The 121,896-nt window shown below is 39.1% G+C and overlaps 8 protein-coding genes across 12 annotated transcripts; 3 read left to right on the forward strand and 5 right to left on the reverse strand.

Moving 5' to 3' along the window:
* Positions 1–5,404: 5,404 nt before the first annotated feature.
* Positions 5,405–17,824, reverse strand: LOC307140457 (GTPase IMAP family member 8). The gene is made up of 6 exons (XM_079840015.1): positions 17,711–17,824; positions 15,377–15,939; positions 12,363–12,681; positions 11,963–12,031; positions 11,131–11,393; positions 5,405–8,792 (listed from the first exon to the last, which is right to left on the reverse strand). The coding sequence occupies exons 1-6, from the start codon at positions 17,727–17,729 to the stop codon at positions 7,995–7,997; spliced, it is 2,031 nt and encodes a 676-aa protein (XP_079696141.1). The 5' UTR covers positions 17,730–17,824; the 3' UTR covers positions 5,405–7,994.
* A 4,408-nt stretch (positions 17,825–22,232) lies between these two features.
* On the reverse strand, positions 22,233–34,225 carry hmgxb4b (HMG box domain containing 4b). Of its 2 annotated transcripts, none has more exons than XM_079840622.1 (12): positions 34,159–34,225; positions 33,488–33,616; positions 33,335–33,407; positions 28,689–28,976; positions 27,730–27,939; positions 27,542–27,645; positions 27,377–27,455; positions 24,883–24,947; positions 24,677–24,800; positions 24,376–24,590; positions 22,588–22,710; positions 22,233–22,499 (listed from the first exon to the last, which is right to left on the reverse strand). In XM_079840622.1, the coding sequence occupies exons 1-12, from the start codon at positions 34,162–34,164 to the stop codon at positions 22,455–22,457; spliced, it is 1,461 nt and encodes a 486-aa protein (XP_079696748.1). In that variant the 5' UTR covers positions 34,165–34,225; the 3' UTR covers positions 22,233–22,454. The 2 variants fall into 2 exon arrangements, with proteins under 2 accessions (XP_079696748.1, XP_079696747.1); XM_079840621.1 differs by having other exon boundaries at positions 24,376–24,602.
* Positions 34,226–42,386: 8,161 nt separating this feature from the next.
* hmox1b (heme oxygenase 1b) lies at positions 42,387–47,780 on the forward strand. The gene is made up of 7 exons (XM_079840614.1): positions 42,387–42,605; positions 43,019–43,063; positions 43,869–43,980; positions 45,695–45,910; positions 46,905–47,177; positions 47,262–47,364; positions 47,458–47,780. Exons 2-7 carry the CDS (start codon positions 43,023–43,025, stop codon positions 47,568–47,570), a joined length of 858 nt encoding a protein of 285 aa, XP_079696740.1. The 5' UTR covers positions 42,387–42,605; positions 43,019–43,022; the 3' UTR covers positions 47,571–47,780.
* Positions 47,781–51,848: 4,068 nt separating this feature from the next.
* Positions 51,849–74,623, reverse strand: LOC307141013 (target of Myb1 membrane trafficking protein). 4 transcript variants are annotated; one of them, XM_079840902.1, is made up of 16 exons: positions 74,499–74,623; positions 69,062–69,146; positions 66,386–66,464; positions 66,160–66,309; positions 65,952–66,086; positions 62,973–63,110; positions 60,831–60,947; positions 60,608–60,741; positions 60,459–60,513; positions 57,777–57,894; positions 57,618–57,687; positions 57,449–57,524; positions 57,302–57,355; positions 56,164–56,223; positions 52,542–52,578; positions 51,849–52,444 (listed from the first exon to the last, which is right to left on the reverse strand). In XM_079840902.1, exons 1-16 carry the CDS (start codon positions 74,548–74,550, stop codon positions 52,302–52,304), a joined length of 1,503 nt encoding a protein of 500 aa, XP_079697028.1. In that variant the 5' UTR covers positions 74,551–74,623; the 3' UTR covers positions 51,849–52,301. The 4 variants fall into 4 exon arrangements, with proteins under 4 accessions (XP_079697028.1, XP_079697029.1, XP_079697031.1 ...); XM_079840903.1 differs by having other exon boundaries at positions 51,854–52,444; positions 57,461–57,524; positions 74,499–74,619; XM_079840905.1 differs by lacking the exon at positions 57,302–57,355 and having other exon boundaries at positions 51,854–52,444; positions 57,461–57,524; positions 74,499–74,619.
* Positions 74,624–75,441: 818 nt separating this feature from the next.
* On the reverse strand, positions 75,442–79,102 carry bglapl (bone gamma-carboxyglutamate (gla) protein, like). The gene is made up of 4 exons (XM_079840671.1): positions 78,982–79,102; positions 78,667–78,900; positions 78,479–78,587; positions 75,442–76,189 (listed from the first exon to the last, which is right to left on the reverse strand). Exons 1-4 carry the CDS (start codon positions 79,040–79,042, stop codon positions 76,087–76,089), a joined length of 507 nt encoding a protein of 168 aa, XP_079696797.1. The 5' UTR covers positions 79,043–79,102; the 3' UTR covers positions 75,442–76,086.
* Positions 79,103–91,989: 12,887 nt separating this feature from the next.
* erp27 (endoplasmic reticulum protein 27) lies at positions 91,990–102,977 on the reverse strand (the record flags this gene model as incomplete). Its single annotated transcript, XM_079840052.1, has 8 exons — positions 91,990–92,034; positions 93,583–93,780; positions 95,212–95,337; positions 95,970–96,086; positions 97,660–97,797; positions 98,168–98,253; positions 102,683–102,756; positions 102,877–102,977. The coding sequence occupies 8 exons, from the start codon at positions 102,975–102,977 to the stop codon at positions 91,990–91,992; spliced, it is 885 nt and encodes a 294-aa protein (XP_079696178.1).
* Positions 102,978–106,535: 3,558 nt separating this feature from the next.
* On the forward strand, positions 106,536–109,337 carry pde6ha (phosphodiesterase 6H, cGMP-specific, cone, gamma, paralog a). Its single transcript, XM_079840000.1, has 3 exons — positions 106,536–106,607; positions 107,399–107,552; positions 107,660–109,337. Exons 2-3 carry the CDS (start codon positions 107,411–107,413, stop codon positions 107,734–107,736), a joined length of 219 nt encoding a protein of 72 aa, XP_079696126.1. The 5' UTR covers positions 106,536–106,607; positions 107,399–107,410; the 3' UTR covers positions 107,737–109,337.
* Positions 109,338–116,657: 7,320 nt separating this feature from the next.
* On the forward strand, positions 116,658–119,815 carry LOC307140819 (retinal cone rhodopsin-sensitive cGMP 3',5'-cyclic phosphodiesterase subunit gamma-like). Its single transcript, XM_079840574.1, has 3 exons — positions 116,658–116,729; positions 117,516–117,669; positions 117,777–119,815. Exons 2-3 carry the CDS (start codon positions 117,528–117,530, stop codon positions 117,851–117,853), a joined length of 219 nt encoding a protein of 72 aa, XP_079696700.1. The 5' UTR covers positions 116,658–116,729; positions 117,516–117,527; the 3' UTR covers positions 117,854–119,815.
* The last annotated feature ends 2,081 nt before the right edge of the window (positions 119,816–121,896 follow it).

Consider the following 121,896-nt stretch of genomic DNA (forward strand, 5'->3'; position numbering starts at 1 on the left):
TTCTGCCAAGCCCGCACTGGTGCGAGCTACGCAGCGGACTTCTTCCCAGCAGCAAAGCAGCATTACGTCGTGAGAGTGCGGACTCAGAGGAAGACCGTGAGGGTTTAGGGTGCCATTTGGGACAGGGCCTATGAGGTGCTTTGTTTATATAGGGTATACAGGGTAGCTCTTCCGGTTTCCCGCTTTGAATAACGAAAACAGACGACTGGCACCAGCTGGTACAGAAAGCTATTTACTCTTACACAGGCGCAGAACAGACGTGCTACTTGGCCGTTGGATGTGAACTTTCATTGCTACTAGTTGGTCGGCGTTGGTTTGGTGTGTTCCTTGCTTAAGAGAGTTACAGGGAAGAGGGAAGAGAGATTTTAGAATAAAGTCATTATTTTTGTTTTTGTTTTTGAGCACAAAAAGTATTCTTGTCATAACATTAAGGTTGAACCACTGGAGTCACATGGACTATTTTAACAATGTTTTTACTGCCTTTCTGGACCTTGAAAGTTGCAGTAACGTTGTATGGGTCAGACTCAGAGAGCTCTCGGATTTCCTCAAAAATATCTTAATTTGTGTTCTGAAGATGAACGAATTCTTACGGGTTTGGAACGACATGAGAGTGCGTAATTAATGACTTATAATACATTTTTGGGTGAACTAATGTTATCCCTTTATTGTAATGTAGGGACAGTACTAACTGCGATCTCATGTGGGCAGATCTTGACCAGCATAAGCTACAGATCGTCCTTCCAGATCATCTCTGACCCCTAAATGATTCCATTTCTTGTTGGATTCTGTTTGGGTTACATTTTTTTTCATTTAGCAGATGCTGATTAGACTGTTGTCTTAATCACCCAAACCAGTTAACATCACACGATGAATCTGAAGCTAAAAGGTCAAATTAAACATTGCACTGCATACAAAATTGCATACTCTCTTGAGTAGGTACTTATTTTAAATAAGTGAATACTTTGCGATCACTGAAAAAGTATGTTCTAAAATCATATGAATGTAATCCGGACGTACCACATTTGCCATGTTGTCACGTGACCTTCCAGAGTCAGTTGCGTTGCTTCACTGTCATTCACAAATCCTTTCCTGTGGCCTCACGGGATAGTAAAGTGTCCATCGTATGCACTCTTCCGAATCAGTTGGTCATCCGGGTACTTTTTGCCTATAGTACTGTGAATTCAGACATACAGTGAGGAAAATAAGTATTTGAACACCCTGCTATTTTGCAAGTTCTGCCACTTAGAAATCATGAAGGGGACTGAAATTGTCATCATAGGTGCATGTCCACTGTGAGAGACATAATCTAAAAAAACAAAAAACAGAAATCATAATGTATGATTTTTTAGCTATTTATTTGTATGATACAGCTGCAAATAAGTATTTGAACACCTGAGAAAATCAATGTTAATATTTGGTACAGTAGCCTTTGTTTGCAACTACAGAGGTCAAACGTTTCCTGTAGTTTTTCACCAGGTTTGCACTGCAGGAGGGATTTTGGCCCACTCCTCCACACAGATCTTCTCTAGATCAGTCAGGTTTCTGGCCTGTCGCTGAGAAACTCTGAGTTTGAGCTCCCTCCAAAGATTCTCTATTGGGTTTAGGTCTGGAGACTGGCTAGGCCACGCCAGAACCTTGATATGCTTCTTACAGAGCCACTCCTTGGTTATCCTGGCTGTGTGCTTCGGGTCATTGTCATGTTGGAAGACCCAGCCCCGACCCATCTTCAATGCTCTAACTGAGGGAAGGAGGCTGTTCCCCAAAATCTCACAATACATGGCCCCGGTCATCCTCTCCTTAATACAGTACAGTCGCCCTGTCCCATGTGCAGAAAAACACCCCCAAAGCATGATGCTACCACCCCCATGCTTCACAGTAGGGATGGTGTTCTTGGGATGGTACTCATCATTGTTCTTCATCCAAACACGTTTAGTGGAATTATGACCAAAAAGTTCTATTTTGGTCTCATCTGACCACATGACTTTCTCACATGACTCCTCTGGATCATCCAAATGGTCATTGGCAAACTTAAGACGGGCCTGGACATGTGCTGGTTTAAGCAGGGGAACCTTCTGTGCCATGCATGAATTCAAACCATGACGTCTTAGTGTATTACCAACAGTAACCTTGGAAACGGTGGTCCCAGCTCTTTTCAGGTCATTGACCAGCTCCTCCAGTGTAGTTCTGGGCTGATTTCTCACCTTTCTTAGGATCATTGAGACCCCACAAGGTGAAATCTTGCATGGAGCCCCAGTCCAAGGGAGACAGTCATGTTTAGCTTCTTCCATTTTCTTCCAATTTCCATTTTCTTCCATTTTCTAATGATTGCTCCAACAGTGGACCTTTTTCCACCAAGCTGCTTGGCAATTTCCCCGTAGCCCTTTCCAGCCTTGTGGAGGTGTACAATTTTGTCTCTAGTGTTTTTGGACAGCTCTTTGGTCTTGGCCATGTTAGTAGTTGGATTCTTACTGATTGTATGGGGTGGACAGGTGTCTTTATGCAGCTAACGACCTCAAACAGGTGCATCTAATTTAGGATAATAAATGGAGTGGAGGTGGACATTTTAAAGGCAGACTAACAGGTCTTTGAGGGTCAGAATTCTAGCTGATAGACAGGTGTTCAAATACTTATTTGCAGCTGTATCATACAAATAAATAGTTAAAAAATCATACATTGTGATTTCTGGATTTTTTTTTTTTTTAGATTATGTCTCTCACAGTGGACATGCACCTACGATGACAATTTCAGACCCTCCATGATTTCTAAGTGGGAGAACTTGCAAAATAGCAGGGTGTTCAAATACTTATTTTCCTCACTGTATATGTCTTTTGTCACATACTGTTTTAACTACTATAACCTATAGTAGGGAAGTTTGTGATGTCTGATGCAGCCATTTTGTTTTCATTTGCAGGTAGGATGCTAATTGATTAGACTACTGTGCTAGCACACACAAAGTATGTCATCGTGTGTCATCAAGGAAAACCTTGGTATTTCATACTCTGTTTTAAAAGCATGGAAATCAAATGATATGAATAAGCTCTGTTGTCCAAGGTAGATGTTTGTTTGTTTGTGTTTTATTAGGCATCTAATGCAAAATTTGCCATGTTATTGTCAGTGCAACATCCAAAACAGTTATTTTAAATATACTATGCTATCTTGACTAAAGTTAAATTATGTTGATCCCTCCTCTTACATGCTCAAAAAGGGTCAAGGATCAACACGGGTGTGTTCACATTTGCTGAACAATCTGATGTTTTTACTAGTATATGGTCAGTTTTTGGCTTTAAAAAAATATCGGCCAATGGGGTCCGAAAAATAAACTTAATTCAAAACAAAATTAGTTTATTTTTCTGACCCCCATTGGTAGATAGTTGTTCTTGAGCATAAACTCACTAGCCTGGATGCCAGCGGAACTTAGCCTCGCCGACAACATTTTTCCTCGGGCAGTTCGGTCTGGACTTGATCCGTAGAGGAGTAATTATGCCCGAACAGAAACTGGTCGGACCAATGAAATTGTCAGGGCGGACTTTAGACGATGATGGGCAGATGATCAACAGTAACGCAAGCATCCACGTCATCAAAGGCGCTTGGGTTGAATTTGTTCTAATCCTAAACGGAGAACTTGTTCGTATATGCATTCACCTTTACTATTTCTCTCAGAAATGATGATCGTGTTGGGAAGTACTCCGTGTATCCTTAAATTCTTTTTTACAACACTGGCAAAGATCGTTTACACTCATCTTTTTCTAGCGTGTGGGCAGGCAGGGTTGCCAACCCGCCCAATTGCTAACGTTACTCAAAACTAGCCAAAAACAAGCCCAATAGCTTTCCGGGGGGGGGGGGGGTCTTCGGGAAAAAAATTGCATTTGGGGGGTAAAATATGTTATTTTGGCAGGGCTGCCTGTTAAAATTCGCATTCCTGGGTCTGTTTATCACATAATTGGGGTCGCTTCAACCCGCGGACTTGGCAACACAGTGCAGTTGAGTTCTGTTGACATTTGACAACTAACGTTATGCGTTGCTCTGATTGGTTGTAGGTCTATCCAATTGAGGTCTTTCCTGGTTCGGTTGAAACGCCCCATAATCACAGCCCAATGGAGCAGCATCAGACTAAAATTGAGTATGACGACGTCAGGCTATAAACTCACATAATTTGGATACATTTTGCTTAAGGAAATGTACCTTGATTTATTCATGTTTAGATATTTGTGCTGGAAAACAGTGAAGAATACTGAGGAGGGAAATTATTCTTTGCAGTGTTTTGGTTGAAGATTATGAGGCAAAAAAATTTTTTAAAGCAATGTTGTGCACAAGTAAATCTTGCTATTTTCCATACAAAAAAAAGAATAGTCGATTTCATAGTGACTTGCTTCAAAGAGTCACATGCTCACTAACTCAACTGATGCTGTAATTTTTTTATATATATATTATTTTTTTTTCGTGCAGTGCTGCATCGGCGGGTCAGCGGACTCTTCTTGTGCTTCAAGTCGTCTCCTGCACTTATTGTGTCCCTTGGTCAGTTGTCCGGAGCAGATGGGACGTCCTCTGGCCCTTGTGTGATTAGGATTTTCCAAGATTTTTCATCATCGACTGCTGGGACAGGAAAATCATTTTGTTTAAAATCCTGTAGCCGGATGCAGTTTATCCATGACAGAATTGTGAGAATCCGAGCGGGATGGAAAAACTGTGACGCTGTTCAGCCGTGTTGGCCGGGTCGGGCTGTTTTTCCCACTGCAGCTGTGGCAGCGGGTATGTGTATATGTGGGGTCAGAGGTCATCTGTGGGTTTGACTGTATCTCGTCTCTCGTCGTATCAGGTGTCCAGGAAGCACCTACAGTTGCTGCTGTCTCATCGCCAGCCAACCGACTTCCTGACATGGACCGCGCAGTTATGAAAAGGTGGGAAGAATGAAAAAGTGAAAATCATCCTCTCCACTTCTGCCCATCCGCCACACACACTCCTGCGGCCCGCATGGCAGGAAGGTAAACTTGCGTAACCCTTGGTTGAATGACATGCCACAAACGCCCGCGCAGGCCTCAGGACGGTGTGTGTCACATGACGGGGCGTGTTCATGCAGTTCAGGGACTAGTGTGAGACACTGAGATAAAACCCCCCTGATGCCCCTGGAGCAGGGCATTATGGGTACCACACCCTCTCGCTGGCACTGAGCTCCGCCACCTGCACGGTTTCACCATGCATGCAGTGGTTATGACATCCCTGATGACACTGAGCACTTCCTCTGGCCAAGGTCATGCGCGCACACACACACACACACACACACACACACACATCATACACACGTTGAAAATACTCTGACACAGGGTTACCCAACCGGTGATTCATGGCATTGTGACAGACATTGTGTAAAACTGAAGAATTAAACTCTTACAGAGGTCATATGATGCCATTTTGTTTATTGGGTGTAATAGAATAGGTTTCCATGCTTTAATGTTCAAAAACACATTATTTTTCACATACTGGATATTATTGCAGCTTCTCTGTTCCCAGACTGTCTGAAACGCTCTGATTCCTACAATGCCCTGATTGGTCAGCTGACCCAGTGCGCTGTGATTGGCCAAACACCTCAAGGCTGTGTCAGAAATGTAACGCCCCTTACCATAAAGGCTTCTAAAGCAATTGTAAACACACAGTTAAAATACCCCAGTCAAATGTTTGGACATAGGTGACTGAATTTGTCTCATGGTTATAAAAACTTTCACACTGAGCTTTAGTTTTTGAGACAAATGCAAATAATTGTGCTTGCATGAAAATTGCATTTGAAAAGTAAAAAGCATCCCAGGATGCACCTCATGAAGTTGGGAGGATGTCCATCCGTCAGAAGAAACTATTTTTTTTACGTATCATTCAACATAATTCCCAAAATGATTTTTAAAAAATAAATAATATTATTAGTGAAAGACACAGAAACACATGAATGGTGTCGGTAACACTTTAGAATAATAGTCATTAGTTAACATTAGTTAACATTAACTAATAATGAACTGCACTTATAAAGCGTTTATTAATCTTTGTTAATGTTAATTTCAACATTTACTAATGCATTATTAAAATCTTGTTAACATTAGTTAATGCACTTTGAACTAACATGAACAAACCATGAACAGCTGGATTTATATTAACTAATGTTAACAAAGATGAACAAATACAGTAACAAATGTATTGCTCATGGTTAGTTCATGTTAGTTAATACATTAACTAATGACCATTATTCTAAAGTGTTACCAATAAATGTCCTCCTTTTACCAGGACACAGTAATGTTTCTTTAATTTAATGTACATTTGAATCAATATATGAAGTGTGGTCAGCTGGTTTAGGAGAAGTGATATACATGTGTATGTGAACATCCCTCATTAACAGTTTTATGACAGTATAAATATTGCTTTAGGCTGGAACTCATCTAGTGATAAATTACAGTGTCCCTTTATTCCTTTCAAGAATCGGAAAATTTCATTTTTGGTGCACATAAATGTATAGTTACAGAATTGAAAAAATGCAGCAAATTTGATTTGTTCTTGTGTTCATGAAACGGTTGGTTTCCGAACTCGGTACTTTTAAGGGCACCAAACGAATTACGTCAGTACTACTGAGTACCGATTCACATTAAATCAATCGGTACCAAATTTCGGTATCTGAGAATGTAGTGGTGTCAACAATAATCGATTCGGCAATGCATCGCAATGCGGGGCATGCACGATTCAGCATCGATGCGGCTAAGTGCCATAATCGATTATGTCATCGTTTATTTTCTAACAATAAAGTTGTGAAGTTTCAATTACTTCCGGGGTCATAACAACAACAACAATCAAGATGGCTGAGGCGGAGGGAGATGACTGATTAATTAAAACACTTATGTACACTGCTGGAAAAAGTTGGCTGTTATTTTTGCTCTATTTAATTTCAAATGGTTCTAAAGCAGAGAAGAGAAACATTTCTCATTCAAAGCACTGAAAGCAGTGATTTTTTTTTTTTTCAGGTTTGAAAATGCCAAATCCAATACCCTGTACCATTCAATTAAATTTTATTTAATGACATTTATGTCAAAGATACAGGAGAGTGATAATACACAAATAGCAGCCAATAAAATCTGTTGTTCAATATCTGACTGCTTGTATTGCCTCATGACTGATGAAAAAATTGCCTTGCTGTGTGCAGTAGAATTTTGATGCATCGCAATGCATCGTAGAATCGAATTGAATCGAATCGTTACCTGGTGAATCGTAATCGAATCGAATTGTGAGGGCAGTCCCAATGCACACCCCTATGAGAATGCATCTGGTGATATAGACTAGTGTCTGTAAATATTAAACCGCAAAAACACTATTTAAATACAAATCCTGTGTCTCTTTACGAATGAATGCCGTAGAAGCGCGGTTTACCACACACACACACACACTCACTCACTATCGCGCTCACTATCACTATGACGGTCGCGTGTTTCCATCTCTGCCGTCTCATATGAGGACATGAACACATGAACGTCATCTCCAGAGCCACTGAGAGTCACTTTATGAGCATTTTACAGTTTCATTTGAGAAAAACTACCGTCATATCATAAACACAGAAACTCAAAGGAACGCCCGTCAAACAACCCGTCAAACAACCCGTCGAAACAAAGGTCCGGTTTATCTTGACAAATATATCACTGTTGTACAGTAGGATTTAGATATGTCTCAATTAATAATACTAACACAAATGTAATAATAATAATCAAAACTTTATTTTTTAAAGTAATAAATTAAAAAATTTCTTTAAAATTAAAAAAGGTACCGTTGGGTACCGGTACCGATACCGGTTAAAATGTGAACGGTACCCAACCCTAGTGAAGAATCAGCTGAGTTTAGAGTGGTTTGGAAACATTTAAACCTATCAATATGAATATGCAGCACATCTAATATTGCATTTGTACAGATTTGTCTGATGCAAGAAATGATTTTACGGTTCACAGAGCAGATCAAACTGTCTATTTCCGGAATCATGCTGTTTTCTGTTTAATGAACCTCCGTCTCCCGACCTCAGTGGCCACAGAGCCCACCGCTGCCCCTACAGCGCCCCCTACAGCTCCTGCGAGGAACACGCCCAGCGCCGCTCCGGTCAGAGCCCCCACGGCCAGCAGCTTCGGCACCCGGCTCGCACACGAGCTCGTCATCTCCCACATGGAGCGGAGCAGCGACCGATCCGGCACCGCTGAGTCCAGGCGGTTGCTCTTCTCCTCCACGGACATCACTTCCCCCTCTTCCTCCGTCTCTGTCAAAGCGCTCAGAGGGCGAGACCGGTTCGGTCTGTCTCTCAAGATGACCTCTTCCTGGTTCTGCTGGTAGAGCGAGCAGCTACAGAAATCTCCTCCGCTCTCCTTAACAGTCTGCTGCACCTTCTCCAGCAGCTCCTTGACACTGCCGCTTTGCCGTCCGGCTGTATTCCTGCGCTGCAGGACGTGATAGCGGTCGCCGCATCTCTGCACCAGCTCCAGCATCTCTGGCCGTCGGGAACTGATGTAGGCCTCCACCTCCTCATCGCCTCCAGCTCCCTCGGGCAGAAGGTCTGAGCGCGTGAACAGGATGATCGTATGCCGGCGGACGGCGTCGAGTCCGAACGCACCCTCCAGCGCTTTTAGGGACGGCAGCTCTGAGTGAGCTGGCCGGTCGAGGGGGACACAGAACAGGAACACGTGAGGGCCCGGGGCCGACAGGGTCACGCATGAGGAAATCTGAGCTTTCACCTCCTCAGGAGATCTCTCTGACTGAAACCAGTCCGGTGTATCAACCACAGACACCTGAAGGAGACAGAAAAGAGGTTTAATCACATTGGCAAGATGGATGATTACATCGGCGGGGTTGCGTTTGAGCGTTAAGCTCGGTTAACGTGGCGCACATCTGGAGAAAGAGAGAACGCGCAGGGAGCTGAAAGGGCTTGAACGATTCGCGTTTGGCTTTAGATAAAACTACTAGAGGATATAGCGCTGAAATATCATTACCACAAACGATCCTGTGTGCTTGTGGTGTTTTGACGCTCTGCTCACTTCAGCTAGAAACAGGAAAATGGTGCTACCGTTCTGTCTCGCGGATGGAAAACATGCCGGGGCCCGGATGCGGACCGCAGCCCACCATTTGAATATCATTGGTTTAGTCAATGTAAAACATCTAGTAGCCTATAATTCGTTCGGCGTTTTTTGCACAATCAAATCTTTAGTGTTTAAATTGTGTTAGTTGAACTGTTTTGAATGTAATTTGTATTGTGATCGGCAAAGATTGGGGGAAATGCGTCTATCGGCCCAACCCTAGAGTAACAAAATAAAGGCCTTGTTTACACTTGGTATTAAGATGCGTTTTGGCCAAACGGATCACCATTAGATGAGGAAGACACATACCCGTTTACACCTGGTGCTGTAGTCTCTTTTGTCCACTTTCGACCACTTCTGTCCTAATTTCTTCAAGGAAGAGGGTCTACACTCACCTGAAGGATTATTAGGAACACCATACTAATACTGTGTTTGACCCTCTTTCGCCTTCAGAACTGCCTTAATTCTACGTGGCATTGATTCAACAAGGTGCTGAAAGCATTCTTTAGAAATGTTGGCCCATATTGATAGGATAGCATCTTGCAGTTGATGGAGATTTGTGGGATGCACATCCAGGGCACGAAGCTCCCGTTCCACCACATCCCAAAGATGCTCTATTGGGTTGAGATCTGGTGACTGTGGGGGCCATTTTAGTTCAGTGAACTCATTGTCATGTTCAAGAAACCAATTTGAAATGATTGGAGCTTTGTGACATGGTGCATTATCCTGCTGGAAGTAACCATCAGAGGATGGGTACATGGTGGTCATAAAGGGATGGACATGGTTAGAAACAATGCTCAGGTAGGCCGTGGCATTTAAATGATGCCCAATTGGCTCTAAGGGGCCTAAAGTGTGCCAAGAAAACATCCCCCACACCATTACACCACCACCACCAGCCTGCACAGTGGTAACAAGGCATGATGGATCCATGTTCTCATTCTGTTTACGCCAAATTCTGACTCTACCATCTGAATGTCTCAACAGAAATCGAGACTCATCAGACCAGGCCACATTTTTCCAGTCTTCAACTGTCCAATTTTGGTGAGCTTGTGCAAATTGTAGCCTCTTTTTCCTATTTGTAGTGGAGATGAGTGGTACCCGGTGGGGTCTTCTGCTGTTGTAGCCCATCCGCCTCAAGGTTGTGCGTGTTGTGGCTTTACAAATGCTTTGCTGGTTATTTCAGTCAAAGTTGCTCTTCTATCAGCTTGAATCAGTCGGCCCATTCTCCTCTGACCTCTAGCATCAACAAGGCATTTTCGCCCACAGGACTGCCGCATACTGGATGTTTTTCCCTTTTCACACCATTCTTTGTAAACCCTAGAAATGGTTGAGCGTGAAAATCCCAGTAACTGAGCAGATTGTGAAATACTCAGACCGGCCCGTCTGCCACCAACAACCATGCCACGCTCAAAATTGCTTAAATCACCTTTCTTTCCCATTCTGACATTCAGTTTGGAGTTCAGGAGATTGTCTTGACCAGGACCACACCCCTAAATGCATTGAAGCAACTGCCATGTGATTGGTTGATTAGATAATTGCATTAATGAGAAATTGATCAGGTGTTCCTAATAATCCTTTAGGCGAGTGTATGAGCGGGTAAATATGTGGAATTTTTTAAGATTTTTCATTCTAATGGATGAAATAAGCTCAAGCAATTTACATATGAGCGTGGAACCGCGAGAGAACATTGTGCTTGGTACGCTTTTCGTCTTCAAACCAGATGTTTAGCCGACAAAGTTTAAATCCTGTCTAGCTTACTTGCTTCCTATAATGTTGAACGCATTAGGTCAGTAGGCAGAGAGTAGAACGCATTTGACCAGACTATGACACGAAAGCAATCCGGTCGAAATGCATTTCCTGGAAGTGGTTGAAAGTGTTCAAAAGTTAAAAACATTTCGGACCCCGTTTACACCTGTATGTAGCATTGTCCTCTTGTAATCGGATCGACCAAAACGCTTCTTAATACCAGGTGTAAACAGGCCATAGTAGTGCCCACTTTGGACAGTAAGATGTTTACATGACACGAGCAAACCTCTTCAACTGTGATACTGACCCGCGTGTCCTCCACGAGTGCTCTGGCCTTCACACACTGCTGAGCAGGCGCTTTGACACCCTCTCCATGCAGTTCAAGCTCCTCACGCCCCAGAATGATGTTCCCGGCCGCACTCTTCCCAGAACCACGGCGACCCAGCAGAACCATTCTCAGCTCAGGCAGCGAAGAATCGTTCAGACGATCCGAAGAGGAATATAAGGATGATGGTGATACAGGAGAGAGAGTTTCTAAGTCATCCGAAACCTTCTGAAAACTGTGATGGACTGGAATGAGAAACACAAGCAAATGCATTAGTATCAGGACACGCTCAGATATGAAACTGGTGGGGGGAAAAAATTCCTTAAGAAGGGACCTGGACCAGAAGATAACAGACTAGAACAGGGGTTTTCAAACTTTATGATGCCAAGGACCCCCAATATGATGAACCTTTTATTTGGGACCGCCATATATTTTTTTATGTATGAAAAACATTCAAAACTGTTAAGATAAATAGTAAGGGTGACATTATAAATACTACACATTGTTTCCAAACTTAAATTGGCTAAATTTAAAGGGATAGTTCACCTAAAAATGAAAATTATCCCATAATTTACTCATTCTGGAAAGTATGTAGGCTATACAGCAAGACACATTTAGATATGAAACAGTTAGAATGTTTGTTAGACTTTAACCATTTTTGCTTTGTCTTTTTTATTTTCTGGAATTTTCTGGGGACCCCTTAGAACCTTCTGGAGGACCCCTGGGGGTCCCCGGACCCCAGTTTGAAAACCCCTGGACTAGAAGTCTCTTTTCATGCCAGACAGGAAGAAACCACTAAATGTTATGAACCTACTAGTGTTAATGAAGCTCTGGCTGTTCTGGACCTCTGGCTCCTCCATCATCTGACTGAGAATGGCTCCCTCTAGAGTTGCAAATGAATACAACATCTCAGATATGAGCGTCATTTCAAACAAACATTTCTCTCGTCATCCAATTGGCATCAACATATCTTTTTTAGTTTTTGTGTGACTAGACTGATTAGTTCAGGGGTGTCCAATCCTGCTCCTCGAGGGCAACTTTCCTGCAGAGTTTGGCTCCAACACACCCGTCTGAAATTTCCAGTGACCATGAACACCTTGATCAGCTGGTTTAACTGGGACTGGAGCTAAACGCAGCTGGAAGCAAGCCCTTCAGGAGCAGGATAGGACACTTCTGGATTAGCTATGTGCATTTGTTCTGGTTTATTTAAGCACCTTTGGTGAGTTTGAAGCTCAGGCTTCTCTCCATCAGTGCATGTTGGTTGTGAGTTCTCTCATAATCCGGCTGCTGTGACTGAAGTCCATTGGACAGGTGTCTCTCAATCACTCCATCGCTTACTGTGTCCTCTGTTTGTTTGTCAAATGTGTTGACTTGCGTTTGTTTTCCTCTGTCTCCCCCTTTCCACATTGTGTGTCTTGCTGCACTGAATTTCATTTCTATTTTCTCCTCCTTTTCCTCTCTGACGTCTTTCCCACTGGTCTCCTCGTCTTGGAGCAGGTGAAATCCTCCGTTCCTCTGTATCATCTGCTCCACCTGAGACACGGGGAAACTATAGGTAAACATCTAAAAATCATAACATTTGTACTTTGTCATAATACATCATCCCATCAATTACAGTGCGACCCTGTCTAGATATTAAGGTGTTAAATACAGTACTGCTTTCCATCGCTCAGGTCGTCTAATGAGAAAACACCATGATGCAGTGCAAACTATGACTCTGCTGGAGAACATATTTGTCATGGACTCGGGAGCCTTTGGACTTGGTCTTGACTTGAGACTGATCAATGGGGAGTCTGGTTTCAGGTACTAAAACACTGCAGATATGGTATGTGGTCTGTGCCGACTTGTGCAGATGATCCACATGTTTTATCTTGTCTATGGACCGGAGCACATTGTGTTTTTGTACTGCGAAGGTTTGCGTGACACTGACACAAAGCTAGACTTCATTCACCCCGAAGTAGGTGTCCAAACATGCTCCTGGAGAGTTCAGCTCTAACCCTAATTAAACACACATCTGAACCAGCTAATAAGACTTCAGACTCACAAGACACTTTAAGGCAAGTGAGTCTGAGCTGGTTGCAGCTAAACTATGAAGGACAGTGGCTCTTCAGGGGCATGTTTGGACACCTCATTCAGACCCTCTAAAGCTCTCTGTCTTGACTCAGACTCGGCCTATTCGGGTCTCGACCTTGACTTGGATTTCAATGAGCTGGTCTCAACTATGACACTACCATAATACACGTCTGTTCTATCTGCACCCATATTTTGCTGCTCTCAGCATTGTTTATACTGCAACAACAAATGGCTCTGATAAAGTACTGGTGAAGGACAGTTGTTCAAAAGTCGGATTTCGGCTATCGGATTGGATCAAATCTTAAAAATGGGTTGTTCAACAGAAGAAAAAAAAAGGATTTTGAAATCAGATTAGATCACAAAATCCAATCTTGGTTTTGATGTGGATAAAATTATCACTTGTTCAAAACTTGTTTGTAAGTTTTGACAACATTTTTATAAAGCTTTAAAATTGGTAAAAACAAAACAAAAAACAACATTTGTATCATATAATATATACACATATTTTTATTTAATTTTTTAGTGTAGCTTTTCAAGTAATAAATTAGAAGTAGACATTAAAGGGTTAGTTCACCCAAAAATGAAAATAATGTCATTTATTAGGCTCACTCACCCTTATGCCGTTCCACACCCATAAGACCTCCGTTCATCTTCAGAACACAAATGAAGATATTTGTGTTGAAATCTGAAGGCTCAGTGAGGCCTGCATAGGCAGCAATGAAATTTCCTCTCTCAAGATCAATGAATGTACTGAACACATATTTAAATCAGTTCATGTGAGTACAGTGGTTCAATATTAATATTATAAAGCAACGAGAATATTTTCGTGCGCCAAAAAAAACGAAATAACAACTTTTTTATATAGTAATAACCGATTTCAAAACACTGCTTCATGAAGCTTCGGAGCGGAAACGAATCAGTGAGTCGAATCATGATTTGGATCGCATGTCAAACCGCCAAACTGACTCGATGAAGCAGTGTTTTGAAATCAGTTGTCACTATATAAGTCGTTATTTCGTTTTTTTTGGCTCACAAAAAATATTCTTGTCACTTTATAATATTAATATTGAACCACTGTACTCACATGAACTGATTTAAATATGTTTTTAGTACATTAATGGATCTTGAGAGTGTACATTTTATTGATGCCTATGCAGGCCTCACTGAGCCTTCGGATTTCAACACAAATATCTTCATTTGTGTTCTGAAGATGAACGGAGGTCTTACGGGTGTAGAACAGCATGAGGGTGAGGAATATATGACATTATTTTCATTTTTGGGTGAACTAAACCTTTAAGCCTTTCAATAGCCTACAGTAAAATAAAAAAGAGATTTTGGTGCCATAAAATAATCCCCAAACAGCTGTAAATATTTAACAAAAATATTAAAGTGTTTTATCACTGTTTGTAAACTACATTGGCACAATCATAGAGATGAACCAGTCAAAAGCCAATGCAAAGTTTCTTGGGTGATACTACACTTTTCTGAGAGAACGCAAAAGCATTGAAATGTTTTTTTTCCTCCCCATCTTATATTTTTTTTCCATCCCCAGGCCCCTTTAGGGGCTCCGTAGAGCACTAGTAATCTAGACTTGGTCATCTGAAAAGGCGTGTATCTGAATCAGGGTGATTCAATCACATTTTGCTTTGAAAAACCAGCACAAAATTAAGATGGATTACCCGATCATGAATGGCAAAATATGGGATTTCCAAATTAAGATAATTCTGATCCAGATTAAACTTTTTGAAAAACTGGCCCCAGAGCCTCAACTGGCCTCAATGGTCTTTACAATCTGCATAGGTCACAGTTCCTCAAATCACTGCCCAGCAAAGTTCAGCTTAAACCCTCATCAAACTCAACTCACCTAATTGTAATTTTAAAGGAACTCTGAAGATCCTGATTTCCTTGATCAAATGCCTTTGGTTGGGGTTGAAGCTAAACTCTGCAGGGCAGGATTTGAGGAGCTCTGACATAGGCTTACAATGCTTTTGGGAAGCACAGGGGTGTCCAGTCCTGCTCTTCGAGGGCAAACACACCTGCCTGGAAATATTGATCCTGGAGGACTTGATTAGCTGGTTCTTATAATTAGTAAGATGTAGGAAGATGCCAATCAGCTTCCAGTCGGATACCTGTAGCCCCGCCCCCAGCGCCTCACCTTCTCCAGTAGAGCGACAACTTGCCGTCTGTCGTCAGGTCTACGGTTGCTGATCACATGGCAGTGGCCGCGACACCTCCTCACCACCTCCTGCAGCCCCTCCTCCTTCCTGAGGTACTCGTCCAGACTGCGGTCCATCAGGTATTCTCCACAGGTGAGCAGCACCAGCGTGTGACCCAGCACCGACTGCCCAAACATTTGCTCCAGCTGATCCGGGATGCACCGCTCCATCTCTGTAAACTCCCCGATGGGAATGAGGAAGAGGAAGACGAAAGGCCCGGACGCACTCAAGGTGAGGGACCGCCGGGTCTCCTCCTGGATGTCCGCCTCCAACTCCTTGCCCCGCCAGTACCAGCGAGGGGTTTCCACGATGCACAGCCGCCGGTCCTCCGACAGCCCTCGCCGTATCTGACTCACCCGTGAAGAGACCGGGGAGCCCAGATCCGAACTCTGGCGCAGCAGGGTGTCCGCTGTCAGGGTCTTTCCACAGCCGATGCTGCCAACCAAAACCAAACACAGCTCAGAGAGGGAGCCGCGAGGACCGATACCCCGCTCCAGAGAGACTGGAAGACAGAGACAGAACAAAAATCAGCCACTAATCGAACTCCTGAGACACCTACAGCTCACCTGCTCTCATTCTCATTCATCCCACCCGCAGCTGTTTGCTGGGCCCCACTTTATATAAGGTGGCCTTAACTACTATGTACTTACAACAAAAAATAAGTACAATGTTACTGTGTTCATATTGTATTGCAAAACACCTTTGCTGATATTGAGGTGGGATAGGGGTAAAGTTAGGGACAGATGTGGTGGTATGGGTAAGTTTAAGGTAGGGTTAGGGGTAAGGGAAGGGTCAGCAGTGTAATTACAAATGTAACTACAGAAATTAATTACAGATGTAATTACATGCAGGTATTTTTAAAAATGTAAGTACAATGTAAAAACATGTATGTACACAATAAGTGCATTGTATCAAATGATTAATTAAAATGTTAGTACATAGTAGTTAAGGCCACCTAATATAAAGTGGGTCCGTTTGCTGCTGCAGGACTTCCGCCATATGCACGAGCTGCATATGTTTTCATGGGTGCTTACACATTGGTTTGAGCCATTCACCGGAGCTATAGATGTCATGTGACTATTGACTAATGGATGCAGTAAAACGACATCAAGGTCACATTGATTGACTGATGACATCAGAAGAACACAGTGTCAAAGGCTCTGTTTACACCTGGTATTAAGAAGCGTTTTGGTCAATCGGGTCAAGTGGACGACGCTAAATACAGGTGTAAACGGGGTCTAAAATGTTTTGAGCTTGTCCACTTTCGACCGAGGTGGTCAAACACGCATTCGACCAGATGGCTTTCGTGGTGTAGATGCTCATGTGGTCGAATGTGTTCAAACAGCCACGCTTACTCTCCGCCTACTGAACTAATGCGTTAACATTATGGGAAGAGCGCTAGCCAGACGGGATTTAAACTTTGTCGGCTAAAGAGCCAAATTTGGTTTGAAGACGGAAAACGTACCAAGTACACTCACCATTCCTGATATCTAACCACTCACAGCGTTCGGCTGGTCTTGCGGCTGTCAGAACAGAAACGAAAGCTGCTGCTATCCATATGTTTTTCCGTCGTCTCCAGACACGTTCATATGTAAATATTGTGAACTTATTTAGGCCATTAGGCCGAAAGATCTGAAAACGCCCATGCATTAACCCGCCCATTGACCGAAGAAATCAGGACAGAAGTGGTTGAACGTGGACAAAAGAGACGTCTACTTATCGTCTACTTAATCTTAAACGCATCTTAATACCAGTTGTAAACAGGGCCAAAGCTTTAGTAGTGACGTCACAGATGGCAGACAGGACACAAGAGCAGGATATAAGAGCATCACACAGAAACAATCACCGAGAAAACATTCACTAGAAGACTAGGAATTGTAAGAAATATTAGTGCAGCGACATCAAACATTTTATGAAGGTTCAGAACCTCACCTTAAAAAGAAAAAACATTTCATTTACAGAGTTTCAGACTCTTTCTTTATGTTTATGTAATTAATATCTTGTGTTGAATCTCTGTCCTTAAGACATTCCCACAGACACCTGTCAGTCCAGTTACACAACATTCAGCAGAACACACACACACATTAGTAATAGAAACTATAACTTAAATAGATTAAATAATTAAACTAATCTAGTGTTTCTACTCACTGTCATAAAATAGTTTAATAACATTTAATAAAATGACTTATTTTATACATGAGTCGTTTTAAGCTGCTCACTGTACTGCGAGTGAACATGAACATGCGAGTATGAATGTGAATTTACAGTCTTACCCTGCTTAGAGAAATCCATGTGTGTGTGTGTCAGGGAGGTCAGTGTCTGTCTGTCCGGCTGTCAGTCTCCTGGTCTCGGTATGAAGAGTCTCCGCTCGTCTTCACTCATGTCCTGTCAGAGATGTGCCACACCCCTCACCTCCTTACCTGCAGTTGGGGCGGAGGAATGAGCGCGCGCTATGCATGTGAATCACACTGATGCAGCCACACCCAGAACAACTGGTTTGCTGGGGTTCAATGTTCTAGCTGGTTTCCCACCCTGACCCTCTGAAACACTGAAACCCCCTCTGAAGGCTTCTTTGCACAGCCTCACACATTACTAACCAGATTTACTTTATTTCTGTCAGACGACTAGAAGCTCTTATTGAGAATTAACAGAGGTTTAGATGTTGATGTTTTATTGAGTTTCATTTTAGTTACCATTATGGTGATCAGTGTTGGCTTTAGTTGGGTTCTTGAGTTTATAGCATTAGTTTTTATCTGGAACTGTGTGTATTTAAAACGCTTTTGTTATGGGACAAACGCCAAGAGAAAATATGATCATATGTTGATTGTTGTGTTTTGATGATGAAAGTCAGCATTTAGTCATCTGGGGTCTGTTCTTCGTATGTCGCTAATTCAGTTAGCCGGATTTGATTGTTGACGATTTGGCATGATCTTGGATTGTTTGGTTCTTCAACGCTCATCCTGGACCTGCTGTCATAGCAACAATTCCTAAACTTAAACCTGCTCGGAAGCAGGCTTATTTCATGTAAACAGGATTAGATTGCATCTTGAGGTGATACTTAAAATCTGTTCCAGCCACTGCTACTTTATTACAAGAGTTCATTACTGAACCAGGGGCAATAATAATAATTCTAAATAATAATAATATAAAAATGTATTGAGCGATTTATTTGTGATGGAATAAATACTTTATAATTTTATTGGAGGTTTACACACATGTTGTACAGTTACTCTGAGCCGTGCATTAAGTGATGGCGGCTATTATGGGATGGCTTGATGCAGCGCAAGAGATGCAGATAACTTGATCTTGACCCTTAAGAAACTTTAATACTGTCACGTTACAAATCTGCTTCAAATTGAATTAAAAATTAAATTACAACATTGAAATAAAACTGTATAAAATTGTGAATATAAATAATTGGGAATTATGTTCATCAATACAGAGCACATTTCATTTATCTATTATAACTTTTATGTTGGTTTGGTCGTTGGACTGTTTCTTTATAAAGGTCAAGAAATTTGTTTTTTCGTTTTTTAATTTGTCAAGTTTTTTGCCAGGTGGCTTTTTTAATTATATGTCATTACGTTGCTGTCTTGACACCAGCCAATCGCTGCATTGCTGATCGTGGTTTCGAGTATCGATGCATCTGCCCTCTTCAGGGAACACAAGAATGCGCAGTAATCTTAGACAACTTAATCCAGATATTTTAATCCAATCCACAAATTCGTTTGAAGAACCAAATTAACCAGACATCAGTTATCACAATCAAAAGATCTGGGATCTGTCAAATCATCTCAGATGTATTAAGCGAGGTACGAAGAACGGACCCCTGATCTCATTCAGAGTCTAATATCTGATTAAGTTGTATGATGTATTGTGTGATGTATTGTCAGTTTTGAACTATTCATTATTGCAGAACTGTGATTTTACAGCAGTAGATTGAACAGTGTTGAGACAATCGGGTAATATGAATATTTTACAAACGGTGCAAAAAAACAAAACAAAAAAAGCTTAAATCTCTGAGTTTCTTCAGACTCACACAGACATCAATAATCAGCATATGAATCTCAACAATGGTGACAATAAAAAAAAGCTTCATGCATGCTGGGAGCCATGGATGCGTTTTGTGGCTCCCAGCATTCATGGCATGACGCATTTTTTTGATTGTCAATATTGTTGAGATTCATATGCTGATTATTGATGTCTGAGTGATGCCATTGATAAAAACCTTTTATGCACTTATAAAACTCTTTGTAAAATCCTTCATATTATCACAACACAAAATCACAGTTCTACAATAATGAAAAACGTATAATACTTCACCCACTTAATCAGAGATTAGAATCTGAATGGGATCAGTGAATTCGGTGACTAAATGATGACTTTCATCATCAGTACATGATTATATATTCTCTTGGCATTTGTCCCATAACAAATGTGTTTTATACATTCACAGTTACAGAACCCAACTAAAACAATTGACATTGATCACCATAATGGTAACTACAAATTAAACTCAATAAAACATCAACATCTAAACCTCTGTTGATTCTCAATAAGAGCTTCTGTAGACGTCTGACAGAAATAAAGTCAATCTGGTTAGTATTGTGTGAAGCTGGAAATGTTGTTTGTGGAGTTGTTTAATCCTCCTCTGCTGAGATCTTCAGAGATTTAGGCCCCATCCACATGGAAACGCGTTTAGCGGTATACGTAAAAATGTTGTTCCGTATCAGCGTTTTGTCCAGGATCCGGCGTTTTGGGAGCATGAAACGCAAAGACTAGAAGGGATACAACTACGAGCACTGGGCATGCGCACATCAATATTGCGTCATTTGATTACTGTATTTGCATTATTGTAAGGGTAGGTTTAGGGTTGGGGTAGGTGTAGGCGTTAATAAAACACAATAAAACACTGGTAAGTAGCGAATTTATTTATTATATTATTGTGAGATTTTGCCTCACTTCCTACCATTGCTGTACCCCTTCTAGTCTCTTCTTCTCCGTTTTTAGTGTATTTCTGTGGCAGGATTACAGCGCTACATACTGGTCTGGCATGTATACTACATTGTTTTGAGTCGGGTTCAGCGTTTTCGGGTGTACGCAGATATTTCTTGAAACGAGGAAAAAAAAGGGAAATAGGGAAAGCTCTGGCTTTGTGTGGATGTGGTCTTCTTTTATCTTCAGTTGATTTCATCTAAGGCTGTGGCTGAAGTCAGTTGTAGTTCTTGTGTTTCTCTTTCCTTCAGTGATTCTGCTCATTATCATCAGGTGTTCATCATTAATGCTCAATCATAACTTCATTATCTCATTAACTTTAACACTGCTTCAATGGTACTTTAACTCAGTAGTGAGCACACACATGAACACTAGCCAGTGTTCATTTTACATGGGTGTTTTGCTGTGTACTATTACATAAAACTTACCTTTTATTTATGTTTTTTTATTTTTTGTAAATAATTTTTGGTAATTTTATTTACGTATGACTGACAAATATGAATCACATTAAGTTCACATTATGTTCCTTAATAGGAAACATGTTTTATTAAATCCATATATTTTTGTTTGTTTAAAACATAATTTGTATGAACTTATATTTTTAAAAATTAGAAATTGTTTAATTGAATTTGTCTATTTGATTGGATAAAGCAAATAATTACTAATACACATTTCTTAAATGAGAATTTTTGTTTGGATTAAATGTATATATTTTAGTTTAGATCAAAAACAGAATTTACATTTTCTTATTTTCTAAACATACTTTGTGCCAGTTTTAATAAAATAGTTTTCAAAGACATAGAAAATATTGTTTAGTGCAAGTTATTTATTTTTCATTGGCTCAAGTTATAAAATATAGATGTGAACCATTACCCTAAATTTTGTTAATTGAATGAATGAAAACCTTTTTTCAGTGCCGTTAAGTTAAAGCTGCTCAAAATTTTGTGTAAAGACAAAAGCCAGACCAAAAAATGCCAGCTCTGACCCGCCCCTAGAATCAAAGTATACAGTTGAAATGGTTGTGCATTTATGCCACCTCTGAGCAGCATTAAAAATTCAGTGTGAAGACACCGATGCCACTTCAGAAGCAGATCTGTGACACCTTTGCAGTGTAAATGTGGCATAAAACCAGTGTGTCTGATTTGCAGGTTTCTCCGCAGGACAAGGAGTCTCTGACCACCCTTACGAAAATTACCCATGGTTTTATTATAGGAAGTGTAGTAACCATGTTTTTTTTGTCAAATTAAAATTTGCATAACCAGTTTTACGACAAATACCATGGTTAGTGTAGCAAAACCATGGTTAATTTTCATAAGGGTATCATGATGTCTGTTTTCTTTTCAAGAAAAAGTTGCATTTAGTTTATGTCTATAAACCTCGAGTTCCGTCTAGATTTTGAAACACGTCCTGTGTGAAGTCTCTTTAAAACTAAATTTTTATTCAGTTAACTTAACTCGCTCAGTGAGATTCTCTGCCTCATGACAGACGAAAGAGACAACTGACTGTAAAAGAAATGTATATACTCAAGTGGAACATTTCTGGAACAAGAACAAATGTTGGTTGGGTTTGATTTTGTCCGTGGGGAATTGATTGGATGGTAGTGGTTTGCTATTGGTGGATCATGCGAGTGACACGTGAATTTAAAACAATAACGATGTGCACGGATAAATAATTTATAATAAATACTGCAATATTCCATTAAAAAAAAAAGATTCGTCCATTTCATGGTGACTCAAAACAAATTATTTAAACCAAAAAAACTAATACAATCTAAAAAACAGCCCACTCCAGAGTTAAAAGAACATACTAAAATGGATTTTATTGAGAGAAAAACAACAGAAATACAAAATCAACATCAGATCAGATAAAAATGGAGCGCAGGTTTAAGAAGCAGGTTAAAAGTTGAAGTGTCTGTGAGTTTGTCCAGTGCAAAACTGCGCAAGTCTTAAAGTCTTTTGTCGATGGTTTCATCAGAGCCAGTGGAGACGCCGCAGGAGCTCCATCATCACGGTCAGCGGTCCTTCATAAACCCGGCATCACGTATGCGATGTTATCCAGAGTGTTTGACTGATCACAAACAGAGACAGGGAGAGATAGTTCATCAGTCATTTGGTTCTCTGATGTTTGTGTGATTAAATTGATGAATGGTCAGTACCAGCACATGATGTGGGCAGCCGTTGAGTTCTGGGACCTGAGTGGTGAGGCAGGCCAGCGGCCCCAGAGCACACAACACTGAGTCCAAGAGAACCGACAGAGATCCCGACACAGTCACCATGCCCTGAAACACACACACACCAGACAGTGAGACGTAAAACAAATGATGTTCACCCACTTCAGCAGGTGTTTAGCTTTTGTTACATGTTCACCTTTAGTGTGTAATGTTGCTGTTTGAGCAAGAAAAAGGTTTCCAAAGTCCCTCTAGTCTAAAGGGAGTTATTCTCTATATCAGTGGTTTTCAACCTCTAGGGGGCCACGAGATAAAATTAATTAAAAAATATTATAATAATTCATTAATTTTATTATTAATAAAATTAATTAAAAAAGATACATTTAATTAATTAAAAAATTGAATTATAAAGCACCACCTCTCTCGTATGCATTTCGAAGAGCCCAAGCAGTTTCTCTTCACGCTGTGTGAAACACAGACTGAACGCTAACGGCTCAAAACACCCAACTACTTCATCAACATAGGATACGCAAGCTACATCTCTTAGTTGGATGAAGAAAACCAGTGTTGGTTTTGATGGATGACGATTCTAATGAAGTGGTTGGCGATTACAGTGACATTGAGTCGTACATATGTGCGAGTCTGTTATTATTTATGTGCAAACACACCGTGTATGTGCACTCTTGGCTCACTGAATAAAGCTTTGTTTGGATGACGACTGTAAGGAACTTCTGTTCACTGATGATATCGACCCACCTTCAGAACGCTTTGTTTCCACACATTCAGAATTATTTAATTTTTCATTTTTGTTTTGGTGTGTTTATGGATAGTAGCTTTATGCAGTCCTTTGGCATCTCCCTGTGGTCTTGTTTGGTATGGCAGGTTGACTTATTTGTTTAAAGGAACACTCCACTTTTTTTGAAAATAGGCTCATTTTCCAACTCCTCTAGAGTTAAACAGTTGAGTTTTACCGTTTTTGAATCCATTCAGCCGATCTCCGATTAGACTGTTAGCATCTTGCTCAAAAATGACTTAAGAGTTTCAATATTTTTCCTATTTAAAACTTGACTCTTCTGTAGTTACATCGTGTACGAAGACGGACGGAAAATGAAAAGTTGTGATTTTCTAGACCGATATGGATAGAACTATTCACTGCGTAATAATCAAGGAACTTTGAGTCGTACCATGAGTGCAGCGGCGCAATGATATTACACAGCGCCTGAAAATAGTCCCCAGCATGCTCTCAGTGCAAGCAGGTTGTCACGTTGGTCATGTTGACGGAAGTTAGCCTGTTTTCAGGCGCTGCGTAATATAATTCTCAACTGTTAACTCCAGGGGAGTTGGAAAATGAGCCTATTTTCAAAAATAGTGGCGTGTTCCTTTAAGTTACAATAACTGAGTAGAGTAAGTACTTTTAAATTGTAAAGAATGTCTGCTAAGTGTGTTTGCAAAAAAATGAACACTTAAGGTTGTAATAACATGGAGTTGAAAAGTAAAAACACCAGAACACAAATGTTTGTGTGAATAAAAAAGGTGGGGATCCTAAAAAAATTTGGGAGCCACTGCTCTATATTGGTGCGCACTGTTTCTGAACTCCCTGATGCCTCCATTGTAGTCTTGAAAACGTCACAATATTCCTCATTTAAATAATTCTTGCCCAAGGCATATGCAAAATAAAGGGGTGGGGCCTGCTTGGAGTTAGTAGTGTGTTGAAACTCGCAGTTATGGTAAGGAGTGTGACTTTAACTCTACATGTGTGTGTGAGTGTGTGAGCACCTCTGTCTCCTGCAGTCTGCGTCCGATCAGAGACAGAGACTCTCCCAGCAGCTGCAGGTGAGCGGCCGCATCGATGGGGTCCACATCCGGGTCTCTGAGCGGAGAGAACGTGGCTGCGTTCGCAGGCCGTGGCGCTGATCCGTTCTGGACGGGAGCGACTGCTGTTTCCGGCCTCTTCAGCACAACGGCGCCCCCTGCAGGAGTCACGGCTGCACCTGAATGATGACCTGACCAAACATCAACACCAAATACATCAGCGCTGACAGTGACATTGGTGACATGAAGGGATTTGACTGCTGACCTTTAACCCGGCTGCCGTCTTTGAGCGGTCGCGACGTTTGCTGCGGTTTGGCGTGCTTGACGTGTTTGACACCCTCTGATTTCAACTGCTTGCGATGAAGGTACTCCGATCTCTCTCGCCACACCTGAAAACCATCAATCGGTCAGCACGACAAGAGCAAACACACTTCACACAGGTGTATGATGGGTAATGATGATGCTCAGCACCTGTTTGTCTCCCTCTGGCAGCTGCTTCCAGGCATCAGCGAGTCTTTTGCTCAAGTCCCCAAAATCTGAGTTCAAATAAACGCACACAATAAATATTCACTTACACTGGAGGTCAATAGTTTGGGCTCTATAAGACAGAAGTCTTTTCTGCTGACCAAGGCAGCATTTATTTGATCAAAAATACAGTAAAAACTTTCTAATCATCATATTTGAATGATTTCTGAAGGATCATGTGACACCGAAGACTGGAGTAATGATGCTGAAAATTCAGCTTTGATCACAGGAATAAATTACACTAGACAATATATTCACATAGCTCATTATCAGTTCATTAACACTTTAAGTATACAGTAATAATTTACTTACAAATCATTTGCAATCTATTAGTTTATAGTTAATTCATAGTTTATATATTGTAGTATCTATGTTGTTAATATATTATTAGGCTATATACAAAGAGTGATTTCTTTATTCATCGTCACTTTAATTAACAAAATTGTTTAATTTGCTCATACACCAATCAGACATAACGTGCATGCCCCGCGTGCATCATTGAGCCTTGGCCGCCCATGACCCTGTCGCCGGTTCTCCACTGTTTCTTCCTTGGGCCACTTTTGATAGAGACTGACCACTGCAGACCGGGAACACCCCACAAGAGCTGCAGTTTTGGAGATGCTCTGACCAAGTCATCTAGCCATCACAATTTAGCCCTTGTCAAACTCGCTCAAATCCTTACGCTTGCCCATTTTTCCTGCTTCTAACACATCAACTTTGAGGACAAAATGTTCACTTGCTGCCTAATATATCCCACCCACTAACAGGTGCCGTGATGAAGAGATAATCAGTGCTATTCACTTCACCGGTCATAATATTATGCTCGATCGGTTTATGTAAAGAGTTAGATAATGTTTTTTTATGCTTTGTAATTAATTTCATGGTGAATTTCCAGCAAAACTGGTACTGTGGCATATAGATTCTGTTAAAATCACTCATATTGTGACCAGTGCTGGGGGGTAACGCATTACAAGTAACTTTTACTTTTTCAAGTAACTAACAAAGTAACGCTTTATTACAACAAAATATCTGAGTTACTTTTTCACATTTGTTTGACTGACAGCTCTCCTGTCGCCATGTTGAGAAAAATCGAGAGTAAGTGCAGAGGCGTTGTGTGTAAACACGTTATTGTAGTTCTAGACTAAAGCCGCGTTTCCACCGCAGGAACTTTCCCCAGGAACTAGGAACTTTGGGGTGGTACTCTGTGTGTTTCGACCGCAGGAACCAGGGTCTAAATGAAGTTCCGGGTAAATATTTCCCCCTCCAAACGGCCCTGCTCCCGGGGTAGTACTTTTTCAAAGTTCGGGAACTTTCGGGGGTGGGACTTGGGCGCTGAACATGCTGATTGGTTGAAATCAAGCAGCATTTTATTTCAACCGGCATTTTTAAAAGTCTTTTGCGAGGTTCGTTCGTTCTGTGTTCAGTAAATATCAGTCTTGCTCTTTCTGTCCGATGGCGCGTGTTCGTCTGAGCCATCTCACGGTCAATGTCGGTAATTGCTGATAATAACATACGTTGTCTTATTTTAAATCTAGCTTTACGAGCTTTCAGAATACGCTTTAGTATCAGTGCTCGTCTCTTTTCCGCTGTTTTGTTAATGACCTCTTTATTAAACCAATACTTAACTACCAGGTCTGGGGGGAAAAAAGTTCCTGTAAAAAAGTTCCTGGTACAAATTGTTCCGGGTAATTTAGATGGAAACGCGGCTTAAATGTGAGCATATATTCATCTCACTTGCACAATAAAGATTCAGTACTCCTCAAAATGAATAAAATCAGTCAAATGCAAAATGAGAGTATTTTGCAAACCTCCAATAATTAAATGTTTAATAAAACAAATATTTTCATGCATTTAATCTACCTTTATTGACCAATGTCTTGCTGCTGACCTTCAATGATTCAGTTAAACCATACTAACTGTTTTTATTGGTCAAACTTCTCTCATGCGCCCTCTACTGTTCATGCGTGAATTAGCATTTTTACCTCAGCCTGGGGCTTTTATTTCAATTTTGGTGTGAAAAGAGGTCTTTACCTTTGCACAAAAAAAGTAACTTTTTTTGTTATTAAAAACAAAAACAAGCGCAGCCTAGGCGAGAAAAAGTAATGCAAAAGTAAAGTAACGCACTACTTTTCTTAAAAAGTTAAAAGTTAAAACTTAAAAAGTTACTTTTTAAGGGAGTAACGCAACATTGTAATGCATTACTTTTCAAAGTAACTTTCCCCAACACTGATTGTGACAGAAGATTGCTAACAGCAAGCTCCAATCCGATTGGCTGATCTATTCAGATATTTAGAGTTTTAATTGCGATGCTTGAAAGGGAAAAAGGACAAGAGATCCTTGAGCAAGTTTCAGGAGAAAACTCAACTCTGGTTGTTCACTTGAGAAGATAATCAAATATCTACAGAGAGGCAAACATATTAATTGAAGAAGATGAACCCACCGAGGCCCGGCTCTTCCTCCAGAATGCTGTTTCTGTACTCCTTATAAAAGATCTGATACGCCGTCAAGACCTTCTTCTTCTGCACGACAGACAGACAGACAGACGCTGTGAGTAAGACAGTTTCTGTGTTTCAGGCTCATCTGGTGTCTCAGTGGTTCTCCTCACCTTGTCTTTGCTCTTGCGTTTGCCACCTTCCTCTTTCTTCCTCTTCTTCTCCACACGGCTGTGGTGGCCTGTAGTGTACTCGCTCCATTCTGTGCTGCCATTGGCTGAGAGAAGAGTGGCCAGTAGTCAAAGGTCAGCATGAGCGCAGCACACAGACGTTAAGACACACAGAAGCGTTGTGTTTGTACCTGCTGATATTCTCTTGGCTGATTTACTGCTGTGTTTCTTCTCACGCGGTCGGTCTCGCTCTTTCTTCTTCTTGCTCTTTTTGCTCTTCTTCTTTTTCCTGCTGCTGTGTTGAGACGAGGATTCGTGGATCAAGAGTTTCCCAGATTCACTGTCATCAGCGGAGGACGAGCCGCTGCTGTCAGCCACATCAAGACATCCTCCATAATGACCTGACGGACACAATCATCACAGACAAAAACGTTTTAGGTTGATCAAACATAATGAATTCCTTTTGTCAGGTATTGCATTTGGCTATATATTTAGAACACTGCAAAAAATGCTTTTCTTACTTAGTATTTTTGTCTTGTTTTCAGTCCAAATATCTAAAAAATCTTACATTAAGAAGCATTTACTAGACAAGCAAAAGTTTTTATCTTATTTTGGGGGAAAATAACTCAATTTAGATTACTTAAAATAAGCAAAATAATCTGCCAATGGGGTAAGCAAAATAATCTTAATTCAAACAGAAAACAAGATTATTTATCTTACCCCATTGGCAGACTAATTTGCTCATTTTAAGACAAAACCCCCCTAATTTTGAGTTATATTCCCCCAAAACAAGACAAAAACTTTTGCTTGTCTAGTAAATGCTTCTTAATGTAAGATTTTTTTGATATTTGGACTGAAAACAAGACAAAAATACTAAGTAAGAAAAGCATTTTTTGCAGTGAAGTGATCAAAAACAACTTTCTGTCATAGTTTAGATTTATTTTTTGGGGGTTTAAAATGTTGAATATTCTTGCTCAACTAACATGTAAACAGTCTGAAAAAATGAAAAACAAAAATTTTTGGAAAAATTGCTTGTATATAGGCATGCATCAATAAAAAACATTGCCTCAAATGAACCGTTCCCTCTAACAAGCATGAAAACATTGACTTCGTGTTCCTGAGATCGTGGATGGTGCGAGTATCTCCTCACCTTCTAGCTCCACCTCCTCGCCCACCACAGGAAGCCCCTCCCGGACCACCTGCGGCTGCTTCCTGGAGGAGGAGGAGGAGGAGTCTCTGGTGTCCTTCCTGCGATCCTTAGATGCGGACAGGCAGGGATAAGCTGCCTCTGCGCCCACCGCCGTGGGAGAGGTGATGGCCTGCAGGAGACCCATCGCCGTCTGAGGAGATCCCGCCGGCTCAGAAGGCGTCAGGAGCGAGCGCTGGCTCTCTGAGGGACGCTTCTTCTTTTTGTGATGAGAGCCGGAGCTGTGATGATCTACATGAGAGAGACATGAACCACTCAATATGCCATCAGAGCTAGGGGTGGGAGAAAAGGTCGATGCATCGCGATTCGTTATCCAACGATTCAGAATCGATTCTCAAAAATTCAGAATCGATTCTGTGTTCAATTCAAACGGCCACTTCCCCACTGTGTGCGCGGTCACCGGCCAATCAGAAAAAACGTTGATAGGCGAACGTTCGTATGCTGGTGAATTGGCTTCGTTTAAGATAAAATGGACCTTCCCGGTGAGAGGGTTCAACACCCGCATGTTTTATGCAGTTTTTCCACAGTTTTGCTCAAACGCCTTACAGCAGTCGCTCCTCCATTTCTCTGGCCGCTCTGTGTCTGCGCTCCCTGCGGCTGCCTCCCCATTTAAAAAATGTATTTTGCCTATAAAATGCAAAGTTTTTAATTTCAAAAGCATTTCTAAATTAAGTTCATATTTCCAACAAACGAAATTCTGAGCCAAAATAACGAAGTGGTGCTCAAGTAGGCTATACGGCGCTTTCCTTGCCATTAACGCTTGATAACACTCCTATATCCCCGATGCGGTGGCCGGGATATAAACCTACCAACATCCGTGGCATAATTTTTGGAATGACTTATCAAATATTGCTGAACTACTGCACAATGTTTCAAACGAATGGAAAATTCTGAACAAAGACTTCGTTTTGGCGAGTGATTCGTTAAATGTCTCTAACATGACTGTTGCAGCTCGGCGGGTTTTCTCATGCGAGATGTTGTGCGCACACACTGAATTTGGCTTCTCAGCGAGCTAAAGTTGTTTTTCTTCTGCATTAGCCTATGTTTTAAAGATATTTTTGTGGCTCTAACCAAAGTAACCTTTTTTTTTTTGCTTTAAAGACATTTTTTGTTCAAATGTTCTAGAGAAACTGAAAATTTGTCACACTTTGTTGAAAATTGAGAACTGTTTATTCTTAATGATTGTTCTTTGCAATTGTATGGCTTACTATGTTTCATTAGAGCTTGTTAATCTTGAATATATCTTTGTTAATAAAAGTATTGAAAGAAATCTTAATTTTTAATATGGCAATACTGTCAAACAGATATTCTAACTATAAACAAAACACATATTAGCTCCAATTTTGGTTAAAATGTAAAGTTCGTGTATTTGCACAGCAGGATAATTAGTTACAAAAAATGTATGTTAAGAATCGTTTTGGGAATCGGATCGTTACTCCCAGAATTGGAATCGGATCGAATCGTTAAGTGTCTTAAGATTCCCACCCCTAATCAGAGCTGCTCAACATACACAGTTCATCCTCTCACATCTTAATATACTCTTAATTTTCACTGACTCTTTCAGATGAGAACAAAACTGAATCGAGCTGAATGACAGGTTTGACGTATTTTGCAACATCAACACGGTTAATAAATTGAATCAACACTGAACTGAACAATGACATTATTGTCTTTTTAGAGCTGCTTAACAGCATACTTTGAATTTGTCTCATATTTGATGAAGTTTGCATCGTTGATCCTGTTACTTTCCTGTTTATTACTGTGTTACAGTACTATTAATGCTGCCAAATTCATCAATTGTGAAACAAAGTCAAATCAGCTATAAATCATTTCTATGGAACAGTGATGTCATCACCCAAATCAATAAAGTTCAAGTTGTTCTCATTTGAGTACCATTGCAGTTAAATCAACAATATTACTGAATATTAAGTGTCTTATACCCCAATTAAGCAAGCCAAAGGCAACAGTGGCAAGGAACCGTCAGGTGACAGAAACGAAGAAATAAACCTTGAACTCTCAAATTACTGATGATTTTCATTAGGGATGCCACAATTCTCAATATAATATTGAACCGTTCGGTACGGCATTCACGGTTCAATACGCGCTTGTGAATTGCGTTGTTTTCGGTTTTGCATAGAATTAATTATTTTTCTACAAAATCTATAATTTGCCTCCATCCCAATACTGAACAACGCGACATACATTCACATCACACGTTAGTGGTAGAGTTTTACTCACGGGACTCTATAGTTATTCACAATCACGAAAGTTCATTATTTGCATGCGTTTTAAAGCCTTGCCGCCGTGCGCGGTTTTAACATGCGCTTTTCCGAGCGCGCACTTAACGCCTGTCAAACATGTGAATACTGAACTAAGTAGTCGTCTTACTACGCTAATACTGTCAAATACACACAAGGTTAACATAAACACAGTCGGTTATGTCTAAAGTGAAAGTAAAATTGTGTGTGTCTGTATATTAGATGCACGCAGGTCTTAAATTGACAGCGGCGCAGCCTATAGTGAACACACTGTCCTTAAAGGGACAGCTCACCTCTAAAATTATGTCATTATTTACTCACTCTAGTATTGTTCCAAACCTGTATTCATTTCTCGATGACAGAATTTCATTTTTGAATGAACTATCCCTTTAATGTTAATACAACAACAACAAAAAAAGAGAAAATCACTCATTGCTCTTGACTGAAAAACTTTAATACAGTAGCTTTAATAAGAATCAATGTATATTTCATAGTGAAGTCTATGCAGTGTTTTATTTTTACATTTATTCATTCAATTTCATACTTAAATGCTGCTGCACAGCTCTGAGCTGCCAGTGTAAACCTTTATATATATTTATTTTATACTATACAATACACTAGGAATGTGTACAAGGGTTTTTTTTTTAAGTAAAGTTTTAAGTTTAAGTAAGGTTTTTCAATTATTTAAAGTAAAATAAAGAAAGAGTATTGCAATAAAAAATAGTATTTTTTTCCTTAACCTCTTGCTGTTCCTGTCGCCCAAGAATAGAATAGCAAAAAAACTGATGTGACAAGCCATCAGAACCGAACCAAACCGAACCGAAAACCGTGGTTAAAAACCGAGGTATGTATTAAACCATGGACTAACTGTTTTGTTGCATCCCTAATTTTTATACTTTAATTTATAATCATTTGCAATTCTTCATTGTATAAGTAGTAGGGGTGTAATGATTCATCTACTACATCGATGTATCGATTTATTTTCCTATGATCTAACTACATCGATCTGTGCTCGGCAAGTTGGCCTTCCTGACGACATATATCGATCTAACATCGTTTTAAAAGGTAATCAATCGATTGTATCGATCATCGGAAATAACGCATTGGATTTAAGCACGTCAGACTTATGGATGTTTTTTCTTAGCACTTTTAATGATAACGGCGTTAAACGTTACTCGATTCAGTCTGCCTATCTGTGACATCATCGCAACGCACCAGCAGCAGCGCTAAGAAAACAAAACATAGCATGGCGGATGGCAGAGGAGAAGCCAACGAGCGAGAAATTATCAAGCCTATCAAGCCGAGAAAGAGCTACCTGTACTTTCAACCCTTGCTAAATGTTACCTGTGCATTCCTGGCACCAGTGTGCCAGCAGAGCGAGTTTTTAGTACTGCTGGCGACATAGTGAACGCACAGAGAAGTGTTCTGCGGTCAGATCATGTTGATCAGTTGATATTTTTGAAAAAGAAATCTGTAGAGTCATTGAAGAGTAGTTGGTTACATTTTATCTTTTGTTAAATATTGTTTGTTTATTAAACTGAGAGTAGTAGCAGGCCAGTTTATTCAACCTGAAGAGAAGTTAATTGCAATTTATTTTTGATATTAATATTGTATTTGTATTATTTTAATGTTGAAAAAAAAGCTAAAGTAGCAGGTAAACCTACTATTAATTAAACCTGAAGAGAAGTTAGTTGCACTTTATTTTTTATATTAATATTGTAATATTTGTATGTTGGAAAACAAAAGCAGAAGTAGCAGGTTAACCTACTGTTGAAATGTTGGTTACACTTACTGTGCTTTTATTGAAAATGTATTGAATATTGAAAATGAGAGCAGAAAAGGTTAACTTCCTGTTAATTAAACAACCTAAACTGTTGCACTTTATTCAAATAAAATCTGAATGCATTTGCCATTAATTGTTGTTTACTTGTTTGTTTATATCCATAATTAATTGATATACCTGATTCCCTTACAAGAAACAACAGGAATCTAGGAAACTTCACCTGCACTGACCAGTATCCAGATATTTATTTCAATCACACAATTTTTGGCTAAAAAGTTACTGAATCGATTTCAAGTCACTGAATCGTTTCGGATCGTATCGTTCTAAATGAACCAATATCGTCCTTGAATCGTATCGACAACCTCAAATCGTGATACGAATCGAATCGTTGTTAAAACGAATCGTTACACGCCTAATAAGTAGTTCATTCTCTTGTTCAATAACAGACAAGGTAGTAACTTAAACTTCAAATATTTGGTCTCTTTTCTGAAGAAGTGTCTGGAATCTCGCTGGAGATCATTAATGGGGAAATCACCACAGTAACGCACCTCTGTAGAAATGATCCTCATAATGCTTCTTTTTCTTTTGAAACTCGCTGCCAGTGTAAAAGTCATCAGCGTCCTGTGGAGAGCAGAGATCAGTTTCTACACAACACATGTTGATGATGATGCTGCTGATGTCAGTGAGTCTTTCATTGGTACCTTGAGCCGTTTCTTGGAGGTCTTGCGCACCTCTGCGTCGATGATCTCTTCTTCTCTCAGCAGATCTTTGTAGGATCTTCTTTTTTCTCTCTGACTGCGGCCGGCAACCAGACTCACCTCACCCTCCATCTATACACACACATTATACAGTGGCGAGAATAAGTTTGTGAACCCTTTGGACATATCTGGATTTCTCTATTAATTACTCACAAAATATGGTCTGATCTTTCAGTCACAGTTGGCAAACACAATCTGACTAAACTTATAACACAAACAATTATACTTTTCACAGCTAAAGACAGTGAGTGAGCATTGACAGGGCAGATGAGTACACAAACTTATTCTTGCAGCTGTAAATAGAAACAGATATTGTGTTACTGGTGTGCGCGGTTGTGTATTTACATGTATAGGTTTGCGAGGTTTAGTGAGTATATAAATATGTATGAATGTGTTCTAGTGTGTATTTGAGTATGCATGAATGTGTGTTTTTGTTGTTGTTGTTTATTATCCCTCTATGCTAACACGCTAACTGGCAAAACTTTACACACTATTAGCGATTTGCAGTATAATTCAGACAAAGCGAAGCGCGTTCAACTGAGAATCAAAACATTAAACATGCGTACAATCCTGATAAAATGTAGCTTCATTCATTCGATTAATTTCCATATTACCTTCATCAAATTTCATGCGTCTCCTGCCGCCATCTTGGCTCTGCGCTGCGCGGTCAGTTTCTCGCGCGACTGTTCGAGCGTGTGGCGTCATCGCGCAGTCGGGCGCCTCTAGCGGACAGACGGAACGAGTGCCGCTGCTCGTAGATCTGAAATATTGGAGAATTCTCGAATATTTCGCAGATATCTGCATTTAAACACGGATGTGACAGTATTGTGGATTTCCTTATGGGGGTTTCATTGGCACACAGGTGAAAAGATCGCTGCTGCTTGAGACAAAACAACTCCGAGTCCCGACTGGAAAAGGAACTGAACTGATTTCTGAGGTTGTATTACAGAAATGGATAGCCTACATGAATACAGAATCCTATCTTATCTGTTTGGTAACCATGGCAATTTCAGCTAGGTCCGCATTTAAGGACAAAGGCAGAATGACATTTCTTAAATGCATAATCTTATCTTAACTATGGATAGAAAACGGGTATTACAGAAGCATCCCAAAAGCTGTCTTAACTTTAGGACAACCCCACTGGTGTCCTAACTTCAAACCTTTTTGAAATCCAACGGGAAAAATCACAGTACAAAAGTTTTTTTCGAGAGAGCGTTATATTTATTAACTAGATAAAAAAGTTCGTCGAGACAAACTTTAAGTTGGCTTGGAAAAGCTAGACCAGAAAGTTTGAAATAGTTTGAAAAGTTTGAAATAAATTGTTTGAAATAGTTTGAAAAGTTTAAAGTTTGAAATAGTTTGAGTTTTAGTAGTATAGATAGATAGATAGATAGATAGATAGACAGATAGATAGATAGATAGATAGATAGATAGATAGATAGATAGATAGATAGATAGATAGAAATAGTCAGATGATAGATAGATAGATAGATAGATAGATAGATAGATAGATAGATAGATAGATAGATAGATAGATAGATAGATAGATAGATAGATAGATAGATAGATAGATAGATAGAAATAGTCAGATGATAGATAGAAATAGTCAGATGATAGATAGAAATAGTCAGATGATATATAGAAAGAAATAGTCAGATGATAGATAGAAATAGTCAGATGATAGATAGAAATAGTCAGATGATAGATAGAAATAGTCAGATGATAGATAGAAATAGTCAGATGATAGATAGAAATAGTCAGATGATAGATAGAAATAGTCAGATGATATATAGATAGAAATAGTCAGATGATAGATAGAAATAGTCAGATGATATATAGAAAGAAATAGTCAGATGATAGATAGATAGATAGATAGATAGATAGATTGATAGATAGATAGATAGATAGATAGATAGATAGATAGATAGATAGATAGATAGATAGATAGATAGATAGATAGATAGATAGATAGATAGATAGATAGATGAGTTTAATGAGTCTCTATGGCTCAGATGTATTTCACAGAATGTCAGTTGGAGTGAGTCTGGGCTTCAGTGTTTAGATTTGAATTTTTGACAGTTGAACAGTTTGAAAATCTGAACATTCCGTCAATGAAAGTCTATGGGAGTTTTTCCAAGTTTTAATCAGCTTTTTTAGGAAAACCGTAAGTCGGATCAGTCTAAAAAGATAAAGCAACCCGAGTCAGACTAGTCTGAAGGTCTGAGCCGAGTTTGGTGGATGTAGCTTGAACAGTCTAGGAGGAGTAGCAATTAGTTTTTTCAACTTAATTATATAAGATGAAGAGCAGCGACGTTTTGATGGTGGAGACACTTTTGGAGGACCCAGAGGATGTGCTGTGCTTTGATGATAAAATGCTTGTAAATAATTACAGACTCTCACGACACATGATTCTGCAGTTAGTTGACGAATTGCGACCAACATTACAGAGGCCAACGAGCCGTCACGGAGCATTACCGGTGCTTCTTCACTGGCATAAAGTTGATTTGACTCTGGACGTTCGATATTCGCAAATTTAACCCTCTGGGGTTCTTCATTTATGGGTCCCAATCATAGACTGTAAAAAAATATGGACGTAGTGTCCGTGACGTCACCCATAGGATTCTGATGAGCCGTTCTGAAGCGCAATAGCCTGGGAAAACCCAGACAACTTCCGGCAAATTTAGATTTGCTCTGCAAGTAGTCTGGCAAAGAGTCCATTCAAACCCATTTCTAAACCCTAGAAATCGCGGCACCAATTAGAAACGTTGGGGCGGGCTTTACACGATGACGACAGCGCAGCGACGTTGAAGCAGGGGCATGTTCAAAGCTCAAACCGGTGCGCAACGTTTTGCTACGGTTTCCGGTTGAACGTAATGTTTCCTGGAAACGGTGTGCAACGGGTTTGAGATGCGTTTGATCTCGTTTGGTGGGTGTGTCAAAAATGACAGCCCAATCAGCGGCAAAATGTATATAAACCACGTAGTATTAAAGAGACAGCTCACACAATGGAAGTAAAGTTGTTTAATGTGTCCGCTGGTATTAGAAGACATGATTGTCGTAAGAGTTTAATATATATATATATATAATCAACATGATGATGTATTTATTTATATCTTTAGCTTAATTGCAAGGCAAGTTTATTTATATACCAAATTTCATATATGGCAATTGCTTGACATAAAGTGAGAAAGAAAATACAAGCTATTAAAAAAGTAAGAACTAGAAATAAAATGATTTAAGTTAGAATTGATTACCAGGAGATGAAAAAGGTTCATTAAATGGGATTGGGATGTTGTCTTTTATTCTGGACGGCAAGGGCAGTGATTGCATGTATTTTGCAGTATTAAACACGTATATCGATTTCATCAGGCTCCGAAAATTCCACAAAAAGAACACAAAGAATGGCCTTCTCGGCTGCCATAGTTACAACTCTTGCGTCAACAGAACAGGGTGTTCAACGCAGCACCGTTACCGTTTAAAAAACGTTTTGCAACGTTTTGTCGGGGCTGAACGCAGCCCAGATTTTCCGCTGCTGTGGAGCATCATTCGTTCGAATCAGCTATCGCTTCTGTTTTAAGCGATTTAAACTTCTCCTTTCCGTTAAAACCAGAGCAAAGAACAACACTCGAAGCCTTTATATCTAAAAAAGATGTTATCGCTGTCTTACCGACTGGATTCGGCAAAAGTCTGATACCAGCTCGGCCCTTTTGTGGCTAAACGAATGGGTCCTTAGCGAGAGTCCTCTGGTAGTGTTAATGTTTTACAAAATATAGTTTTAAGTCCTTTTCAGGAGTGAATGAAGTTGTTTAAAGCTAAAATCTGTGGTTTATTTATAAAGAGAGCGCCTTTTTTTAAAATTTGATCTGCCGTTTTCGGAGTTGTGAGTTCCAGTGGTTCAGCGGCGCTCAATCGATCATTGAGCCCGCCGAGAGGCGCCTTTCCTCGGCCAGTCCTTCTGCCGTCTGCCGCTGGCTCTGATGTCTCTGTTGTGGTTAAACCGTCTCGTCTTGTGTAGATCTAACGGCTGATCTTTGCTCTCATTAATCTATAATTTGTTCCTAGACAGATCGTTTTGTCTGAGGGCAAAGTGAAGTTTCATAACTTTATATTTTTAAGATATTAAACCTTACGGTTGTAGTCTCCTAGCGCTGACTTTGACTGAATTGCTTTATTTATTGTATAGCTTCTTATACCTTTTACTTATACTTTTATATTTGCTATTGATGATCACACATAAATTGACATTTAACAAAAAGAGACTGGGTTGTGTTTTGTGTCATATTTAATTTATTACAGTGATAATCATAGCCTATATTATGTGTGTGTGTGTGTGTTTTTAAATGTAAACGAAAAGAGGCTGGGTTTTTTATATTTCGTTTTGTTATAAACATGCATTGAAGATAACATGCATTGCCTGCACTACATATACAAATATATACAGTATCACAGAGTGATACAAGAGCATTGTAGGCGGACTAGTGTCCTCCCGTCCTCGGGAGTTCGTTCTCCGGAGTCAAACTTGGTAAGTCACGGACGCAAGTCAGAAGTTCGCGTACGAAATATGTCATAAAACACCACTGCCTCATTTCATAAATTTTTTTAAATTAAACATAATAATAGCCACACGAATGTGGTTCAGGCAACGCGTAGCTAGGCCTACATTGATTATATTATATATTTATAATAAAACGAAGTATAAAACACCCTGCCTCTTTTCGTTTACATTTAAAAAATAATATATTAAACATTAATATGTGGTTTAGGTAAGGTGACCAGATTGCTGAAATGGAAACCGGGGACATTTCCTATTTGAGAACACAAGTACAGACAAGAACGCATATTGAGAAACGGCCAGTCAGATGTTTCTGCGTCGCTCTGCATACGTCATCTCCCTCATCGGTCTGATTGGTTTTAGGTCTATCCAATTGCGCCGAGAGGCATTTGAGCGACGCCCGTTGGTGACGCCCCTTTGGAAATGATTTGTCTATTACTACTGAGAATGGTCTGGTTTTAACCAGGCTAGAAGCGCAAAGTAGGGACGAGCCATCTTGGCAGCGCGTCATCGCGCGTCTCTCCCGGATAACAGAAAATGGGCAAAAAGGCGGGACGTGGGCGGAGCTTAAGTGACGCGATGACTAACAGACAGCAGATAAATGGCTAACCACCTGTCACTCGAAATGGCCACGCCCTTAATTATGCAGAATTTTAAGGCTTTATATAATGTAAACCAGAGCCATAGAGAGAGAGAGTTGCGACAACTCCATAGACTCCAATGGAACGGTTTTTTTTACAGCAATGGCGGCTCGCGGAGACTCTCAATAGTTCCCGGAAGTAGCAGCCGCGCCATAGAGTTACAGCAGAACAGACCGTTTGTGATGCACTTTTAAAAGGTAAGACGTTTAATCAGTAAGATTTTAAATGATCAGCACATTTTAATCAAAATAACTTGTACATTAAAGCCTGCTTTTTTAGATTATTCATCATTAAAAAAATATATATTTTAAAAACAACATCGCTGTAACTACATACTCATGCTACATACACATGTCGATGTGTAATAAAATTATTGAAAATCAATGCATTTATTGACTATTAATTACCAAAAAGTGCAGTTCTGTCACTGTGACTATCAATTTGAATTGCCCGTCAAAGCACTTCCTGGAACTATTCGAGGTCTACATGAATCACGTGACTATCAAGCGTTTTGAACTTCCGTTGTCGCAACTCTCTCTCTCTCTATGGCTCTGATGTAAACGAATGAGTTATAAAAAAAATTCACCCCCCTCACAGTTGTCATGAAGGGCAAAATAAGCCGTATAGACCAAAAGCACAATTTGTACCAGGCTGTAAACATGTTTTATTCTGCTCTAAAGTTGGCCATTTTAACATGGGGCTCAATGAGATTCTGCTCCCTTCTGGATCCTGTCCCTAGCGGCCAGTCGATGAATTGCAGTTTGAGGCACTTCCGTATTGGCTTCAAGAGAAACTGCGGGAGGTGCCGCTTGGTCCCAATCAGGACCTTCGGGTCAAAAATGACCCGGAGGGCGGGATTAAGATAAAAAAGATTTGAGTAAAATCAATAAAATATATTTTTGTTCAATAATATTTTTTCTTTTCTTTTTTGGTGTTTTGAGATAATTTTATGATTTATAATTAATATTTATGCAATAATTATGACCAATTTTTTCCCATTGAATATAATAAAAAATGTTTATATATACATAAATAATAATTATTATTTTTTTATTAAAGCTGTTTCATTTAACTGTGCGTTCACACCGCCGCCGGCGAGAGCGTCAAAGTGGCCGGAAGTCATTCATTCTCAATGGGAGCCCGGCGGCGAGCTCCGGCGAGAGCGGCGCGGTGCGTCTTGGACGATTTGGGCGTCGAGGAGAGTTGAAGTCTGGTCAACTTTATGGTAATGAGCTATGAGTTCGGCGGCAGCCGGCGGCAACCAATGGGAATGTAGAAGTGCTCCGCTTGAGATGATTCTAGAGAACGCAGCGCTGTAAACTTCGGTTCCTACCACATTAGTTCCCAAGCAAAATAGAGGAGGTTGATCACTGCTTGCGTTTTATAAAAATGTTTTAAAAATCGTAGCTTCATCGGAATGGTCCGAAACTTGGTGACTTTATTGGTACTTGGTATATGAACACCCAAAAAATTGGGGACAGGACTTGAAAAGTCTGAGTGGTCGTAAAAAAAAATAGTCACACTCAGGACAAAAAACACACACACACACACACACAAATTAACGCGTGCCATTCCAAAAGCTAATTGTGTTTGTGTGTGAGTTTTTTTTGTCTGTTTTGCACTCTTGATGTTTTAGAGATTCACCCCTTCACTGTTGAGTCCTTTTTTTCTGCATCCTGGCTGATTTGTAGATTGTATGCACAAAAAAAACTCTGTATTTTAATATTTTTGCCAATTTCCCATTCATTTCCTATGGGGGTAATTTTTGACCCAAAGGTCCTGAGTGTGACCATTTTTTTTACGACCACTTAGACTTTCAAATCCTGTCCCCAATTTTTTGGGTGTTCATATACCAAGTACCAATAAAGTCACCAAGTTTCGGACCATTCCGATGAAGCTAAGTTACGATTTTTTACATTTAAAAGAAAAAAAAATTCGGGTCAGAAATGACCGAAGAACCCCAGAGGATTAAGGACTGACTCTAAAGTTACATACGACATTGGTACCTACACAATTCTAACTTCACTAGCATTTGAACGGAATATGTAAAATGTGTGAATCATAGCGGACCTAGATGAACACTTTACAGTTGGTAAATACTGTAGATACTGTAAGTCATTCCGTTCAAATGCTATTGAAGTTAGAAATGTGTATACCAATGTCGTATGTAACTTTAGAGACGGTCCCTTAATTTGCGCATATCGAATGTCTAATTAATATCGTCAAACTTATGCCAGTTCATTCTTGAAGTGACTAACGCCTTATTTATTTATTTGTGCAAAAATCTCTAACTTTTCTGCCGAACTAGAATTAAAAGCACGCCGTTGTTTCTCCATTTTGATTTTAGGTTGGGTTTACCTCAGAAGCAGTTTGCGCGTTGTGTTGGTTGCTTGGTAACAGACCTGACAGTTGGTTACTCGATGGAGCGGTTTAAGATTTCCTAACTACAAATAAAATGAGATTTTGTAAGATAAGATAAGAATCCTGAATCAAGTTAAGATTTGCTTCTATAATAAAATTGTGAAAAATCCTAAATTAACGTATCATATCTTAAGTTAAGACCTAAGATATAAAGTTTCTGTAATACGCCCCCTGGAGAATAATGTATTCTCGTTATTTGATCACACACACAAACTTAATCAGATCAGTTTCTGTTTATCCAAATATTCCTGTGACCTATATGTGTGTGTGTGTGTGTGTGTGGGGGGGCATGTTTTTGTGAAATATCAGGACACAAATGTGTATAATGACATGGGTATGACATAGGTATTACAAAAAGAGGGTGAAATATGAGGACGTTACCCATGTCCTCACTTTTCAAAATGCTTATAAATCACACAGAACAAGTTTTTTTTCACAGAAAGTGAACTGCACAGTCTCCTGTGAGGGCTAGGTTTAGGGGCAGGGGCAGTGTAAGGGGATAGAAAATACGGTTTGTACGGTATAAAAACCATTACGCCTATGGAATGTCCTCACATTTCACAAAAACAAACGTGTGTGTGTGTGTGTGTGTGTGTGTGTGTGTGTGTGTGTGTGTGTGTTTTACACAATGAATCAGACATACGTGGTGAAACAGCTCGTCTCGGGTCCAGAGTAACTTCTGGATTGTGCCGAGTCACGTTAACCGTTCTGCTCGCTCATGTTTAGCGCGCTCTCGCTCCCTCCCTCTCTGCTCGCTCATGTTTAGCGCGCGCGCTCTCTCTCTCTCTCCCTCCCTCTCTCTGCTCGCTCATGTTTAGCGCGCTCTCCCTCCCCCTCTCTGCTCAGTGCTCGCTCATGTTTAGCGCGTTCGCGCTGACTCACGGTTTCAACATCCTAGTCATGCTCCAGATTTACTGCTGCGTGTCTTATCTCTGCTCAACGAATCACAGCCAAAAAATCACGAGGCTTTATTAACCTGTAGCTCTTATGTAAGATGATCTTCATAACATACTCGCATTATTCTGTGTGATACAGAAAGACTCTTGAGCTCATGTTATAATGTTCTTTCACTCTTCAGGGTGTTTTAGAGCTGATCATGACCACTGACTATTACTGATCACACTCAGAGAACAGACAATCCCATATCTCATGTGGACATCTGTAGCTCAGGTGATCATGTGATTGAAAATCTTCCTCAGTCATGTTTTCAACATCTCTCCTCCTCCTCCTCCTGAGCGGATGAATGTGTCCTGTCATGTTTAGCTCTGCTCCTCCCTCTCTCTCTGCCTTTGTTTGAGTTGTGCTGATCTGGACTGCTGTTGACTTCCTGTTTCACTCACTCAGAGAGTATAAAAGAAGAGAGAGCCGCACTCTTGACTTCAGAAAACTGAGAGATCTTGAGCCGCTCACATTCAAGAAATCCACTGAGGACCGACACATAGAAACTGTGAGTAAACCTGGAGTATGCATTGATTTTTAAAGGGATAGTTCACCCACATTTTATTTTATTTTATCATTACTTACTCACCCTCAAGTTGTTCCGAACCTGTATGATTTTCACAAAAGATAATGTTTCAGTAACCAGACAGTTGACACACTTCCAAAGTATTATTTTTCCTACTATGGGAGCCGTCAACTATCTGGTTTCTGACATTCTTTAAAATATTATATTTTGTGTTCAAAAGAAGAAAGAAACTCATACAGGGTTAGTAAGTAATGACAATTAAATTTTTTGGCGTGAACTGTCCCTTTAAGAGATTTTTGAATTGACTGTTGGCTTCATCATATTCCCACGAGCAGCATCAGGATGCTTTTATTCACCAGTGCAAAGTGTCATACAGTGTTGATTTTGTTTTTCAGAGAAATGGAGACGATTGAGAAAACCCAGACGGCGATCACAGACAGGTGATACTCTCATATCTTTATGTCTGTCTGTCTATGTATCTGTCTGTCTGCCGATCTTTCTGTCCAGACAGACAGTCTCATGGCTGTTGAAGGTGTGTGATTTGTTGTAGTGTGTTTGAGGAGATTTCTGTGGTTAGTGTTACTGACGGTACCCAGCAAGCTATTTTGCATTTAAAAGACGTGTAATAGCTGTCCAAACACAGCCCTGATGTTTAGGCTAAAACCAGGCAAAATTTGGGCTATCAGTGAAAATTGAATAGACGTCTAACCATAAACCAATAATGGACTAACCCAATAATGGGGGTTCGGGAACCCATTCGGGTTCGCAAGGAAATTGCAGGGGGTTCGTAAGTTGATGACAAGCAATTAATTACATGTAGGGATGGCCGATACCACTTATTTTGTTTTCGATACGATACGATACTTTCAAGGCCAGTATTATCGATACCGATACGATACTTCTAAACTGAACATTTTAATTTTTAAATGATTGAAATTACTAAGAGTAAAATGTAACATTATATTTGAAAGGTACTTCCCCTGATCTAGAACATGGACATGTCAAAGAAATGCTTACATGATGGAATATAATACATCTCGCTTAAGTTATTTTGGCTAAAACAACATGTAACCAGATTCAAGGTTATTGTTATGTTACTCATCATCTGACTACATCGGGTCAATAGTTAACCGAGATGATGAAATGATGGCTGTTGTTTGCTGGGTATAACAGCAGATGTTTCACACGCAGACTTTATTATGATTGTGTGTTACGTGTTCGCTGACTTTGACTGTTTCCTCACAGTGAACTATCAGAGCAGATCAAAGCTGTGACTAAAGACAGTCACGTGCGAGCGGAGAACACAGAGCTGATGCTGAGCTACCAGAGAGGAAACGTGTCCCTCCAACAGTACAAGGTAATTCAAACCGCAACGTATTTAATACGATGGGCTGCGTTATACAGTGAACACCGACACGAGTGACTATATTCACTATAATCACACCGGCTCAAGAGTCATGATCGACTGAATGAGGTTTTTGACACCAAAATGAAAATTCTTGGCCGAAGCCGAATAATAATAAAACACTTGGCCGACGGCCGAAGCTGAATACCGAAACCATTTATTTTGCCAATTTTTTCACCATTGCATAAATTAGCTTTTTTACTATTTTGTCTTGCTTTTAAAATAAATACAAAAAAAAATAGTTTTTTACAAAACTACAATTTAAAAATATTTATTCAACACTGAACCTTTTTAGCATTCCAGCAGACATTATACAAACAAAGCACAATATAACTTAAAAAATAAAATAATTTTTTAAAATTTTAATTTGGCCATCTTATCTTTGGCCTATTACGCCTACAGGTATCATAATCAAATCATAATCAAATTTTGTTTGTTTGTTCATGAGAGGTTTTGCAAGCAAGCCTGTATAACTCAGCACTGAATAAAAACTCTGGCGGTTTGAGCAGTGAGTGGAGTCTGACTAACTTAAAACATATTGGCCATTGCGTACAAGAGATCAACAATATGTCACGTTGTAAACGGATATATTTGACGTTCTACAGACACAAATATGCACTGGAGCATTTGACAGTATATTATTTGTGTGAGGCTATTTTCAGCCTTGTTAGGGGTATTAACTAGCGATTTAATTTTACGTATTCCCCATATACTAGCGTTATAAGCGAATCTCTTTTTAGAGATAAAACTCTTTACATTCGATTTTCATGAAAACGCATCCCAGAGAACGATCTACTCGGTAACCATGTGTTAATTACCCCTAGGTTCATTTTTCACAGTAGTTGTCCTTTAATGCTTCCACACTTTCGACATGTGCTGCACAAGCGGCAACGCTCAAAATAATGAACTGGTTTGAGTAGAGCCAACTCAAAATAATCAAATTAACTTTGAGTATTTAGAACTTTATTTTTCTTTTGAGTTCATAAAACTGACACATTTTTAGTAATCTGAATTGTTTTATTGTTTTGATTTTTATGAACTGGTTTCATTTAATTTTGACAAACTGGGCTGGGATTTTTATTTCCAAGCATGCTTTGCCATGGCACACAAAAGGGAGAGTAAATGCTAATGTTTTTTTTGCAAGATCAATGTTAAGGTGGAGATTTAGTAGTATTTAATGTTTTGCTATTTTTTTGCTAAGAGTTTCTGTTAAGTTGTTATTTTTTTTTGGGGGGGGGGGTGTTACCATCATGGTAACGAGTGGAGCATGAAGTTAGTTTGAGAACAGATTTACAGTATGTTAAATGTTCATTCAGCAAGTGCTATATGCTATCAAATCATTGTGTTACCAATTAGCAAGGTAGCTTTTATTGAATTAGCAAGTTAAAGCTAGCCAAATTTCCACTACTAAAAATAGTTTAATGTATGAATTTGCTTACTTAAATGTTTGAAGATAACGGCAATTATGCTTACTTAAACTTTACATTTCTTAACTTAATAAATTAGATTTAACCGATTGCCTCAATTTGTTTGAGTTTTACCAACTTATTTGGGTTTACAGTGCAGCCCAATTAATAACAGCTTGACTGACAGCTGTCAGATTTAGTCTTTAGTCATAATGATTCCCTGTAGAATCTAACCTGGAATCTTCTGGTCTGTATTTCAGATGCTCTTGTGTTCGCTGTATAAGATATACGAGGCACTGGAGGAAGTGCTGGACAGGAACGCCTCCCATGATGCCGTGGCTCCCATATACTTCCCACAGGAACTGGGCCGACTGGAGTCCATCGGGAAAGACCTGGAGCATTTCTACGGCCAGAACTGGAAGGAGAAGATCACGGTGCCGGCCGCAACGCTGAGATACGCCCAGAGACTGAGAGAGGTGAACACAGCGTGGCAAAAAACACATCTGTTCTAGTCAACTAATGTTAACAAATGGAACCTTCTCCATTTAGACACTTCTTCAAAGTGTTCCCCACAAGGCTTGACATTAATGTTTTTGCTTACCAGCCACTGTGGTTAGTGGTTTTCCAAAGTTACTAGCCACTCAGCATTTTCACTGACCACAATTTTGACTTCAATACCATGGGAAAAACTGCCATATAGATATTTTTAATATTATCCCATAATTTGGCAGCAGGTATATTAGGCTCCTGTCACTTTAAGAGCTGACGCACGGATCCATTATACTGTTACACATGCATTTTCTTTCTCAACTGTTTGTTCACTTAAAACAGAATTGACTTTGTTTACGTGAATACTCGCCAAGATTGGCATTTTTACATTATTTTCAGCCAAATACATACAAATACGTACACGTATTTGGCTGTTAGCACAATAAGCAGCGAAAAAGAACCCAATTTAGGCGGCTTTATGTGCGCGCCCTTTGGGTGTAAGTAAAATTATGCGCAATACCACGGCAAAATTCAAGCCCTGTAACACCAACAATATTGGCAAATAAAACGAGTGTATGAGGGGAGGCGGGTTTGTGTGTAACTCGTTGTCGGAGAGATGAGAGAGCGAGAACGTGCAGCTGGTATCTATTCTGAGGAAAATGAGTATTGGAAGCGTTTCAGATATTTTGGTATTGAAAACTCAATATTTTTGTCAACACTAAATTGCATTAATGTATTATTTCAGATACCTTTTTAAAAGATTACAATTGAAAAATGTATAGCCTATATTATATATAAAATTAAACCTGCCAATGTGGTTGTGTTACACGCAACTGCTGAAATCCAGCGCATTTGGCAGGTTGGCGGGTGTTAATGTCAAGCCCTGGTTACCAGACACTCTTTTTTTACGATGTCGTTGGTCATTTACACTTCTTCAATAGTATCGTGACTTTGCTCTGAATCGATTGTGTTGTGTCTCAGGTGGGCAAAGATCACCCTGAATATCTGGTCGCTCACGCGTACACGCGCTACCTGGGCGACCTGTCGGGCGGGCAGGTGCTGGGCCGCATCACACAGAAGTCATTAGGGCTGAAGAACGGAGAGGGCTTGTCGTTCTTCTCGTTTCCCGGCGTGAGCAGCGCCAACCTCTTCAAGCAGCTGTACAGGAGCCGCATGAACAGCATCGAGCTGACGGAGGCGCAGCGGCACGGCGTTCTGCAGGAGGCCGTCACCGCATTCGAGCTCAACATCCAGGTGAGCGGACGCTGGAGCTACTTCTGCTCACGAGCGACTCAAGCTGCTGTGCATGAGCTGATCCCTTTGTTTTCTGTTCCTCAGGTCTTCACCGAGCTGCAGGACTCTGTGAGCTGCGTGTCAGAGACAGAGAATGAAATGAGACAGAGACACACACAACACAAGCAGAACACAACAACGACAGCAGGTAAAATGCACATTTCGTACTTTTTAATGGACATTTTGTGACATTCAATCCACGGTCTGCAGTGTTTTAAGCATTTTGTCTTGTTCTGCTCAGGTGAGGAAGTGCATGAATCGCTGCAGAGCTCCTCGTCTCTGATGCCACGGTTCCTGCGGACGCTGCTCGGTGTGTTAGTGGTTCTGGTCGTCGGGATGGTCTACGTCTTTTAAACTAGCACTTTGAAACATGACGTCACATTTTGGAGACGATAAATGTGTAATTTAATCATATCATCAATAATTAACACGTGATTGTATGTTCATAGTTATTCAAATGACACCCTTGGGAAATTTAATTTTGTCAGAATCCTTCTGTAACCATGTATATATGTATTTGTATTATTAATACTATATTTTTATAATAAAATCTCACTCCTTGTTCCTGAACGTTGCATGATTTCCGTCTCAAATGAAAATCACTGCAGTACCAGCCAGGGATGGCGCACTTTTTGTCTAAAACACATTAATTTGCTTGTGATTACTGGATAATGGCGCATATATTCACTATAGAAAGTTTAGGATTAGGTTGGGGAGATCTGTTTATGATAGGATAGTGTTCTGACACGTTATAACACCTGTCGCTACACAAAGGCACGTTCACACCTAACTATAACAATACTTTAAAAATATTTTTTTTCCAGCTGATGAACGATAAAAACATTGACAGCTATTCAGAATCCATCCAACTTTAAAGAGCTCAAGCGTTATTGTTTGTGGTGTGAACAGGCCTTAATTCCGTATATGTGCACTGTTTAAGGTAGGGTAGTCAATTTCGGAGAGGCTAGCAATAGCAAGTTAGCTTTGAAAACATGAGATCCCTCACTTTCCAAAGCCACATATGAACGCGCAGGTCACACACACAGCCAGAGCAGATTCCGCAACGTGTCAGAGACATAAGGTTAAATTACCTCATGTCTCAAAGCACGTAAAGCCCAATTTATACTTCTGTCGAGTGTATGCTGTAACTACGTTGTAGGCTGTGCGTAGCACTTGTAGCCTATGGTATAGCCTGATGTGCGTCTCTCCAAAAATGATTTGACTGCCAGAACCTCTCCCTCGGGGGTTATCATGCTGTAAAATATAATCATAGCTATACATTAAACATTGTGCATGAAATGTTTATTGATTTGCATATTTTCCTACAGAACCAGCTTACTAGGTAAAAGGTCATATACAGAATATAGAGAACAAGTTCTACACGTACACATGGAAAACATGTTTTGTACAGGAGACACGAAGACTGTGATTTGACCTTTAGGGGTCAGGATGGCCTAAAAATGAACAGCACACTCTGGGATTTGAGTAAGTGCTGCTGATTCTTGTCATGTGTGGAAATTTAGGAGTGACTTTGTTTGGGAACTGATAAAAGCTGAGTGCTGTTATATCTAGTTAGTGCACTCTGCAGACATTTGAGGATGACTATATGACTGACTCTTTTCTTGCAAGAAAATAAATCTTTATGAAGACAATTGGGCAAGGTTTTGTCTCTTATTCAGTAATGCGGCGATAGTTGAAATTTTGCCATGACAACGTCAACGGACAGCGACGCAGAAGTATAAAGGAAAATTATAAAGAAGAATAAATCAGCCTTAACACTACAATGATTATAAACATAAACCACAGAGCTCTTGTTGTACCACTTGATGGCTACAGATTCATTTCGGTGTTGATCGAGATTTCAACATTTTTAAGTCTGGGGATGTGAACAGCTCCGAGTAGAACTTCAATGGATTGCCATCTCTAAATTGTGGTTATTATCATAGATATACATAATAAAGGCTACATGTCTTCCGGCGGAGTCGCTAACGTCATCACTGGCGGCCATCTCGTCACAGGCAAGCTTTCTGGCAGGCTCTGTGGTACCTGATGTAAGGCGAGTGATCTGAACACAAATACTCTTATCTCGCTGAAATCTTGACGGATTTACAAATGCTTTGGTTTCTTACAAACGTTATTAACGTGGCTATAATTATGGATGCTTGAACAAATTATGAATAATTTTTCTTAAGTATGCAGTGTCATAACTACATCTCTGACGTTTATAACAAACCAAACAGTTTAAAAATCGGTAGAAAATTTAGCAAGTTATGGTTATTTAAAAAAGTGCATGCACCATTAAAACACAATGTTATGAGTGAGCGAGCTGACTGTGACAAGATGGCCGCCAGGTGCGAACGTCGACCTCCATTGGCCAGCAGCGCGGACGAGACATCTAGCCTTTATTATGTATATCTATGGTTATTATTATGGTGTTAACGCATCAAGTGTGCCACATGAGTCCTGAAAAGTGAAGCCAAAGCGTCTAGATCGCCCCCAGGTGGCTGGATGCAGGATAGGTCATGAACCCTGCTTTCCATGAAATGTAATGGATGTGCGACAAACTGTTTCTGTCATTTTAGGTTTTTATCACGCTGATGTTAGTTCAAGTGTTTGTTCCTTAAATACGTTTTAGTTATAGTTTAGTTAGTTATTTGATATTATAAAAACGGGGGTGTGACGTTACGATTGACAGCTTTTCTGAGCCAAGTAGTAACTGATGCACTAACGGACATTTTCAGGAACTTCGGGAGGAGATTGGAGCTTTAACTTTAATTTCTACATTTCCATAACTGTTTATTTTACAAAAAAATTTGTTGATTAGGCTGGAGTGTGGGCGGGACCTTGATATCACAGCTCCACTTAACGCTTGCTACGGCGCAGACTCTGGCTAAATCCGAAATCACCCCCTAAACCCTCATTCACTATTCCCTGTTAGTCCACTAATATACACTCACCTAAAGGATTATTAGGAACACCTGCTCAATTTCTCATTAATGCAATTATCTAATCAACCAATCACATGGCAGTTGCTTCAATGCATTTAGGGGTGTGGTCCTGGTCAAGACAATATCCTGAACTCCAAACTGAATGTCAGAATGGGAAAGAAAGGTGATTTAAGCAATTTTGATCGTGGCATGGTTGTTGGTGCCAGACGGGCCGGTCTGAGTATTTCACAATCTGCTCAGTTACTGGGATTTTCATGCACAACCATTTCTAGGGTTTACAAAGAATAGTGTGAAAAGGGAAAAACATCCAGTATGCGGCAGTCCTGTGGGCGAAAATGCCTTGTTGATGCTAGAGGTCAGAGGAGAATGGGGCGACTGATTCAAGCTGATAGAAGAGCAACTTTGACTGAAATAACCACTCGTTACAACCGAGGTATGCAGCAAAGCATTTGTGAAGCCGCACAACCTTGAGGCGGATGGGCTACAACAGCAGAAGACCCCACCGGGTACCACTCATCTCCACTACAAATAGGAAAAAGAGGCTACAATTTGCACAAGCTCACCAAAATTGGACAGTTGAAGACTGGAAAAATGTTGCCTGGTCTGGTGAGTCTCGATTTCTGTTGAGACATTCAGATGGTAGAGTCAGAATTTGGCATAAACAGAATGAGAACATGGATCCATCATGCCTTGTTACCACTGTGCAGGCTGGTGGTGGTGGTGTAATGGTGTGGGGGATGTTTTCTTGGCACACTTTAGGCCCCTTAGTGCCAATTGGGCATTGTTTAAATGCCACGGCCTACCTGAGCATTGTTTCTGACCATGTCCATCCCTTTATGACCACCATGTACCCATCCTCTGATGGCTACTTCCAGCAGGATAATGCACCATGTCACAAAGCTCCAATCATTTCAAATTGGTTTCTTGAACATGACAATGAGTTCACTGTACTAAAATGGCCCCCACAGTCACCAGATCTCAACCCAATAGAGCATCTTTGGGATGTGGTGGAACGGGAGCTTCGTGCCCTGGATGTGCATCCCACAAATCTCCATCAACTGCAAGATGCTATCCTATCAATATGGGCCAACATTTCTAAAGAATGCTTTCAGCACCTTGTTGAATCAATGCCATGTAGAATTAAGGCAGTTCTGAAGGCGAAAGGGGGTCAAACACAGTATTAGTATGGTGTTCCTAATGATCCTTCAGGTGAGTGTAGTTCACTTGAAGGAGTGAATGAAAACGAGCGAGTGTTTTCAGAGAGCCGTTGTCTGAACATCGGCTGTACACTCGTTATTGCAGTGAATTATGGGATTGAATGAGTGCACTCGATAGCGTCCACAATGGTTTTAGACACCACTACAAATGGCTGTTCCCTCAAATAATGCCCTATTTGAGGGTATAGAGGGCAATTTTGGATTCAGCCTCGGACTCCAAGCTACTCATAGACCGTAAAAAAAATATGGACGACGTGTCTTCACTACCTTCCAATGAAGAAAAGTGAAGCTGCCAACGTCAGAATATGGCGCTGACATCTTGCGCAGACTTGGGGCGAGTCTGCTCACAGAGATTTGCAACCGAGTCTGAATCAGATACTTTAAATCTCCATCTCATATTCACCCATGTTGGCTTTGGAATGTAAATGACGCCATTAAATGAGGTCTTATTAAAACACAAACGAGGTGGACTACAGTTTGGCTGCTTTATAAGTTGAGATGATCAAACATGAACACACTTACAGATACAGCTAAACAACCATCAAACAAACAAACCACAACCCAGTAAAGAACACAATCTGAAACAAACATGAACATTATAGTGTCTATTGATCAGTCAGAAGACAGAAGTCCTTATCATCATGGTTAATTTACAACATAAATTAATGCTTTTTACACATGTTAATACAAATTAACTTACAAAAGGCAACAAACAGCTTATTGTTTTTTTTTTATAAGTGGTCAAAAGGTTCACACACACACACACACACAAACACACACACACACACAAAAAAAGGCCAAATTCCGTATTAGAAACAAAACTAATGTGAAATGAAGATGAGGATCTGCTGTGGGAGTCATGAGGAGATGAGCACAGGAATTGAGTTGTTACAGAGGCGGGACATCCTGTGTGATGTGGCTCAGAGTGTGAAGAGCTGCTCGTGGTTTTGCTCCTGTGTCGCTTGTCGAGGGCTTGAGAGACTGACGCCAGCAGGCGAGCTGTTTTTCATCACAGGAAGATGATCTGCAGCTGTAGCTCTGCCTGCTAAGAACTTATCAAACTCTGTCAGCGAGAATAAAGAGAGCAGAAAACATGATGAACGATTTACAGCGTGTGTGTGAATCAGATACGAGTAATACACATCAGCACAGACTCTCACCTTCACTGGTCACACCCTCACTGTCGTCAACGTCAGGCTGAAAAATATCAGCATCCAGAATATATGTTTATAATGGAATACTAGCAGTTTACAACTACTATGACTAAAACATGAAATGGAAACAAAAGGCATTATTTCACGATAAACGTGGGTGTGTGTGAAGTGTCCATTTATCATGATTATTGTGTATAGCAAATATTGTGTCAGGAGAGATAAATAAATCACGGCTGATGCTCATTCATCACTCTGTAAGGTCAAGTGCACTGCATTGTGGGATGCAATATTCAGTGCGGTAAGTTCTGCTGTAATCTGAGCCCTTGATATTATGCCCTTTAACAAAGTCTTGATGATGTTTTTGGCCTTTGCTAGAATAGGTTTTCATGCTTGAATGTTATATATTTTTCTCTTTTGTTGCATCCCCTCTCTTCCCAGTCTGTCAGTAACTCTCATAGACAGTAAAAAAATGGCCACAGGGACCCCATAGACTTCAACGGACAAAAGTGAAGTCAATTAGAAGCACTCACTTCCTGATGGCGGAGCGTACAGCCAGTAGCGGTTTTGTGCACGGCCGAACGGGGCAGTCACCCGGGGCGGCATTTTTTCATGATACATGGGGGGGCGGCACGAGCAGTAAAAAAAAAAAAAAAAAAAAAAATCCTCTGCGCCGCGAAGCGGTTTTCTATCTATCATTTCACTGAGTGTGAAATTGGTAAATGGACGCCCTCTGCACAGTCTGCAGCTGCAGGCGCCTCTGCTTGCTGAGAAGGTGCCGTGCACTTTGGTTGTGTGTGTGAGAAGGGGGCGCGGGGAACAGTTCACCTCTGGGTCTCTCCCAGAAGCAGAGGTGTGTGTGTTCATCTGAGCCTCATTGGTCTGTCACCACTCGTCAATGTCAAAATATTTGAGAAAACCAATCGAATCAGAGTAGGCGGGCTTCATGTTCACACGGAAGCTGATGAGGCGCAAATTTTAGCAGCGCGTCTTGACACATTTCATATTTGATCTCATTATTCAAGTCAGAAATGTTGAACAAATTACAAAAATATTCAGGCAAATTAATTTAACTTTTGTCTAATTTCGCCATTTTTAATTGAAAATAGGCCTATGTAATGTGATTCCTAATGTAATAAACAAACAAAGAAAGATTAACAAACTAACAAATACCAACAAATCCAGATTAGGCAAAATTATGTGTACATTGTAAATTAATATAATTCCTTTTTAGCATTCAGTAAATACAAAATCTCAGTTTTTTCCAGCCTGTATTGGGCTTAAGATTAGTAATGAATGTGAGCATTTTGTGAATTTAATAAACTTAGTTACCTGGTAGCCTTCAGTAAATTAACGTGTCGAAAATGATTAATAAAATATATAAATATCAGTTAAACATATGTTTACTACTTTCTTCACTGATGAAAATTAACATGTCTGCCCACTGACATGGTTTTCAAGCTATTGTTATCAAATGTTTGGGTCTTCAGAACATCTTAAAATGCACATATGTAGATCACAGAAATGAAAAAATGATCGGGGGAGCAAGCCCCCGAACCCCCCAAACTACCTCACATTTGGGATCTCAATGATTATAAACCTGCCTACATTCCTGGGTATGATAAGGAATGTATAATGTGGTCAGGCAGAATAAGGCGTTAATATCTGCAATAATAAACAGCCGATACCCTAATATGCATGCTAATAAGCTACTAGTTAATAGTGAGAATTGGGGGGGGGGGGGTGTAAGTACTTACTTTTTGGTATGTATTCTGATTAATTATTGTGTCATAGTACTTTATGCTTCCACGTCCCCCCGATTGCCTCAAAGACAGTAAAAGATTGCCTGGAGCTTCTCCTTCTGTCTATACGCTAATTCCTCTACTGTGCGACAGAGAGTCGCAAGGTGTATGACGCAATCGATAGGCTATTTTTTACAAAAACGGCTTCTACGGGGCGATAGTGTAAAATACAAGCTAATGGAGCCTTTTATACATTATTGGTTTCTTTAGAAATAAACAATGGACAAATGAAGTCTTTAAACGCCTCAGATGTAAAGTTATTTGCTGTCAAAGTGACGCCAAAATGAATGTGAGTCAATGGGATGCTAACAGCAGGTGATGGCTTGGTTAGCAATAGCTGCCCCTATGGAAGGTACGCTTTCCGGGTGCTGGATCACCCCCTTGGTAACGCTGTTTAGTTCCTGTCTTTATGAAGCCCCTCCTTCTGAAAAGCACAATGTGCTCTGATTGGTCAGCTGGATCAGTGTGTTGTGATTGGTCAAGCGCTTCAAGCGTGTTTGGAAAATGTCCCGCCCCTTACCATAACCTCCAGTTTCAACACACTACTAACCAACTCAACCAGGCCCTGCCCCGACCTTTTATTCTGCATATGCCGTGGCTGTGAATTATTTAAATAGGGAATATTGTGACATGTTCTTGCGTTTTCCTACTACAGAGGAGGCATTTCAGGAAGTTCAGTGATACTGATATAGAAAAGAACTCCCACTGGAGGGACTTTTGCAGAGCTTTTTCATCCTCAAACAGCAACCTTACACACTGAAAGACTGTGAAAACTTGCATAACTCCATATTGTCACGAAAGACAATAACTCACTGAGAGGACACTTTTTGATTCCGACGTCCCACTGAGTGAATCAACTGAGAATGGCCTTCATTTGCATGTATTTACCTTGCCCGAATATCCCCCATCTTACTCCACTTCATGTTGAGAGATCACTTAGTATTCACCCAAAATCTATTGGATTTAATGTCAATTCTCACTATAAAGTATTATATGTGTTTGATATCGTTTGAAATGTCTCAGTGCGAGTGGTATAAACATCTCATAACCACAGAAATATAGAAGAAGTTAATAAGAGTTTTTAGAGCTTAGAGATATTTTACTCATGACAATGGGTGTGGCTTTTCGAGCCATTTGGTCTCTCTTCCAATCAAGGCAAATGGGAACTTGATCAAATTTAAATTCCCTTTGTTATCATGTATTTCCATTTGAAAGAGGTTTCGGTCTGGTCTGAGTTACTAAAAAGCGATGCAGCAATGAGTTCGACACTAATATTCAGTCAGGTATCGATATCTTATTCTTTGCTACAGAGTAGGCTATTTGATGTTCTATACGAATTATCTTTGAAATGATCATGTAATTGGCATTATACATTTACCTGACTGCTAATAAAATTGTTACATTTTGATCCTTTCTGAATTACTCTGTAATTATTATCTCCAGAACGGAACGATATAATTGCAACAAAAGGTTCAAACGAAATTATTAAATGTGTGACTAACTATCAAATATAAATGACCAAACAACCAATTGGCATTCTATCCTAAATTCGACAATATGATAAATGGAGTCAGATAAAGAATATTATAATTAAATCCATTTTGCCCAGCGGAAACACGAACGCGAAATGGCCTTCAGTCGCAGCTCGTTACCATCCTTGGAATGAGATTTTAGCGGTCTTACACACACTAAGGAAAGTGTAAAAAAGCACAATAGGTCCTCAGTGTGGCATCAGTGTGCGCTGTGACTCCAGCAGGTGGCGCTGCTGCTCAACATTACACTCACATGTTTTGATCAGAGTGTGAAGTGTAAAAAGGATCTCTCTTTACCATCTCTGCAGACAACCACCTCTCGATGTCATCCATGGCGGAGCTGCGTGGAGCCGGAGTCTGACGGGACACAAAACACCACAAATGTTCCTCACAAGATCTCATGTTTGTTATATATTGATCATTTCTGTGTGATGCCGATTATAAAAAGTTCACCCTCATCTGTCAGCACATGCAAATCATACAGATCAGACAGACAACGACCGACCATCACCTGACAATGCAAAGCCACCCCACAAATAGGTTGCGATTATTGATTATCGATTAATCATCATTATATGATCTAAATCACAATTATTTGAGATAACCACAATAATTGAGCAGTTTATATTTCAATCAATTTTACCATCCAAATAAGGGAAATTTAATCAAATGCATGATATTGTGTCTCCTTTTCCAGTATAGAAATAAATATAAAAAAAGCACTGTATTAGTGCGCAATAAGATACTTTTCTGTGAGTTTAATCAGCATGGAAGCTTGTTTCCGCCACAGAATAAAACAATTAAAAAATAATTGCAACTTTTTCATCTCACAATTCTGACTTTTTTTCTCAGAATTACGAGATATAAACTCGCTATTGTGTTATAAAGTCAGAATTGCAAGATATAAAGATGCAATTGCGTGTTATTAAGTCCGAATTGCGAGTTTATATCAGGCAATTTGCCAAAAAAGTCAGAATTGTGAGATAAAACGTCACAATTACCTTTTTTATTTTTTATTCTGTGGCGGAAATAAGCTTCCATAAATCAGACTGCATTATATATTATATTATAATATTATTATAATTATTTTTTAAATATTAATTTCCACAGCATTAAACTAAATCATTTAAGGCCTATTTCATAACACTTTTTATTATCATATATGATTCATGTATTAGGCTTACACTCTAAGTGACACTTTAAGTATTATTTTATTATTAATCGTCAGCACAAAATTCATGATCGTGACAGGCCTCGTTTCACACCGACTGCAAAGATGTGCAAAGCATTATTCTAGTTTCTTCTGCATCTCCAAAAGCTGTTCTGTGGCTTTTCTGATGTGTTCGGGTGTTTTAGTGCTGATATTTGCTGGAGTTTGTGTCTCATTTGAGTTGAATGAATCAAAGCGTGCAGCGGCGACTCCTGTGAAACCCACCAGACCGTCGCTGTAAATCCACTGAGACTGACGGACCCAGTCACTCTCGCCGCCCTTCACACAAACACACTCCAGCATGTCAGACACAGTAAACGTACACGCGCAATCACAGTCATGTGAGGTAGTGGAGTGTGTGTGTGTACTGACCCCTGCCGTCACCTGCAGCCGTGTGTCCAGAGCTTCAGCCAGACCCTCCACTGCTCCGGGGTCCTCGTACCGCACACTACACACACACACACACATCACAGCATCATCACACACACCTCACTTCACATGCCCTATAAAGACCTTCAGATGTACTGGGTTACACACAAACCTCTTCCTCTGTTCGGCCAGAGAGCTGCTCCTTGTCTGAGCAAACATGTCAAACTCTTCGTCTTCAGGCACTGAGACACACACACACACACACACACACACACAGGTTACGTCCAGGACTCTTACACTGAATGAAACTGCAGAACTGGCTCTCTCTCACCTGAGATGTTTGTGAGGTCGGGTGGAGAGCGGGACACATGTTGATTGACAGCTGGGAGAGTGTTCTGATTGGCTGATGGAGACTCAGGGCTGAGGTCAATAAGGTTTCCTTGCTCAGTCTGGTCACATAAATCATAAAATAATTGCGGAGATATGTGGAGAAATATCAATATACTACCATACAATTACAAACGATCATTTTGGATGTTATTATAAAGTTGCATTAGCAAGATATTTACTCCGTATGTTTATCAGGTGTGATTCGACAACATTTCATCAGTTGCTTGGCACAATTTTTGTGCAGTTGAGCGGAGTAGCTCCACCAATTCTCATTGGTCCAAATCACAATGCACATGTACATAGAGCACAGCATTCGGAAGTTAAAATTCCACTCATTTTCTCCAGATGAAATGTATTTTATCCTTTAAAGACAGCACAACTGTCTTCAAGGTTGTTAATCGATAGTTTATGCTTTTGTTGATGCCATATGTTTGCATTATGTCAACATATTTTTTAAATAATCTCATGACAAACATCATGCAAAAAGAAAATGACTAAATTATTATAAGAAAAAAATGAATTATTGTACTATATTTTAGTTTGATCATTTTTGTTCTTTTTTTTTTTTTTAGGGGATTCTATGGCACTTAATTATATTTATGCAGTAGCTATAATCATTTATTCACATTTTGAGCATGGACCTGAAAATGAAATTTCCAACTTAAACTGTCATAAATCTTGAATGCTTTGGATCATGATTTATGTTTGGTCTCTTTTTAAAGATGAAAAAAAGTAAACTAAAAAAAGTTCTAAAATTTTACATTTATTATTATGAAAAAGGCACAGAAATACCATGTTCAATTCTTATATGAAATGTATATTTGCCAAAATCAAAGCAATACAAGTGTGAATTTTTTTCAGAACCATTTAACCTTTTCAACTCATGTCCATGATTTTTGTGTGTTCACATAGCAAGTGCCAAAACCTTTGGCAAGTTTCGTACCATTCCGATGAAGTAAATAAAAAAGTTAAAAAAAAAGTAAAATTTTTCGTGAAATGAGGGAGATATATATATATATATAACTTAAAATATATTGTTTCTACGCATATAAATCAACAATATTTGTCCATCATGTCATAAAATAAACTACACTTCCCATAGACTTCAATACAAAATAGCAGCACAAAACAACGTCCGTAAGTAAATAACTTAAGAAATCACTCAGATTAAACATGTCAAGTAATTATATGTCCAGCCTGCCAAGAGCGTGAAAGATATATCCACACACTTAATTTGGTCAGTTTAAAAACATGTCCTTTCATTCTCCCAGCGTCAAATTGGTGCAACAAGTGAATGATTTTACTTCGTTTTTGAAAGTAAACATATTAAATGTATATATTATGTCTTTATATTTAGAGTACTGAGTGCACTTTTCTGCCCAGCCATACAACTAGCCTGACTTAGCTTCCGATAGCATCATCCGTACTTCATGATTCAAAAACAAAGTAAAATCATTCACTGGCTTACCTGGTGACTCGATGAGGTATGAGAAAATGTCCGGGTAAGACAGCTCTGGCCACTGGGTGGGGTTGTTACACCAATTTGACAGTGTGAGAATGAAGGGACATGTTTTTTAAAGGGTTAGTTCACCCAAAAATGAAAATTCTGTCATTAATTTCTCACCCTCATGTCGTTGGACACCCGTAAGACCTCCGTTCATTTTCGGAACACAAATGAAGATATTTTTGTTGAAAGCTGATGGCTGAGAAAGGCTTCAGATAGGCCTCCATTGGCATTCAGTACATTTACACTCCCAAGACGCATAAAAGGCACTTAAAACGTCGTTACAAAGTCCATCTCACCACAGTGGCTCAACAATAATTTTACGATGCAACGACAATAGTTTTTGTGCGCAAAAAAAAAATCAAAATAACACCTTTATCCAACTTGTTCTTGTCTTCCGTGTGTGCCTCAGCGTAGTTCTCAAAATGGGGCTTAAGTGTGCATTTCATTGATTCCCGAACGCCGGATCTGCGTCATATTCTCGCGCATGCGTCGTGGAGGCACACACGGAAGACAAGCACAAGTTGGATAAAGGTGTTATTTTGATTTTTTTTTGCGCACAAAAACTATTGTCGTTGCATCGTAAAATTATTGTAGAGTCACTGTGGTGAGATGGACTTTGTAACGACGTTTTAAGTGCCTTTTATGCGTCTTGGGAGTGTCAATGTACTGAATGCCAATGGAGGCCTATCTGAAGCCTTTCTCAGCCATCAGCTTTCAACTAAAATATCTTCATTTGTGTTCCGAATATGAACGGAGGTCTTACGGGTGTCGAACGACATGAGGGTGAGTAATTAATGACAGAATTTTCATTTTTGGGTGAACTAACCCTTTAAATTGACCAAATTAAGTGTGTGGATGTATCTTTCACACTCTATGGCAGGCAGGACGGGCATATATAATTACTTGACATTTTTAATCTTAGTGATTTCTTAAGTTATTCACGCCTGCTGGCTGTGTACGGATGTTGTTTTGTGCCGCTATTTTGTATTGAAGTAACAAGTCTAGTTTATTTTCCCCTAAAAAGGGGCAGTGACAAAATTGACAGTTAAGTTCCCGGATGTGCCGGTAGTCCGTATTGAGCAAGATTAGGCATGGACAGAACAGATGAAGGTTTACCTGTAACTCCTGTTGTTCTTCTGTGTTTGATTTCTGCTTGTTCAACCGGTCAAACCTTCAACCAGAGAGAGAGGGAGAGAGATTGTGTGAGTGTTACTGTAGAACTGGACACTGGATTAGACTCTCGCTGCACTGAAGCATCACTGCACCTCTCATAGCGGATGAACGCGTTGTTGAGATCATCATTGATGAGCAGAAGTTCTCCGATCATGTCGTCCTCTGATAGATTAGGAATCAACTCTACAACCCTCTGCTGCATCTGCTTACACACTGAATACAGCTGCTGCTCGCACACACACACACACACGCACACAGTGACCAAGTTAGTCAGTTAGTCAACATGGCTACTAAAACACAGGCTAACAGACACACCTGCAGCAGCTCTGTATCCGATGCTGAAGTTTCTCCAGGTTTGACATGATTCAACATCTCAGTCATGACGGTCAGATTTCCTTTGACCAGATCCAGGTCAGATCTCAGCTTCTGCTTCTGGAGGACAATCAGTCAGGACAAACACACAAATACTGAGCACCTCAAACCACACACCCCACACTCATGACCTTTAACCCATGAGCATCAGTGTGCAAATGTGTCTTTTTCCTGCCACTGCTTTCATATTTCCTTTTTTTCAAACAGGATGCATTTCTCATTTCTGACAGTAGATGGTGATGTTTCCTACCGTCGTATTAAAACACGTTACATATTCTTCAGAGTGGAACGCGAGTGATTGGATTAATATTATGTTATAATATTAGGTCTAATCTAATGTTTATAAATGCCAGGTCAACAGTTTTACTAGCTATTGCCATCCTTGAGATGAGATTATCTTTAGTCAGAGCAACGCACTCTCACCTCTTTAATTTTTAATTTAACTAGCGTTATAGATTTTATGTTCAGCGTTGCAAGCAGCCTGTAAAATATGTGACACTGTGACTTATTCTGGCCTAAGAGGGAATGGAAATAACAGATTTGTCGGGATAGATGCATGTGTAATCTAGCCTAGAAATCTAGACGCACCCTAGCGGCAGCAAATCTCATTTGTAGCCAGGGTAGTCTAGCAACTCTCCGTTGGCTTGCGAGCTGGAAAAACCAAACTCTGGTCAGGCCAATCACATCGTGTATAGAGTCGGTGGGCGGGCTTAACACAATGACGGCAGAGTTGTGGCGGTTCCACGTGCTACTTGTAAACAAAGAAGCTGGCGAACAACGGTCTTTTGAATCGGATTTGGCCGTGACTCTGGAAGACTTGGAGTTAAGCTTTTCTTTTAGAAAAGAACGGCACCGAAGTCATTCTTAAAGGGTTACTTCAGCGATTTAGCATTAAGCTTTGTATTTAAACTGGGTCATTTATGCTGTAGAAATATGAAATTATTTTTGAATTTGGTGCCTTCTAGACTGAGAAAAGACAGAAAATGTATTTTTGTCTCATGTGGATGAAAGACAACAACTCCCAGAATGCACTTGCTTCGCTTTCCTACAAGGCCACTCTGTACACCGTCGTTTTGATCTTCATAGTAATACAGTCATTTCGTTCAGTTATAGAATAAACACTACAATTAAATACTGAACGTGTCTTTTCAATAAAGTGTGAGTGAGCCGATTGAAAGTCACGGCACAGACGGAGCAGGAGTCAGATTCAATTCATCAAGAAGAGCTGAGGTAACGTTAAGCGCCAGTCTGGCACGTTTTCAGATTGCATATGGAAGCTAAACTATCACAGGAATTCATTGAAAAGTTGAAACACTCACTTTACTCTGCACCGCTCCATTATGAATATCAATGCGGCGGTCTGTGTCTTGCATTCTGTGCGTGAGATCTCTCCCCTATGGGTGGGTTGATAACATGCGGAACAGCTCCATCTAGTGGCTGTAGTCTTTAGCCTCTGGCCAAAAAATCCTCGGATGAAGCAAAATGACGATATTTGCGTCATCTGAGGATTTTTTTCAGAAATAAAATGCTTAATTCTCTCGTCTCAGGGGGATATGAGGGGGGAAAGTACCATAATTTGAATATACTACCAAGTTTCTACTGATACAAAGCCTAATGCTAAATCACTAAAGTTATTACCCTTTAAGAAAGGATGATGTATTCTGAGTTTTGCCGACGGCGAAAGTTTAACCTATCAACTAGCTCCGCTTTACCTTCTTCGTTGCTCTGGTTGGTTGTAGCGCTATCCTATTTCATGTAGAGGGAATTTGAAAGACAACAATTGAGCCCTGGTGAGTTCTCAGACCCAACATCTTGATGTGGGTCTTGATTCAGAATAACTTCCCCTCCCTCTTGCAGCAACATCTCTTCTCTGATGACGAGTGTGGGGCAAACTTTCACTCACATGAGATCCACCAATAGCAAACCACAACCATCCAATAACAAAAAAGCCCCGCCCTACATTTGTTCTTGTTCTAGAAGTGTTTCACTCAGCTATACGGCACAATAGGGAAGAAAAGACTAGAGGAAGTTCAGTTTCATGCCGACTTTAACAAATCACTCCTTGCTGAGCTTGTGTGTTTGTACCTCCTCAGGTGAAACAGGGGTCAGTTGTCCATTCGATTGGACACACGGAGGAGTGTGTGCCGCTGGTGACGAGTTAGTGCATGTCCTAGAAGCAGACGGGGACACAGATGTGGGAGACATCTCGTTTTCTGGAATACTCTGAGAGAGATGATGAAGAGTAAAGAGAAACACAGGAGTGATTCACACAGTTGTTCTACCACCACAGGAAATATTACAATATATAATGATCATTCTGTCATCATTTACTCCGTCTCATGTCGGTCCAACATTATTTGTTTCGTGAAACATAAAAGAAGACGTTTAGCATAATATTCACACTGCTCTTCTATATTTTCACTAGAGAAAATTTTATTAAAATTTCCCCATTCGAATATTCCCATTTATGTAGTGTGTAATAAGGCTGTTAGTAAATGTAAAAGCTCTGCGGTTTCAAAGATCAAAGTGCAGATAAATGGAGTTATTGTTTTCCCAGAAAGAAGCGATTCTGAACTGCCTGAAACAAGTCGTCAGTAATTCCAGTCTCACTTCCTGCTCAACCTACGTAGGTTTATAACTCATTTGCATAATTCCAGCCTATGCTCTTCAAACACTGTAGTTGTAGCTGAGACTGGAAGAGTTTGGTTCGTGTTGTTCATGTCAAGAAGACACTGTTTTCTGCTGCCAAAGCAAATCCATTTTGATGAGCTACAGTAAAATACAGTAAAACCGACACCATTGTTACTGTTCGTATCACTGTGTATCAGGAGCTGAGATTCAGATATGATAATGAGTGTTTGGTTTTAGACCAATCACAACAGACTGGGCCATCTGACCAATCAGAGCAGAAAGGCGGGGTTTAGACAGACTGAATTATTGATCAAACCGTTTCAGACACTGTGAGAAAAGAGCTGATGCTGCAATGGGTTTTGTGAGAAAATTAAAGTGTTTTTGACCTTTGATGCATGTAAACTAGGGGTGTAACGGTACACAAAACTGACGGTTTGATACGTACCTTGGTTTTGAAGTCACGGTTCGGTACAGCAGTTTTAAAAAATGGCTTTTTATTTATTTTTTATTAAACAGTTGTTTACTGTAAAAATTGTGTCTGTCCTTAAATTAATTAAACTATAACTAAACATTTCTTAAAGATAATGCTGTAAACTATATAGGGAGCCCTTACTTGCACATTATTACTATAATATTAAAGGTTAACAACAGAGCCCAAACTATGAGCCATTCAGCTGATATTCATGTTTAGTTATAGGATAATCAACACTCAAATAACACATTGTGTGCTAACATGTAAACTTCACATAAAGCAGTTTTTGCATTAACTCCTAAATCTAATTATAAAATTATGTTTTTTCTCCAATTCGTTGTTGAAATATAATCTTAGTGACTGTCATTTTCATGACAGATTTATCTAAACATAGCATTAAATAATCAAGACATCACTCACTAACAGGTTAAGTAGAATTAATATAGGCTAATATAGTGCATATATTTAGTGAAAGAGTTGATTTCTCTAGTGAATTAACAGCTGTGGACACTGAATGACTTCTCACTCTGAGGTAGGCATGTGCCGGTATCAAAATTTCATGTTGCGATTAATTGCTGAAGCTTTTATCACGGTATACGGTATTATCACGGTATTGAAATAAGTTGCAAAAAAAGTGTTGTCATACTATAACAGGTTAAATCACTTTCTTATAACAAAAGAACCAAACATTTAAATACAATAAAGCAATACACAAAAATGTATAAAGTAAACAAATATTTAAAACAGATTAAAGTGCAAAAGAATTATAAAGAACAATAGGTATGCTGAAATGTACATTTAACTAAGATTAATACATGCTTTAGAATTATTTTTCATTGTCAGTTTGTTAATGAAGGAACTAATGTTAAATACTGGAGCCTTGTAAAGTGTGTGATTGAACAACAGTCAGAACATATTCAAACAATATCTAGGGCATGTAATTTAGTCCAGATTAAAATATAAAATGCAAGTTTGAAAATGAATAGCTTTAAGTATTATGTATTAGGTTATGTGATTACTGGGGAAGCGGCTGCATTTCTGCTGTTGCGTCAGCGCCCTCTGCTGTCGAAGAGTGAATGTGCACTTCAGCGTCTCCTCATTCCGCCATGTGCTCAGCTCATGAACGGTCTATTTACATCAGTGCGCGTTCCTCTTTGACGTGTTTTTCATTTTAAACGGTTGATGAGTAAAGTATTCTTAAAATTCATTCTAAAAATCTGAATAATTCGTAATAAATAATTATTCACGGTATTTTGAAGTGCCCACGATAACAATATTGTGCATGTTCATTATTGCGGTATATCGTATTACTGTTTACCGGCACATGTCTACTCTGAGGTAAATGATGCTGTGTGACATTGTTTACAAGCTGTTTGACGTCTTTCCGCGATTGAAACACTGATTGAGCGATTACACGACATATGATACGTTTCAGTAAGTGTTATCCTCAACTTAAGATATTAATTCATGTTTATTCTTCTGGAAGAGATGATCGTGTTCACTCGCGTGCCGCGGCCGCTTGAATTGACGCGCCTATATAATACAGTGATCAGTCGTCACATTAAAGAGCGTCAAAACGGCATTTATCGTTTGAATTTCATGATAAAATTGACTGAATACTTAATATGTTCGTGTGGGAACTAGGATTGAAGTATGTTCCACGCTTTAAACAAGCCGACTGTTAACTGTTAAAGATTGCATTCGTAACCGTTCGGTACACACGCGCAACGAACCGAAAGGCCTGTACCGAAACGGTTCGGTACGAATACGTGTACCGTTACACCCCTAATGTAAACCTATTGTGGGAATTAGGAACCTTTAAAAATAGCATAATACCGGCACTTTAATTTCTATAACTGGAGGGCATTGTTGTAAAAGTCCCTGATCAGAATAAAAAGAGCAATGTTTCACGCCACACTAGTCACTAGCTAACACTGGACGACTGTGGATGTGAGATTTACCCGGTTGGGTGTGTGGATGGGAGCGAGGGAGTCTAGATCCGTCATGGGAAACTCCAGGCCTCTCTGCCTCAAATCCTCATATACGCTCACCACTCCAGACAGAGACGGATTGTTCCGGAAGGCATCGGCCCACGCCTGAAGCACAGAAGAGCGTTAATGCTCACTGGAGCCACTGTATTAACAACACCTGCAGTGAGACTCGCCTCACCTGGATGAGGCTCAGGACTCGGTCGTGAAGGATCATGGGTGGGTTGTTTTTGGGCAGTATCGCTCTGACCAGAACGCCCTCCACAAACTCTCTAGCGCAGACGTACACATGGAAACGCTGGCCACAGTTCTTCACACACGTCTCAAGAACCTGAAACACAGAACAGCAGCCGTCTTATGATGGAGAAGACACACACACACGCACTCATGTAGAGGAAGACACTCACAGTCAGAGCCAGCATCACCTCCCTGAAGTTCTTATTACCCACAATCCTCTTCTTTAAAGCTTTCGCTGCATCTTTAGGTCTGAAAAACAACACAAACATGCAGACGACAGAGAGAGAAACAGACGTCATTACAGTGGTGTAAAGTATATTAGTAAATGTAACTAGTTACTGTACTTAAAGGGTCATGAAACCCCGTTTCAGCAGCCGTCGGTTCTCACCACAGTTATGAAAACTGCTATAAAAGTGGGCGTGGTTAAGCTGCGGAGTGGAGGGGGATGAGGGGAGACGGACTGACAACAGTTTTATGAGCCGTTTGATTGGTTAATGGGCTGTAAAGAGCGGTTACATTCACAGTGTGGATGAATCGCGTTTGTTTCGAAGACTCAGGATCTACTGAAGAGAACTTATGCGATGCAGAAACACTTAAAGCAAAAACAAACATTCATTTTTCATCCATTAATTAATTAATCTCTCACTTACTGAATGCGATCTCACTCTTTGAAGTGCCTTTCAATCAACGTGTACTGCTGTGTTAAGTGAGGCATCTTCTCGTCGGATAAGGACACGCAGTCTCATGAATAATTAAGCGAGGCCTCTTCTCATAGGATAAGGACACAAAATCTCATGAATAATTAAGCGAGGCCTCTTCTCATAGGATAAGGACACAAAATCTCATGAATAATTAAGCAAGGCCTCTTATAGGATAAGGACACAACATCTCATGAATAATTAAGCGAGTCGTCTTATAAAATAGGGACACACAGTCTCATGAATAATTAAGCAAGGCCTCTTCTCATAGGATAAGGACACGGTGGCTCATGAATAATTAAGCAAGGCCTCTTCTAGGATAAGGACACGCAGACTCATGAATAATTAAGCGAGTCGTCTTCTCATAGGGTAAGGACACGCTTTCTCATTATCAATTAAGCGAGGCATCTTATCATAGGATGAGGACACAAAGTCTCATGAATAATTAAGCAAGGCCTCTTCTCATAGGATAAGGACACGCAGTCTCATGAATAATTAAGCGAGGCCTCTTCTCATAGGATAAGGACACGCAGACTCCTGAATAATTAAGCGAGGCCTCTTCTCATAGGATAAGGACATGCAGACTCATTAGTAATTATCAGACACTGAGGAGTCATCGCCGTACTATATTAAGAGAAAACGTCACATTCTGTGACGTAGAGATACAAAGATGAATTTAAACCCGGAAGTTGAATAGACCCTTTTCACATTTCCAGGTTTCTCAGAGTGGAAGTCGTCATTGTTGGGTTAAATATTATAGCTGTGAATGAGAGAATACATTAAATATTTATTTTGGTGTGCCCATTTGCTCACATAGCCAAAGAAAAACACCACAGTAGTGATTTCACAACTTTCAAAAAGAGGGAAAAAATAGAGTGAGATTGATAACGGCAGTGAAAAGAGAGAAATATGTAAATTTTTACCATCACTCCCATAGACGCTATTACTAAACACCCTCACAGCAGCGCTAACTTTTTCATTGTAATTTGATGCAAAAGTAATAAAATACAAAGTATTAGTGTTATATATGTAAAAAAAAATTTTTAATTGGAAATACAAAAAACGTTGCAGGATTTACGATATTGATTAAAACGCGTCATCACAATCTGTGAAAAGGGTCTATATAGTGCAAACATTTTTAAAATTCACTAGTTTTCTCCAACAATCAAAACGAATGGATGGTAACATTGACTTCTATGATGCTCAACACTCATAAACACATCATAACTCATAAAATCTCAGAAAATGTGGTTTAGGGTTTCATGACCCTTTATGTATCTTTTTGGCTACTTTGTAGTTGTACTGAGTATCAAATATATTAGCAACTTTTACTCTCTACTTGACTACATTTTTGAACAAGTAAATGTACTTTTTACTCCAATACATTTGTGTTGAGTAATGCAATTACACATTACATTTTGCATGGCACCTAATGTTTTCTGGAGCAGTTTGTTTCTGCTATAAAGAAGCGCTATCGCCATCTAAGGGCATTGAAGGTACTATATCTTGTGTGTTTTGCCTTTACTCGCCCAAACAAGGCTACTTTACATGAATGCGAGTGCAATAGCAGGGAGTTGCTGAATCGCATGTGCTTGATTTATGAGATGAGGTCATGACTACAGCCGGTGATGAGGCTGAAACCAGCAAATCCAGTGCAAGAAGGCTTTGACTATTTAATTTTACTTAACATTATTTTATTCATCCGCTATACTGACAAAACCTTTTTGAAGGATATTGGTTTACTTATGGTCTTTTTGTGCACTTGAGCTTAACTGAGGCTTGAGAGTTTGTAGTCGTTTAAGAGGCTGTTGTGTCGACCTTGATTTATTGCAATATTGAGGTGTTCAGTTTTATTTAGATTTTAGAAAATAAACATGATTTCTCATCTTACAAATCAATTGTTTCTTATTTTCACTGGTATGTCTCTCAGGTGTCGAGGACTAGTGCATCTTTGCGCCTATATAAAGTATGAGTAAAATACTTAAGTACTGTTAAAATCAGATACTCTAAGACTTTTACTCAAGTTGTATTGGAATTGGTGACTTGTAACGTCATTTCCGCTGTAAGGAATCTGTACTTTTACTCAAGTATGGTTTTCTCTTTAACACCTCTGTGTCATTATAATAACAGGAAGTGATGGAGTCGCACCCGTCGTCGGTCTCATTGATGATGTCACAGATCTCCAGGTTGAGGCTCCAGTCCTCCGTCTGCAGGGCAGCACTGGTGGCTTTCTCTGACACACAAACAACCAATAAAAATAAGATTTAATTCATATGAAATGCAACCAATGACAGTAAGGCAAAGTAAGCTAATTAAAAATCACCAGAAAAATGCATTAATGATCCTACATATTACAGAACAACCAATGTTATGACATTTTTATTGATCTATTAAGGAGTGAAACTGTCTTTCTGTCTGTCGTCTCACTTTGTTGACCTTCGAGTTATTTACCTAATAATAACGTTCACACAAAATAGCTGATTTTTATGCACTGGTGGTGAAAAGTTTGGCATAATTAAGATTTTTTTTAATGTTTTGAAAGAAGTCTGTTCTGAAGGCTGCATTTATTTAATCAAAATTACAGTAAAAACTGAAACATTATTACAATATACAATAGCTGTTTTCTATGTGAATATATTGTACAATGTAATTTATTCCTGTGATCAAAGCTGAATTTTCAGCATTATTACTCCAGTGTCACATGATCCTTCAGAAATCATTCTAATAAGATGATTTATATGCTCAAGAAATATTTCTGATTATTATAAATGTTTTAGGGACGTTTTTTCCGAGGAGGCAAGGAAGGCAGTGCCTCCCCGCCCCAAAAATGGATGTGAAAATAATCCATATTACAAAAATAAAACACTGCAAATACAAAATGTGACATTAAAAAGTGTATAAATCACTTGTTTTTCTAAAGTAACACTAAACAAACAGCGACAACTACAGGTAAAGTTACAGCGGGAGTCCGCATCTTTTTTGCCTCCCCTGAACCCATGGAGTTAACCAAGCGGCAACCTACCCAGCAGAATCTCATTGAGCCCCATGTTAAAATGCCCAACTTTACAGCATAAAAAAAAAACATGTTTACAGTCTAAAACAAATTGTTTTGGTCTATACGGCTAGTTCTGCCCTTCATGACAATTGTGAGGGGGGTGAATGGCAATGCCTCCATCGCACTATGATTGGCTCATGCCATAAATCCCGCCTCTTGTTTTCGTGCACGTTCGCAAATTAGTCTGAATGAATAACATTATGCCGACTAATTAAAAACTCAACCACTTAAATATCACCACTTTTAGGTCACATCAAAGTCAAACTAGACATGGCCTGAAAACATGGTGACTTTGGGGGGTTTTAGAAGACAACCACAATTAATTAAAAGATTGTGATCTCGATTCAAACACCTACACAATCTTATTCCTAAATGACAACTATCCAGCTCTGTCTATTAAACCTTTAACAAGTACCATCACATCGAACATTCAGATCTGCATTCAGACCCAGAGAGAGCAGATGTTAGATATGAAACAGCTTTATCTTTTCAACCACACTGCATCATTATTTCTGAGTTACAGTAATTCAAATTATTACAGAAGTACTGTCTGGAATAAAATAAAAATCACCTTTTGAAAGTAACTTGACGCTTCAAATTGAGTTTAAACCCATCATTACACCAGTAGGTGGCGAGAAGTGACTGTTAAATGTATTTGTCATTGAATCATTAAAGGGATAGTTCACCCAAAAATGAAAATTAGCCTATGATTTACTCACCCTCAAGTCATCCGAGGTGTATATGACATTCTTCTTTCAGAAGAATATAATCTGAGTAATATTAAAAGAGTCCAGGCTAATCCAAGCATTATAATAGCAGTAATAGTTGCTCTGTTTCTGAAGTCCATAAAAAAAATGCATCTGTCCATCAAATAACTGCTCCACGCGGCTCTGGGGTGTTAATAAAGGCCTTCTGAAGCGAATCAATGCGTTTGTGTAAGAAAAATATCCATATTTAAAACTTTTTTACTTTATCAAGGAAAGTTCCAGTCGATCGCCTTATGTGAAAACGTGTTGAAAGTTGAAAGTGAAACTCAAGATGCGCACGTGACGTCATGATGAGCGGACCTGGTCGTGTTAGTCTTTCGATCGGCAGAGGCACTTTCAACACTTTTTCCATAAATTGAACACGGAAGGCGATCGGCAGAAACTTTACTTTATAAAGCTTTAAATATGGATATTTTTCTTACACAAACGCATCGATTCGCTTCAGAAGGCCTTTATTAACACCCAGAGCCGTGTGGAGCAGTTATTTGATGGACACGTGCAGTTTTTATGGACTTCAAAAACAAAGCAACTATTACTGCTATAATAATGCTTGGATTAGCCTGGACTTTTGAAATATAACTCTTTATATAAATATATATTTAGATTTAGATTTTATTCGTCTGAAAGAAGAATGTCATGACTTGAGGGTGGGTAAATCATGGGCTAATTTTAATTTTTGGGTGAACTAACCCTTTAATTCAAAAATGTATTAACTCAAAACTATTATTATTTTCTTTTTTAAATAGACTGCAGCAAAATAACATTATTTTGTTTAGTTGTCTGGTCAGATTCGTGATTTCTTTTGTACAGTTTTTCTCAGTTGCTTTAGTACATTTCTCAGATCAGAATTGAAATTCTCAAAACGACCTGTTGAATCTTCCCATCATTGTGTCACTTGTGCACATCAAAAAAGCAGTTTCATTCTCATGTCGTTGAACAAGTTGCAAATGCTTTGGTAAATCCATGCAAATGATTATGTACAATTCTCTGCTGTTTCCTACATCAACTGTTTATGTCATGTTGATCAAAATGTATTCTATTGGGTCTCTGTTGAATAGTCTCACCTCCCACAACATTTAGGCATTAGTTCATAGCATCTTTTAGTCTTTACATGCAAAATGGTTGAACAAGTTGTCAAGCATATTTCTATAAATTTCCATTAGAAATGTCTAAATATCATTTTTTCTAAAGATATTTGTTGTGATGTGGATGAGAATTTGTGGCCTAACAGACAGGAACGTCAGGAGGTGTAGAAAGACAGCACTGCATGTACAGTTTTCCCTTAGGAGATTGTCCTATGTTCACATGCAGTGATACGTTTTCCTTTCTGTATCGCAATGCCATGGACTGTCAACAAATTACAGTACAAACAGTAAAAGCGTAAATGTGAATCTTGTCCAGTCTTTTGCATTCAAACTCCCACATACACTGAGGTGTAACCTACAATTTACAATAATTGTCATCAAAACTTTAGCCATAGTTTACATCAGAACATCTCTCCAGAGTACAGTTATATTGATAACATGACTAAGCAATTTGACTGTGTTATCCGTACACAACGACACAAGGACTTGTCATTCTGATGGCACTGACATGTTCATTGACACAGATATTTACTTTTGAGAGATGAACTAAGGATTTTGAGCCTGGCTTTTGCAGGTAATCCACGGTGTTTTGCTATTTGTACGAATTGTTTTGAGAAATGCACTTACTGTTTTGCAAATGTCGAGGATAGGGCTGTGCGATATTGAAGAAAAATGCGATATGCGATATCCTTGTTAAATAATGCGATATTCGATATGCCATACGATATTGCTTTAAGTGTGTAAAATCTATTTAAATTATATATTTTTTAAAAATTAAAAACTGAGAATGATACCATTTATGTGTTTCAAATTGTTTCTGGGAAAAGAAAGCATCGCTACAACTTCTGAAAGTGACCAGCAGTGTTTTAGCAAACATTAATGTCACAAATCTGACAATATAATTTTAACATCAATGTAAATAAACAAAAAATGTAATGCCAATATTTAAATACCAAAAACTCTTTGCTTGACTTGGTAAAATATAGTTATATCAACCTAAAACTTAACATCAAGAACATCCAGGTAAACAAAGACAACTGATCTAGAGGTGGACAATTATTTTTGTTATTTTAATTTATCCTTGTTCATATTGTTGATATTGTTCACTTAAAGCATAACTGACTGTGTTTACAAGAATACTCATCAAGACAGCCATTTTGACGTAACCGTGTGTGTATTTGACAGTTCGAGTGTGTAACAAGACACGAAACAGAACTGAAGGGATCACACACTTTCAGAGAGGCGGCTTTTGCGCACGTTTCGGTGTGTGTGTGTGTGTCAGACAGCGCGAGACTGCAAGGAGTTGTTTTTCGTAAGTTATTGTGTTTAAAAACTCTTTTTAACGTCAAGCAAGTCATATAAGTAACAGTCGTGTGCCCAGTCTATTCTCTGATATATGCATCGACCTAAAACGTACACTTTTCACAATGTTGAAGTAGCCTATTAAAACCATTCAGATATTGCGTGCCGTTGCGATATGCATATCGCGATAAGTACATTTGCGATATTTCGATAAATTGTGCAGCCCTAGTCGAGGATGATTCGAGAAATGTACCAAAGCGACTGAGAAAAACTGTAAACCAAAAAAATTATAATAAAAATGTGAGATTCTCAATTTATCCAGAATCGTGCAGCTCTAGTTTTTAGTCAAATCGATTGGTGAAATTAAAGGTACTTCGTGTCTGTGATTAGCGTTTACTGAGCTTGACGAAAATAAGTTGACTATTAAAAAGAACAGCTGAACATCAATTCACAAATTAAATATATTGTTTAAATCATGTCACAGTTGATGACAGCATTTAGTGTTACTGGGACATACATTTACATTTGATTTATAGGAAAAACTAAACATTTAAAAAAACTGTGAGGACTTTGCCTCCTCATTTCAGAACCACTGATATATTAAAACACACATATACATACGTGTGTGTGTGTGTGTGTGTGTGTGTTTTATTATCTCATATAAAAAGGAAAATCTTTACTAATACAAAAAACATTTTGCATACTGCAAAATAAGGAAAACAAAGTAAATGAACAGTAGGCTACATTTAGACAGAGAGGAATGAGGTTTAACAAGTAACCTTGAAGATTGTTCTCATGTTATGAAAATGTCATAATGCAAAAAAATTATGAATTCTTTTCAGTTTGTATACTCCATTTCTCTGCCTCACAGTTGATCCAAACCACGTGATTGAAGCAAACATGAGCTTCACCCTGAGCCCTCACACACACACACACACACTCACTCTCTCTCTCTCTTTCATGTGACTGTCAGCTGCTTTTAACCACATACTTTGGAGGTGCTTTTGTTACATTAATGTGAAGAACACAAAAAATACTTTGAAAAAGGGAAAAGAGGAAGTGTCATTATTTGTTAAAAAGTAACGAAGTTATGTGACACATTTCCGCAGCACAATGAACTTTGCCCGTTTTATCCAGGCATCACCATGATTACACCTGAAACTACAGACCCATCTGACATATCTGACATACTTTCTTATTAACGGACAGAATCACGTCACTCCTCTATATTGATATATTACGCGCTAGTTTTCACGCATCACTCGGTTGGGAGTTTCTCTGCGCGTGAGACGCGACTGATCACTCTGGCGCGCCTTAAAACTTATTAAGCGACTCCTGCATAAACACACGAACTGTTATTTCTGTAAAACACTCACGGATCCGCTGTCCGACCGGAGAGGAAAACGCGCTGCCGATTAGAAACTCCATCTGTGAGATAAAATGTATGAGTGACGCGGCGCGCTCACGTCAGACTGAACCATGAACGCGCGCTCACGTGAAGGAAGTGCGATCGATCGATATCAGAGCTAAAGTCAAATATCGCGTGAATACCTAATTCAGAATACCTTGACTTACTCTAATGTCACTCCTGTATTGCCGAATTTATTAATGGGTCGTTTTAAGTTACTTGATAAAAATGTAATAATAAAGCTGCTACGGATGCTTTTAAATCTAAATTGTTCCATGATTATAATAAAAACTGTGTGTCTGTTGACCTTTCTGAACTGTTGGGAAAGGCATTTTCTAAATATGTTAAATGTCCAATTCCTCCTAAGGTCAAAGAAACACATTTTAAAATTTGTCACAAAATTTATCCAGTTTCCAATTTTCTTCATAAGCGATTTAAATTTGACAAGGCGGGGTTTGCTTTTTGTGATTTTTCTGATGAATCTCTAGAACATTTATTTTTTACCTGTTCCATTTGAAGCCAGTTCTGGAATGATGTTAGAGACTGGCTAACTCTAAAAATGTCAAACATCCCTGTATTCAGCATTTACCATATTTTGTTTTATGTTGATGGTTTAAATAATCCAACATCGGACATTGTGAATATTGTTTTCCTACTTGCTAAATACCATATTCATTGTTGTAAGTGGAGAAATACTCATCCATCCTTTGAACATTTTATGTGTGAATTCAAATTATTTTACTCCTCATTGAGGTTACTGAAGAACTGTCGTGCTCTGAAAATATCATCGGACATGTTCAAGTTTCTTGTGATTGAAATGTATTTTTTATTTATTTATTTTTTAATTTTTTTAATTTATTTTATTATTATTTTTTTTATTATTATTATTATTTTTCTTTCTTAATTTTATTGCAGATCCCCTGACTATTATTGTATTTGAGTTTACATTATACTGTTACCTCTACGAGTTCTTGTATTCTATGTTAAAGGTTCAATACAATTTTTTTTTTAAATCGCGTGAATAATGAAATGCCATAATTTTTTTAAACGTGTTCAATTCATAACACGAAGCAATCATAAACTATTATTATTGTTATAATTTTTATTACAGTATACGCTCTTTACAAGTATTATGTGCACAAAAAAATAAAGTATTATTGACAAAAATGTCAATGAACATCTCGTGTTTTATATACAGAACATGACAAATAATTCTGCCTTCGGTCAGTGTGAAATAGCACCTTTGATTCACAACACAAACATGATTTACTCGGCTACTTATGTGTCTAAATAAGCTATATCATATACTTTTATTCTATACACAGGCATAAAGGAGTTAAACACGCTTCACTAACACAAGGGAACTTGAGTCTAATTGCACTAATAGTGTCTCAATCACTAAAACATGAATTGTGACATTTCCTGGATTTCTCTCAGGACAGAAAAACCTGAAATCACCTACATTAAGTAAAAAACACACTACATGTTTTGACAAAAAAAGGGATAAAACATATCAGTATGAAAACATCAGAAGTCATTGGAGAGATTGTGTGGGTTTAGTATGGGATTGGTCCATAATATGCTGTATAGGCCGCTATGATCCCAGCCGTTTCGGCCATGTGCTCGCAGGCCAGATTGGCTTCACACACCTCTCGCAAACTGAAGGACGGAAAGACAACAAAATCACCATGAGAATCACAGCATTAACTTTTCTTCAGTTATGAACAATCAAATAATGTGATTAGTCAGTGATGAGTTTTGCTTTCGTTCCCTTTAAGTTATTAAAACATTGTTTGAATGTTCTCTGAACGTTTAAAGCCACAGAAAAACTGCTGCAAGTTGTGTTCCGTTTCTGAATGAATCAGCAAATATGTTGAATGAGTGATTCAATGACCAAATCTTTTCACTTACTTGTGTTGCTTCTAAATAATTGCTGAATTCTTAATCACATAGCATTCTACTCTTATTTCTGCCATAGACAGATGTGTAAAAGTAGTAGTAGTAGTAGTATGCAGTTGCAAATTCAGCATATGTTTATGAAGAAATCAATTTAATGATTGATTGAATGAATCAATCAGTGATTCACTGGTTTTGTTCCTAAATGATTCAATGCCACTGATTAAACACATCTGTTTAATGAATGATTTAAGATTTCCAGGCTTTGGAAAAATGGTATGAGCGATCAGACTGGTTATGCGAGCTACCAGATCCCGCTTCTAAATACAGGCCCTGAAAGATCATATCTAACATGTGCTATATTATGCAAATTATAACGACACAAACACATAGTTTAAAATATACACTGGCTTGCTGTTATCCTTACCCAACATTAACAAATTAAACCATAAATGTCAGTATTACCCCATCATCACCCATACATCCATGTACAACACAGCATACACTCTAAAAAATGTGCTGGGTTAAATATTACACAAGTTGGGATGAAAATGGACTAACCCTGCAATTGGGTTGTTTTAACCCAGCGGTTGGGTTAAATGCAGGGGCACCGCTAGGGGGGGAGGGGGGGGGGGGTTAGTACGATTCTAAGGGCCCACACACGTTTGGGGCCCCCAGAGATTGGTTTTATTAGTAGTAAGTAACCATACTAGTAGTAATGTAATAGAAATTATAAATGTATCATCTACCAAAGAGTTACAAATATAACAAAATTATGGCTTATTCCTGCATTTCCGGCAAAATCCAGCAAAACGCTCCACTCATGAACCGCTCACGCTCACGGGTAAAACGACATTTGCTCAAATCCCACTCCGACATGAAATTTCTCTGTACTGGAGGCTACTTGTTGTAGCCATTAAGAAAAGGTATTTAATTTTATATTTTTATTTATGTTTAAATATTGTGTTATTTTTTTGTCTATGTTGTCAATGTGTCAATCTATGTTGATTATGAAAAGTGAACAGCATGAGTTAGAAAGGACACATCAAAACATGTGCAATGCCAGGAGACATTCAGTTTTGTTTTGTATAAATTGTATCTTAGTTTTAATCAGTGTTTCATCAGCCAATTGGGGCATTCTGGGTTGAGAGAGCAGAGCTTAATTGGTCAGTGTTACTAAATTGCAGACAAAGATTTTGGATAGCTAGGTAGGGGGCCCAACATCAAATTTTTTCATAGGGCCCAAAATTGCTAGCGGCGCCCCTGGTTAAATGTTTGCTTAGAACAACCCAATAGCTGGGTTAAAACAACCCAATTGCTGGGTTAGTCCATTTTCAACCCAACTTGGGTTATTTTTAACCCAGCATTTTTTAGAGTGTAATCTTTTTGTACAAACAATTCAAACACACAATAAAGTTACCCTAGCACTATAGGCTGGCGCACTCGTGATGATGTAATTGTCCAGGTTCATATTTAAATGGTCTTTTTGCGGTTTAATATTCACATACACTGGTCTATATCACAATATGCGTTCTCAGGTAGGCTACCGAAATTTGGTACCGATTGATTTAATGTGAAACGGTACTCGGTAGTACCGACGTAATTCGGTCGGTGCCCTTTAAAAGTACAGAATTCGGTACCCAACCCTAGCGTTTGGGTTAAATGTTTGCTTAAAACAACCCAATCGCTGGGTTAGTCCATTTTCAACCCAACTTGGGTTATTTTTAACCCAGCATTTTTTAGAGTGTAATCTTTTTGTACAAACAATTCAAACACACAATAAATTTACCCTAGCACTATAGGCTGGCACATTCGTGATTATGTAATTGTCCAGGTTCATCATCACAGACTTGTTTTGTTCACTTAATGAATCAGTGTCTTTGAACAAATGGTTTGAATAAATAATTAAAATAATTCTATCATAGAGACAGTAACGTATCGCCACCCAGATGTGTAACTATGTAACTTGCAGAAAGAGTCATAAATCACGGCACTAATACACAGACTGACTTTCTGAAACAAACAATGTGTGTGTGTGTGTGATTGATTCACCTCTCCAGCTGTTGAAGACTCAGATCGGCCGCCGGTGCTCCTGCTCTCCGGTGCCGCAGCAGTGATGCCGCCACGGACCTCTTCAGCAGAACGTGAGGGGCAGGCGTGCCTGAAAACAGACAAAAAACACTTTTAATTCACCAAATAATAAGTTGAGCCAATAAGAAACAAGATGGCTTGTTTCTCACCTTCAGCACTGACAGAGTTTGATTCAGACGAGGAAGAGGATGAGGATGAGGATGAATCTGAGGCTGAATCAGACGCTGAGTCGGATGCGGAGTCGGATGCAGAATCGGACTCAGAGGAAGAGGAAGCGGAATCGGAGTCTGAGGCAGATGAGGATGCTGATGAAGAGGCAGTTTCAGTGGGAGCTCCGGAGGGAGGAACCACCACTTCGGCCGCAGGTTCAGGCTCTGTGTACACTAGACAAACGTAGAACACACTTTGAGTTAAGGGCTCAACTACACCATGAGCTTCGAGATGTTATAATGAGACAGTCTCACCTCCCATAGACGTGCAGACAGACAGCAGAGCGCAGACGGCCAGGAGTCTCAGAGTCTTCATGTTTCTTCAGGTGTTGGGTTCTTCTCTCAGTCGATGGAGTTGTTCGTTTCTTCTGTGTCTGTCATCCGTCTGTTCGCCAGTGTGTTTATACTCTCACTGTCACCCACACACACTGTTGCTAGAGTTTGTGATTGGTTTGAGAATCGAGCAACGTCCTTGCCCCTTCTTGCACTCCAAAAACAACACACACACATGTGCTCCAGCAACCGCAGGCTGGCAAACGGACACACATGCACCTAAACGTGGGAAACTGAGCCAAACCACTAACAAACATGCCATGAACGGCCCGTCACAGAGTGACCCGTCGCTGGCTGAGTTTAATGAAACGCCCGCCATATCTGTGGGAAATGTAGGCGATGCTTCTAAATGTAAAACGTATATTTTTCCCTCCAAACAAGCAACGGTCATTCCAGGGTCCAAATGTTCCTGGATCAGGTCAGATGGACACTCTGGGATTCAAGAAACAACTACTGTATGAGGAAAATCTCACGGGAAAAAACCTGTCGTGTCTGTTATGTAAGAGTAGATTCTGCATTAGATGCCATAAACCAATTTGCTTCCGTTCTATCTAAATATATATACACCAACTTAGTAAACATAATGTGGGTCATATCACATGAAACATGTCATTAGGCTTTACAGGGATCCCCATAATGCTCCGCTTCAGTTGTGGGCCTGATATATATGGTATATATACAGATGTTCGTGTGCTGGAGAACATACCATAAAGTTGTATTATTTTATTTAAAGTTCATTATAATGACTAACCTAAACTTTAAAAGAGTTTTCTAGCAACTTTTCTTTTTGTGCTTGTGCCCAAAACGAGCCATATTTAGCTAACATCTGGGGACGTTTATCAATAAATTTGTCCCCAAACCACAAACCAGTTACAGTTTTGACTTTAAGGGGCCATTTCGGGGCCAGGTGTGCTTTTAGAGGCAATTACATTTTACCTTAAATGGCGTACAAATGTATGAAATTTCATATAGAATGCCATATAGGGATCCAGGTTTGAGTCCCACCTGCATCATGTCATAATCTCTGCCAATCCTGCTGTCCTGTCTGCTCTACTGTCCTGTCAATAAAGGCAAAAAGGCCTGAAAATAGACAGATGGAGCAATAAGCCATGAGAGGCCTTGTTTGAATTTACTGTGTACTTTGCAGATGTGACTCACATTAATGAGTTGCTACATTGCTTATGCCCGCTCTATTTCTGATGTGCTTGTGCTGCTATTGATTTATTTGACGCATACAGTGAAGAATGTTCAGCAAAAAAGACAACACAACACTGTATACACATAGCTACACTATACTGCCAAAAGTTTTGGGACGTCTGCCTTTACAAGCACATGAACTTTAATGACATCCCATTCTTAATCCGTAGGGTTTAATATGGAGTCGGCCCACCCTTTGCAGCTCTAACAGCTTCAACTCTTCTGGGAAGGCTTTCTGCAAGGTTTAGGAGTGTGTTTATGGGAATTTTTGACCATTCTCCTAGAAGCGCATTTGTGAGGTCAGACACTGATGTTGGACGAGAAGGCCTGGCTCTCAGTCTCCGCTCGAATTCATCCCAAAGGTGTTCGATCGGGTTGAGGCCAGTCAAGTTCCTCAACACCAAACAAGGTGATGTATGTTCCAAACAAAGCCATAGAAAAAGCAAGTTCTGTTTCTGAATCAGTGAATTGGTTGAATGAATGATTCAGTGAATCAGTTTAAGGGTGCTTTCACACCTGCCTCATTTTGTTCGGTTGAATCGTACTAGAGTTGGTTTTCCCCTTTGGTGCGGTTCGTTTGGTCAGGTGTGAAAGCAGCAATCGCACTCGTGTGCGCACCAAAAGTGGACCAAACAAGTGTACGGTACGCTTTCAAACGAACTCTGGAGCGGTTCGTTTTTGGTGAGAACGTGATCCGACCTGGAACAGACCCAACTGCAAAAAGTACTGATCATTTTTGGACTAAACCAGCTGCGCTGTGCATTATGGGATGAGGAAGTGTTTGTTGACAGTTTGCACTTTAGCATGGCAGCTCGTGGACAAACTTGGCGTAGTGAAGAATGAATCCGCCTCTGCTTGAAGTGCAGTGTGTAACCCCTCCTGTTTCGAACCGCACCGCTCTAAGCGGGACTCGAACCTGGGTCCACCGGCCTGAGAGTCCGACATTCTAACAAGGAGGCTAAAGGCTGAAACTTCTAGCGTCAGTTGCTAGAGCGTCTCTTGAGATCAGAGGAGTGAGGTTTACTCGCACAGCAACTACTAGCTGGCCTCCATTACAAGTGCATTAGAACGTTGTTTTCAAGCCGCATCCGCGCTTCATTATAGAAATGTATTGTTTGCATATTGTGGCGTATACAAACAATGTAATCGATTATGGCCAGGGACAAAACCATGTCCACCCTATGGCCAGGGTCGTCTCTACGTAGTTGTGCTGTCTCTGTGTTGTTTGCTGGCTTTTCCTCTTCTGTTGGAATTTTCCCGCATGTAAATTCTGACCAATCGAAAAGCAGTTTAGGAAACACGCCATGGCCAATGAGTGATGTGGATGTTGTCATGTGACTGCATTGTGGTTCGTTTCAACTGGTTCGGACCAAAGCAATCAGTGTGGTGTGAAAAGGAACCAAAAAAGCTGAAAAATGCTACAATGTATAATTGTTTGCCCTTGGTTCGGACCAAATGAACCGAACTAGAGATGTGAAAGCACCCTAAGAATCAGTCACTTGTGTCATTCCTAAATTATTGTTGAATTCTTAACCACATACTAGCATTTGACTCTTACTATTTCTGCCATAGAAAGATATGGTAAAAGTAGTACGAGTAGTATATGCAGTTCCAAATTCAGCATGTGTTTTCTAACGAATCGGTTGAATGAATCAATCAATGACTCACTGGTTTTGTTCTTAAATGATTCGTAGGCTGCATCCGGAAACCTAGGCTGCTGACTTATCAGGCAATGACTTGTAAGGCAGTGTTTGCGCACAAAGGCACCCCATGAAAATAATTTCGGCGCAAGCTTTGGTGGTAACTAAGCGAATATATCATTACTACAGTAGTAATTTCTCGCTAGAAATGACATCAGAAGTCAAAGAATGGAACACACAGGATTGTGGGATATGAAAGGCAGCGAAGGATACATCTATGCTGCCTTCAAAGTCCATCAGATGAAGGTCTCTCAGGAGGCAGGAAGTGAAGCTAACATTGGATTCGGACGTGCCTTGATGCCTTCCCACCTTGATATGTGTCCTCCGAAGGCAGCATTTTCCGGCTTTCGAATACAGCCAATGTTTTTAAACAAATCTGTTAAGTGAATGATTCAATGACTCTCTCAGTCACTTGTTTTGTTCCTAAATGATTCAGTGTCTTTGAACAAATCGATTGAATTAATTATTCAGATAATTCTCTCATAGAGACTGTCATGTGCCGCCACCTAGATGTGTAACAATGCAACTTGCAGAAAGCCATAAATCACACCAAACACAAGATGAGTGATACAAACACTGAACAGTCCCAGTGCTCCGTGTTGGGTGTAACGCATTACAAGTAACTTGAGTTACGTAATAATATTACTTTTTCCAAGTAACTAGTAAAGTAATGCATTACTTTTCAAATTTACAACAAAATATCTGAGTTACTTTTTCACATTAATTTGACTGACAGCTCTCCTGCCCCCCATGTTGGGAAAAATAAGTGCAGAGGCGTGTGTGTGAACATGATGGTTATTGTAGTTCTAGACTAAATGTGAGCATTTATTGATCTCACTTGCACAATAAAGATTCTGTACTCCTCAAAATGAATAAAATCAGTCAAATGCAAAATCAGAGTACTATGCAAACCTCCAATAATTAAATGTTAAATAAAACAACTATTTTTATGCATTTAGTCTACCTTTATATTTAATTTACCAATGTCTTGCTGCTGACCTTTGATGATGAAAATTACTAGATTTTTTGTTTTTATTGGTAAAACTTTTTTCTCCTGCATCCTATTCTACCATTATCCAGAATGGCACCCTCTACTGTTCATGCGTGAATTAGCATTTTTACCTCAGCCTGGGGCTTATTTTAATTTTGGTATGAAGAGGTCTTTACCGTTGCACAAAAATATAACTTTTTTTGTTATAAACAAAAACAAGCCCAGCCCAGGTGAGAAAAAGTAAAGCAAAAGTAACGTAACGCATTACTTTTCTTAAAAAGTAACTAAGTAACTCAATTAGTTACTTTTTAAGGGAGTAACGCAATATTGTAATGCATTACTTTTCAAAGTAACTTTCCCCAACACTGCCAGTGCTGTTCGACTGTTATATCAATCCAGTTTGACCAATCATATTTAAGGACCGGAACGAACTGTTGATGATGGACAACACACTCAATATTTATTGCCACATACAGTATATGAACCATTTCTCACTGACATATATATGACCTAAACACACAGGCAAAGATATGACCTGTCCTGTCTTAACCTCTGTGTGTGTGTGTGTGTAATACAGAGTGAAACGAGTTTTGGCCGGTCTGCTGTGTAATTTCCATGTCTAGGTTCTGTTTAGTCCGTTGGGTTTGTTTAGAGGACGTGTCTCCGTGGAAAGTCCTTCACAGAAATATGCTAGCGCTGTGTGTTGTGTTCAATACTGTCCATCCACCTTATAATTTTTGGTGTTGTGTGGATGGATGTTTTCTATGTTTGAACGTTTCTCCAGTGTAAAAGCTGCAGAACAAGTTCATCCAGAAGCAAATGAAGGGAATTCATGATCTGTATGTCTGATAATATACAGCCGGATGAAGGATCGGCTGATGCTGTTGAGCTCCTGCTGCATTTAGAGGTTTGGTGTGACTCTCATCTCTTTAGCAACATCCCAGAGAGATCCATACAAACAGTCCTCAGAGTCGAGAGACAGACAGACAGACAGACAGACAGACAGATAGAGACAGACAGATAGAGACAGACAGGGAGACAGACAGAGAGAGAGAGACAGGCAGAGAGACAGACAGACAGGGAGACAGACAGAGAGACAGACAGACAGGCAGACAGAGAGAGAGAGAGAGAGAGAGAGAGAGAGAGAGAGAGACAGAGAGACAGACAGACACTGAGACAGGCAGGGAGAGAGACAGACAGAGAGACAGACAGGGAGACAGACAGGGAGGGAGACAGACAGGCAGGCAGGGAGACGGACAGACAGGGAGAGAGACAGGGAGACAGACAGGCAGGGAGAGAGACAGACAGGGAGAGGGATAGGCAGGGAGAGAGACAGACAGACAGGGAGACAGACAGACAGGCAGGGAGAGAGACAGACAGGGAGAGGGACAGAGAGACAGGCAGATAGGGAGAAAGACAGACAGACAGAGAGACAGACAGGGAGACAGACAGAGAGACAGACAGACACTGAGACAGACAGGGAGAGAGACAGACAGACAGGGAGACAGGCAGACAGACAGAGAGACAGACAGACAGGGAGAGAGACAGACAGACAGGGAGACAGACAGAGAGACAGGCAGACAGAGAGACAGACAGGGAGATCGACAGAGAGACAGACAGACAGACAGAGAGACAGGCAGACAGACATAGAGACAGACAGAGAGACAGGCAGGGAGACAGACAGACAGGGAGAGAGACAGACAGACAGGGAGAGAGAGACAGACAGACAGGCAGGGAGACGGACAGACAGGGAGAGAGACAGACAGACAGGGAGAGAGAGACAGACAGACAGGGAGAGAGAGACAGACAGGCAGGGAGAGAGACAGACAGACAGGGAGACAGACAGACAGGGAAAGAGACATACAGGCAGGGAGAGAGACAGATAGGGAGAGAGAGACAGGCAGGCAGGGAGAGAGACAGACAGACAGGGAGACAGACAGACAGGGAAAGAGACCTACAGGCAGGGAGAGAGACAGACAGATAGGCAGGGAGAGAGACAGACAGACTGGGAGACAGATAGACAGACAGGGAGAGAGAGGGACAGACAGGGAGACAGGGAGAGAGACAGGGAGACAGGGAGAGAGACAGACAGACAGGGAGAGAGACAGATAGGGAGAGAGACAGACAGGGAGAGAGACAGACAGACAGGGAGACAGACAGACAGACAGACAGAAAGGGGAGAGACAGATAGGGAGAGAGACAGACAGACAGGGAGAGAGAAAGACAGACAGGGAGAGAGAAAGAAAGACAGACAGACAGACAGACAGGGAGACAGGGAGAGAGACAGACAGAGTGAGAGAGTTCATGTAGTGCAGTGGTCTGATGTGGCTTAAACTCTGGTATCCACCATCACAGCAGACACCACAAACAAAACCACAGAATGTGTGTGTGTGTGTGTGTGTGTGTGTGTTATATAAAAGCAGCCGTATAGATAGTTTTGAATATTTCTGAGCCGTATGTCTGCAAACTTCCGATAATTACAGTGAGAGTTTGTCTGTTTTTAGCTTGTAATGTTTTTAGCAGAATTAAATCTTGACTCTGACTCTCTGAGTCTGTGCTGTGAACCAAACCGGATTCCTCCGATATCAACATTATTTCATAGATTTCCCTTTGTTTAGCGAATGCAAAATCAGTTTTATTTACATTTCACTATGTAGTTTTTTTTAAACATCTGGTGCTCTTTGCGTATCGGTTGGAAATGAATGCACTATATTTTAGTTTGATAATGTTTTTTAATTAATATTTTGTACTTTTAGGGGATTTTACTAAGTTATATTTATGCTGCAGTTATAATAATTTCTTCACTTTTTGAGCATGGACCTGAAAATGAAATGTCCAACTAAAACTGTTGTAAATCTTTAATGCTTTAGAGCACAGACTGAAGTTTGATCTCTTTTCAAAGACACTTGGCAGATTATTGCTGAAGTGAAAAAGTTTTAAAAAGAAAAGAATGTTAAAAAAAGTATGTTTATTGTTATGAAAAATGCACAAAAATACTATATTACATTTTCAAAAACACGTTTTACTCTAAAACAGCAAAAAAAAAAAAAAAAAAATCAAAGCCACACATTTAAACAAGTTGTGTTCTACATTTGAGGTTGATATTTCAAAAATGATCTTTCAGTGTGATTTTGTTTGCGTGCAGAAATTCGTCTCCCATTCATTTCCAATGCGCTCATTTTTGACACAAGGACCATTTTCAGGACCATTTAACCTTTTTGAATTATGTCCATGATTTGTGTGTGTGTGTGTGTGTATGTATGTGTGTGTGTGTGTGTGTGTGTGTGTGTGTGTGTGTTCTTCACACAGCAAGTGCCAAAACCTTTACCACCATTCCGATGAAGTAAAAAATTCCCCCCAAAAAATACAAAACATACAATTTTTTCTATAAAAAAGGACTGAAGAGCACCAGAGGGTTAAATGCATTGAGAAAATGCAGTTTATCTTTGTCCTGCACATTCTATTCAACCTCATTGTGCTGTGATAGTCCTCTTGAACAATAATAATTTTACCTTCCTGATGTGACATCATAAAAGTCTTTACAATCATATTCAAACAGACGTCAGACTCTATTCATCAGTACTTCATTATGTTTACACTTTGACATGAAACATCATAGTGAATAGCCTAATGTGATGTGGTCCAAAGATATTTTTGCTACTCTGTTTTTACACTGACCAAATGTTGAATGTAAGAGAAAGAGAAAAGGTTAGTAATGATAAATTATGTGAAAATGCTTTGACTCCACACAGCTGTCAGGATTGTGGGTTTAAGCCAAGATTGGGGTTCAATTAGGACATTTAGTTTTTATAAACATGCCTTAGACAGAAACATTACAGGTGTGCATCTTGAGACAAACGATGGCATTTACATATTTTAAGATATATCAGTGCGAGTTGCTTTTAGTGCGTTTTAGATCTTTCAAGAACTAATCTGTGTTAGTGGAAATACAACGAATAAGATCAGTGTGTACCCAGATAACAACACATTTCAACACAGAATATTTTGCTAATGTTACAATTATGCTATTTCTGAATGTTCCCTCAATGTTCAAACTTTTTTTTTGTTGATATGTAAATGTTAAGGGACCATGCCATTTAACAACATGGGGAGAGTTGTAACACTACTAATTCCACGAATCAGGGATAAGATAGGAGTCATGTGACAGTTTCAGTTTCATCAGGCTTCCTTTACAATCCCACATGGAGGTTTTCCAGTCTGTGTTACTATCTCTCCTGAAGCTAGCAGAAAATCTAATTCAGAGGTAAGAAAGTAAAAAAAAAATTAGATAATATTTTGTTTAGTACTTCTACCGTTGTAGATAATGTTGTATGAGTTATATCAGGTCAAACTGTAGTAAAGAATGGTGTATCAACCTCCTGCTAATTTCAAAGCACCATGCTAATACAGCTAGCTAAACAATGGGTGACAGTGGCGGGGTAGGTTGTTACATGTGTTTTGAAAGTGTTACAACCACCCCCTTACATACAACTAAGAACATTTTTGTGATATGATTTTAACCATATGAATGTGCACGTACAGACATACACACATAAACGCACACGTGTGCATGCACAAACACATACGATATGCATACACTTTCCATATTAACACATATTTTATTGTTGCAGCCATTCATTTAAAATAAAACTGATGTTGTAGCATATAACATATGGTGCTATGGCTCACTTTTTGGTGCTTTTCCACTGCATGGTGCGGTTCGGTACGTTCCACTTAAATAGTACCACCTCATTTGAGGTTCCAAGCGTGCCGTACCGATACTAAAACGACACGTGTAAACACTGCAGATCACTGATTGGTCAGAGAGAATCGTCACTTCCATTATATGCTTTTGTGACAGTGATATAGCGGTTGAGACTCTAAACACATTGCTAAAAACAAGATTAGTTTACCCTTGTGTGCCTTCGAGCAAATCAAGTGATGTCGTTGTCTGCACTTTGTACGAGTGCCTACTCTCTTGTTTTTAGCGGGACTTGCTGCTATCAGCCTCCTTTGAAACAAACTTATTCATCTTGTAGGTAAAAACATCCACAGGCCGAGAAGTAGAGGCGGCACAATTACAACGATCATTCTATTATCCCACCCACTTTAAAGTGGTGCTAAATGCAGTGGAAAACCAAAGCGAGCCGAGCCGTGCCGTGCCAAATCGTACCACGCAGTGAAAAAGCGAAGTGAACTAAGCTGAGCCGTACCAAGCGTTACCAAGCAGTGGAAAAGCGCTATTGGAGTACCCTTAGCTTTTGTGCATTTTGTCTACCTGTTACAACTTACCCCAGTAGTAGCCTGGCTCCGCCCTCCTACGTACTTCCGCTCAATTTTCATTTTCCTTCAGTCCTCCGTCTGGGACTGCGGTATAGGCTTAGGTTTTCTCCGAACAAATTTTTACCGGTCCAATCAGCGAACAGAGGGAGTGGCTGAGAATGATGACGTTGATGCCGTGCGCTAGTTTGAGTTGTAGTTCAGTAATGGCGGCGAAGAAAGATGCGAGCGAAGCCATTCATCCATTGTGGCACCGCTGCCGAATATCCAGAAGTTAAAGCCGGAGCAAGAGTTTTTTTGGTGGCCATGATGTTGTGTCCCGGGAAAAGTTAGATTTTCCAGCTCGCTCCATTAGTGGTGAAGGAGTTGGCTGAAGCCCCGGTAATTGTTTCTCGTGCGGTCGGAAGGTATTGTCATCATTTATAGGGGCTAGTCATTGATTTTTTTGCCGTCCGTCTCCCACCACCCGCGTGAAAATCCCCGGCTGATTTACCGACTGTTTTAGACAAACACAAAAGTCGTGTGGTCATTTAATTGCTGTCCGAATCCACATCTCTGAGTTTTCAAGAATATATCACTTCAAAATTCACTGTTTATATCCTTTTTGACCACTGCAGAGCACCGTACGGTTGCGCTTCACTGTAATTTGGATGCATTTCTAGACTTGTATTTCTTTAAAGTATTTTCAAGAGCAGTATATTTCATCACGCTCAAAAAATAAAAAGAAGAAAAGTAACATTTGAATTGGGCCATTAATTACGACAGCATTTATTCTTATCATACCAAGCATATGATATTTTATTTACAGCATACAATCATGTTACGGACCACGTGAGCATCGCGTTCCCGATCACAAAACTCTCCCCTCCACCGTGAATAAATCACGATCCGAATGAACAAGGTTTTATCACTGAGGTGGCTGCACATTTATTTTTATCAGACTTCCATGTGAGAAACACAGGTGAACGGTGCATGATTTACGTCACGACTAAACGTTAGTGATTGGTTATGGCAGATCCAGAATGTCTCTGGGCAGATCCAATAGTTTTAAACTTAAGGAAGTAAACGCTTGTCAATGGAGAGAGGCCAGACTCTCTGTACAGATGAAATGTAGGGCCAGGCTACCCCAGTAGTGGGGTAGGTTGTAACAAAGGACCACCTTGAATTTGTCATCATCTCACAAAATCTGTGATATAGTTGAAGAAATTTAAATTGTTGCCATTTGTAGTTGACAAATGTGGGTACTACTTTGCCTAAAAGTTTCAGACATGTAGCTTAAAAAAAAGAGGCAGTTTTAGGTGCTGAAGAAAGAAAGTGTTCCAACCATACCCGGTCTCCCCTAATATTTAAAAAACATTAGACAATCATGACACTAAAATGTTTCAGAAAAACATAAATAACAATGTTTAAATAACATCTGCTACCAATTAAAGACCAGATAACTCTGGATTATAATGTGTGTTCATAGCTTTGAGAGAACCTTGTTAAATGTTCAGAGAAGCTAACAAGGAATGTTCTGACAAGGTTCTCTCAAATATATGTTGTACGGTATCTCTCTCTCACACACACACACACACACACACACACACACACACACACACACACACACACACACACACACACACACACACACACACACACACATGCAGCTGATGCTTCAGTCTCACACACACATGCAGCTGATGCTTCAGTCTCACACACACATGCAGCTGATGCGTCAGTCTCACACACACATGCAGCTGATGCTTCAGTCTTTGGGTTTGTGCCGCAGTGATCTATGAACTGACTGCTGATGGACTTCTGCTCCGTCACTCACGCAGGTCAGCATGAGTCCTGAATGTGAGATCACAGTAAAAATAAGCCCTATTATCAGCTGTTTAGAAAGCTCTGTCTCACATCCTCTGTCTGTGTCTGCCTCATAACCTCGCTCTGAGGACACACTGCGTCTCGTCCAGAGTATTCAACGAATCTCACTGCAGCAGTTCACACAAATAAACACAAACTCAGGAGATTGTAACTCCCGTTTCCGCTCAGTCGACGAAAACCGCTCATTATCCTCATTCGGCCCGGTTCAAGAATCCAGACAGCTTTCAGCACATTTAGAGCTCCGTCTCTTTATTCTCAATCATTGCATTTTACAGCCTCACAATGTGGCGTGTACACACTATATATGTCACAGCCAGTCTCAGTGCTTCTCGTTTTGTGTGTGAAATGCAACTCTGGATCTCTTTTAATTCATGTTCTGTCCTTCACTGCTGTTTAGGTCTTTGTGCATTTGAGTATTTGGTCACGATTTTGTCCACGATTTGGACGTCTGAGACAAATTTTGAGAATCCTAAAAGATTCCTCTCATCTTGGGCCAAAATCTGAAGTCTTTGAAGGCTAGTTTGACGTTCTCCGGCAGCCGATTAATGACCGTTGCGATCAGATGTGTCCTCTGATGAAATTCTGATAGTGTCAGAAGATTTGACAGTCCAGTAGTGTGACTTCTCCTTCGACAAACGGCAAATCAAAAAGGAACGCAGAACCTGATGACGCAGTACATTCTCTAGAACGTTCTGCCAAGTTATAGATAACGTTAATAGAACGTTCATTCATTGTTTTCTGGTCTTTAATAATGTTCTCAAAACGTTAGCACAAAAGCATTGTAGTTCAAATTTTTTAAAATGTTACTACTTGCTTCAGAACGTTCAAAGAACATTCAAAAGTAACGTTCCTGTAATGTTTGAAGAATGATAAAATGGAATGTTCGCTTAACGTTCGAATAAAAAAACGGAACGTTTTGAACATTCAGAGAACATTTAGAAATAAAGCTTTCATAACTTAATGGGAACATTAAAAATGTTTTGTAAGACATATTTTAATCAAATGTTAATACAAAAATTTTTTTGTTAAAGGTGCACTATGTAAAAAAAAATGCAATAAAATATCCAAAAACCATTAGGCTAGTGTTATATATTTTGTTCTTACAATATCCCAAATGTTTTCAACTATTTGTAAATCGTGAGAAATTGCTATTTTAACCAAGGAAACGGGACGTGTGAGGGCGTGGCCTGCCGATTGCGTCATATCTGCGTTAGCCTCGGTTTCCTGTTTTATTTTGCAGAAACGCTTTACTCCCACTGCAGTGTGAACAAGTGTCATAGCAGCCGCCGAGAGAACGCACAGAGTAACGTCATCACATCATTAACACACTCAGATGTGTCTAATATGATAAACAGAGCTGCGTTACCTCATGGCGGAAGTGGCGCCGGCGACTGTGTCATAATAAAAGTCCTACTGCTTGCGAGGCATGTGTTGCCTTCATCTTATTATTAGCTATCGCTCTAGCGGTTCCTCAGCTCCACAACACTCGGTCCTGCTCTGCTTCATACTAACGTTAATAATCACATCCATAAACATAATTTCTGCCCGAGTCCTATCCCGGTTCTTTTCCACTGGCTTCTGAGGTGAAGACCACATGTCCCAAGATTCTGCGCTCAAACTTGGCGTCATCAAACTACATCAAACTTTTTGATCTAGTGGACGGAAAAGTTACATAGTGCAGCTTTAATTGGGTACTCACAAAGCTCCATTAAAAATGTGCACAGATCCGAAATTTGAAACGGACATGGAAAAAAATACTACATGTCTAGATATATTAATAGTCAATGTTGTTTATCACAGTTTGATAATCACTGATAAAAAGGGTTTAGAATGAACTCCAAACAGGATCCACTGTATTTCATTTAATATCTTTAATGAAGGAAATGAAGGATCCTATTATAGTTCAGTCTTGTCTTCAGTTGTTTCAGCCTCTTTCTGCTTCTGTTAGAAAGAAGACACTCAGACACTCAGTACAGTGTTACAGTTTTTTACAAAAGTGTAAATACTTTTACCATGTATTACAGTGACTGTATGCCTCTGGTCTCTACAATTTTTTACAATCGCTATGACAATTTTTTCAATACTTTCAACAAATTTCTGCAGTTAAAGCGCACAACATCTGTCTGTGTATGCTATACAATTCACACAATTATTGTGGCTTTTACACAAAATGCATACAGTTAACAAAATGCTTGAACTTCTTTTACACACAAGCTCAACCGAGACCAAAACAATGGATTTTTTCTGCCAAATTTAACCAACGCTTTAAAACTGTATGTCAGAACAGATAACATCATGCTCTAAACACTAACCTTATAGGCTAAAGTCAAAGTGAACAGCTGTTCATATTGTGATTGAAACACAAATATATCCCATGTATTTTATTCCATTGTTACTGAGAAACAGCTGATTGAAGTTTTGAAGTTATGCAAATATATAAATCACAGCTGATTCCCATCTAGGAATTGTTCCGGTGTTGATGTTCTTTCAATCACATTGCCATACAGTAAAAGAGGACATCTTTGGGCTTATCTTGTGTGAAAAAGGAACAATAGTTCAACACAAAGGAAGTAAGCCAGCACGAGGGAGAGGAAGATGAGTTCCAGGATAAGGGAGAGGAGTGGGACAAGGACGAGGTAGAGATTGAGGAGTTAGAATGCATGGCGGTGCTCAAAGAAGGGCCAGAATTAGGGTAACTGATGAAATAAGAGCTACTATCATACTATCATATCATAAACCACAGGCCATCATACAGAGAGGCTGGTGAATGAGTACAGCCAAATCTCAGCCGGGACACAGTGGCATCCATTATCCAGAATTTTAGGTAGGATATTGTATAAGGGCTTCTCCTACTGCAAAGTGTAAATACTTTTACCATGAATTTCAGTGACTGTATGCCTCTGGTCTCTAATATGTAACTGTATTTTGTCTATCTAAGGATTCAACATCTATACCTCCCCTCAGGGGCAGAGGAAAGCTCCTAAATGAAGAACAGGAACTTGCTATTGTCAACATGGCTGATAAAACTGAAGGACATTCTATAAAGCTACTCTGAGATGGGTCATTCATTTTTTGTATTGAATTTCTGCAGCAAAAGAAACAAAATGCATGCATTTACTACAAAAATAAAATGTGGAGAGGCTTCAAAAGACACACAATCTATGATCAATAAAATATACTGTCTATTGTATAAGGGCAGACCTGACACATAAAATAATGCAGTTTCTGTAAATCCATCTAGTGTTAGTGTTTTTATGACATTGTTCTATGATTGACTAAATGTTCCTGTTGGAAGAGAACGTGTTAGGGTTTTGGTAGACATTGTGTATTGTGTTAGTATATTGGAGTTTAGTTTACTGTGTGATTTTGAGCATGAAATGAACCGTTTTGCCAATTGTGTGTTGGTGTGTTAAGAGTTTAGGAAAATTGTTAAAAGTATTGAAAAAACTGTAATAACATCAGTGGATCTTCTGAATATGGGAACCTCACCTGCAGCTCTCCATCCAGGAAAGAGTCACAGAAGTTCTGCACATGCTCAGTAGTGATTTCACCCGACGGCATCAGCCATTTCTTGTCCAAGGTGCCATCATAAATGCCGATCCGCGGAAGGTCACGTGACTTCAGGCCGAAGTACTCCAGCACGCGGGCGTTTGATTTATCTCCTCCGTTGACCAGCACAAACAACATCTGCATTTCACAAAAGACAATCAGCAATCTGCACTAAAATCACAAATCACGTCCTCTAGCTCGGCCTGGACCCCACAGACCCCCAAATATGATCACGTGAGGGACCACCATTCTAAAATGTATAATGCTTTTATAAACACTCAATTCATACTCAAAACAAATGATATTATAAATCTAAAATTCGTTTCAGTTACATTATTTTATATACTCGATGTAGTAATGTATTGTTGGATGATTTATTTCTTGTTTATTTATTTAATTATACTCTAATTTTTTATTTATATTAATCATTTTTTATGTGATATATTTTAATCTAATTTAATTTATTTAATAGATTAATAACTAATATTTTTTATTTTAATCACAATTTATTTATTTTTTAGATTTAATTTACTGCTTTACTCTTTAAATGTACTCGTATAAAAACATTTTTACAGTTTTTTTTCTAAACTTTTCCACGAACCCCCTGTCACTCTATTGTGACCCCAGTTTGAAAACCCCTGCTCTAGCTCATGTAGTTTTGGGAAGTCTTGAACCTGTTTTATATAAAATAAGAGGTTCACCTATTTTTAGCAAAATGTTTAAATACCAGAGGCGGACAGTAGTGAAGTATTTTTACTTTCCAAGTAATTTTATTTTTGAAGTATATGTACTTTATCATTATTTTTCTTTGGAAACCATTTACTTCACAACCTTCCAAAACATAATATTGTACTTTTTACTGTACTATGTTTCATATAGAATATCATTTAATATTTAATTACATTAAAAATGTAGTATTGTAAACTTTTACTCAAGTAAAAGTAATTAAAATTTTACTTCAGTACAAGTAAGAAAGTACTATATTTGTAATGTAATTAAGCATTAAAGGTAAATGTAGTGAAGTAAAAAGTATGACATTATAAATTATGCTTTGGAATGTAGTGAAGTAAAAGTTTTCACAACAACAACAAAAAAAACAGATAAAATATTTAGGCTACTTGAAAAATGTACTTACTAAAATACTTCACACACTACTGTCCACCTCTGTTAAATACTGCTGTTTTCTACTCAGGCCTATTCATTTGCATGTTTCTAGTTTTATGAATTTTGTGTAGGCTACATTTATCTTTTCCATGGGTATTCCAGACCAAGATCCTCAGTTGGTTTTTGTGCCAAATAAATGAAAAGATTTCCCACAAATCAGTCGCAGACACTTTCCAATATTTCTGAAAGTTCTGAAAGGCCTGGAATGATCTGGCATGAATATTAGGAGAATATTAGGGTCAAGTGGGCGGAGCAGGAGCACTTGTGTAATCAGTTCAGAAGCTCTTAATCCCATTAGAGAGTAAAACAGTGAGACTTCACCCCTTCATCCCTTTAATTAACACTTTCTCCGTCGGTTCAATGGGAGGAAATTGACCCCCGTCGCGTCGTCGCTCGTTTAAATACCTTTCCAGTGTATTTTTGAGCGAGATCTCTGAAGCGCTCCTGCAGCGGGTCGGATTCCGCGCGCCCTCTGTCGGCCAACAGCAGCACGTGCGTCTTCACCTTAGACTCAAACAGACCCACCGCAGACTGACACACACACACACACACGAAATCATAGTGATTCTTCTTCCTGTGAAACACTGAATAATGACTTATATTCACGACGATTTCTCCAGCGACATGAAATATCATAAAATATCCCAAAAAGCGCCATTAGAATAGTTTCCTTGCAGCTATTTTTACACTAAAAGGCGGATCAGATACAGCATCTGAGGAGACACAAACATCACAAACTCACAGCACAGAGGTCATGCATTTACACAGACATTGCAATAGCAGAAATAACGTTATCACATGATAAACTAATAAATATGAAATTATTAATACAATTGGATAAATGAAAAACAAAACTAGACTATAAATGATGAATATGCACTCTGCCACAACATCATTTAAAGCTGCCCCTGTTTGTAACATTCTTCACTGTGTTCATTTAATCAAAAACAGTGCCTTGATTAATTCAAAATATTTGTATTGTATTTTATTTTTACTGTATTGAGATATTACTTACAGTATATCGCCCAACCCTAATCTTCATTGCACTAGTTATTGCACAATAGTTTTAATAACATAACATAATTATATAATCAGATTAACATTACAAAGCTACTAGAAGGGAGGCGGGAAGAAGTTGAGGTCGGTGTTTGTATGTTCAGTACCGCTTGATTATACTCTGTGAGGTAACCAATGTTATGCATGGTCATGAAGCGTATGAGTCCGTCAGCATCAACTTTTTTGACCTCTGACAGATTCAGGTGCTCCTGATGAAGATCAACCTGTAACACACACACACACACACACACACACACACACACACACACACACACACACACACACACACACACACACACACACACACACACACACACACACACACACACACACACACACATCAAGACATGAATGTTAGCTGAACAGAAAACGTTTCATGAACGATGTAAAAAATAACGTGCACTGTAAACCCAAACACTCAAAATAATTAATTGGTTTGAATAGTCGACTCAAATTAAACAAATTAGTTCAAACAAATTAACTTTTATGAGTATTTAGATATTTACTTTTTCTTTTGAGTTCACAAAACTGACACGTTTTAAGTAACCTGAATTGTTTCATTGTTTTGAGTTTTATGAACTTGTTTCTTTTAATTTAGACGAACTTAAATTTAACTGAAACTGGGCTTGGATTTCTATTTCCCAGCATGCTTTGCCATGACACTCAAGAGGGAGAGTAAATGTTCAAATTAAGTGTTAATGTTTCAGCCCAGAATTTAAAGCCCAAAAAAGTGCATCCATCCATCATAGTAATCCATACGGCTCCGGGGGTTAATAAAGGCCTTCTGAAGCGAAGCCATGCATTTGTGTAAGAAAAATATCCATATTCATGGGCGTCAGAACCATTGTATGTGGGTGAGAAAAGACCCACCCACTTTTTACGATCAATGATATTGGACCCACTCACTTTTATCGTCTCTAATTCAGCACATGTCTGTTTACCTACCCCTAACCGATAAACACTTTTTATTAAACACGTTAGATGCTTTATTTTCACTTTTCTAATATTTTCTTCATTTTTGTTGAAAATAAATGCCTTTCCGGTCTGATATGTGATGGGAAAAGGGAGTAGAGTGAGTTCTGCAAAAGGCGGATTCGAACCGTGGGTCGATTTGCGTCAAAACATTCTGCCATGCGTCTTACCCTTACACTATTGCCACTCTCAATGATACAGTGATTTCTGTAATTTTGTCTTGCCCAACCAGACGTTTAGCAAACAAGGCGGTTTATTTTTACTTAATATAAATGGCATCTACTCCAGTAAAATTTTTCTGAGAGGACCCATCCACATTTTTCTGCTTCCGACGCCCATGTCCATATTTAACACGTTATCTAAATCTATCGTTATCTATATTTAACACGTAACAAATATCTAGCTTCTGCCAAACTGCGTAAAAAAAACAAACTGCGAGAGGCGTTACACTTTCTACAGAAGGCGGTCCACCAGAAGCTAGATATTTTACTTTATAAAGTTTTAAATATGGATATTTGTCTTACACAAACCCAACGATTTGCTTCAGAAGGCCTTTATTAACCCCCCATAGCCGTGTGGAGCACTTTTATTATGGATGGATTCACTTTTATGGGCTTAAAATTTTGGGCTACCATTCACTGCCATTATAATGCTTGGAAGAGCCGGGACATTATTTAATATAACTCCGATTGTATTGTCTGAAAGAAGAATGTCATATACACATGGCTTGAGGGTGAGTAAATCATGGGCTAATTTTCATTTTTGGGTGAACTATCCCTTTAAGAGCAACGTTCTGAGAATGTTCTCTGTTAGCTGTGTGTTTACCTTCCTGAAGATGGAGATGGAGTCAGAGGCAATACCATATTTGGCCCAAACTTCCTTTTCACTGCACAGAGCAACAGGAAGTGCCTCCATCTGTTTAGCGGCAGCCAAATACTCTTTATATCCGTGAGCAGCTTCAGTCTGTTGGAGAGACAGAGAGAATCTAACACACAGAACACTGATCATACATGAGCTCTGCAGCTGCAAACGACTGTGACTTCATTCTGAGAAATACAGCTCATATATTGCCGGATCTGTGGGCTCTCGTTGAGCTGCACCCGCGTCTGTTTATGGAGCGCTGAAGGTGCCAATCCCACAAGTACAGAGACGCTCCACAATTCCGGCCCTGTTCCTCCTCCGCTCGTAGAGTTGGGCCAGAGGACTCGGCATTCTGGATTCCACAATGGCAGTCATTTCCTGAGACCAGTAGAGACTCTTTGGGGAAATTCACCTCCTCGTTTTGTCCAGCCATATAGACTGAACACACACACACACACACACACACACTCGCCTCAAAGAACCCGATGACAGCCACTTCAGCCGAGTCGACGAAGGCCTCGGCCGCAGGAACATCCTTCAGTCTGAGGATGGCGCTCTCTGCAGATCAACACAACTGCATTAATCAAGTTTTAGAGATTGTTTTAGAAAATCATGTTAATGTTTATTATAATATCTTAATAAATTCATGCCTTATAGTCACATTTAGCAGATTAGAGCTGTGCGATAATACACTCAAAAAACTGCTGGGTTAAAAACAAGCAATTGGCTTGTTTTAACCCAGTGAATGGGTTGTTTAACTCAGCTATTGGGTTAAATGGGTTAAAACAACCCAATTGCTGGGTTTGTCCATTTTCAACCCAACTTGGGTTGTTTTTTACCCAGCATTTTTTAGAGTGTATGGTTTCATTTTGCAATGATTCAGGTTATAAAATCGTTATTTCTGAATGTTCAAAACGTCCAGTTTTGAAAACACCTTTTTTTGGTTATGCAAATTTAACTTTAAGGCAAACATTTCATTTTATTCAAACATTATGGGAATGTTACTTTTGAATGTTCTGAAACAAGTAGTAAACTCTAAAAAATGCTGGGTTAAAAATTACCCAAGTTGGGTTGAAAATGGACAGACCCAGCAATTGGGTTGTTTTAACCCAGTGAATGGGTTGTTTTAACCCAGCGGTTGGGTTAAATGGGTTAAAACAGCCCAATTGCTGGGTTAGTCCATTTTCAATCCAACTTGGGTTATTTTTAACCCAGCATTTTTTAGAGTGTATGGTTTAATTTTGCAGTGATTCAGGTTATAAAAACCTTATTTCTGGATGTTCAAAACGTCCAGTTTTGAAAACACCTTTTCTTGGTTATGCAAACTTTAAGGCGAACATTTCATTTTATTCAAACATTATGGGACTGTTACTTTTGAATGTTCTGAAACAAGTAGTAAACTCTAAAAAATGCTGGGTTAAAAATAACCCAAGTTGGGTTGAAAGTGGACTAACCCAGCAATTGGTTTGTTTTAACCAGCAATTGGGTTGTTTTAACCCAGCGGTTGGGTTAAATGTTTGCTTAAAACAACATTTAAGCAAAAATTTAACCCAACCGCTGGGTTAAAACAACCCAATCGCTGGGTTAAAACAACCCAATTGCTGGGTTAGTCCATTTTAAACTTGAGTTCTTTTTAACCCAGCATTTTTTAGAGTGTAACATTTAAAAAATGTTAGATGAATTAAAGCGCTCCACGAACGATGGATGTTTTTTTGAGAGCATTATTACACACTATATAACTTTTAATGAACGTTCTATAAACGTTATTGGAAGAATGTTTGTTCATAACCTTTAACCTTTAGGCATCTAACGGTCAAAAACATTATTCTAGTTTGAGTTTATGAAAAGCATAGCAGACAACAGAGAATAATATTGACAGTTTAATGATGTTTAAAGTCTTCTGACAGCTTACCTTGATCTTCTGCAGTCACACACACAGTCAATAAAGAAAAAACAACGAGAAACATCATGACTGCACTAAATATGGACAAACTGTGAGAAGAAAGAAAGAGAGAAGAAGCCCACCCGTTATGCTCTTGTATGTGGGGGTCCGTCCGCTGGTCACATGACTGTCTGTGGGCTGATGCTGATTGGTGGAGCTGTGTGAATCAGACAGGTGTGCAGCTCACGGTCTGGTCAGACGCTTTGGATTACGTGTCACTGAAGACACACATGTTGCTTTTCTTCCTGAATGAAAATAAGCCTCAGTGCTTAAACACAATATTGTAAAATGCAATCAGTGGTAAGGAGTAAGAGATTTACATTGAAACTCATGGGCCAAAGCAGGGCAAATAACAGAAAGCTGGACATCAGAAGATCTCTGCTTCACATTTGTCATATATATTAAGAAATGATATAAGGGTCCATAAGGATTTTAAGAAATATATTTTTTTAATTCTATATTTTAACAAAAAAACAAAATAACAGTTTTCAGACCAGTAATCACAAGTGATCCACAAATAAATCAAAAAACAAAATAACACAAAAATGTATAAATATAGGCCTAAACTTTTATTAATAAATAATACAACGAAAATATAATAAAAATATAAGTAAATAAAAAGGAAAATAAATAAATAAAATGAAATAGAGCCTACTTGCATTGATTCTAGGTTCAGGTTGACCTACCAAGGTTTTGCAAAATCATTTGTGAAATCCTGGGACCAATATAAGCAAAACAAAAAAAAAATCAATTTCTGTTTAAACTTATCCATTTTATATATGCAGCGAAAGAAAATTAGGCCTATTTTTACTCAGATTACGAAGTGCTTCTTTTGTATGGATTATCATAAAATACACCACAGACACCTTCTCCACAGACTCCTTGTATTGGGAAATCTGATTTCTAAAGTCATCAACTAAAGTCAGCATGAAACAGAAATTGCACTATTGTGTCGTATATCTGAGTGAAACGCTTCTGGAACAATAACAAATGTAGGGCGGGGCTTGATTTTGTCTGTGGGGAATTGATTGAACGGTTGTGGTTTGCTATTGGTGGATCTCATGTGAGTGACAGGTTGCCCCGCCCTTGCACCACGGACAGTGTTGTGAATGTTGTGCATAAAACTAGTGGAAATAGAAAGTGCAAATGTGCTCAAAATAATTATTATGCTGTCAAGCTTTCATTTAATTTCAAACATTTTATTTAAAAAAAGTTTAAGATCTTATTTCACAATAACATAAAGTGTATATAAAACAGAATATCACCAGTAAAAACACAACAGGGAGTGTGTGTTTTGTTCAATCTTTGCAGGTCCAGCAGCAGCAATCATTGTTTTATCCTGTCGTCGGCTGATATTTCTATTCACTTCTGTCATTTAACATTCATTAACACGATCAAGATGTGAAATTATTGGCTATACTTATTATATTCCCAGCTAACATTCTGTTCTCTCAAAGTTATGAACAAACGTTCTTCCACTAACATTATATAACGTTTTTTCACTGTAAAAAAAAAAAATCGTAAAAAGAAGGTACATGACTGGCAGCTACGGCTGCCAAACAAAAACCATAAAATGAAGGTAAAATATCTTAATTCAAATAAAGTGCAAAAACAATAATTTTACAGAAATTTACATTAAAAGTTTTAGTGAAAAACACTGTTATTTTACAGATGTTTTTCCTTGTTTAAAGGGGCTATATGCGTTTTTCTGAAATTTAAACTCGCGACTGACACCTGTGGCCAAAAAATAGAACTGCTCTGCTCGCTCTCGACAGCGCAGGAAAAAACGACCCGCCAGAAAATAGGAAAAATAGGATACAGGCTTATAGGTGCACCCACTGTGAGCGGACAAGGTGTCAGTATGCTCATCAGGAGATGTTTGAGTCATAAATGGTAAAATAAAAAGGCTATTGTTACGTTTATTTTGGGGAAAAAGTTGCATATAGCCCCTTTAAATTAAGATATTTTACTTTAATTTTATGGTTTTTGTTTGGCAGCCGTAGCTGCCAGTCATTTACCATTTGTTTACGATTTTATTTTTACAGTGAAACTAATAAGATTTACTTTAAAATTACAAAGAATAATGTTAAATTGTTAGTATGGACATAAACCTTTAATATAATGAGCTAAATATTTTATTACAGATTAGTTCTGTAATTTTACATACATTTGTATGTAATTTAAGAAAACAGAAAAATACTGTATAAATAATACAGTAATTTCCCTGTATAAAAAATGAGAATGACTGTGATTTGTCATTTATGATATAATCCTTAAAATAACAGTCAAGTTGTTTATTTACAGATATTGTTTGCAATTTTACATAGTTTTAAACATAATTCAAAATTACAGGAAAATACTGTAAACAATTTAGAGTTATTTTTTATGTAAAATTTGGATTTTTTTTTTTTACAGTGTGGTAATGTTTACAAAATGTTAGTACAACAAAAGTTACTTACACATTGCTCATTTTTTTCTGAAACGTTTTAGTTGGAAGTTCATCTAACGCTTTTTAAAATGTTACTACTTCAAAAGTAACGTTACCATAATGTTTGAAAAATTACTAAATGGCATGTTCCCTTAGCATTCGCATAACCAAGAATAAAGAGTGTTAAATGTTCAGAGAACATTCAAAATATAACATTTTTATAACTTAATAGGAACGTTAGCACACAGCTTCTGCAGTCACCTCAGGCGGTGGTTGTGTGTGTGCTCATTTGTAATTGGTTAAACTGATGTGTTACAACACTCCCTGATCTAGTTAAACAGGTTCACATCAGGATAGATTAAGAGCTGCAGTCTCTTCTCACTACAGGATCTAAAGAGTCAGGATTTAAAATAGAGCTAATGCTCAGCTCAGAGTTAAAAAGGAGCTGTTTTCATACAGACATGCAACAGTTACGCAACATTTGACCTAGAGGTAAGGTCAGAGGTCAGTGCAGTTTCTGGAGAGATGTGAAATCAAATAGAAAAGCACATGTGCTGATCTGTGTGGGTTTATGCACTGTAAAAAATAATACATCCTTAAAATAAAGGAAAAAGTACTGGCAGCCTGGACATTATCAGTAGTTTTACGGACATTTCTGTTAACCCTATAGAACGCAATGAAGGTTAAACACCTGGAAAAAATAAATATGGAAAATTTCGTCAAATTAATACAGTACATTGTGCCCTATTTTTACAGATTTTTTTAGAGTGTTATGACAGCGATGTCCATAGATTTGCCACAAAGCTCAGACCTGATCAGACGCTCATGAAAGTCTAATGTTGCCTTCATGTACATGAACATTGGACATGAACAGCCTTTCGAGCCATTCATGACTGAAAGCTCAAAGATCATTTTGATACCTGAGGATTTACATAACCAAAAATAACCAATAATAGGCTATTGTATTTTACACACGCATTTATTTGACTAAAACTCCAGAATCAGATAACAGTGAAAGGGTTAGTTCACCCAAAAATGAAAATTCTGTCATTAATTACTCACCCTCATGTCGTTGGACACCCGTAAGTCCTCCGTTCATATTCGGAACACAAATGGAGATATTTTAGTTGAAAGCTGATGCTGAGAAAGGCTTCAGATAGGCCTCCATTGGCATTCAGTACATTGACACTTCCAAGATCCATGAAAGGCACTTAAAACGTCGTTACAAAGTCCATCTCACCACCGTGGCTCTACAATAATCTTACGATGCGACGACAATAGTTTTTGTGCGCAAAAAAAAATCTAAATAACACCTTTATCCAACTTGTTCTCAACTTCCGTGTATGCCTCCACGACGCATGCGCGAGAATATGACGCAGATCCGGCGTTCGGACAGATGACCCAGAAGCGATTTGTTTACGAGCAGAGGAAGACGCGCGTGTCTAAGCTGTTGGATTCTACATTGATCGTGCTTTAGGTCTCGGCGTAGTGCTCAAAATGGGGCTTAAGTGTGTATTTCATGGATTCCCGAACACCGGCGCTACGTCATATTCTCGCGCATGCGTCGTGGAGGCACATACGGAAGTCGAGAACAAGTTGGATAAAGGTGTTATTTTGATTTTTTTTTGCGCACAAAAACTATTGTCGTCGCATTGTATGATTATTGTAGAGCCACTGTGGTGAGATAGGCACTTAAAACGTCGTTACAAAGTCTTTCATGGATCTTGGGAGTGAAAATGTACTGAATGCCAATGGAGGCCTGTGTGAAGCCTTTCTCAGCATCAGCTTTCAACTAAAATATCTTCATTTGTGTTCCGAATATGAACTGAGGTCTTACGGGTGTCCAACGACATGAGGGTGAGTAATTAATGACAGAATTTTCATTTTTGGGTGAACTAACCCTTGAATGTTTATATATGGATGTCAATGAATGCGACGCTACTTTTTATTCAAAATTTGCTCGATATTGAATCTATTAAAATTTCCCCCAAAAATAGGCAAGAATGAACATGTCCTCCATGATTCATATTTTTTGCTGAAAACAAATCACTTGAGTGCAAAAAAATCATGATTCCGACTTGGAAGTGGGAAATTTCCAATTGCAGACAAAGTCTCATTAGCTGATATAAATCCCATCCGAAGAGCACGAGCTCATCTTATATAGATGTGTTTGAATACAGCACCGAATTAACAAACACAGAACATTACAGTATATGTTAATGAGCAGATTATATAATAACCTAAATGACTGTCAGGACAGTCAATCGGGATTGTGGATTAGAGCTGCTTAATCTTTAAATACTAAAGTTCAGCTATAACCGTATGTTTAGGATCAGGGTAAATCAGGCATGTGTTTCTCAGAATATCTGCTGCCGGTTTTTTTTAGCTGTTCGAAGCTAAAAACTGATGTGAGCGGTGAAATCGTCTTTAAATCTCAGCAGTCGCTGGTTAGAGAAGACACTCAAATAGCCTGACCTGAGATCAGAAACAGCAAATAAACACGACCTCACAACAAGTCTGAGTTTGTTGACAAGAATCATTTGATGCTATTTTATCATTTAAACATATTAAACATGCACAGCATCATGCTGATTTATTTTAGATTTAGATTAATTTGCTTACAATTGGTTATTTGGTGAAGTATTTAATATGGAAAATGAATGATGCAGCATTCAGGGAACGTTCTCAGAACGTTCTCTCAAAGTTATAAACAAACATTCTTAGTAACATTAATATAATGTGTGTTCAAAGTTCTCAGGGCCCGTATTCATTAAGAATCTTAATGCAAAGAGTAGCTCCTAGTGACAAAATTCTAAGAAAATTCTTAGAAATGTGGGCGTTCACTCTTAAAATTAACTAAAAAATCCTAGTAAAGAAAAAAGTAATTCAGAAAGCATCTTAACCCTTAAAAAAGGTCTTAAGGTCCAATTTTTTAGGAGCACGGACGAGGACTTTTAAGAGGCTTACGAGTTTCTTTAGCAGCGGAGAAAATGTCAGAAAGACGAAGAGGGAGAAGAAATGTGTTGCAGACAATGGATGACAGTGACTTAAGACGCTATAGATTAGATCGTGCAGGGATCATGTTTGTTGCATTAAATCCAACTTTCAAACCACCAATAAAAGAGACGTGCCAGCAATCAGTGTAATTGGAAAGAGTGGAACAATGTTTATAATTCTAAGCCAATCAAATACCTTATAGGAAATGAACAGCAAGGTAAATAATAAAAGGATTTATATACACTGAAAAAAAGGATTTGTTGAATTTACTAAAAAAATGTATCGTAAGTGGTCGCAATCAATTTATTTGATCTCGATTTAAACAAAAACACATGCAATTCCCATAAAACCAATTAATTTTTTAAAATTAAAATAAAAAACCAAATTTAAATTATTTAAACGAGCACAAATTAATGATGCTTAATTTAATTTTTCAGTGTACATATATAGTGTGTGTGTGTGTGTGTGTGTGTGTGTGTGTGTGTGTGTGTGTGTGTGTGTGTGTGTGTGTGTGTGTGTGTGTGTGTGTGTGTGTGTGTGTGTGTGTGTGTGTGTGTGTGTGTGTGTGTGTGTGTGTGTGTGTGTGTGTGTGTGTGTGTGTGTGTGTGTGTGAGAACGGTAAAATAGGACAATTTGCGCTTGTAAATTCAAAGTGACCCTATACTTAAAAGCACTCCTTTTTCCCCTTTTTGGACAACCAACCAATCAGAGTCTTCAAAAGACTGTGTCATACGTAGCAACGGGTCAGCCCCGCCTCTTCACTAAGATAAAAGTTTTTGTATTTTCCTTGCTCAGAGTTGCTCTCAGATCGGTCTTGAATAGCTCTTAAGCTAAGACTCCTACGTAAAAGTTTTTAAGCTAAATTAGGAGTTTTCTGAGAGGACTCTTAGAGTCTTTATGAACACGGGCCCTGGTCTTTAATAATGTTCTCAAAACAGCATTATTTGTTCATCATTCATGGAACGTTTTTCTTCGTCTAAGTTGTTTATAGAAAATTCAAAAGTAACATTTCCATAATGTTTGCCAAATTATCAATTGGAGTGTTCCTTTAATGTTTGTAAAACATTACAATTTTCAGAGAACATTCAGAAAACGTTTTCATAACTTAATGGGAACGTTAGCACAATGTTCTTTGAATGGGGTTTAAATTGGGATGTGTTGATAATGTGAAAATGAGATGAAAACTGAGGATAAAGTCTTATGTATTAATCAACTCATTACCCAAAAAGACCGTTTGAACACACATTCATCATATTTCATGGCGTGTTCATGCCTGTGTCTGTCAGACAAACTGCAGATGTTCTAAATAAACGATGACTGTTACCACACGTGTGTCCTCAGCTGGAAGAGCCTGAAGTGCTTAAAATACCCCATGTGTCAATCTCCTGATCCCTCTATCTGTTTCTGTGGGAGGCGTTTGAGGATCAGAAGATTAGTCGAGCGCTATAAAAGCTGCCGGCAGAGACACTGGACACAAGCTGAAGTGAGACATCGCAGAAGAGAAGCGAAGAGAACCACCAGAAGAGCCCGAAACTCCAGCACACGGTAAGAGATTCTCCTCACCTGAGACACATTTACAGCACAATGAGAAACAGTCAGGTAAATACCACGGTATTTCATTTATACTCAGACAGGCTGTAGTAAAAACACAACACATGATTTACTGAGAGCAGGAATTCTGGACTGAGGAGCATGAGGAGAAAACCACTGAACATAGAAACAAAACAGAAAGAGAGAAAGACTTTCGTGGGCTGATTTATTGATGGAGAGGAAACTCAAAAAAAGGAAAAGCACATTTCAGTTAATTCAGTTGATCATTAAACTACAGGTGTTGTGCAGAGATTACCACGGATTCTTCTTTCGGCCACAGAATATAAAGTTGGAATTCCGAGGAAAAAAAAGTCAGAAACAACACGAAAACAAACTTCCATAATTACAAACTCAAACTTACATTATGTTTCCAGGTGAAGCTGAAATGTACAGTAGACATTCTACAGCAAGAGCCAATTTAGGCAAAAATAGACTAAAAACAGAAGCTCTGAGACATTTCTCCCAGGATCCCAGAAGTAGGCAAGGCTAAATGTGATGCTAATGCCTGGAATTAGAGCGCTGGGCATCTCCTCTACGAGATTAGCAAGATTATGTAAGATCTTATCATTCACACTGTCTGTATATATCACAAGGCAAACAGATGTTGGTAAATAAACCTACTCATTGTGCAACCAGCAGATTAGGATGAACAAAATCCCAAAATGAGAAGACTAACAGCTAACCTGTTGAGGACACCGGACAATATAGTCCCATTTTAAAGGAAATATTTTCTGTTTATATTTCAGTAAGTGACAGAAATGGACGACCCAGCACCCGTTGAGAAGAGAGGGCCACCAAAGTTCAAGCAGAGGACCACTCGCACCTTCAAGAGCAAGGCTCCTAAACCTGGCCAGAAAGGCTTCGGAGATGAAATCCCTGGAATGGAGGGGCTCGGCACAGGTAAAGCTCGTCATTTCAGTTTCCTTCATGACGTCCATATTGTTTCTGTGTTTTGAATGACATACAGCGATGAATCTGACCACGTTCTTTCTCTGGTTTTTACACAGACATCACTGTGATTTGCCCATGGGAAGCTTTTGGAGACATGGAGCTCGGTGATCTGGCGAAATATGGAATTGTGTAGCGCATCCACCCAACCTTCATCCTTTGATCAAATGATCATGTAATGTAATAGAATTGTCCACTCACAATGAGACTGAACCAGCGGCAGATGCTTTCAGCCCAACACACAGAGAGGATGCGACATGATTAATAATATTTTTTAGGACAAATGACAGGGACTCTCTGCTGCTCTTCTTCCACTACATCAGTGGAGCTCTTAGCAGGAGGAATCGATCTCAGAGCCGCAAAATCATGCAGTACAAATCAACTTTATTTTTTTTAACTGTAAATGTGATTGTGTCTGTCATATCAAATCATCATGGTTAATTTAAACCATCGATTTGGCAGTAGAACACAATAAAACATTTATTTTCCCATAAATTTGTGTGATGGGTCTTTTCTCTTTCAGAACTGATAGAAAATCTCTAAACTGGGTCCATTATGAAACAAGTTCATTCATTTCAATTTGTTCAAATATAAACCTCTAACAAATGAAAGTTTCAGTGTGTAAAATCTTGGTTTTATACCCATTGGTCATATTAGGCATTGGCACTAACAAAATACAGTCTGAGAAATACCAAGATATTAATTCAGATAAATACCTTTTAGAAGGGCTTTATAAAAGCTACTATTTTTTTTATTATACCAAACCAGCATAGGCCTACTTTTTGTACACTTTTTGCTGAAGCTCCTATATGAACAGTTTCTAAAATTGTATATGAGGTGCAGTGTTTTATCTGTTTTTATTTTTTTTTGCTTACCAAAAGTCAATTATTGATAAACCGATAAAGCGCGCTGAGAGAAACCGGTGCGATTTTCTGAGGCGAGGCACTTTTACTTCACGTTCACGGCATATTTCAATGAAAAGAATCGATAAGCGTTATGACGTTGGGTTTAACTGCTGGTAAGTCAAAGAAGAAATTTTTTTTTTCTTCGAATATTCCTGTTTTCCAGCCTTCTTTCTACAAGGAGACTGACGAAAACACTGCACTTCACAAACACACGATAGAAGAAGGGACACACACACACACACACACACACACACACATATAAAATCGACGGCTAGAGGATGTTAAATTATAGATATTGAAGGTTATAAACCATTAGCTTGTATAGGCTAATGTAGAATCGCTTAGAATAAACCACGAGCATTACGGTATGGACCCTTTCCACTGTCAGCATCTAAATCCTGCATATAACTTAACTTTATGAGGTTGTGATAAAATGATTTTTATTGATTATAAAGGGAGTGCTCTTTGCCAACTGTCCAAAAATACACACACTTGGTTTCAGTATCTTTGTGGGGACTCTCCATCGGCGTAATGACTTTTATACTTTACAAACTGTATTCTATCCCCTTAAATACTGGGTAAACTTGGTATGAGGGACGTGGGACTTGGTACTGGTATGACATTTTATATGTTTAAAGGGAGAACATCATAAATGAAACTTTATTGACAACAACAGTTCCCATATCAATATCCTAACCAATAAAATAGCCTTAAAGCTACACTGTAACTTTTTTAGTTTATTCTTAGCTAAAAACACGTAGTTCTTTCAAAAATATATGTGCTCATTAATGTATCTTTACTACTTTCAAGTAATAAAGTATTCTCAAAAGTTTATAATATGCCATTGAAAATACATACGGGTGAGGGGTTCGAATGCGGGTCGCCATGTTGAATCTCATCTTGAAAGTACATTAGCCAAAGAGGGACATACCTGTAAATTCAAGCTTCGCGTTTTAACACTCGATGGCACGTGTCGAATGTGGACGAGGTCGAACTGGAAGCCATGTTAATCTTGGACTAAATCGGCCACGATAGGAGTTAAAACGAAATCGGAATTGAGAGGAACAGAAACTAATATTCACTGGATGGTCATATACCTTTTCACCGCTAGATGGGGGAAAATATCACACAGTGTAGCTTTAAAGGAACACTCAATTTTTTTTTTGAAAATAGGCACCTTTCCCAGCTCCTCTAGAGTTAAACCAAGCCTGCAACACTCCTCTCAGAAACTGAAGCCTCTGCGCCTCGATCAACCCCCCCGGTGGCCGGTCAAAGTATAGCTCCTAACCCCCGCCCCTCCATGTATTAGAATGGACGCGGGACGAACTAAACAATTAAATTACACTTCAAATAAACAATGCATCATGAAGCTTCGAAGCGTTATGAATCAGTGAGTCGATTCAGCGGTTTGGATCGCCAAAGTCACGTGATTTCAGCAGTTTGGCGGTTTGACACGCGATCCAAATCATAATTCGACTCGCTGATTCATAACGCTTCGAAGCTTCATGATGCATTGTTTTGAAATCGGTCATCACTATATAAGTCGTTATTTAGGTTTTTTTTGTGCACAAAGACTATTCTCGTCGCTTTATAAAGTTATTGTAGAACCACTGTAGTGAGATGGACTTTGTAACGACGTCTTTAGCAGTGTTGCCACAGTTACTGTGAAAAAGTAACTAAGTTACTTTACAGATTACTTGATTTTAAAAGTAACTAAGTTACTTTACAGATTACTTGATTGTAAAAGTAACTAAGTTAGATTACAAGTTACTTTATTAGTTACATTCATCAGTTGGTGACAACATCTCTGCAGCCTCAACATAAAAATGACAACCGTTTTTGCCAACACTTTATTGGAAGTGCATTTTTAACAGTAACGTCAACAATGTATCTCCTGAAATTGTATCTCCAAAAAAATCTTTGGACTAATTTTATAAAATCTAAACATGTTAATGAAAAGGTACAAATTACTTTGTGTTCTTATTAAATACATTTATGAAAAACAATTTATATTTAATTTTTAATTTATATTTATATATGAATGTAAATAATTATATGGGCCTACACAAATGATATAAAATTACAAGATTTATAGTTTATTGTAAACGTAATGTGCTCTGTAATGGGACAACAAATATATGATAGATACGTGAGAACTATATATTTTTTAATAATCTTTAAGTGCACAAAACTATGAAAATATTTGAAACGCTTCTAAACAGAGCGGCAACGCGCATCCCGGGTGCAGAATGATGCTCTTAAAGCAACATGGAATCAGAGGGCGCAGTGCAGCGCGAGTGCACATTGAAAAGTTCACGGCATAAAGAGAAGAGACGTTGAGCGCACAAATCCTAGTCTACTATGGATATCGGTCCAAACATTCACTGATTATTTGTTTCTTCACAGTTTTAAATTCCGTTATTGTGCGTGTGATGCTAATAGTCATTGTGTTGTCACCTGTGTAGCGAGCACAACATCTTTCAGAAACCGCTAGATAAACTCCAGGAAGATCAATTATTTTATCAACATATCAAGTATTTTAACGGGAATATATACTATTTGAGTGAGCTTTACCGTGCTGCGGCTGACTGGAACCGAACGCGACGCGCAGTTTGAATGCTGAACGGAGAATGACAGCTACAGCGGATGTAAGACATTTTTTTTTTTTTTTTTTTTATTGAACAGACATAAGAGCAAATAGTCACAATTCAAAAAAGAATTTAACAACAATAACAAAAAATTATAAACATTAGACAGAGGTTGTAAAATGTAACAAAAAAAAAAAAAACACAAAACAGATATTGAGCCAGGGGTGACATACAATTTAAAATAAATTAGGTATTTTTTTTTATTTATAAGAAGGCATAAATATTATATTTTGTACATAGCATAGAGCACTTCAAAGCTTTGACATTGCTGGAAGAAGAGATGGTATCTAAATAACATTTCAGATCTTTACAAAAAATAGTAAAAAAAAAAAAAAAAAAGATTTAACAGACAAAAATTTGCACTTGTGTATAAAAAACTAAGCTAGAAAAATAAATAGATTAATCAAAAAATAAAAGTCTTTAAGATTCATGTCAGAGTTATAAAATCCAAATAGGAGTAAGACATTCAGCTATGGCATGGCTTTAGATGACCTTGTACTTGCAAATCATAATATACTAATAATGATTGCTGATGGATAATGTGACAATAAATATTTTTGATGATTATTTAATTATCACGACATGCCTAATCTGAGTAGCGACTAAAGTAAGTGACTGCCTGTCTTGAGTTTTGTCGACAGACGAAGGCGGCCGCCTCGTAATTCTCTATGCAGGAAAACCCCTGCTGAGACTAAACAAGAAAGCAAAAATATATATTTTTACAAAGGAAAATGACAAAAATTGTAACTCACAGTGACTTGGATAAATTACTTTAATCTGATTACTGGTTTGGAAATAGTAACGCGTTAGATTACTCGTTACTGGAAAAAGTAGTCAGATTAGAGTACCGCGTTACTAAGTAATGTTACTGGCATCACTGGTCTTTAGTACCTTTTATGGGTCTTGAGAGTGTAAAGTGCATTTTGCCAATGGAGGCCTTTCTGAGCCATCGGATTTCAACTAAAATATCTTCATTTGTGTTCCGAAGATGAACGGAGGTCTTACGGGTGTCGAACGACACGAGGGTGAGGAATTAATGACAGAATTTTCATTTTTGGGTGAACTAACCCTTTATAATCATGACTGTATGACAATCAGTGAGGAAAACACAAACATATAAACTCATTGTGTTGAATGTGTGTGAGTGTCAGAGATGCTGTAGAAGAACAAAGTACCGTCCAGTCAGTCCAGAAACACTCCTACTCTGTTAGAGGGGGATGAAGGGGCAGATATGATGGTTCCCAGATTATTGTGACGGCCAGTGAATCTGTAATCAGAACAGGTCAGACTCCAGGATATTTTGGTAAATCCAAATTTACAGTGTCTCCTACTTTTCCTGCTGATTCTTTTATATGTCAATGATATTCATTCACTGACTCCACTCAACCTCTCAGTAACAGCGTCCAGTCAGACTCTCTCTACACAGAACCTGACGACACTCAACAAATCTCTCTCGATGATCAGGATATGGCTGATCCTCAAACACATGTGTCATATTTCTGAATGAGACGAGTGTCTGCTGTGTTTGGATCCAGTCTGAGATTACTAGAATCTGAAGACAAGAAGAGAGAACAAAACAACATTAACCACGTGTGTGTGTGTGCGTGTGCGCGTGCGTGCGTGCGCGCGCGAACACTCCTGTCATATGAGGACATTGATTAGAATAAACATAATTATAAATAAGTTTATTTATTAATATATAAAGACACCAGATTTTTGTGGTTCCCAGATAAAGCTAATTAAACAATATCGCATGTGCAAGAGTGAAAAAAACAGCAAGGATCACAACAGTCAAAGACGCCTGTCTAATGCTTGTTTATAATAAATAGTGAAGACAGATGAAAGAACCCTGTGTGAAAGACCCCAAACATGTGTTAGCTTGTCAAAAATGATTCCTTGATGGAGAAAACAATGAAGCAGCAGAAGAAGATCCAGTGTCAAAACATGGCAGCACCTCAATTTAATGGGAGTATTTTGATTTTGATTTTAGCACACACCTTTCAGGTGCAACCTAGACACATTATCAGTGATGTAACCTGGGGTCATAAGGAGTGTCGGGTATTTCAACATCATACACCCTCATCCAGGAGACCCAGCCAGGGATGAACAGTCTCTGACTTGTGTCTGGGTAGCTTGCGTGATCCACAGCCATATTGGTGCCTTCTCAGCGGCATCTGTGATGTTCCTGATGGCTTTTTTCTAGGGCAGTCCTCTGATTCCCAGGAGCTTGAGGGCCCTGCAGAGCGACTGGCCGGCAAACCCTCTGCAGCCAAACTCGATGGGGAGGCAGTGAGTCTTACATCCCCTGCTACGGCATTCACATACCACCTCCTCGTACTGCCTTTCGGTCTTCCCAGGGCACAGTCAATTCCAGTAGGACCTCCTGCCTTGATGATTCTGAAAAGAGGACCATGTCAGGCCTAAGCGTGGTTGTAACAATGGTTTCTGTGAATTTGAGCTGCCTTCCCAGGTCGACCTTTAGCTGCCAGTCCCCCTGCAGGGTTCCTACTTCGTGGTGGTTTCTCTCCAGCCTTGACAAATGTGATTGAGCGCTGTGCTGGCTGCTGGTGCCTGCTAAGAGAGATCTCTGTGCTGATGGCTTCTGCGATGACCCTTAGCACCTGGTCATGGTGCCACCGATAATGTCCCTCTCCCAGGGCTTTAGGGCAGCAGCTTAATACGTGCTCCAAGGATCCTTGGCATAGAGGGCATGCAGGGGTGTCTATCAGGCCCCAGGAGAAGAGGTTGGATGGATTGGGTAGGACATCGTAGACTGATTGGAAAAGGAACTTGATCCGGTGTGTTTCTGCTTTCCACAACTCAGACCACGAGATCTTTCGGTCCATCACCTGTTCCCATCAAGTCCACGCCCCCTTCATCCAGCTGATGCGTCTTTCCTGCTCGGATTTCTTCTTGAACGAGTTGACACCTGTCCTTTCCTCTGGCCTTGTCATATCGAGGTCTCTGGATACAGCAATGTCCTGACACCACTGTCCCCTACTGCACTTCCTACCCGTCCTCACCTCTATGCCAGCCGAGGAGACTTTGGTCAGTGGACTCTCTGGACAGCAGCACCTCTCTTGCTCGGAAAACAATGAACTCCTCCGACAGGCTGCTGAAGGGAAGTTGTAGCTTGTTCTTACTCCTGTACAAGGCTATGCTGCTGATGCTGCGAGGGAGACCCAACCACCTATGCAGAGAGTGGCTGAATTTCCTCTCAAAGCCCTCAATGGTAGTTAGGGGGACATCGTAATCCAGCAGTCGCCAGAGGAGTCATGGCTGTGTCCCTAAGTGTGCTGTTGAAGACTTTTCCCAGGCTCTTAATCTACTTCTCGTGATTGATGAAATTTGGACTCGTCCCATGGAGAAACGGAACTTGTCGGTTACATTTCCCTTCATCACCTAAAGGGATCGGGACTTGGCTGGTTTAAAGTCCATTCGGGTCCAGCTGATGAGGCATTCAAGGCCTTGGAGGATCCATCTGCAGCCTGGTACGGATATTTGTGTCACCGTCAGATTGTCCATGAATGCTCTGATGGGAGGCTGTCGCACACCTGACCGGGTGAGTGGATCTCTGCATTCCACCTCTGCTGACTTAACTAGCATATTCATGGCTAAGGTGAACAAAATCAACCTGGGATTATTCCTTTCTCCAGCCTATGAAATGCCGATGTTGTTGATCCAGAGGTGACTCTCAAACTAAAGCAGTTATAGTAGTTCAGAAGGAGGTGACCCTTTTAAACACTATGAAGGGACTCAAAATCAAAAATGCCATGCAAATCAAAAATGCCATGTAAAACCTGTACATCACGTGTGGCCACTCAAACATGTCAGTCCAAGCACAACATAGTTAAATTCTTACCAAACCAGCACCAAAGAATCAATCCACTGATTCTAAGCCAAATAAAACCTATCCTTTCTTATTACTGACCCTCATGTCATTCCAAACCCGTAAGACCTTCGTTCATCTTCAGAACACAAATTAAGATATTTTTGATGAAATCCAAGAGCTCTCTGACCTCTCCATAAAATCAAGGTTGAATCACTGGAGTCACATGGACTATTTTACATTTTTTTTAACAATTTTTCTGGGTCTTGGAAGTGTTAATTAAATTGCTGTTTATGGAGAGGTCTGAGAGCTCTCAGATTTCTTAAAACATATCTTAATTTGTGTTCTGAAGAGGAACAAACGTCTTAAGGGTTTGAAACAACAAGTGGATTCTGTTAAATTAACTTTGGAGTGGACTTTGAGATTTGTAAACTTGCAGATCTTTTTAAGCTGAAACAGCCACATTACACATTAAACTTAAGTTGTTAAAAAGTGTAAAAGCATAATAGGACCTCTTTAAACGACCAATAGTAATATCCAGCGATAAAAAATGTTTTTGAAAGATCTGCCATTTTATATTGAAAATATTGGCTGATGATTCAGTTATGATTCATCCAACTGCAGACAAAGTCTCATTAGCTGATATAAATCCCATCCGAAGAGCACGAGCTCATCAGTTTTGTGTTTGAAAACAGCACCGAATTAACAAACACACTTGAGAACATTACAGTATATGTTAATGAGCAGATTATATAAGGACAGTCAATCGGGATTGTGGATTAGAGCTGCTTAATCTTTAATTAGTAAAGTTCAGCTATAACCGTATGTTTAGGATCAGATTACAGAAGAGACTTAAAGAACCTGACCTGAAATCAGATACATGAAATCAACACAAACACAAAAGTTTGAGTTTGTTGAAAAAAAGCATTTGATGCTATTTAATAATTTTAAAATAAAGTTGAACAGGCACAGCGTCATGCTGATTTATGTTTAGATTTAGACTAAATTTGATTACAATTAATTTGATTTGGTGAAGTATTTAATATGGAAATTAAGGGAACGTTCTCTCAAAGTTATGAACAAACATTCTCATAACATTAATAGAATGTGTTCAAAGTTCTCTGGTCTTTAATAATGTTCCCAAAACAGCACAACTTTATTTGTATATCATTCATGGAACGTTTTTCTTCGTCTAAGTTGTATACAGAAAATTCAAAAGTAACATTTCTATAATGTTCGCAAAATTATCAAAAGGAATGTTCCTTTAATGTTTGTAAAGCATTTAAACTTTCAGAGAACATTCAGAAAATGTTTTCATAACTTAATGGGAATGTTAGCACAACATTCTTCAAATATATTTTTGTTAGCCTGAGGATAGAGAAAGTCTTATGTATTAATCAACTCATTACCCCCCAAAAAACAGCCCGTAAAGGTGTTTGAACACACATTCATCATATTTCATGGCGTGTTCATGTATGTGTCTGTCAGACAAACTGCAGATGTTCTATATAAACGATGATTGTTACCACACGTGTGTCCTCAGCTGGAAGAGCCTGAAGTGCTTAAAATACCCCATGTGTCAATCTCCTGATCCCTCTATCTGTTTCTGTGGGAGGCGTTTGAGGATCAGAAGATTAGTCGAGCGCTATAAAAGCTGCCGGCAGAGACACTGGACACAAGCTGAAGTGAGACATCGCAGAAGAGAAGCGAAGAGAACCACCAGAAGAGCCCGAAACTCCAGCACACGGTAAGAGATTCTCCTCACCTGAGACACATTTACAGCACAATGAGAAACAGTCAGGTAAATACCACGGTATTTCATTTATACTCAGACAGGCTGTAGTAAAAACACAACACATGATTTACTGAGAGCAGGAATTCTGGACTGAGGAGCATGAGGAGAAAACCACTGAACATAGAAACAAAACAGAAAGAGAGAAAGACTTTCGTGGGCTGATTTAGTGATGGAGAGGAAACTCAAAAAAAGGAAAAGCACATTTCAGTTAATTCAGTTGATCATTAAACTACAGGTGTTGTGCAGAGATTACCACGGATTCTTCTTTCGGCCACAGAATATAAAGTTGGAATTGCGAGAAAAAAAAGTCAGAAACAACACAAAAACAAGCCTCAATTTACAGACTCAAACTTACATTATGTTTCCAGGTGAAGCTGAAATGTACAGTAGACATTCTACAGCAAGAGCCAATTTAGGCAAAAATAGACTAAAAACAGAAGCTCTGAGACATTTCTCCCAGGATCCCAGAAGTAGGCAAGGCTAAATGTGATGCTAATGCCTGGAATTAGAGCGCTGGGCATCTCCTCTACGAGATTAGCAAGATTATGTAAGATCTTATCATTCACACTGTCTGTATATATCACAAGGCAAACAGATGTTGGTAAATAAACCTACTCATTGTGCAACCAGCAGATTAGGATGAACAAAATCCCAAAATGAGAAGACTAACAGCTAACCTGTTGAGGACACCGGACAATATAGTCCCATTTTAAAGGAAACATTTTGTTTATATTTCAGTAAGTGACAGAAATGGACGACCCAGCACCCGTTGAGAAGAGAGGGCCACCAAAGTTCAAGCAGAGGACCACTCGCACCTTCAAGAGCAAGGCTCCTAAACCTGGCCAGAAAGGCTTCGGAGATGAAATCCCTGGAATGGAGGGGCTCGGCACAGGTAAAGCTCGTCATTTCAGTTTCCTTCATGACGTCCATATTGTTTCTGTGTTTTGAATGACATACAGCGATGAATCTGACCACGTTCTTTCACTGGTTTTTACACAGACATCACTGTGATTTGCCCATGGGAAGCTTTTGGAGACATGGAGCTCGGTGATCTGGCGAAATATGGAATTGTGTAGCGCATCCACCCAACCTTCATCCTTCTCTGTATGTAATGTAATGTAATGTAATAGAATGAGACTGAACCAGCGGCAGATGCTTTCAGCCCAACACACAGAGAGGATGCGACATGATTAATAATATTTTTTAGGACAAATGACAGGGACTCTCTGCTGCTCTTCTTCCACTACATCAGTGGAGCTCTTAGCAGGAGGAATCGATCTCAAAGCAGCAAAATCATGCAGTACAAATCAACTTTATTTTAACTGTGCATGTGATTGTGTCTGTCAGAATCAAATCATCATGGTTAATTAAAACCATCGATTTGGCAGTAGAACACAATAAAACATTTATTTCCCCAAATTTGTGTTATTAGTCTTTTTCTCTTACAGAACTGATTAAAACAAATCTTTAAACTGGATCCAAATGGAACAAGTTCATTCAAATATGAACGTCTCCGTGTACAATATACAATCTGAGATACAACCCCTGGCAGAAATGATGGAATCACCACACTTGAGGATGTTCACCCAGTGTTTTACTTTATAGGAAACAAACAAATCACAGATATGACAAATTTTTTTTTTGTTCAATAGCTTAACATTCTGGCTTCATGAAACATACTTCAAAAAAAGTCACTGACACTTTATTTATTAACGGCATGTCTTTTTCCAGATCAAGTAGAGGAAAAAAAGTATGGAATAATCTTTTAATTTCCATTTCTAAAACAAATACCAGGACATTTCTAAAAATGCTAATTAGTCAGCTTTAGTTGGCTATTTGAAAGGAAACCAGAGAGTTGTCAGTTGAAACAATGGAAAGGATAAAACTCCTTCAACAAAGAATTTCCACACAGAGTTTGGCCAGAGAAGTAGGTTTCTCCCAGTCAGCTGTGTCTAAAATTTGGTGCAAGTATAAAATAAATGGGAAGGTTATAAAAGGGAGACATACAGGCAGACCAAGGAAGACGTTAAAGGGTCAGGATAGAAAACTCAAAGCAATATGCCTTGAAAATATAAAATGCACAACAAAACAAATGAAAAACAAATGGGGGCGGAGACAGGAGTTAATGTTTGTGACAGATCTCCGCTGAATGAAATGGGATTTACCTATAGAAAAACCAAACGAAAACCAACACTAACACCAAAACAGAAGAAAACAAGGTTACAGTGGGCGAAGGAGAAGCAATGATGTGGATGATTGGATGAAAGTGATGTTCAGTGATGAATCACGAATCTGCATTGGTCAAGGAGATGCTGGAACTTTTGTCTGGCGCCATTCTAACGAAACATAAAGATGACCACCTGAAGAAAACATCCAAATTTCAACTCATTTATTAAAATGGGGTTGCATGACAGGTAAAGGACCAGGGGAGATGGCAATCATTACCTCAACGGTCAATGCACAGGTGTACGTTGAAATTTTGGACACTTTTCTCATTCCATCCATAGAAAATGGCTTTGGTGGTGAAGTAATTTTTTTCAGGAAGACAATGCATCTTGTCACAGAGCAAAGAGTGTTAAAGCTTTTCTTCAGGAAAGGCACATCAACTCAATGACATGGCCAGCAAACAGACCGGATCTCAATCCAATTGAAACTGTATGGTGGAAATTAAAAAAACTGGCCCATGATGAGGCTCCATCCTGCAAAGCGGATCTGTTCGAGAAAGTTGGAACCAGATTGATGTGGAATATTGTTTTTCTTTAGTGACATCCATGCCTCAAAGGATTCAGGCGGTCATAAAATCCAGAGGAGGAGCAACAAACGATTTTGTTGACGATTCCATATTTTTTTCCTCAACATTGAGTGATTCCATACTTTTTTCCTCTACTTCATCTGGAAAAAGACCATTAATATATAAAGTGTCATTGACCTTTTTTGAAGTATGTTTCATGAAGCCAGAATGTTAAGCTATTGAACAAAAAATTGTTTGTCATAGGCTATCTGTGATTTGTTTGTTTGCTATAAAGTGAACATCATCTAAGTGTGGTGATTCCATAATTTCTGCCAGGGGTTGTATTCAGAAAGAAAAAAAAAACCTTTTAGAGGGCTTTATATAAAACTATTAATATAGGCTACTAGCACTCTTTTTGTAGGACCTTTGGCTGGAGCTCCTTCAGCACTAAAATTGTAGCCTATACATGACTAAAGTGCAGCGTTTTATAAATGTCAATTGGTAAACCACTATTACGGCAACCCTTTTAACTTATTCTTTCAGTTCTGCAAATGTTTGTAACGTTAAATCGCAATCTCCAGATTCTGCGCATGCGCGGAAACAGGCTGCCTGCATCGCGCGCTGAGAGAAACCAGCGCGATTTTCTGAGGTGAGGAACTTTTACCTCACGACATATTTCAACTAAATATTCGTTAAAATAACACACACACGCTATAGAAGAAGGCACACATAGACGACTAGAGGATGTTAAGATTATAAATATAGATTATAAACCATTAGCTCACCTTGTATAATGTAGAAACGCTAAAGAATGAACCATGAACATTATGTTATTTACAATCCCACAGTTTTCTGCTGCCACTTGCCCTACACTCACCGAGTGCTTTTACATCAAGGTAAGTACCTTAGAAAGAGTACCATAACTCAGAAGTTAACCTTTCACAACATTCACCTACTCATATTTGATAACCTCTCATTATGCCATCTACAATTGTAATAACTGAAATCAAAGACCAATCAAGTGATTGTTTAAAAAAAACAGTTTATATGGACATTCAGATACAAATTACATCACAAATGGAATCAGAATATGTAGAGAGAGAAATAGTTCAACTCAAAAACACGGTTACACTGTAAACCAAAGGAGAGTATGTGGAACAGGTATCATATTCATAAGGTGCGAGAATGGAGAATAAAAGAGACGCCATCTTTAATCCTTTACTGCACAAATGGAGGGGATTTTAAACTTCTCACTCCATCATCAGAAGACAAACGCCATGCAAGAATTCCGTCTCCTCGTATCAAAAGAGCTCCGAGCTGTCGGCAACAGCACCCATTGGTGCTGCCAGTCCAGGAGAAACATACAAGGGACAGAGAAAGAGAAACAAGCAAATCTGCCGCATCTTTTCCAATAGCATCTTTAAAAGCCAGAAGATCAGAATTTAGGTACTGAGATATTTGAATCTCTTATAATACTGTGTAAAGTGTATGCATAGACTGCAAGTACCATTTAAACAAACAAAACAAAACAAAGCTGTCTGGTTTAGTGTTCAGACTGTGGTCAGTTTTTCCATTAGGCCTGTTTTCTTAGTGTCAATGACACACACAACCCCCTCATCCACACGAAAAAGCTGAAGTGAAATCAGGAAACTTTAAAAATGGCAAAACGTTTTCAGTCCTAGACCCGATTACAATTACATGCACCTAGAATCTACTGAAACACATGTCCTGCAAAAAAAATAAAATGAAAAAATAAATGAAATGCATGTGTTTTCACAGATAAAGATTAAATGCAATAAGAGGATGCTGCAATTCCATATCCAGCCATTTTGAAATAATTAACGAGCCACTTCAAACAATATCAAAAATCTATTGATAAAAAAAAAAAAAAGAAACCAAACAATAGAAATTACAAATATGTTCACACACAAATCAAAAAAATGTGCTTGACTCTTCTTTGGAACCAAAAATTCAAAGAAAGCAAAATACCAATATACTAAAGGGAAAGAGGACACACTCTGCAAGACAAAAAAAAAAAAATACTATGTAGTTTTCCTTTAAAAACCGACAAACATTTTTTAATCCACTTCTCAAAGTTGGGCTGAAAGTTGCATATTTTACAAAACTACGCTAATAAAAGAGCTTGTCGATATTCCACAAGAAGGGCTTTTCAATCCCAAAATCTGAAGGAAAAAAAAAATTATTTCGTAGCATAATTTAAATACTTGCTATAGTCATTATGCCGGTGTTTGGCGTCTTTTTGTGTATTAACGTGGATTCAGATGATGTCCTGCCCTTCATCAAAGCCAACACACACAACCATGAGGAACTAATGACGATAATAATAATTAATAATAATAATAATAATAATAATGTTTGGTAAAATTT

Source organism: Gobio gobio (genome assembly GCF_949357685.1).
Source record: "Gobio gobio genome assembly, chromosome: 17".
In the NCBI taxonomy this organism is placed as follows: Eukaryota; Metazoa; Chordata; class Actinopteri; order Cypriniformes; family Gobionidae; genus Gobio; species Gobio gobio.

Coding starts and splice junctions, on each gene's coding strand:
- LOC307140457 (XM_079840015.1), bottom strand. Junction 12,682..15,376: donor TTGTCGCTCTACTGGAGAAG/GTGAGGCGCTGG, acceptor CCCGTGTCTCAG/GTGGAGCAGATGATACAGAG. Junction 12,032..12,362: donor GAGCTTCAAACTCACCAAAG/GTGCTTAAATAA, acceptor TTGCAACTCTAG/AGGGAGCCATTCTCAGTCAG.
- hmgxb4b (XM_079840621.1), bottom strand. Junction 24,948..27,376: donor GGAGGAAGAGCCGGGCCTCG/GTGGGTTCATCT, acceptor ATTTGAACTCAG/ATTTTGGGGACTTGAGCAAA. Junction 24,603..24,676: donor AGACGGCAGCCGGGTTAAAG/GTCAGCAGTCAA, acceptor ATGTTTGGTCAG/GTCATCATTCAGGTGCAGCC.
- hmox1b (XM_079840614.1), top strand. CDS start 43,023: ATGGAGACGATTGAGAAAACCCAGACGGCGATCACAGACAG. Junction 43,064..43,868: donor CAGACGGCGATCACAGACAG/GTGATACTCTCA, acceptor GTTTCCTCACAG/TGAACTATCAGAGCAGATCA. Junction 47,365..47,457: donor GAACACAACAACGACAGCAG/GTAAAATGCACA, acceptor TGTTCTGCTCAG/GTGAGGAAGTGCATGAATCG.
- LOC307141013 (XM_079840902.1), bottom strand. CDS start 74,550: ATGGAGTTTCTAATCGGCAGCGCGTTTTCCTCTCCGGTCGGACAGCGG. Junction 63,111..65,951: donor CCATCCACACACCCAACCGG/GTAAATCTCACA, acceptor CATCTCTCTCAG/AGTATTCCAGAAAACGAGAT. Junction 57,688..57,776: donor CGACCTCACAAACATCTCAG/GTGAGAGAGAGC, acceptor TGTGTGTCTCAG/TGCCTGAAGACGAAGAGTTT.
- bglapl (XM_079840671.1), bottom strand. CDS start 79,042: ATGAAGACTCTGAGACTCCTGGCCGTCTGCGCTCTGCTGTCTGTCTGC. Junction 78,901..78,981: donor TGTCTGCACGTCTATGGGAG/GTGAGACTGTCT, acceptor ACGTTTGTCTAG/TGTACACAGAGCCTGAACCT. Junction 78,588..78,666: donor AAACTCTGTCAGTGCTGAAG/GTGAGAAACAAG, acceptor GTCTGTTTTCAG/GCACGCCTGCCCCTCACGTT.
- pde6ha (XM_079840000.1), top strand. CDS start 107,411: ATGGACGACCCAGCACCCGTTGAGAAGAGAGGGCCACCAAAGTTCAAG. Junction 107,553..107,659: donor AATGGAGGGGCTCGGCACAG/GTAAAGCTCGTC, acceptor GTTTTTACACAG/ACATCACTGTGATTTGCCCA.
- LOC307140819 (XM_079840574.1), top strand. CDS start 117,528: ATGGACGACCCAGCACCCGTTGAGAAGAGAGGGCCACCAAAGTTCAAG. Junction 117,670..117,776: donor AATGGAGGGGCTCGGCACAG/GTAAAGCTCGTC, acceptor GTTTTTACACAG/ACATCACTGTGATTTGCCCA.